The 143,649-nt window shown below is 46.9% G+C and overlaps 1 protein-coding gene across 3 annotated transcripts; it reads left to right on the forward strand.

The window, feature by feature from the left end:
- The first annotated feature begins 1,129 nt into the window (after nt 1–1,129).
- On the forward strand, nt 1,130–63,356 carry Abcc12 (ATP binding cassette subfamily C member 12). Of its 3 annotated transcripts, none has more exons than XM_057753822.1 (29): nt 1,130–1,248; nt 4,591–4,746; nt 7,179–7,330; nt 7,612–7,844; nt 9,450–9,623; nt 10,056–10,203; nt 15,135–15,283; nt 17,873–17,980; nt 19,819–20,097; nt 23,966–24,037; nt 26,407–26,531; nt 28,839–28,911; nt 30,319–30,522; nt 33,560–33,694; nt 33,809–33,896; nt 33,976–34,044; nt 37,186–37,275; nt 38,229–38,332; nt 40,547–40,744; nt 41,139–41,365; nt 44,464–44,601; nt 50,106–50,262; nt 55,929–56,018; nt 57,950–58,139; nt 58,589–58,748; nt 59,892–59,970; nt 60,861–60,974; nt 62,579–62,743; nt 62,857–63,356. In XM_057753822.1, the coding sequence occupies exons 1-29, from the start codon at nt 1,130–1,132 to the stop codon at nt 62,941–62,943; spliced, it is 4,083 nt and encodes a 1,360-aa protein (XP_057609805.1). In that variant the 3' UTR covers nt 62,944–63,356. The 3 variants fall into 3 exon arrangements, with proteins under 3 accessions (XP_057609805.1, XP_057609804.1, XP_057609803.1); XM_057753821.1 differs by having other exon boundaries at nt 7,179–7,326; nt 7,608–7,844; XM_057753820.1 differs by having other exon boundaries at nt 7,179–7,326; nt 7,608–7,844; nt 33,809–33,884; nt 50,076–50,262.
- The last annotated feature ends 80,293 nt before the right edge of the window (nt 63,357–143,649 follow it).

A 143,649-nucleotide genomic window follows, 5' to 3' on the forward strand; every position in this document is an offset into this window, starting at 1 on the left:
AATATAGGACACGCAAGGAGTTTTCCCAAGGATCCCTGGGGAAGGGGAGCAAGTTCCAGTTTCCCCAAGTTTGGATCTGCCACAGATGAGACTGCCATCCTCAGAGTAAGGAAGTCCTTCCCTTTTCCTAGCCTCAGTTTATTCTTCATGATAGTGAGGGATCTGAGTCCACGTAAGGGCTGCTTCCAGCATGGACCGTTGCATGGTTTATCGGTCATTAATGCCTCAATGAGAATTGTTTTCATCCCTCTTGTTAACCATGAGAACTTCCAGAGAGAACTCACAGGAAACTGAGCCCTGTGTATACATAACAATATGGATATGACCTCTACTAAAGAGAGACAGAAATCATTTCAACACAGTCTAGCAATAAAAGAACATTATTCTTGTACCTGGGGAGAGGGATGCCATGGTAACTCAGGCAAGCACAGGGGTAGGCTCCAGAAAAGGACCGGACCTTAAAATAAGAAGAACCTACTGTGGGAACTCCACAAATGTTGATCTGTAGGCCAGGCAGACAGAATGATTTCTCTCGCCCTGGATTCTGGGTTTTTACTGGTGGCATTGGCTATGGAATCTATGGAAACACGGACTTGCCAAGTTGCGGCTGGTCCTGAAGCTTGGCCTTGATGAAGTTCTTTTGCCCCCTGGGTATCCAGGTGGAGGGGACGTGGATGTCTGAGCTCCTGGAAGGATCTGGACAAATAAAGGTACACATGTGTGTCAGAAGTCACCCATACTGAAAAAGCAAAACCACACATAAATATTTTTTGAGGCTGCCTTGCTAGCCTGAGAACCAGCCTTACCCATGGGTTGACCCTTATTGAAACTTCACAGGAGAATCTATGGCTCCCAGCTAACTCAAGATGGGAACAGAAGAGGAATGAGATACGCTTACTCAAAATGTAAGTTAAGGGGCATTAGTAGTCGAGCCACAGTCCTTTCTAGATATTGAGACTAGTGGGTAAAAGCACATCCGAGGCTCAAAGCAAGCGAAGAGGTCTGGGCCCAACAATGATTTTTGGTTCTACCCTCAATATCCCCATTTCTCAGTACACTTTCTCCATCTTTGTCCGCAGAGAGAAACTGTCCCAAAGCCAAGAGCCTAGGGCTCCTGAACGCCATCAGGATGGTGGGTGAAGGCCCCTACCTCATCTCAGACCTGGATCGGCGAGGCCAGCGGAGATCCTTTTCTGAGAGATATGATCCCAGCCTGAAAACCATGATCCCAGTGCGACCCCGTGCAAGGTGAGGCAGGAGGGGGACGGAGGTGGGCAGGGCCCCAGGGGTCCCAGCCTCTGCTTTCCATGCGCCCTCCACGTCTGTCCTTTATTCACCCAGTCAGCCTCACATATGCCCACTTCTGGGTCACTAACTTCTTGCCTCTTCCTGTGGTTGGAGAGATGAAGACAGACCAGGTTAGAGGAGCTTTCCCTGTGCTGAGATGGCTCACAAAGTTTATAAACTTTTCATTCAGTTTTATCTTTGCCCTTCCTTCCTTCCTTCCTTCCTTCCTTCCTTCCTTCCTTCCTTCCTTCCTTCCTTCCTTCCTTCCTCCCTCCCTCCCTCCCTCCCTCCCTCCCTCCCTCCCTCCCTCCCTCTCTCCCTCTTTCCTTCCTTCCTTCCTTTCTTCCCTTGTGAGTTGCCATCTGGGTTCTGGGAATTGAACCCGAGTCCTCTGGATGAGCAGAGGTGCTCTTAACCGCTGAGCTGTCTCTCCAGCCCCTCTGTCACCATCTCCAGCTGATGGGAAGACTACTGGAAGAGATTAAATCACTTGCCTGAAGTTTTCAACAGGCAGCCTTCATTTTTTTTCCTTTTTAAATTTTATTTTATTTTTTATTTTTTTGCTTTTTTGAGACAGGGTTTCTTTGTAGCTTTGGTGCCTGTCCTGGAACTAGCTCTTGTAGACCAGGCTGGCCTCGAACTCCCAGAGATCTGCCTGCCTCTGCCTCCTGAGTGTTAAATTTTATTTTTAAAAATTTAATTTTCTTTCTTATTGTGATTGCATCTCAACTGCAGTTTCTGTTTCCCCTCCATCCTCTCTTCCCAATCCCTCCCACACACCGTCTCTCTGCCTCCTCCATCCACTCCTCTGTATATCTTCAGAAAAGAGCAGGCCTCCCATGGAAATCAACCAAACATGGCATATCAAGTTAGGCAAGTATGAGGAATAGGGTTTCAAAAGCGAGCAAAAGAGTCAGAGACAGTCCTTGCCCCCACTGTTAGGAGTTCCATGGTGGACTAGGCTATATATCTGTAACATTTATGCAGAGGGCCTAGGTCAGTCCCAGGCAGGACCCTGGTTGTCAGTTCAGTCTCTGTGAGCCCCTATGAGCACAGGTTAGTTGATTCTGTGAGTTTTCTTGTGATGTCCTTAACCCCTCTGGCTCCTACAATCCTTTCTCCCCGTCTTCTGCAGAATTCCCCAAGGTCCACCTAAAATTTGGCTATGGGTCTGCATCTGTTTCTATTAGTTGCTGTATGAAACCTCCCTGATGACAACTGGGCTAGGTACCAGTTGATCTATGAGTATAGCAAAATATCATTAGGAATCATTTCTTTTTTTTGCCAGTTGTGTTTGGTTCTATCCTAGGTCTCTGGACCATCCAGCCTCTGGCTCTTGGGCCCCCAGGCCATGTTGGAGTAGGCTCCCTCTTGTGGCATAGGTCTCAAGCTGGAGCAGTCATTGATTGGGCATCCCTACAATTTCTGTGCCAACTTTATCATTTCTATTTATCTATGTGTTATCATATGATTCATGACTTTTACCTCTTTTCTTGCATGCCTGTTCCCTCTCATCTACTGGTGACTCTTTCTTCTGCTGCTAGCTTTTCTCCATAAAGATTTTTATTAAACCAATAAGAATGACACATCTTCACACTGTGCAAAACAGGTGTACAAATTTGCACTCCTGCCAGCAATGGAAGAGTGTTTCTGTTGCTCACATCCTCTCCAGCATAAGCTGTCACTTGTGTTTTGGTTTTAGCCATTCTGACAGAGGTAAGATGGGCTCTCAGAGTCATTTTGATTTATATTTCCCTAAAGGCTAAGGATATTGAAATTTTCTTTAAGTGCTTCTTGGCCCTATGAGATTCCACTGTTGAAAATCCTCTGTTTAGATCTGTGCCCCATTTTCAAGTTGAATTATTTGTTTTTTTTATGTCTAGTTTCTTGAGTTCTTTATATGTTTTTGAAATTATACCTCTGTCAGATGTGGGGTTGGCAAAGATCTTTACCCATTCTATACACTGTCATTTTGTCCTATTGATGGTGTCTTTTGCCTTATAGAACCTTTTCAGTTTCTATAAGGTCTCATTTGCTAATTGTCAATTTTAATGCTCCAGTTATTGGTGTTTTGGTCAGGAAATAGTCTGCTGTGTCAATGCGTTCAAGACTATTCCCCACTTTCACTTTTATCAACTTCAGTGTATCTAGTTTTTTTTTGTGTGTGTGTGCTTAAAAAACATTATTTAATTGTATGTGTGTTGAAATAAGAGTTCCCTTTTGAGTTTAACAAATTCTTGGGTTTTTTATACATTTTTTATTGATATTTATTGAGTTCTACATTTTTCTCTGCTCCCCTCCCTGCCTCTTCCCTCCCCCACCCCTTCAACCCTCTCTCAAGGTCCCCATGCTCCCAATTTACTCAGGAGATTTTTGTCTTTTTCTACTTCCCATGTAGATTAGATCTATGTAAGTCTCTCTTAGTGTCCTCATTGTTGTCTAAGTTCTCTGGGATTGTGGTTTGTAGGCTGGCTTTCTTTGCTTTATGCTTAAAAACCACCTATGAGTGAGTACATGTGATAATTGTCTTTCCGTGTCTGGGTTACCTCACTCAAAATGATGTTTTCTAGCTCCATCCATTTTCCTGCAAAATTCAAGCTGTTGTTATTTTTTTCTGCTGTGTAGTACTCCATTGTGTAAATATACCACATTTTCCTTATCCATTGTTTGGTCGAGGGGCATTTAGGTTGTTTCCAGGTTCTGGCTATGACAAACAAAGCTGCTATGAACATAATTGAGCACATGTCCTTGTGGCACGATTGAGCATCCTTTGGATATATATCCAAAAGTGGTATTACTGGGTCTTGAGGAAGATTGTTTTGTAATTTTTTTAAAAAATCGCCACACTGACATCCAAAGGGGTTGTACCAGCTTGCATTCCCACCAGCAATGCAGAAGTGTTCCCTTTTCTTCACAACCTCTCCAGCATAAACTGTCATCAGTGTGGACCCCATGCGGGATGATGTGCAAATTAATGCAACATTCTGTGGTTTTTGACATATAATCTAATAAGTGTATTAAAAATTATAACCAAAAGTAATAAAATAGGTAGTGTTCAGTTTGGGCACAGTTACCTTTGATTTCAGGATAATATAGTTAAATGTATGCTACTCAAGTTTGAATATTGGCTGCCCTGCATATTTCCCGAGCTTTCACCATCTGTTCTCCTGAGCTGGGGTAAGCTAGACCAAGAACTACCCAAAAGGTTGATGAATGCAAGCCCCAGGGTCCACACATGACTGTGATGGGTATTAGGGCAGTGAGTCCAGGCACCCAGGAACACGAGAATACCATTTGCTCTAGGTTGGCACCCAATCCCGTGGATGATGCTGGTCTGCTGTCCTTTGCCACGTTTTCCTGGCTCACACCTGTGATGATTCAGAGTTACAAGCACACGCTGACTGTGGACACCCTGCCCCCACTCTCACCATATGATGCCTCTGACATCAACGCCAAGAGGTACGAGGGTCCCCAAAGGGTGGCATTGTAAGCAAGGGGTCCCAAGGGTTCTGTGTCCCCTGTGGAAACTGACACCTTCTCAGTAGCTGCTCATTGAGATGTGAGCTGAACTGCCTGCACTTCTTGGCCCGGTCTCTGGGGAAAGTGTGGCTGGCTAGAAAGGACACAGGGGACCGTAGTGTGAGGCAGGGGCTGTAGGAACAGCACTGTAGACAGTTAACTGGGGACTTGCTTTACTCTGTGCTGTTTGGAGCTCGCCTTGGCCGCTGCATACAGCTCTAGGCATCATTTCTGGCTTTATTTTTTTTAATATCATTATTGTATATCTGTATTACAAACTGCCCATATTAGCCAATTTTGACCTGTGAAAATGTACCACTGGTCCAAACTAATTGATTTAGTTGTAGTTTAGTAATGTTTAAGCAGTAAAACTATTCACCACCATGTTCCTGTTCCCCTATCAGCGGCTGACACCATTAACATGCTGGTGACCCTGCTCAGATTGTTTTCTGCCATTGTTTGCAGCAAATGCCTCATTTGCTTTCCCACACACAGGCCATGATGGTTTTTTGTTTGTTTGTTTGTTTTGTTTTTGTGAGACAGGCTCTTACTGTGTAGTCTTGGCTGACTTAGGACTCACTCTGTAGACCAGGCTGACCTAGAACTCAGAGAGCTTCACTTGCCTCTGCCTTCCAAGTGGTGGGATTAAAGGCATGCGCCACCATGCCCAGTCCAGGCAATGCTTTCTATGTTGAAGTTAAAACATAGAATCTGAGGATGGAGAGATGGCTCAGTGTTTAAGAATACCGAGACCCAGGATTGGATTCCCAGCACCCAGAAATTTCTACAACTGTATGGGATCCAATTCCCTCTTCAGGTGTGCAGCTATATATGTAACCAAACACCCACATACATAAAATAAATAAATCTCTTAAAAAATTTAACATACTGTGTGCCTGCCACCTTGCCCTTTTCAGGTGAAAATTTATAAAGACTTGTTCACGTCTGCACAAAGACACCGATCTCCTTCATTCTTTGCTTTTTATGTGCATGAGGGTTTGACCTGTATGCATGTATCTGTACCTGCCGCGCACCACAGTCCCGGTCTGCGCTTATGCAGACCCCAGTTCTAGACCCCAGTTCTAGACCCCAGTTCTAGACCCCAGTTCGTGAGCTTCGGGCAAGAGGCTGGAGGTTGAGAACACAGATGCAGAGACAGACCAACACGCAGACCTTTTAACACTGATACCAAAGCCCCCTTTATTAGCACCATGTAGGCTTAAATACACTGCAGTCAATGGCCAACAGGTGAAAATCCCCATCCTCTGATCCTTCTAGTAACTTTAATTAGAAGGTTCTAGGAGGGAAGAGCAGCTGAAGGCCGGGACTCCTTAGTCCCAACAGGTACCATACTTTAGATATTGAAATTCGTTTGGGTTTGTATGGATGCAGCATTTTCTTTGTCTGTGGGTTGAACGTATCTTCACACACACTAGGCAAGTTTAAAGTTGTGGTCTTGACCCTCAGCCCCAACCTCATGATGCTCTCTCCTCTCCCCCTCTCCACTCTCACAGTCACTAAGACTGGGAAACTGGGTTCTACCCTTGGTCCCCATTCTCCTTTCCTCCCACATCTAATCCAGCAGCAAGTCCTGTTGTCATCCCCTAGCAACCTGTCCTCGAATCCTCCCCCCTTAACTTGCCAGCACCGTGCCTCTGGCCTGATGTCCCTCATGTCCTGTGTAATCTTTTCTTTTGCTGTGAGTACCCACAGTCAATCACACTGCCAGCCACCAAGTAATCTGTCAAATATGCCCATTATTTTACCACATTGACCTAAAGACCTGCAGATGCTTTCCTTGCATTTAGAGCATGATGCCACCTAAGTGCCTCCTGAGACCCATGAAGTCCCATAAGTCTGCTCGGCTGGGCCTCCTTTGCTCATGTAGACCTTTTGTGTGGGACTCGTTTCAAACCTTTGTTTCCTTGAGACAAGGTCCTGCTACATAGCCTAGTCTGGTTTAAAACTTCAAATTCTCCTGCCTCAGGATCCAGAGTATTTGGATTTTAGGTATGTAACACCATACCTTGCTAAAAGGTTAGTTTTTCCCCAAGGAGGACTTTTAATTCTCTATGGTTCCCATCTTCTTTACTATGTGGTAGCCACAGACTAAGGAGGGAAAGACCTGGGTGGTGCCTAGTGCAGATATTATCAGCAGCTCTGTCTGGGCATTGCCCCCTTCCTCTGTCCACTCTTTACCTGCCCTGAGGAAGGAGAAAGAGAACGAAGGAAGGCTGTGTGCCCAAAGGCACCAGGTACCGGGACGAGGGCTGTGCCATGCACCTTCACAAGAGTTTGCCCATCAAAGCAGTCCCGGGTGATAGGCGACATGGCCTGCCCATCCTTTTCCCCTTCCCTTTCTCTCATTGCAGATTTCAGATCCTTTGGGATGAAGAAATAGAGAGGGTGGGGCCGGAGCAGGCCTCTCTGGGCCGTGTGGTCTGGAAATTCCAGAGGACCCGGGTGCTGATGGATGTCGTGGCCAATATCTTGTGTATCATCATGGCAGCTTTAGGGCCGGTGAGTCGGGCTGGCTCTTCTGAACTGTCTCCCAGGTCCCCAGCTGGGGGAAAGCATGTCCTTAGTCACTCTCTCTGAGAGCGGGTGGCTTTAGTGCCTTGTCTTTATCTCTGTGTTCCTTGGGGGCGAGTTTTCATAAAGCCAGTTTCTTGTCAAGTGCAACCAGCACCGCTTTAAGTAATGAAAAAGTCTGCCTGTAAAGTCAGCTTGCTGTCGTTGGAGGCTCCTGTGTGGGGCTCCATCCAGCGGCGCTCCCTTCTCTCCACCGCACTATTTTACAGACAGTTCTCATTCACCAAATCCTTCAGCATATCACCAGCATTTCCTCCGGACACGTCGGGATTGGCATCTGCTTGTGTCTGGCCCTTTTCGCCACCGAGTTTACCAAAGTCCTCTTTTGGGCCCTTGCCTGGGCCATAAATTACCGCACAGCCATCCGGTTGAAGGTGGCCCTCTCCACGCTGGTTTTTGAAAACCTGCTGTCTTTCAAGACATTGACGCACATCTCTGCAGGTGAGGTAAGCGGGGCTGGAACGGGCATACACCTGAAACACTGCTCCTGTTCCTGTGTGTGGGCTGTGCTGCCTGGATGGAGTACCTGCCTCCTTTTCGCCTGTTCATCTCCTACCCATCACCTGCCCAAGTGAGGCAGTGGAGACTCAAAGCACAAGAGGATGTCAGACAGGAGGGCTCGCATCTGAGCTGCAGAACTTGGAAAGCTGACACAGAGGTCGAGGGTGAGACCATTCAATCCCTTTGATCACAGTGAGGACAATGAAACTTTATAGAGCACACTATAGGAATTTGGGTAAACTGACGGACAAGCTAAGGAGAGTGCATGCTTGTAATCCTAGTACTCAGGAGATGGAGGAAGAGGCTATTAGTGAGAACTTGTTCCTTTCTGGAAAAAATATTCCAATTATGTAAGATCTCCGGTGCCAAAGATATACTATAGAACCATGTGCACTGTCCTTCAGAGTTGACATTTTCTCAAGCCCTTAATCTTTAGTAATGAAATCCTTGCTGCTTACTCAAGAAAAACTCCCTAGTCAAGGAAATCCCATGTGGTATTTGGAGAAAGGACTTGTTTCTCTTTCCCAGTTTCTCTTTGAGAGTATTCAAATCATCTTATGTCAATTACGGGTAGATTGTGTATGGAATGAAACCCAGGCTGGGGACAGGGCTCAGCAGAATGCTGTACAGAGCTCTGGGTTCCATTGCCAGCACCACGCAAACCAGGTGTGGTGGTTTGTGCCAGCAACCCCAGCAGTTAGAAGGCAGAGGCAGGAGGGTCAGAAGTTCAAGGTCATGCTGAGCTGCACTGCAAATCTGAGGTCGGCCTGGGATACACAAGACCCTGTTTTCATAAAATAAAATAAAAGGATTTATCTCACTTTATCTAAAAGGAGTTTAAAAGAAGGCAATTCAGGGATGGGGGGATGCTTTGTGAGCCCCCCCTTCATCATTTTCTTGTTGCTTGTCTCTCCTAATGGCTCAGGATGGTTGCAAGAAATCCAGGCACACCGACCTTTTCAGAAGGTCAGAAGGAGGGAGAGAAAAACACAAACAATGTGTCTTCCTTTCAAATCTCTTCCCCAGGTCCCGTTCTATTCTTTGCCTCACCCGTCACTTTTCAACCCCACAGTCACATGGCCACACTCTGCACAAAGGAGGCAGAAAGGTCTGTTCCTCCCTCCCCTTTCCCTCCCTTTCCCTCCCTTCATCTCTCTCCCTTTTCTTCCTTGACTGTTTGGAGACACGGTCTCCCTGTGGAGACCAAGCTGGCCCTGACTCAAGATCCTCCCAGGTGCCAGAATCACATGTGTGGGCCACCATACCCACAGGGAGTAGTCTTTTAGCTGGGCATGTTGGCACCTCGAGTAAAGCAGAACTGTGTTAATCAAGATATAAATAGGGCCCAGTGTGCTACTGAACCCCGTCGTATCTCTCTGTAGTTCTCCTCTTTGGGATCTTCAGTTCTAAGAAACTGGCCATCCGAAGTCATGGCAGAGTGAGATCATACAACTCATCTTATTGGTCCCTTGATGTGCCCCACCCACCTCCTGCCAATCAGAAAGCTTCCAGAAGGGTCCCAAGCCTGAACCTATGTGCTTTCTTTCTAGGTGCTCAATATACTATCAAGTGATAGTTATTCCTTGTTTGAGGCTGCCTTGTTTTGTCCCTTGCCAGCCACCATCCCCATCTTAATGGTCGTTTGTGCGGTGTATGCCTTTTTCATTCTGGGGTCCACAGCTCTTGTCGGAATATGCGTGTATATCATATTCATCCCCATCCAGGTAAGTCAGGGTTGCGCAGTGTAAAATGCTTGGCATTTGTAATCGGCCTGCACGCTTTTGCTGAGCTGAGTGGAAGGCTTCATTTCTGCAGCACACACCCAAAGCCCAAACCTCCATGAGCACAGATGTTCGTCTTCGGCTGGCCCTGTGTCATTCTCTAAGAACTTGAATTTGAGTGCCCTGGGGGAGGAGGGATGCTCATGCGGTTTGCCAAAGCTCCCATTCTCCTGTCCTTCATTCTATCACGTGGCAGATGCCCAGTGGTTTTCTCCAGGCCAAGGCAGCTGCCACAGTGCAGAGACAGGACCCGCCTGAGCCTCCTAGCCAAGGCACCCTAGAGCTCAGCTTGGTGCCATCCTCTGATCCCTGCGTTCAGGCCAACTGCAGTTCAGCAGTTCTCCCTGAGCACAGTTGCTTGTACCTCGATTTCAGATGTTTATGGCCAAGCTCAACTCAGCTTTCCGAAGATCCGCAATTTCAGTGACGGACAAGCGAGTTCAGACGATGAATGAGTTTCTGACCTGCATCAAGCTGATTAAAATGTACGCCTGGGAGAAATCATTTATAAACACGATTCACGGTAAGATGAGCAGCTGCTTCGCGAAGCACTTACATGGGAAGAATGTGCTCTTTTAAGGGGTTCCTAAGACTCTGCAGGGCCAGGCATTGCAGCCGGGGGCAGGGGCAGGGCGCGGAAGGTACTCTTGTAGGTCAGAGGATTATTTTCAAGGATTGTAGCAATTTTTTAATAGACCCAGACATCTGTTCTAATGAACCCAAGGGTGAGCAGCATATGGTGTCACATTTTCTAGGGCACAGGAAGTGTAGTGCTGGCCAGTTACCCTTACAAAAATAATCCACAAACATATTGAAGCCGTAAAGGAGCTGTGTCAGGCTATTTCCTTGACTTAGAAGATGTTTACACACACACACACCACATCATACACCACACACAAATATACACACACTACACCCCTCACATACCACACACATACATATACACACACCACACACACACGTACACATACCACCATACACAAACACCCCCCCCACATACACACATTACCACATACACACACCACACACACCCCCCACACCACACACAAATCACACACCACACACAAATATACACACAACTATACCCCTCACACACCACACTCATATACACACACACCACACACACCACACAAATCACACACCACATACAAATATACACAACTACACCCCTCACACACCACACTCACATACACACACATACACACATTACCACATACACACACCACACATACACACACCCCCACACCACACACAAATCACACATCACACACAAATATACACACACTACACCCCTCACACACCACACTCACATACATACCACACACACATACACACACCACACACACACATACACATTACCACATACACACACCGCACATACATACCCCACACACCTAACACACACATCACACACACACACATACACACATTACCACATACACACACACACACACACACATACCCCCACACCGTCTCTCCTTGATCCCAGTGACTCTTTTGTGTTTCTTGAGCAGCTATGAGGATGCCTTTGTAGAATTTTTTTCCAGGTGATATTAAGCTTTTTTCAGACAAATCTAAATGTAAATTTTCCCTCCCCAGCATTGTTTTACTTAGGGCAGAGCCGGGGAGAGTCTATGCCCTTCTTTCCCTTCCTCCTGTCACTCAGTCCCACCCAAAGCCAGGCTGGAGAACCCACTGGAAGGGCTCCCGAGAGGCCACTGGAGAGCTGCAGGGTTTATGGCCTTTGCCTCAAGCGGTCCCCCGTGTCCCGTGTCCCCCCCCCCCCCCCCCCCGCACACTCCAAAGATCCAGGAACTCTAGATTTCTTCTAAAGGAAGCGTAGCTTTTCTGGCTCTCAGATGGAACCCAGGATTCTCCCTTCCCTGTAGACCCTGGAGGTCCATGGAAGGTCAGACTGGCTCCCCTAAGGTGGGGAGGGGGTAGCCCCTCAGGAGAGTCAGCAGGGGATAGAAGGTCTCTTGAGTGAAGTTCACACAGGATGGGGCTGTCCAGGCCTGCCACTCCTGCTCTCGCGCCCCCTCCTACATGTGTGCTTTGCCTTGAAGCCGATGCCCTACAGCTTGTCCGTCACAAGTGTCCTTCCCTATCTGACACAGACCCCCAAAATACCCAGCTCCGAGATGCACTGGACTCCTCGAGAAGGGCAGCCAGGCTGTAGCAGGCAATCCCCAACCTTCTCTGTGAGGAGGCAGGAGGCCGTCTCCTGGCTGTCCTTCAGCAGCCGCAGAGGTTGTACCACTAAGTGTACACCTTGACTGTGGGGGACAATTACAGAGTCGCTGATGTGACTTCAGGTGGGGTCACTCCAGGGCCAGAGTCACTGCTCCTGTCAGCTCTAGGATCTGCCCTCATGTCTAGGCATCAGCGTAAAATTGGGGTAAAGCTGTACTTGTGTTTCGGAGACTGGTTCTGGAAAACCTGCTTCGGCCCGTGTGGTGGTGCAGGCCTATACTTCAGTTCTCAGGAGACGAGGCAGGAGGATTGCAAGGCCTGTAGTGGCCTGGACCGCATAGTGAGACATTTGGTCCCTTCACCCTGAGCAAAACAAAGCAAAACAACCCCCAGAGAGAATGTCAAATAAACAAACCTTGCCCCTAAGACAGGAGAAAACCTTTCCCTCATTGATGTAGATCCCCTGGCTGGAACACCAGCCACTCAATAGCCCTTCTTTGAAGATGCAGAAATATTTCCTTCACACTCTACATTTACTTCAATTTCATTTCATTTCATTCGGATTCCATTGGACTTAATTCAACGTAACCCACTTCAGTGTAGCTCAAGTCAGAGCGGGTCAATGACTATAGATCAAATTCCTACCATTTGCAGACCCCTGGAGCTGCCCAAATGGCTGGGAAAGGGGTTTCCACGGTTAAGGTTCAGGGGGAAGTGCAGAGTTTAGCTCAAAAATAGCCCTGTTTGTTGGCTCCAGACATACCCAGAACCAATCTGCTTCTCTCCATCACACGACTGTCCTGGGCCAAGCCAGTCTCCCCTCAGAGGTTATGCAGAAGCTGCAGCAGCTGAAACTGCAGCAGCAGCCCCCCCTCTCGCCCCCAGAAGCCACCCAGCATCCACCTCTCACTTCCCAGCAGCCACCTCTCACTTCCCAGAAGCCACCCTTCTTCCTCCAGAGTGACATTTTAAAGTACCAGTCACTGCCTCTCCCCTGCTAACATTCCTTAATTTCTTAACTCACTCAGATCATTCAAATTTAGGTCCTTCTAGTGAAATCCAACTCCTTCCTTGGCTTAGTAGATCTGGCATCTGGGGACCTCATTTCGCTGTTACCTTTGGTGACTTTACTCTAGTCATGACGACCTCTGTTTGTCTCAGGAGCATCACGCCATACACCTTCATGTTTCAGGCTCCTTGCCCTGCCGTTTCCTCTGTTAGGTGTTCCTTTAGGCTTTGTGTTGACCTTGGGTCTCCCCCCAATTGCTAGCTTCCAGAGGCCACCTGGACCAGGGTTCCAAAGCATGTTCATACCCTGCCAGTGTCCCTTTATCATCACTTAGCTCTGGTTATTTTTTTCTGGTCACCCGACACCCTTTGGTTTTATTATCACCGTTGTTTTCCTTTTGCAACAGTGTTTTAGGGCTGCCCAGCCCATGCTGGTCTCCACGCCCAGATCCTTTTACCTCAGCTTCCCAAATGGTGGAATTGCGTGCATTTACTTCTATTTTTTCCTTATTGCCCATCTTCCTCACTGGGAGAGGGCTGGGACTCTGCTTCTTCTGTGTCCCCAGCCGAAGGCATAGCACCTGTCGTATAGTAGACACCAAATGCAACTCCCGAATGGTTGAAAATATGGTGGACAGACCATTCCGTAAGGTAAAGTGGGGAGAGTACCTCCAATGACCCGAGAGAAGTGAAGGCTGAAGGCAAGCCCCCTGGTGCGAACGCTGTGGGTTCTTGAGGTGAAAGGCCCCTGAACAGTAGAGCCTCGGATCAATACTGAAACAGAAAACAACTTCCCCTGCTGAGCAGGTCCTGTTCTGTTCAGAACTGGCTTCTCCTTGTCCTAGTAGTTCTGAGAATTTGGGACCTGGTGAGGTAAGGACAATACATGGCGGCCACAGTGCTTGTGTGAAAGCACCTTTGCACAAGCGGCTAGCATTAGGTTGATTCCTATAAAAGCCAGGGGAGCAGTGCAGAGTCCCGGGACACCTGGCAGGGGCCCCGCTTTGGATGTCTCTAGGCTACTATTGGTGCCTGTGACTCTGCAATACTTACAAACATCCTTTTTAAACTCCTTCCCTGCATCTAAACTTAGGGAGCTAGCATATAAAAATTCAACCATGGAGTCTGGACAGTTTAAGGTCCAGCCACGTGAGGCTCCCTGGGCCCAGACAGAACTTTCCATTTTTCATGCTCTGCACTCTTGCTCTGGGCTCAGCTATGCTCACTCTTGTCATGTGTAGTCCTGGTCTGACCCCTGTAGAATCTGGTTTATGGCTCAGTCTATGGAACATCAGAGCCGGGAGGGATCTCGGAAGCCATCAGCTTGCAGGAGCGCTGAGAGCCTGCTGCTGCTGGGTTTATGTCCTGGGGTTTTGACATTTTACATTTCACCCTTATTTGGAGGAGAATCAGGCAGAGATAATTAATGTCTTTTCATTGTATCGTTAACAATTCTATTGCTGCGAAGGCAGCTCTTAGGAAAGATAATTTAACTAGGAACTTGTTTACAGTTCCAAAGGGTTAGTCCACGATCATTATGGCGGGGAGAATCATGGCAGGTAGGCAGGTATGGCACTGGGCAGTAGCTGAGAGTTTACATCCTGATCTGTGGGTGGCAGGGAGGACAAGACTGGGCCTGGCATGGGTTTTTGAAACCTCAAAGCCGACCTGCAGTGACACACCTTCTTCAATAAGGCCCCATCTACTCCAGCAAGGCCACACCTCCTAATCCTTCTCAAACAGTTCCACTAACTGGGACCAAGCATTCAACCATACACACGTATAGGGGCCTTTCTCAGTCAAGCCTGCATATCTATCTTTCTTTTTGCTTGTGCGTGTGTGTGTGCGTATGTGTGTATGTAGTTTGTAGTATGTATGCATGCTTCTGTATGTATGAGTGCATGCATGTGGAAGCCTGAAGCTGACATTTGATGATGTCTTCCTTGATCTCTCTTCACCATATCCATAGAGGCAGGGTCTCTCCCTGAACCTGGAACCTACTATTCCAGTCTAGCTAGCCAGCTTGTTCCAGAGACTCACTGCTCTGTCTTCTGAGTGCCAGGATGTCAGACAGTAACCCTTCCTGTGCAGATTTTAGGTGGGATCTCGGGACCCAAATTCTGGTCATAACACTCACGTGGCAACACAGTTTTGCCTGCTGAGTCTTTTCCCCAGCCTGGGAGGGATGCGTTTCTTAATCTTAGGATTTGGCATGCGAAATAAAAACACCCCCGATTGCTTTCTCTTTTGCAGATATAAGAAAGAGAGAGAAAAATTTACTGAAAAAGGCTGGCTATGTCCAAAGTGGAAACTCGGCCCTGGCTCCCATTGTGTCCACCATAGCCATCGTGTCGACTTTCACCTACCACATCTTCCTGAAGCGCACGCTCACCGCCCCTGTGGTAAGAGCTCCCTTGAGGCCGTCACGTTAGGAGTTCCCCCGGCAGATGCTTTCAGACAGTTCAGTCTCAGCTGAGGGCTGTGTTCTACAAAGCCAGCTCCCCGAAACCACAACTCCCAAACTCACCCCCATCCTTGGTGAGAAGCCCCTTTCCAACTTGGTCATGCATGGCATTACAGCTCCCAGTTGTCACATACCAAACGATGCCAGGATCTTTCACTGGACTAATTCAGTCAACGCAGACTCGGTTGTCAGCGCCAGGGTTTGAGTCCGGGGCCCGTGCGTTATAGGGAAGCCCTGTAACTTACACCTCAGACTCTCATCCAGTTTGTGGACGAGAGCTTAGGCCGACAGTGCGTTCAGGAGAACCTTCCTTGGAACTTACTCTGGTCCAGGCAGAGCAGGGGTGATTGTTAATGGTGGAACACAGTTTTTGGCTCTCCCACCCCACCCCGCCCAGGAAACCTAGTGAGTACTTGGTTTTATTTCCTCCTGTGGTGTGTGCTATAAACAGGGAACATTTGATTGTTCTCTGGTAGGGAGAAATCAAAGGAATTCGGCTGAGGTTGGGGTTAGGTTCCTCTGAACTTGAGAGCTGGGTCTATTCTGTTTAAATCTTGATCCTCCTACTTCCCAGCTATGACTTGTGACAGACCATTGACCACACCTGGCCTTGGTGTCATTATCAGTAAGGATCAGTAAGCAGCCTGGTATTAGTTCTTGTCAGTGTAGCTGGGAGGAGGGGGTGAGTAGTTTGCATCAAGCCCGGGGGATCCTGGGGTGGGGCCCTTGAATGTTCTATGTTGCCTGCTTTTCCCCAGGCCAGGTGGGTGAGGGCTGAAGCCTCTGAGGGCAAATGGATGAACGTAAGGCACGCGAGCTTTTAATGAGGGAGCAGTGCAGTCAAAGATAAAGAAATGTTGAGCTGGACGGAAAATGGCTCCTGGGCCCAGCTAAGATAGTAAACCAAGTGTTTGCAGGACAAGTAGCTGGAGGAAAATTAGAAAAGCAAGGGAGAAGTATGTGTGTGTGTGCAAGGATCAAGCATAGCTAAGTTCATACACAGCACCCAAAGCAGGGACTTCAGGGGGGTCATGATGCAAAGCAGATGCTTTTGCTGGGCCATCCTCTGCTAACTCCATCAGCACGTGCATTATTTTTGTATGGGAAGGGAGTGGTTTCATTTTCAGGCTCTTTGGACTGTAAGGCTTCGGACCCAGTTATGAACTCAAAGCTAGGATGAGTGGCAAGAGTGTCCTGCCTGAGTAGAACACTGCTCAATTATTGTGACTGCTTTTGATGATCCCAAACAATTGCATACACACACACACACACACACACACACACACACACACACACACACACACACAATTTTCCCCTCTAGTTCTAGTACATCAAACAAATGAAGCTGAAACCAATCAATGTTAATTTTTATGACATGATAGTTTAGAAGAAAACAAGATCCAAAACAGATCTCTGGATTCAGAATCTTTTTTGTTCCCTTCCTCTGCTAGGGTCATGGCACCTGAGATTGGCTCCCAGGTCTACCAGGTAGCCTGTGCGCTCTGTCTTTTGAGATCTAGGTTTTTGTTTTGGTGTGTGTGTGTATGTGTCAAGGGGGTACTTTTTGATTTAGAGAGTTAGGATGAGATGTAATGATGTCATGGGAGTATCCATTGTTATCCTCTTAGCAATGTGGAATTTGCTCCACAGGGTTTGTTTGGCAGCAGATATCACTTGAGATTTGCTAGAGGAAGCTGTGTTCTCTCTCTCTCTCTCTCTCTCTCTCTCTCTCTCTCTCTCTCTCTCTCTTTCTTGGTTTTTCAAGACAGGGTATCTCTGTGTAGCCTTGATTGTCCCAGAACTCTCTTTGTAGATCAGATTCGCCTCAAACTCACAGAGATCCACCTATCTCTGCCCCCTGAATGCTGGGATTAAAGGCATGAGCCACCAGTGCCTGGCGAGAATGTTATTAATTTCTTAAATGGGGTGGAAAGAAGCTAATAGTTGAAGTCAGACACATGAGAAGATGGCATTTGAGAGATGAAATTACGCATCCCGGCGCAGCCACGGAAAGCTTCAGCGAGGCGCTCCAATACCCAGAGATACTGCATAGAGCTCTGAGGGAAAACCCCTACAGTCCATGACTTTGGAGCTGTGCACTCTGGAGAAAGATGCTGTGGCCCCAGAGGGTCAGATGCTGCTGATTGACTTAGGGCAGGAAGTGAGTTAGTCAAATCTACGCAGGGCTTTGAATGAGTGGTCTTGGTTTGAAGGAAGACATGGTATAGATGGATATGCATGAAGCTAGTCAGCTAGAGGATAGTCTTCCTTATGGATTGGCAAGGGGGTACATTTCCCACCATTCTTGTGAAAATTCCCAAAGCGAGATAGTTTACAAAGCCGCTGCCCGCCCCCACATTGCCAACTCATGGTTTCTGAGCCATGAAATGAAAAAGTGTTCCTCTGTGAATCCCAGCTGTGCCACTGTTTCTTAGGTTAGTAAGTACAGACCCCCTCATGGATAGAACAGCTTGGAGCCAAAGTAACTTGCAGTCTTAAACCCGCGATCCTCTCTTTCCTTCTTCAGGCCTTTAGTGTGATTGCCATGTTTAATGTAATGAAGTTTTCAATTGCAATCTTGCCTTTCTCGGTCAAAGCAGTGGCCGAAGCCAGTGTCTCTCTAAAGAGAATGAAGGTATAACTAACACTGGGTGAGTAGGGAAGAGATCTCATTTCTGGGGGCGGGGGTGATGCTTGGAAGGGGGGATGGTGTTCAGGTCTACTGGGGGGCTGGGTCAGACCTGTGGCTGCGTGGACATGAAGCCGGAATAGTCAGTGTGCAGAGGGGAGAATGAGTGGTGACGGTTTCGAAGGAGGTCTGATGGCGGGGGAGATGACAAAATATTCACAGGGGGAGTGCTCCTGACCTCCGCAGCTCGTGCGAGGCATGATTCTAATTTGCTCCAGCAGTGCGAATGGCCTTTGCACTAAGCAGCCCCTGTTTGTCCTGTGACGAATATGGGGACATGCACCACCCCTCAGCTTCATCATTTAGGCAATCTATTTATCTATCCATCAAAGACAATCTGAGGCAAGAAATGAAAAGAGGGGAGAGAGAGATGTCTTTATCCTTAGGAGCTCTCGTTCTGGTACGGGACCAACTGCTCTAGTACGTTATGTACATGGTAAGGTGTAAGTGAGAAGCAAGAATGGCTTTTGATGGCTTTGAGGTATAGGCAGAACAAGGAGAAGGACAATCTTGCCCATGGAATGACAGTTGTCTGTGAAATCTGGAGTTATCCCAAGCATCCTGGGTCCCTGCACCCACTCTTCTTTTGCTTCTAAATGGTCCAGAGCCCTGTGGAGACTATCCACGCGATGAGGAGAGAGGCACTCTTGTAGGATGGGACCGGCAGACTCTCTGTTGCCCCTATAGGTACAAGAATCAATGGCGCTTCCTTCACTCTGTATCCCCGCACTGGAAGACAAGGAAAGGTGGGGTTTAGATTCAAGGATGGGTGCCATTGTTTTGATCCTCAGCCTTCACACTGTCCCACCACCTTCATTAAAGTCTCCATCCTTTGTCCTCTGAACTCACAGTGACTTATAGACCAGTCCTCCGTTTCCAAAGCTGCCTCCTTCAAATCATCATTACGCTCAGCTCCCAAAGAGCCGTTGAATTACCGACGTGCCAGCCAGCACTCAGCAGCATGCAATCTGTGAACTCCCGTCTCTTCCCGGACTGCACCTGAGCCCTTATCTCTGGCTCCGCAGTTTCTCCACCTTCGTTTCCCATCCTGTTTCTACCTTGAGCTCTGCGAGTCATCGATCCCAGATGGCTTATTTCCTGCCCTGCCCACCTACCAGACCATGCTTTGTACGCTTCCTTGTGTGTCGTGTGGCCCCAACTCACGCTTCCTGCTTTCTCCTCTGCCTCTTCTCTGCCTGTGTGGCGCCTGCACAGACTCAGCTCGGGCACCAAACACATGGACCTCCAAAGAGGGGAATCGTGTGTCCCTTCTCTGGCCATGACGCTGCACTGATCCTTCATGTCCCCTTCTCACAAACAGGTTTTTCAAGGTCGTGAGTTCTTCCTTATTGATGAGTGCGTTTCTACTTCTACCCCACAGGCTGACAACAGACCATTTAGTAACTCGCAAATGTTTTGTTGAGCGGAGTGGGGAAGAGAACAAAGAGACCAAACAGGGACCCTGGTTTCTTATGTTTCAGTGTCATACAGTGAAGCCCATCCCCCCCCCCCACAGGCAGATGAGAATGAAATATAGCTCGATCAGCATTCTCCAATGTGGGTGACCCACATAGGTCTCCGGGTTAAAAGACACCTGTCCCAGATAGCTTGAGTCAGTGGACTATTTCTGTTTCAGCACTCCTGGGGGAATAACTTCTGGTCAGTCCTGGATGTCCTAGGTAGAAATGCCAGGAGTATAATTTGGGGTCATTAGAAGATGTATTGGGAGGACGGATGACAAATGCATGACATCTGCCCATTTACTGTTGTCTCTTTCATCTTAGAAAATTCTCATAGCCAAAAGTCCCCCGTCTTACATCACCCAACCAGAAGACCCGGACACTATGTTGCTTTTAGCAAATGCCACCCTGACATGGGAGCAAGAAGTCAACAGGAGAAGTGACTCGCCGAAGGCACAAGATCAGAAAAGGTGTATTTTCAAGAAACAGAGGCAAGAGCTGTACAGTGAGCCAAGTCCGTCAGCTCAGGGGGTTGCTAGCCCTGAGTGGCAAAGTGGTGGGCCCAAGTCAGTTCTACACAACATCAGCTTTGTGGTGAGAAAGGTGGGTGTGTCGGCCAGTTTTGTATCACGGTAATTAATGACAGGCTAAGCTTTGGGAGTCTGGGGAGATGGCTCATTGGGGAAGTGCTTGCCGTGCGAACCTAAGGACTTGAGTTGGGAGCCCCAGTACCTATATAAAAAGCTAGGTACAGCCGCACATGCCTGAAATCCCAGCACTGGAGAGGCAGGGACACGGAGATCCCTGGGTCTTGCTGGTCCATATAACCAAATCAGGGTCAGTGAGAGACTCCTCATCAAAATATAAAGTGAAAGGTGACGGAGGAAAAAAACTCCATGTCTCTTCTGGCTTACACTGGGGGTGGGGTAAGAGGGAGAGCGAGAGGAGGGGAGAGAGAGAGAGAGAGAGGAGAGACTTTTGACTCAGGTTGGGAGAGTACATACAGTTCAAGATCAGGCCGTGGGCCTCTAGTGAAGGCAGTCCAACCACTGCTCCATCTCATGACTGAGGCACAAGACAGCTAAATAACAAGGACCAGCCAGCAGCTGGAGGAAGACTGTACCCTTGTGGCTTCTAACTCAGTCTGTGTTCTTTGTTCATTTGTTTCAAGACAGGAAGGATCTCACTGTAAGGTCCAGGTTATTCAGGTCCTCATCTTTGTCCTGCCTCAGCCTCTAGTCTGAACTCAGCTCCCCGTCTTCCCCCAACCTTACTCTTGCTCACCACAAAATCCTGCTTTTGTACAAAATACAGTGCAACGTTTTTTTGTTGTTGTTTGTTTGTTTGTTTGTTTAACCAGTTCAGCAAGGGGGTGGGACTGAGTTTACCAAGCCAGCCAGGCACCATGGTCCTTTCTTCCCTCAAGAGTGAGCATTGAGCTGGGTGGTGGCGCACACCTTTAATCCCAGTACTTGGGAGGCAGAGGCGGGTGGATTTCTGTGAGTTCAAGGCCAACCTGGTATACAAGAGCTAGTTCCAGAACAGGCTCCAAAACTATAGCGAAATTCTGTCTCAATAAACAAAAAACAAAACAAAAGAGTGAGCATTGTAGTCCAAGGGAGCATCTTGTTACACTGGGAACCTGACAATGGCACTGAGAAGGTGGCGTTGATTTTGCTGCTGCAGGTTCAGCATTAATCTTGTGCCTAGTGATGTATGATCTCCCATCTCGTTGACCGCTTTCCCCCCACGCAAATACTGCAGAAGGAGAAGCTCCGTAGCCAAAGACTGGCCCCTCTTGCAGCTAGCAAGACCATTTGCTACACACTTCCTGGAAATGGTAACTAATGTTTGGTGGGCCCAGTGCCATGGAGCTCAGATCTTGGTTGTGTTTTGCTCCAGATAGATGGCTACTTTCTTGTAGCTCTCCTCTGCCTCTGGGGGCAGCATCCGAATTTCTTCAGACAGCTCAGAAAACTGCTGTCACCTAAGGAAACTCTTTGTAGTCCTCTAACTGCTGTGCACCGTTCTCTCTTCGGTAGATGGTAATGTCTGGATTTGAGCCTCTGCGGTTTTCTCTGGGTCACCAGATCACAAAAAAATGACATGGAAACTTATTATTAGTTACGAAATCTTGGTGGCCTTAGCTCAGGTTTTTCCTGCTGGTTCTTGTATCTTAAATTAACCCCTTTATTTTAATCTATGTTCTGTCACGTGGCTCATTACCTCATCTCTCCATACCTGCCCCTGCTGCTTCCTCCAGTTCTCTCTCTCTGTCTCTCTCTCTGTACCCAGAAGTCCCACCTATGCCTCCTGCGTAGCTATTGGCCGGTCAGTTTTTTTTTTTTTTATCACACCAATCTCAGCAATACATTTTCACAACATGCATCAAAGGCCCAGGCAGCATTTTGTGAAGTAGTTCCAGGCCCCAGCCACTTACAGCTACTTTACCTTGGGCGTGTAGCCTCAGCTCTGAGTCTGTCTCTTTGCCTGTCCTCTTCACACGTTGGTTGTGAGAGCAGAGAAGCTGCTTAGCTCGCGGTGAGTTCCGGCTGCCGTTAGCAACCGCTGCCCTCCTTCCCTTTAACAATCACAGCGAGCCTAAGTGTTGCCCTTACAAGTTCTAAATTCAGGCCGTCTGTGTTGCTCCAAATTTAGCTCCATGATTCCATTAGTTGCTATCCTCCAAGATGAGATCAGGGCATGCTATTCTGAGTTACACCCTTAGCCCTGAGCCCACACCTGATGTAAGGTTCTTAATAATGTTTGGTGGCTGAGAAGGAAATAATGAGACACCCAGAAGATGCAGGCCTCCTGGGGCTCATTCTGAAAAAAAAAATGGGCCTTGGAGGCTCTTGCCTTTCCCCAAAGAAAGGTCAGGACCCAATAGAGTCTTATACGAAGGCCTCCATGAAGCTGACCTCCACCAAGGCTCCATAACTGGCCTCATCATCTTGAAGAGCTACTGTGATTTACAGGGCCAACTTCACATATCTGCAGCTTTGACACCATGGGTTCCATGGGACAGGGACTCCATCTGTCCTGATCATGATTGATTCCCAGTGCCTAGCATGGTGTGTGATATTCCATAAAGATGAGTTAAAGAAGTTACTGATGACAGACACCATGCCAGGTGTGACAGAAGATGATGAGCTTGTCTAATCTAGTTTGGGGTGGGAAAGGAGTCATATTCAGCTCCATACTGAATGCCTCTCAGTTTTAAAAGGTTGCAGTAGGTCTGTTTATAAATGTTCTAGAATGTTCCATGTGCAACCTCTGTTCAGACACAGAAGCAGACAGGCTATCTGCCTCTTTCCCCCTGGGGCTATTTGACCCCTGCCTTGCCTCTTTCAGGTCTTGCTTAAATGTCACCTGTGACAAGTGTTGTCCATGGCTCATGTCCACGCTTGGGACCTTTAAGTGTACATGTCCACCTTCCACCCACAGAGTCTAAGACTTTGACAGGCAGTGGAAGGGTGTTGGGGTGTCATCTGAAACTATGCTCATTTTCCCAGAGTTGCTGGAGCTTCTCTGCAGCCTGGAGCTTCATTTGCCTCCTGTCTGGGCAAATAAACAGAGCATGGTTTATGGGTGTCATTCTTCGCCTGAATCATCCTCTTCTCTCCCGGTGCTGCCTGCACCTCCCAGACAAGCTGCTTCCACTCCAAGGCTCATGCAGCAGGCGCTGCTGGGCCAGCACAAAGAAATGGATCAGCTTTCTAGGAACTGTCCCTTGTTCTTCCGGTCCCACCCTCTCATCACCCTTTCCAGGACACACATTTGACAAACTCCGCATTTCACTTCTCCCCTCTGTTCATCTCCAACTGAACCCCAAGCCCTGTGGGGCCAACACAGGATCCACCTGTTATGTTCGTCCTCTGGGCCGCTGCGATTTCACTGGGATCTACAATGTCCTCTATGGTGACCGTACAGAGCCTGGTGTGCCACGGGTACTCAGTGACGATTTGATGGCTGAGCTGGCACATCGACAGCTATTAAGCCATTCTGTAGAAATAGTGGGAAAAACTAAATTGATTTGTTATGATAAAAGATTACTTAAAAAACGACTTCTGAAATCTTCCAGCTCTCTATCTTTCAAAGATGTCCCTTTTCTCCCTGGGTCACGTGCCCCTTTCCCTGTCATTAGACTCACGTCCTCGGCCCCTGGGCACAGGACAGCCCTCATAGCCAAGCCCGTGCCTCCTGAACTGGCCACAAGGCTGTTTCACAGCAATGTGTGAATGGGATTTCCGGAAGCCCTCTGGGTACTCTGCAGCCCGAGGGAGGGCTCTTAATTAAAACTCTCTTCTCTGCGTCCTTCCAAGCTGTGCACAGGCACAAAGGCTCAGGCTGCAGCTGCCACCTTGTCCTGCCTGGCCTGGTCAGCATAGAGCCCAAGACTCCTGACGATGTGTGTGTATGTGGGTGTGTGTGGGGGGAGGGTAACTGTCTTATCTCTCTTCTGTGACAGGGGAAGGTGTTGGGGATATGCGGGAATGTCGGAAGTGGGAAGAGTTCCCTCATCTCGGCTCTCCTAGGACAGGTAAGTGTGTGGTGAGAGCTGGGAAGGCTACACTGACAGGAGACTGGAAGGATTTCCTTGCTGTAGACCCGGGGGACTTAACGAGCCTGTAGAACAGTGGTCAGGTTTGGCTGCACATGGTTAACGTGAGTGCTGTTGACTCCCTTGGGTTGATGCATTTGGCAGCTCCATGCTTGGCTAAACACGGGCCAGGATTTTCTCACATCTTTAGCTTTACCTCTCAAGGACAAGAGTTAAACAGTGATTGCTTCTTTACCTTCAACTCCATGTTGGTCCAAACGAGAGATAGATTATTAAGTCTGTGGCTTCTCCCATTGCTGTCCTGGCTTATATAACCCAGAAAAGCAGCTTGGTGGGGAATGAAGGAACTGGGACTCATGGGAACTTTCAATGAATTTTTGATTGTTTCCAAAACCCTAAGTCCTGCCTGAGAGCCCTGAGTAAGGGAGGCACTGAATGCCTAAGGCAGCAGTGTGACCCTATCTGCTCTGAACACTTTGTATCGGAAGAGGGAGGTTCCGAGATCTTGACCTGTTTCTGCCGCTTCTGACTGTGAGAGCCTAAGAGTGGTAAGGCAACGTACTGTAGTCACAGGTGGCCTTCGTGATTGTCATGGCTTACAAGCGTCACCCTAGATGAATAAGACATGTTCGGAGGAGGTTGGGGAATTAACCCTCCCTTCTGCTTACTGTTGTTCCTAAAGGGAAGATTGATTGAGCTGGGGTTGCCTCCCATTGCTTAAAGAACTCGGGGAACCTCTGAAGGAATAAAGAAAAGAGGCTTAGCAGGGCCCCACCTGAATGGGAGTGTGAGTCTTCTAAGTGCCAGTGTGATTGGCTTCTTTGACCTCCCTTGACTCGGCAGGGAGATGACTCTGATTATGTCCCTTCCTGGAGGTGAGGCAGGGCCTGGGTTGGGTAGGCTCTGGCTGCTAAGTGTGTGTGCTTCTGTGTGGACCTCAGAGTCAGTGAGACACTGGAAACCAGAGCCGCTCTCCACCCATCAGCGCGGGTCTTCCAGCAATGTAGGAGCTGACCCAGCCGAGCTACACTCAGACTTCCGCATTGGGCAGCTCATCCATTTGCAGCCGGTCCCTTTTGCGTTGTGTTGCTATCTATTGCAAGGAAACTGGCCTCCTTTTAATGTCTAACATCTGATTTAACCCTTGGGAGCATCTCAGAGAAGATAGAGCCTATCTTCCAGGAAACAGTGAGGGAATCCGGCGCTTTTCCATGACCAGGGGAGCGGTAGAGTGGCGGCGGGCGGGGGATGGGGGGCCTAAGCTAGTATGTTCTAGATTGCGGGGTCACGCCACTTTGCTTCAGTTGCATGCTCACCAGTTCCCTTTGGACAAAGAGACTGACCTCTCTGGACCGTGCCTTCTACAAAATGACCGAGGAGGGCTGTGGCAAGGGTTAGCAAAGGGAGTGGACATGCCAGCCAGAGCTGAGTCCTTGAGCCCAATCACAGCTTCAGCCGGCTCAGCACAGCGCCTGGAAGGCACCTACGATTTTAGATCTGCTCTTGTTAATGACATCATCTCTTTTCCAAGTCTAACTCCAGGCCCCTTCAACCATTCCCAGGGCTTTCAAAATAGTACTGCACCATGTGACACTGTCCCTGCTCAGCCACTCTGCCTCCACCCCATGGTCATCCGCCCCAAATGTCATGTTTTTCCCTATGAATCTCCTCTACGGAGAGGGTTCATTGCCACTGCTGTCTGCCGTTGTCTATCAGAAGCACACCACGTGGGGTCAGCTTAACCGCCCGTATTCACTCAGCATCACAAGCAGGGACTCGCATGCTTTCTAACTGGGTCACTCAGTGTTATCAAGGTCCCAAAGTTCCTCAAGAAACAGGGTTTCCCACTCTTTTCGGGAGGGGGGGAGAGTTCTGGTCTCATAGGGTCTGGATTCTTGCATGGTTACATGCATGCAACTGAGTCAGAGCTACTTCTTTGAAGTGGGCCATACCGGAGTCTCCACCTCAGGGGTACAGGCTGTGCTCTGCTCCCAGGAACCAGGCTAGGGAGAGTTGGATCCGTTCGGCACACCGGGGGAAGGGGATCTTGTTGTTCTTCCTTAAGGCATCTTGCTGTAGCTGGCCCAGGGGTGAGATGAGTGTAGCCTCTATCCTCCAGTTGGCAGTAAGACTCTTTATTTACTGCCTGTTCCCTGAATTTCCTGCCTCGCCCTTGCACGTGTCCCATCTATAGACCCTCAACTGCACAGTTGGGCTTACAGGGTGAGGATGAGACATCCGTCAATCCCCTTATATCCATGTGACAAATGATCATACAGTAAGAGGGTGGCATTTGGGAGGGACTCTGGGATGTGTCTTCTAAGGCTCCCTCATTACTGTTGCTCTAGATGCAGTTACAGAAAGGGGTCGTGGCTGTCAATGGACCTTTGGCTTATGTGTCTCAGCAAGCGTGGATCTTTCACGGGAATGTGAGGGAGAACATACTGTTTGGAGAGAAGTACAATCACCAAAGGTATTACTAACGTGGGCTGTATTCAGCACTGTGGTAGCTGGTCCACCCTGCTTAGGCTGCGGATGCCACTAGCAATGGTTTACTAAGTGGGTTTCTTCAATGTGTTTTGATGAAACATTCATGGGATCTGTCCCGGAGCAGAATCTTCTTTTTCTGACCCAGAGTTCAGGAGAAGCATGTTGTTCTGCAGACCTGCGACCACATGGCCTGCTGAGAAGAGGATGTAGTTGTCAGTTCATTCCCAGGGCAGAGTACCATATGCTCTGAGGTTCTCTGGAACAGGGCATATGTTGTATGACTGGAGAAAAATGAGCCTTGCAATTTTGATTTAGGCTAAGTAACTAAAACTTTGCTTGGGATCACCAGCAGAAGGCATGCGATTAGTCATTGCTCACATGATTAATTCACGTGGGCACCAGCCAGGTACATTGTTGTTAGGGTCCTCAGATGGTCTGATGAAATAAAATCGAAACTTCCGGTTATAAATCTTTGATACGTGTTGGGCCATTATCTTTAAGCTCTGGGAAGTAATATCTTCTTAGGTCTCCTTGCCTCAGATAAGTCCCATCCCATTTCTTTTGGGAGAACTGGGCATTTGATCCCATTTCACTGATGGGGAAGCTGAAGTCCAGAAAGCTGAGTTGACTGCCTACAAAACCTGAGTCTTGGACCTCTGCAGGCATCACTTGTTTCCGTTGAGGCTGCTTATAGCAGGGTCACTCAAAAACATCCACAAACACCACAGGACCAATGTAGGAAGAGTCAAGTTCAAGGTCCCAGTTGTGGTTTGGGCTTCCCTTATTATCTGAGCTCACAGACTCCGTACCCTCTGGGATGGCATTGGTCAGCAGGTGTCTTCCCAACAGGAAGTCTGTGGCTCTTCCTCCTCTTTCCCTGGATGTGATATCATCAACAGAAGGCTCACATATGACAGAAGATTCTGATCAGTGGTGGGAGTCGTTGGTATGAACCAAACAGTTCTGCTCAGTGTCTCAAGGCCACACCCCCTTTGCCTATGCCTATGCCATCCCTCCCTGGAATGCCTTTGCTTTCCACAGAAGCAGGCTGGAAGGACAATTACTTAGCAGATCAATAAAGAGGCGAAGGTAGAAAATATTAGCCGAATGTCTGTCGTGTGCAGGGCACCATAGGGACCACGGATATTGCTCCTCATGTGCATAAGCATGAGTTACTTTAGTGTCATGTGACAGACGGCCTGACAGAAGCAACTTAACGGAGGAAAGCCTTCTTTGGCTCATGGTTCCAGAAAGCTTCAGTCCACCAAGGCAAAGGAGGCATGGTGGAACCGCTCTGTTTGTGGCTAAGGCTGTTATCAATCAATAATGAACTTACCAACCATCCTTAGTAGAGGTCCGCAGCTTGCCAGTGGGACAGAAGTCTCAGGCGCAGTGTGGGATCCAGCAGCTGCTTGGATGTGTGCAAAAGAGAATGCCACTAGGAATGCCAGCTGTGCAAGGGAACGGCCAGATTCTGAGGCTCTGGGTCGTCGTGGTGCCTTGGGGACAGTTCTGTTAAGACAGAGCGGAGCAGTGGAGTGTCAGCTTCTCCCCTGCTATGGGACCACACACCCCACTGGATTGTATGGAGCCAGAAGCTCTGAGAGGTGGCGTTCTACGGGGTGCGCTTGTGCCCAGAAAGACGAGGTATTTGCCCAGCAGTCAGACTGTGCAGAGCTAGCTAATTCCTCATAAGTCTGAACTCCAAGGCTTGAGAACGGGTGATACTGAGGAACACTACAGTCCCGGAAGCCCCAGAGGTAGGGTCCATTTCCTGCTCCTCCTCTTTCCCGTGAAGTGATGTCTTTTGTGCCTATGCCTTGTTTTCTCCAACATGGTGGGTAATGGGTGAACAGAGTAGCAATATGGAGCAGAAGGAGTTCATCAAGGGTGTCAGGGTTGGCCTCTGCAGTCACGTAACTCTAAGCTACTCCACCACCTACATCCCGTCTTTCATCACGACCTTGATTCTGCCCTGTGTTCTCCTAGATGCTGTCATCATCAACAGCCCACATGATCCCTTTCTTTGACTCAAAGAACAATGATAGCAGTTGGCACCTCTAGTATTTCATAGACCGTGGGGGCATTTTTTCCCTACATGACAGGAACCCTGTAAGGGGAGTCAACTCTGAGGCAAGGAGAGACCCCAGGGGTCGAGGAGACACTGCTCTCAGGACAAGGCAACAGCAAGATTCTCACTTTGTCCCCTCAGCAACAGTGGTTCCTTCAGGAGCAGCCCAGGCAGCAGTGCCGTGTGCTACTCTGACTATTCTGACCTCTATGCCCCCAGGTATCAGCACACAGTTCACGTCTGTGGTCTTCAGAAGGACTTGAACAGCCTCCCTTATGGGGACCTGACTGAGGTGAGCAGAGATGAGTCCCATTTGCCCACTTGACCCTGAATCTATATCTACATGTCCCAGAGGCAGAAAGCCCCAAGGAAATGCTGGCAAAGTCCAGTTTCCACCTATCAAAAATTCTTCTTTGGGGTTCACCAAGTGGATGTGAACCCAAGCCTACTTGCGTTTGACTCATCGTGGTTGTTTCCACAGCCCACTTCCAACCTTCCCACCATTTCAGGAAGGGTTCCTGAACACCTGCTTCCTAAATTCAAGGTCCAGCTCTATTCTTAAATCAGTGGTCCAGAGTGCTCCACATACTTGGGAGTGTCAGCGTTCCCTGGCTCCATGCAGCCCAGGAATGCTGAGTCACCTTTAGACCCCGCCCCTCAGGGCTGAGCCTGCTGACTTAGGGGACCCAGAGCCTTTGTACCACCCTCCCTTCTCTCCCCAGCACACCATGCCTCTAGGACCAGCTTTCCCACAGTGCCAGCTCAGAGAACCTGGACTTCTGGTCTCACACTCCGCCTGTCAGGAGTGAGTGACCAGCTTTTCCGAATGCACAGGCAGCTCTGGCTTCCCTTTCCGAGTTGTGTCTCTTCACCCCTGTCAGCCAACCAAGGTGTCCAGTCACCCCCTAGCCTTTCAGGGTCTGGCCCAGCTCCACGCAGGAAGACTCTGGAGTTCCACTGTCAGGAACAGTTTGCCACCAAGCGCTGCAATTAACGCTTCTTGGTTAGCGCTCGGTTAACACGCAGGCTGCTGCTTTTGTGTGTCTAGTGCCTCCTGCTAAGATGTGAGGTCCTGATTCATAGGTTACTTTTCTTGTCCAGTACCCAGCACTCAGCACCCAGCTTGGTAGCTGGGCATCTGAATACAATGGACTTCACTCTGGGCTTAGGAGGATGGAATTTCCAGAAAAACATAACCTAGGCTTTTCATCTTGCAGTAAATGTTTATGGAGCATCTAATCCATGCCTCAGATCAGGTGCTGTTTCTTAGGGATTTGATGGTGAGCAAGACAGCATGTTACATACAAGGAAGTGAACAGAGGGGTCCCTGGTCCCTGGTCCATCCCCCAGGCTCTTTCCCTCCGTTTCATTATTCATTCCTCTAGAATTCCCTGGTTTTAAAGAATCTCCATTGTGTCAATACACAGTCAATACACAGTGGACTGGGCAGCTGGAGCCATGCAGTAGGCACCCCTTACTCAGACAGGTCCCATCACAGTTGGCACTGTGCTTCAGGGAAGTGAGGGAGATGGAGTTCCAGTCAACCCTGTCTAGTGTCGGGGGGAGGGGGAGCTTGTGTGCAGAGGCAATCAGTGAGCATGTCTCCTTCCTGAAGACCTGGGGAACTTTCGGAAGTGCCTGGTGAACAAGAGCTAGAGGGCAGCAGGTGGACTTAACGATGGGCTGTCCCTGTCTGTAGATTGGGGAGCGGGGTGTCAACCTCTCCGGCGGACAGAGACAGAGGATCAGCCTGGCCCGTGCTGTGTATGCCAACCGCCAACTCTACCTGCTGGACGACCCACTCTCGGCTGTGGATGCCCATGTGGGGAAGCACGTCTTCGAGGAGTGCATTAAGAAGACACTCAAGGGGAAGACTGTTGTCCTGGTTACCCACCAGTTGCAGGTGACAGGGACATGGAGGGTCCATGAGGTCTTGGGATGAATGCAGTGCTTGATGTTCACAGAGACCCCTATTCTGCCTAAATAGGCCTTCTCCACCTGAAACTGGCCTCACCTGGACAGGGGATGAGAGGGAAGGGAATGGAGGGACACTTGTGAGTCCTGCAGGCACCCTAACTTCTGGCCACCCCTGCCTGCTTTTCTCTGTGTACGACCTCCATTGGCCTAGTCTTCAGGGTCAGTAGGGACATGACCTTTCGTCCACTTCAGAGTAGACTCAGTTGACTCTGAGAACTGGGCCATTGCTGCCAAGGAAATGGGGACCCAGGCTGGGACAGCTCATGCCCCACCCTTTCTCCGATGGGGACTGGATGGACCTGAGGTCAGAGGACAAGTCTGGGGATGATAGACTCTCCGCTTTCTTTCCTCACCCAGATAGCCATGGATTCCTCTGGCAAGGGGCCCAGGTGCCCCAGTCTTCCTCTGACCCCAAAAGACCCTGGAGGCCAGGACTAGGGGCCAAATGATGGGACTTACATTGGGCGAAAATGGAGAATTTGGCTGCGTGGTTATAAACCTTGTTGCATCGGTCCCACACACGGGTTCTGAATACTTGATGGCAATCTAGGATTCCTTCTCTCTCCGTGGCAAGTCCTGGAGATACACTGCGTATGCAAACCTGCATATGTGAGCAAACATGCGCGTGTGAGCATGCCCCAATATAGGAAGCCTCCCACAGGCATTGGGAGATGGCACATGGGGCGATGGCGTAGAAGTCCCGTCTGCCTGTCCCCCAGGCCTGACCTGGGGCCAGGAGGCAGGTCTCATTGCTTTTCAGTGACAGGGAAGTTGAGCTGGTGAAGCTGGGAGGGTCAAGCAAGCAGCAAAAAAAACTTGCCATAGCTATAGGGCCCTGTGGTCAGTGTGTTGGGACCTTTTGGCTAAACCCAGGAGGACCACCCCAAAGAGAGAGGGCCCTCTCAAGGACCCAGGAAACCCAGCTGCCCCGGAACCTCCCCAGAATCAGCTCGAAGCGTTCCAGTTTTGCACACGTGGGTGTCTGGTTTCTTCAGCAGGTGTGCCAGCCACCACTCTAGTAAACACTGAGTCAGGCTGGTTGGACACGAACTCCTAGATCCTCTGCAGGCCAGAGCCAAGATAGAGGAGAAGGCTGCCTGGGGTCAGTCTAGAAGGGATCTCTGGCCTAGCCAGAGCCGCAAGTGTGGGTACCATCACTCTGGCTTGTGGACATTGTCTCTAACAACAGCCTGTCTTGGGAAGGCTGTCTTCCTGAGGAGTCCTGGGTCCAGGAAGATGCCTTGGTCCTGACAGGTATGAGATGGAGCTGTCCCTTCAGGAACCCTCACGGAGGGCAAATCATAGCCATCTCCGTCACTCACGAGCCGGTGATCTTAGTTTCCCCAGATTTCCCAGCAGCACACTGCCAAGGTCACTTTAGCTCACTTTATTTTTGCTTGTTGGAAAACGAAGAGTCCACCAGGTGGCACCATAATCTTGGTGCGCGCTTCATCCCGGTCTTTGTGGGGGAGGGGAGGAAGCCTCAAACTGCAGCCCTGGGGCTTGTGAGAACATTTCTTAGCAGCTCTGACCTCGGATGCTTTGGAGTAGCTGGTCAGGACAGTCACTCATCTGTTTACGTGGGGAAACAGAGCCAGGCCAGCCGTCAGTTGTTGGTACTACTCAGGGCTCGGCTTCCGAAGGGTCCGCAGACCGTGGCCACACAAAGCTACCTGCTATCGCTGGTGTGAACTCAGGGCTTGCTGGGAGGAGGGACTTTGCTGGACCCTTCCATGTCACGTCTGGGCTGTGCACCATGTACAGGCAGAAAAACCTGTAGATTGTATCAGGCCCGAAGTGCTTCCTTTTCTTATCTGGAAAATCGATGGCTTAGCCAAGCTGCCTGGTTTCTTGAGCTGGGGGCTGCAGGAGGTCGAGAGATAAGATGTGAGAGCAGATTGTGAAATGTTGGAGGGTGAAGTACGAAGTTTGTCTTTGGTGGGGGGGAGTTCTGTCAGAAGGTGTCTCCATGGAGCGCCAAGGACCGGGTTCCTGCTTGGGCTGCCAGGGGAAAGAGACAAGTCTTGGATAGGAGACACACAGAGGCTAGAACTACTCACGCTGTTGGAACCACTCTGGTTGAAGCACGTGTATATCCACTCCATGTGTACAGGCATCAGTGGTAGCCCGTGCTTGCAGGATTCGAATCAAGTGCAGCCAAGTGGGACTTGGCCTTGTATGGAAGGGAAGGGCAAAGCAGAACTCTGGCCCTTTAGGCAGAACTGTTCCCAGTCTTAGAGCATCTTGCCTGCCTCTAGGAGGGGTTTTTTGCCTTTTGATGGGTGGATACAATCAACCCATCCTGGGAAGAGCTCCAAAATAAAAGAGAGTTCCTCTTGGCAGAATTCCTTAATCACAGACTGCCGTGGCCATAGCCAAGAAGGGTCTCAGAATCAGAAGTGCTTTGGGTACAATGGGGTGTGTGGTATTGTTCATTACAATAGTTATTGTAATGTTAAAACTGATGGGGGTGTGGCCTGTTATATGGTTTCTATCCCCTGAACTCAGTATACAGTCTGTCTTTTCTTTACCAAACCAAGGCCTCTATAGTGGTCAGTCAGTTTTCTGAGTAGGGTAGCTCCTTCAGAGAAGATGCAAAGGAAGGTTAGTTGCTTCCTTGTGGCAGCCAGAGTCCAGCTTCTGTACTCAAGAGACTGGGGACTAGCTCAGAGCTTCTCAGCTGGGGCCCTCTGGGGCATTTGGCCATACTTGCAGGCATTTTTGCTTGTCGCACTAGGGAAAGGCATTCTACTGGCGGGTAGAGACCAGAGAGTCTGTGAAATAGCCTACAAGGCACAGGACAGCCCAAAGACAAGGAATTATTTGTCCTCTAATGCCAGTAGTGCCAGGATTGAAACCCGAGCAACTCAGTGCACCTGGGAGAGCTGGCTGGGTGTCTGGCACGCGATCTTTCTGCTCTTACCAAGGCAGTGCCATTGTGGGTCACTGTGCTGTCCTTGCAGTTCCTGGAGTCTTGCGATGAGGTCATTTTGCTAGAAGATGGGGAGATTTGTGAGAAGGGCACCCACAAGGAGTTGATGGAAGAGCGAGGGCGCTATGCAAAGCTGATCCACAACCTCCGAGGACTGCAGTTCAAGGTAACTACGTGCCTGCCTACCGGGGTGAGTGGGATACAGAGCCTTGCCTCATGACTTCCCGCCTGGGAGAAGTCTGTCATTGTACCTTCAGAGGTAATTTCATTTCCTCTCCAGGATCCAGAGCATATTTACAATGTAGCCATGGTGGAGACCCTGAAGGAGAGCCCCACTCAGAGAGACGAAGATGCTGGTACAGTTGACAGTCCCCCTCTCTCATGCCCTCTGGGTCCTGAGTGGACACAGAGCTTTTCATTTATTTATTATGCAATTTCTTGTCTTAGTCTTGGCTTCAGGCGACGAGAAAGATGAAGGAAAAGAACCTGAAGTGGAAGAATTTGTAGACACAAAAGGTATTTCACATCCTATCCCTCGGTTGTGTACCCTGGAGCAGGTGCTGGGCAGCCGCTATTGGCAGAGAAGAAAGGAAACACGGTGGTTTTTGCTCTGGGAAGCTAGGGTTATGGCATGTTGTAGTGTGAGCTCGTGCTGTGTAGTCAGCACTGTCAGCTTGATTGGGTTGTGAAGCTTCTTGAAGATTAGTCAATGCCATCACTGGGTTCTTTCTGAGGACATGCCCAGAGGCAGTTACTGACAAGGAAAACCCACCCTGAATGAGGGCAGCATCATCACCTAGGTCAGAGACCCAGATGGAATGAAAGAGGGAGGAGAGAACACGCTCATTAATGCATTCATCTTTCTTCCTGTGTCCTGGCTGCCGTGAGCAAGACATTTGACCACTCTTGTCATTAATTAATTGTTTTGAGATTATAGCACAATCACATCACTTCCCACATCCATTTCCTTCCTCCCAAGCCTTCCATGTACCCCACCTCCTTGTTCTCTTTCAAATTCATGGCCTCTTTTTCTTTACTTAGTGTGTGCGTGTATTCCTAAATATAAAAACACAGTCATTCAATCCACCAATGCTACTTGTATGTACACGTTACCGGTTTTCAGGGCTGGCTCTGCGGATAACCAGTTGGTGTGCTCTTGCCTGGGGAAGACTGTATCTCCTGCTCTCAGCACTCCTAGCTGCCTGTTCTTTGTGTAGGGTTGAGCTCTCCCCTACTATGATAGCATGTCTGTTGGTATCACCCTTGGTCAGGTCATCTAGCTCGACGCTCTCAAACCTCGTTTCTTAATCTACAACGCAGGGAAATAATAGAATACACTTTGGGGAGTCTTGCAAAGTTAAAATGAGAAACTGTCCAGGAAGTGGTTAGCGAAGTACCTGGAAGCCAATGACTTCTAGAATCAGGTCTACGCTGTTTCCATGGGTCACTTTCACCTCCTCCCACAGAGGTCATGATCTAGAGGCCAGAGAAAGCCCGCGAGCCCCCACTTTCCACAGAGAGCCTTGAGAAAATGTAGTTTAGCAGCAGAGGGAATCGAGACTGGAGCAGGTTACACGCCCACTCCACAAATAGGCTCCAGGCATTGCGTTGAGTCCCAAGTCTTGAAACAGCCTGGAAGAGAAGGCCGTGCTCACGGTTCTCATTGTATAGCCTGGTAGAGGTCTCAGGCAGATGGGTAGCTGTGGAGAACTGAGGTAAAGGCAATGGGGAGTTGGCATGGTGGTGACAGGCTGTGGGAGGCTCCATAGAGGGGGCGGTTTTTGCGCTGGTCTCTCAGGAATGTGCAGTGGTCCTTCAGAAATGTGTAGGAGTTTCCTTCCTTGTGGTACGGGATGAGGAGATGGGGGAAGGTGGCGAAGGGGAGCTTGAGAGCAAGGGTGTGAAAAAATTCTGGGGACGAGGAAGTAGAGATGAGACTGGCCAGGGCCAGCTGTCGATGGTACCTCTTTTAATTAGATTGTTGCTATCCAGCCCTCGTCCCTAGGGGACAAACTCTGTACCTCAGACTGTTTAGGGAAAGGTATCACGAGTCTTCAAAGTGCCCACAGTTGGGTGGCTTTCTGCTAGAGTCCTCTGTGGCAAGAAACACACACACACGGACATACCACACACACACACACACACATTTTGGACAGGTGCCGTGACACAGGCCTGTAATTCCAGAATGAGGAAGGCCGAGGCATGAAGATCATGAGTTGAGGTTTGCCTGGGGACCATAGCATGTACTGTTTCTGAGAAAACAAGGAAACAAACAATCAAAAGCCGAGAGCATGCAGCAGCAGACCGAAGAGGACATTCATCTCTCAAGCTCATCATCATTTTATATAGGTTTAGAGGGGAAAGGAAAACAAAACAAAACAAAACCTCTGCCAACTAAGTGGCAGCACCTATCGAGCGGAGGCACATCTAGATGGTACATCTGGATTTCAAACTGTTAAAATGTGAAGAAAAAGCCTTGAGTTACTGGAATATGGCACTGTTAATGCTGCTTATGACAAATTCACACATATTTGGAAAGACAACTAATTTCTATGGCCTGTAAGTCTTCCTGGACCAAAGGGAAACACCAAGATACCTCTCCCATGCCTTGGGAGGAACTCCAGGCTTCTGATAGGCTGTGGAGGATGGAGACCCCTTTCCTTATGTGCTCACTACCCACCCTTCTTCAGACAAGAACCTGGGCTGTGGAACATCACCAGAGACAAGAGCCTGTCCCCCATGGTTAGCCTGACCTGCGGAGTGCTCTGTGCAGTGCTGGAAGGGCAGGACACACGCTGAAGGCTGCACTCCCCTCCTTGCCCACTGCTGAAGTATTTTTTAAAGCTGAGGAAAAGTTCAGAAGGATGCCGGTCCGTCCCTTGGATGGGCTGGCAGGCTGAAGGAACTCTTACCATTTGTGCCTTGGGTCATCTCATCTGCTGCCTTTTCCTCCTCTTGCAGCCCAGAAGGGAGTGGAACATTCCAAACAGGTTTGTAGGCTTGCAGGTGGAGCATGATGGACTCAGTCCATCGGGCTCCCGAAAAGTAGAAAAGAGACCATGTATAAAGTCCCCCACTTTGTTCCCCTGTCCTGTCACAGCAGCACACACAGCCCAGCTGAGCTTGGGAGCTCTCAATGAGTGAAGAAGAATTGTATACTCATTTGTGTCTTCTGCTTGAGCTTCAGTTCTGGGAGCCAGCACAGCCCTGGACTCCCAGGCTAAACACGCAGAGAACACTACAGAGTTCTTAAAAGACTCCAAGTCACTTGTCTCCCAGGGCTGGAAAGAGGATTAATATAAAATGAACAAAGGTATATTAGAGATTTGAAAGTATTTGGAGGGGCTGGAGAGATGGCTCAGAGGTTAAGAGCACTGCCTGCTCTTCCAAAGGTCCTGAGTTCAATTCCCAGCAACCACATGGTGGCTCACAACCATCTGTAATGGGGTCTGGTGCCCTCTTCTGGCCTGTAGGCATACACACAGACAGAATATTGTATACATAATAAATAAATAAAAAAAATTAAAAAAAAAAGAAAGTATTTGGAAAATAGGACAAGTGCCCTTGGTAGTGGAGGGGAGGGTGCAAAGGGGACATGTTGGCCTCACTGTACCCAGCCTGGCCACCAGGCTCATGGCCCTGTGTTTGTCGCCATAGCTCCTGTGCACCAGCTTGTCCAGATTGAGTCTCCTCGTGAAGGAATCGTGACCTGGCAAACATATCACACGTATATTAAGGCTTCTGGAGGTTTGGTATAAAACATCAGGTTTCTTGATTTAATTTGCATTTTAAAAATCTGTTTTTTAAACTGTTGGATTCATGTTTTTATGATTTCCTTCACCAATTACTCTTTTTATGCTTATGCTAGCGCTGCTTATCAGTGCTTTTATTCCCCCCCTAAAACCTAAAGTCTGATAATACAGCCCTTTAAATGGAGTCATTTTTTATCGCCATTAAAACTGCCAGGTTTTGTTTTATTGGAGCTGAGTGGGCAGCAGCCAGAAGCCATCAATGGTTCTTACACACACACACACACACACACACACACACACACACGCATACACACTGATTGCTGAGCACAGCTGCAATCAGTTCAGCACACAAGAGACTATCTGCATGTGCAAGTCTCTTCCAGAAAGATTGGGATTTGGATATTTATTTAGAGATAGAATTCATGTGTAGCCTAGGCCAGTCTCAAACTTATGATCTACCCAACCAAATGTTCCTGGCCTGGAACGACAGACTTGTCCCACCGAACTGGACTCTTGACTTGCTTTTAATACACACTGAATTGCTTTTGTTAAATGGAACATTGAATGGATATAGTCTATACCTGTAATCACAGCCCTGGGGGAAGCTGAGGCAGGAAAGTCACAATTTCAAAGGTGGCCTCAGCCATATTGTTTGAGGTTATCCTTGGCTGTATAGCAAGAGCCCATCTCAAACAGATGAACAAACTGGACATTGAAGGTTTTACTAACATGTTCCATTTACTAACATGGTTCTGTTTCCAACCAAATGGAACAGATGTCTTTATTGGGGTGCAGGGGCCCAACATCAAGACATCTTGAGTCAACGTAGCACACGAACCCCCCAGATAGGGATATTTTCTCTGTAGGCTTTCCCAAAATCCCAAGGGCGGGGCTCAGAGTAGGGGAATCCGCTGGCCTCACATCTGCACCCCCTTGCTCCTCTGGCAGGGTACCTGGTCTCTTTCCTGGTGCTGTGTCTCTTCTTCCTGATGATGGGCAGCTCTGCTTTCAGCACCTGGTGGTTGGGACTCTGGCTAGACAGGGGCTCCCAGGTGAGTTTCCTTTGACACGACCGAGTCCACATCTTGGAACAAAACGGTTGCCAAATAGTGACACCCAGTGTGTTCCCTTTGTCCCCCCCCCCCTTTCGGTGACTCCGAGGCCAGTTCCCGGGTCACACAATTCAAATTCTTGAGATCCTTTCCTGTTCCCAAAATAAACAAGGCACCTGGACGTTTCCATGAGCAATTTCAGATTTAAAAGGGTTTGCGGAAATACAACAGCTCCAATGTGTGGAGTCACACTTGTCCAGGTGGGGTAGTATCCATCTGGAGTTTCATCTGAGGAGGGACAGGGAGGGACCTGGAAAGATGAACAGAGATGGTGTACCCCTGACCCTGAAGAAGAAGTGTGTCTTAACACAGACACCACTTAGTGCCTGAAGGTTCTACACGGTTCTCCAAAGGTCCCTTGGCAGGAAGAAGACTGACCCAAAATGGGTGCAGCCTTTATAAGTGCACCAAGGCCTTCCATTTTTCCCATGGTTTCCCTCTTGGCCAGGCCCTTCCTGAGCAGGACCGATACATTCCTCTTCCTCCAGCTTGCTGGAATCTTCCCCCACTTGTTGGCCGTTGGTTTCAAAGCTTTTCCTGGAGCTCCAGGGAATGCCGTGGGGGGTGGTGCCTGCTCATCTTCTGAGATTACACGTGGTACCACTTTGTTGCTATGGCATCAAAGTAAGGATGCATGGGTGTGGGGGAGGGGAGGCTATTCCCACAGGTATAGGGCAGTGAGAAGCCTGCTCTGTGCAGATAAAACAAGAGCAGTCTTCAAATACGTGTACTCTTCCAAGTCCCCACTCATGACGATTCTGTCCATTCCCCAGAGGACTTCAGATGTAGGGTCAAGTAGAGCCATCCCTTAGACTCAGGGCATCTTGAGTAGCCCATTGAACATGCAGCACCAGTGCCATGCCCCTGTGGTTATTCCTGATCCCCGATGATGTGGGTACAACCTACAGCACAGCAAACCCCTCCTCCTCCGCAGCAGGCTGAGACTTCCATCAGCCAACCCCCCAGGGATGCCTTTGCCTGGGCAGATGCTCATCCATCAGCCCCCTCTGGCTTACATTTTCTCCATTACTGTAATCAGCAGAATGGCATTTAGAAGAGACATGTTTGTTTGCTCCCCAAAGGCATCCTTGACTTTTAGCACGCAGCCCAGAGAAAAAATGAAACTGTCAGTTCCTCAACAACGGGTGGGTGAAGATAGTCTCTTCTCTAGAAATGCTGGCTGGCAAAGTTGTGTCCTCTCACCGGGAGGGGCGGAGCCGTAGTTTGTTGGGATCCTCAGAGAGCCCCTGGGGTTTGCAAGGCTCCATCTCTCTTTCCAGGGACTCCAGGGCAGGGCAACAGCACCCTCACATTTGGCCCATGGAGACAGGCCAGGGGAGAGGGTTGAGGAATTGAATCAGCCCACATAGAGACCCCTGAGTCTCACTAGCCCGTGACTGCTGCTGGGCAGCTTGGCAGGTGGGAGGATGGCCCCTGCCGCTCTGTCCTGTCTGGGTTGCCTAAGGGGAGCCAGGTCAGCTTCTTGGAATCCAGGTCTTGTTTGCTTCTGGGTCTTCTTGGCCTAGCATCACGGCAGGTCTCCTGAGGCATAGGTGGCTTTTGCAACAGCTGTCCTACACCTGTTTATCCGCTAAGTTTTCCCTGCCATCAGGTTGCCCCTTTGTGGATGAGGCATGAAAAGCTCAGATGGCCCCTGAGGGACCTGACTTGGTTTTACCTGCACGGCTCAGTCTTGATTCGAATTTAAACTTTCTTCTTCTAAACTGTGTTTGTTGCTATGTCTGTATGCAGGCACTTGCCCGCGTGGCAGTGTGTGGAGGCTGAGGACTGGCCTTGAGTGTCTCCCTTATCGCTCTCTACCTTAATTTTTGAGTTCTGGTTTCTCACTGAATCCAGACCTCACTGTTTCGTTGGGATGGCTAGCCAGCGAGCCCCAGTGATCTGCCTGTCTTCCCCCAAATCCTGGCACTGAGGTTACAGGTCTATCCCACCATGCCTTGCTTTTACATTTTACAGGTCCTCATACTTGTGTGGGAATAATTTACCCCGAACCATCTCTCCCATCCCACTTGGCTCATCCTTAACAGGCTATGCCCCTCTTTGTGGTCTCGTCCTTTTAGGAACATGCTCTGAAATAGCCCCCTTCTCCCACTGGAGATCGACTCTTGATACTTCTTTCCTGTCATGCTGTAGGTCATCTGTCCACCCCAGAGCAACAACACCGCCTGCAATGCTGACCAGACCCTGCAAGACACTGAACACCACATGTACCAGTTGGTGTACATAGCAAGTATGGTGTCTGTGCTGGCATTTGGCATTATCAAAGGCTTTACCTTCACCAACACCACATTGATGGCATCTTCCTCACTCCACAACCGTGTGTTCAACAAGGTAGTGCCACGGTGGGCTGCAGGCCCACCTGCCTGACTGCTCAGCCCACAGGGCAAAGCAGGTCCTGCACTGTGCTATGCACTGTGTTGGACTCTGGGGACGGGACAGCTTTCCTGGAGTCTGCTATCTGGTTCTGAAGGTGTCTTCCACGTGTTTGAGTTCCATATAGGAAAGTCACTTTCAGAGAGCAATAGGAATATATCCCTGGCTCTTAGACTGAAAGGATGGTGGGGGAAGATGTTCGTCTCACTTCTAAGAGTTCCAGCTAGTGAGGTCCTGGAGATGGACTCCTGTTTCCTGTTGCTGTAGCAGGCAAGTTCCCTGCTCTCACCTTCCTACCCTGCCGGAATTCTACAGAGCACTCCCCGTTCCGTCTCTCTGCTTTTCTCCTCAGATCGTCAGGAGCCCAATGAGCTTTTTTGACACAACCCCCACAGGCCGGCTTATGAACCGTTTCTCTAAGGATATGGATGAGCTGGATGTAAGGCTGCCGTTTCACGCCGAGAACTTTTTACAGCAGTTCTTCATGGTGGTGTTTATTCTGGTGATTATGGCTGCCGTGTTTCCCGTTGTCCTTCTGGTTCTGGCTGGCTTGGCAATAATCTTCCTCATTCTTTTACGGTAGGGCTATACACAACCTAAAAGGGGGCAAAACTCTACTCCACCCTGTCACACACATGGAGTGAGGGTGGGGGAGATAATATGGATGAATATGTACACCAGCTGGAAGGCAGGTGATGCTGGGAGACAGGAGATGCTGGGAGACAGGTGATGCTGGGAGACAGGTGATGCTGGGAGACCGGTGATGCTGGGAGGCCGGTGATGCTGGGAGGCCGGTGATGCTGGGAGACAGGGATGCTGGGAGACAGGTGATTCTGGGAGACAGGGATGCTGGGAGACAGGTGATTCTGGGAGACAGGTGATGCTGGGAGGCAGGTGATGCTGGGAGAGAGGGGATGCTGGAAGACAGGGGATGCTGGGAGATGGGATGCTGAGAGACAGGGAATGCTGGGAGACAGGGGATGCTGGGAGACCGGTGATGCTGGGAGACAGGTGATACTGGGAGGCAGTGATGCTGGGAGACAGGGGATGCTGGGAGACCAGTGATGCTGGGAGACAGTTGATGCTGGGAGACAGGGATGCTGGGAGACAGGTGATGCTGGGAGACCGATGATGCTGGGGGGCAGTGATGCTGGGAGACAGGGGATGCTGGGTGGGTGGCCAGTGATGCTGGGAGGCAGGTGATACTGAGAGACAGGGGATGCTGGGAGACAGGGGATGCTGGGAGACAGGGGATGCTGGGAGACAGGGGATGCTGGGAGATGGGATGCTGAGAGACAGGGAATGCTGGGAGACAGGGATGCTGGGAGACAGGGGATGCTGGGAGACAGGGGATGCTGGGAGACTGGTGATGCTGGGAGACAGGTGATACTGGGAGGCAGTGATGCTGGGAGACCGGTGATGCTGGGAGACCGGTGATGTTGGGAGACAGTTGATGCTGGGAGACAGGGATGCTGGGAGACAGGTGATGCTGGGAGACAGGTGATGCTGGGAGACCGATGATGCTGGGGGCCAGTGATGCTGGGAGGCGGGTGATACTGAGAGACAGGGGATGCTGGGAGACATGGGATGCTGGGAGACAGGTGATGCTGGCAGGCAGTGATGCTGGGAGGCAGTGATGCTGGGAGACAGTTGATGCTGGGAGACAGGGGATGCTGGGAGGCAGGTGATGATGGGAGGCAGTGATGCTGGGAGGCAGGGGATGCTGGGAGACAGGTGATGTTGAACACTTGCTTTCTTCTTTGATGGGAGAATCCTAGATTTTTGACACTTGTTAAACACTATGTGTAAACGCTATGGTAAGTTCCTTGCACACATCTGGCTTTTTGGCCCCAGAGCAATACTGGGAGGCGGGTAAGTTATTAGGAGGTTAAGTCCCTGGCCCCAGGCCAGAAAGCTAGTAAGCATGGTTACCATCTGTCTCCTGATTCATTCTTAAAACCACTGGGCTCCATGGACACCCTCTGCTGTCACTTTGAATTTTGAGCAACAGCTTCCACTGCAGCTAGAGACGTGGAAAGGAATGGGGACAGCTCCTGAAGTTGTACACATCCGAGGGGAACTGGAAGCAGCAAGGTTCCAGCTTCTGGGGCACACAGTTAGCTTGTTCTGCAGTGGGGGCGGTGGGATTTCTTGTCAGTCACTACGGGGAGTATTGAGAGGGAGGAAAACTGTAAGTCAGAAAGGTCTGTACCAGCTGCCCAGCTTTGCCAGGAAGCTAGCTGGGAAGCTTGAAATGCTGCAGATCTGTTCCTTCTCATGCAAAGTTCTTAGGCACTAAAGTGTACGCTTTGTCTGTGTCAGAAGAGCAAGTGAGACGAGGCGATTAAGTCTGTGCCCGTTAGAAACAGAATAAGATGGTAAGCAAACTGGAGAGGTTTAGAGTGTGGGCAAGGACTGATGAGGATCCGACATGAGTGGCAATAATGAGGGCAAGAAAGGGGTGGGGGTGAGGGACATTTCCAAGGCAGTGTCATTAGGGTTTCACAGGTGGGAGACTATGGGGTGTCAGGGAGATTGGTACAAGCAAGGGCAACCTGAGGTGGGGGACTGATATGCTGAGAACGGTGTTCTGGGAGAAGAAGCGTTTGCAGTCACAAGTGCAGTTTGCTTAAGTCGGAGGCAGTGGTGAAGGCAAATGCGTGAGGCATGTACTGGGGCTGGAGACTGGCATGGGTACCCGATGAGAGCAGTGAGAGCATGGGAATTAAGACTGGTGCCCCGGGGTTCCAGAGAACCAGGCCATCACTGAAGAACCCTTTGGAAGTTTGGAATCTGGAAAAGTACACATTTCCAGGTTCGGGGGTTCATTGTGATAATGAACAAAATGGCAATGAGTAAAAAATGTTTCCAGAAAGTCCTATTGCAAGGATGGAGCACGTCGCGGAGGTCAGAGTTCGAGTGGGTTCGTTTGCTACACTCTTGTTGGACATTTACTTTGTTGGCCGTTGATCTACTCTGTTGCTGTTGAGTGACTAAGTATAAGTTTAAAAGAAATCTGCCCTACATACCCTCTTCCTTGCTATAAGCACAGGAAAGACCAAAGGGGACCCGATGTAGTTATTCGTAAGTTTGCAATGAATTCACCGAGCTCTGCCCTTCCCTTACTCTGGGGGTTGATTTCAGCTGAGTGTGGAGGTAGGCGTGGCTGTCTCCGCATGCTCAGGAACATAATTCTCCCATCATCGGGGCACTTGGGGCTCCCACTGTAAGGTACAAGACAGTTCTCTGAGAGTTCAGTTCAGTACTCTGAACTCAGTTCCCAAGGCTATCATGATGTTTGTACAAAATTACCTCTGGAAAGCCGTGCACTGGCAACCATCTCAGCTTGTTCTCTGATTGGTCATCACAAACAGGTTAGCTTGTGTTCATGGCTGTGTTTTTGGGTCTTCAAAGATGAGAACAGCATCCTGTACTGCCTGCCGTTCTAGCGACAGGAAGCACTCGGGTCTGAAGCAACGGTGCGCTCAAACTGCTCAGCAGCCTAGGCCTTAGACACCCAGACAGGGCATGCTGGAGAGGAATGGCTCCTCTCTCCCAGTTATACCAACTTTAACTTAGCTGTCATATGGAAGGCATGGTCGGATTGCCTGTGTTGAGGGAGAGTTCTCTGAGACCAGACTTTGTGACCCGCTTGGACCCTCTCAATCTCCCTGCAGAATTTTCCATCGAGGAGTCCAGGAGCTCAAGCAGGTGGAGAACATCAGCCGCTCGCCTTGGTTCTCCCACATCACCTCCTCCATGCAGGGTCTGGGTGTCATCCACGCCTACGACAAAAAGGACGATTGCATCAGCAAGTGAGTTGATGGGCCCCTGCTCCAGGATCTTCTCATCACATGCCCCAGCCCAAATGGGGGATCCCAGGCTTCTTTGGCACGGAGCATGGAAACGTTGGGGACAGGTAAAGGGCTGGCAGAATCAGGAGTTCTGTTTCCAGTATTTAGAGCCCCAGAAGATAAATGACTGTGTGTGTGTGCGTGCGTGCATGCGTGTGTGTGTGTGTAGATAGGTGGGGGGAGAAAAAGGGGAGGGGAGGAGAGAGAAGACATGCCTGTGCCATGCTGGGATGAACCCAGGGCCTTGTGAAATGTTAGATTAGCACATCACGATTGAACTATACCTCCAGTTCCATATATATACAACTTTATTTCTTGCTGAAGTGTGTTCAGTTTAGGAAAATAGGGAAAAACAGAAAGTATGCAAAATCACTCCTAGGCCCCAAATCCCAGTCTTGCTCATAACTTTCATGTATACGTTATATGCCTAATCCCTGTGCAAGTCCCTGCTTGGAATTCCCAGCTCTGCAAGGTAAAATAAATACCTCCCCCCCACACTCTTTGCAGATGAACTTGTTATTCATTTCCAAGCTTTCTCATTATGCATACACAAATATTCCAGGATTAAAAAATAAATTCAGACTGGGGCTGGAGAGATGGCCCGAGAGCACTGGCTGCTCTTGCAGAGGACCTGGTTTTGGTCCCGATTCCCAGCATGTGGTAACTCACAACTGTCAGGAGCTGTAATACTAGAGGACACGATCCTCCTCTGTGATCACCATAGACACCATGCATGCACATTGTGCCAGACATACAGCCAGGCAAAGTGCCATTCATATAAAATAACTAAGTAAATTCATTCATTCATTTGATTAAAAAACCCCAAATTGGAAATGTTTCTGGTCCTAAGCATTTCAGACAAAGGGATAGAAACTTTGATATTTCTTCCTATCTTTTCTTTTTCAATTCACAAGGTTTTCTTTTGAAAAGTTATTTTGAATATGACTTTCTTAGTATTGAATGTTCTTTTACAATAAACACATATTTTGAAAACAATATTATAATTCTTTACAAATTTCATACAACATATTTTTTCATATTCAACACCCCCCATTCCCAACTCCTCCCTCTCAGCTCTCAGCTTTGAGTTCCTTCCTTCTCTCTCTCTTTCTCTCTCTTTTGTTCAAGTTCAGTTCACATTATTCACCTGGTCTGTAGAGCAAGGCCTGTCTCTGAGTGTAGTCACACTGCTGGAGGTCACCTCGTTTACAATCACTGACACTCTCCCAATAGCCACCAAATGCCACTAGCTTCTCAGCTAGTGGTGAGATTTCACCGTCCCTTCCCTCTCCTCCATGGTGGGCTTTTGTCTGGCATGAGCTTGTGTAGGCCTTGTGCCCAGCTCTGTGGTGTCTGGAAGATGCTTTCTTTGGTGCTGTCCACTCCTCTGACTTTTACAATCTTTCTGCACTCTCTTCCATGAAGGCCCCTGAGTCTGGCATGGAAAAGTGTGATAAGTACGTCCTGTGAAGGGCTGAGCACACCACAGTTTCTTATTCTCTGCACATCGACCAGCTAGGGTCTCTGTGGTAACTGCCATCTACCGCAATGAGAAGCTTCCCTAATGAGAGTTGAGAGACTCACTGATGCTTTTAAAATTGATGCTGAAATCAGGATGTCGGGACAAGCACAAACCAAGGTAGTTCACAACAGACAAGCCAACACTACAGAAGATGCTTAAGGAAGCCTGTCTTAGCTATAAGAGCACAAGAATAAAAGAATCGAGGGTGGCAGTTGCTTGGACCTTTAATCTTAGCACTTGGGAGTGTGAGGTCAAGAAATAGCCCCTCATTAATATAAAAATATACCTAGTGATTACATCCTGTTAAGGAACAGCCTACAATAAGAATACTTGAAAAATTATATGGGTGGGGGTGGTACACATGCCCTTAATCCCAGCACTCAGGAGGCAGAGGCAGGTGAATCTCTGAGGCCAGCCTGGTCTACAGAGTGAGTTCCAGGCCAGCCAGAGCTGTTACACAGAGAAACCCTGTCTCAACTCCCTTCCCCCAAAATTGTGAGAGCATAGATGAACAAATCTCAATAAGTTTGTAGAGGAGAAAAAAATGCAACAAACGATAATCCAATCAACTAAAAAATAGCCAAGGAAAAACTTACAGGAATTGAGGAATTGGTAAACATCTCTTAATAGTATAATCTTCAATGTAAATGGCCTCAACTTATCAATTAAAATATTCAGACTGACTGGATTAAAAAAAAAAAAAAGATTAGATTCAAATGGACCCAGAGGCACAGGCTGTTTTCCTAGTATTTGGGAAGTAGGGGAAGTTCAAGGTTGCTCTGGGGGTAACCTTGGCTACTTGAGACCCCATCTCAAAACAACAAGAAACAAATCAACCTCCACCACATGGGAAAATTAGATTTAACTGTCTGTTTATCACCAAGAAACATACCTCAGGGGTAATGACACCCAGAAGCTGAAGGTCAAGGGATGGAAACCAATCTATTAAGGGTACAGAAACAGGGCAGAAGCTGACATCATTATTATCATACCCGATAAGGAAGACTTCATGTGAAAATCAGTCAGAAAAGGCCAAACAGGAACCACTAATAAAGGGAGTGGCCGATCAAGAGGACGTGGCGATTATACGTACGAGCTGTGGTGGTTAATAGTGACTGTCCCATGCAGTCCATGTGGGCAACCGAGGTTCCTCCCCCCAGATGACTCTAGCTTGTGATAAAGTTCACAAACAAACAAAAAACAAAACTGAAAAACTCAGCCAGGACAGGTGTGCAGTGTTTAGGTCTTTGGAACAATTCTATGGCCAGAATGTGGAAGAGTTTGACCTTAGCACAATAAATGTGTGTTCTCCTTCAGGTCACAATGAGGGCCCACAGCACAGGCAGCAGAGTTTCTTCACGATCAGAGTTTCCCTCACTTTGCTCTTCCTTCCCGAAGGCCTTGGAAAGAGAAGGGACACAGGGAAGTGATGGACCCCAGCAACTAGACTCAATCTCTCTGCAAGTTCAATGGCAGGATTCCGGTCACTGGAGACTGTAGTCCATCCATGTCTGAAAGGGAAAGCGACAGAGCAGTGTGACAAACTTTTATCTGTCTCTACTAATAAGACCCTTTCCTCTGTTCTTAAAAGGCTAATATATGCTGGGCATGGTGGTTCAGCTCTGTAATCACAGTACTTAGGAGGTGGAGGCAGAGGATTGCAAGTTTGAGGCTAGCCTGAGTTACATAGCAATAGTCTATCTCCAAAGAAAAGAGGAGGAGGGAGAGGGAGAAGAGGAGGTGAAGGAGGAAGAGGAGAGGAGGAGAAGAAGGAGGTGAAGGCATGAAAGAGGCACTAGCAATGTACACTTAACCTTTTCTTCCAGTCTGACCTCTTTCTCCCACTGTCTTCTCAGTTTTCCACAACAGACCTCAATGTAGCCTTTACTTCACAGCCTGTGTTTGGTCTAGTCACCTGTTAGTACTTGTTACTGTTAGTTTGTGTTTGTTTTTTTTTTTTGTTGTTGTTGTTTGTTTGTTTGTTTTGTTTTGTTTTGTTTTTGAGACAGGGTTTCTCTGTGTAGCCCCTGGCTGATGTGGGACTCACTCTGTAGACCAGACTGGCCTCAAACTCAGAGATCCATCTGTCTCTCCCTCCAGAGAGCTGGGATTAAAGGCACATGCCACCGCTGCCTGGCTGTTGGTTTGTTTCTTGATGCTATTTGTCTAGAGCCCTGTATCACACAGGTCCCTCTGATGACGAGATCATGAGCAATGGTAGAACATTCAGTTCTCTGCCCGGAGCAAACAAAGACATTGACACTTTGTTTTCGGGTAGCTTCATCGAGTGCCTGGCATAGTGAGCTTAGCCTCACAGGACTGACAGGGTCCCTCCTTGTGTGACACTCATCTTTGGGAGAGCTCCGGCTTCTGACGTAGAAAGATTGCGGTATTTGGGAAAGTATTTTGACCAAGCCCTGGTAAAAACAAAACAAAACAAAACAGAAACAAGCAAACAATTAGAGGGGTGACAAAATAGGAGGTGGGACGGTGTGTGGAAGCGTCCTGTCACCTGGGGATTAACACTTGGAAGACTTTCCTTTCCCTCCCACAATCCCCACCTATTGTTCAAAAAGTCCCCTTCCCACTAGGTGAGGGCCCATTCGTGTGCCATGGAATAGATGTCCCTGGCAGCTCACCTAAAACTTGAGGCTCTGACAGAGGTTTTTCTGCCTGGAGGCTTGGAGAAGCAGGCTGTGCTCTGTGTGCACACGTGTGTGCGTGCATGTGTGCGTGCATGTGTGTATGTGTGTGTGAGCATTGGGGATGAGAGACAGGACTGCAGTGGGGAAGCTCGCTGTGTTTTAAAGCCCTGCTTCTCTTCTCTGACACTCCCACAGGGGGAGGCTAGAGAAAGGACCAGAAAGGAGTCCCCAGGTGACTACTCATACCGCATCCGGTCTCTCCTCTCTGTTGCTTCTTTCTTCCGACCCAGCTCCCTATGCGGATGTAGTATGGCCCGGTGGAGGCCCCAACACAACCCAACAACAGGCAGCTCTGCCTGGCCGCACCCCATCGTGTTCCTCGGCTGTGGCAGCCTCTCTGCTCCTGTCACGGACGCAGCTCTAGTGTCACTTTCACTCTGTCAGCTCCACACTGACTATTGTGATGCACGCTGCTTATGTCTGGGGAACGCGTGGGAACCAGTGTCTCCGGGGGTGGGCCTTTCTTCTTGGATCTCCCGGCTATGTCATCTTTATGTCATTCTGTCCCATGCAAAGACCTGGGACCCAGTGGGCACTGGAACAGGGGCACAGAAATCAGTTTCCTATCCTTGAAGAGAAGCCCTCACCCCACCCACCGCACCCCACCCGCCCTACCCCACCAGCCTTTTAAGGAGTTGATTGGTTGGTTTTGAGATGGGATCTTGCCACATAGCCCATGCTGGCCTTGGACTTGTGACCCTTCTGCCTTACCCTCCCGAGTGCTGGGATTACAGGTGTGTGCCACTATGCCAGCTCAAATAATAATCTTGATTTTGGTGAGGGGAGCTGGGAGGGATGTGGGCAAACACCTTCCTTTCCTATTATCACTATCATTGACCCCTGTGTTTAATAGCAAAGGAGCCATTTATAGATTTCTCAAGGCCTGTGGATACCATGAAGCTAGAGTATGAATGAGGTTTTCAACAGTTTTGTGCTTAACTGTGGGCTCTAGCTGCTAGCTCTGGGAGAGACAGAGAGAGAGCCCACTTAGCACCCTGTCGACTGCCACACGAAATTTCTCAGAATGTGTACAAATCAAAGATGCCTGTGGTGGCAGCAGGAACATGGATATATGCTCATTTTTCTAACAGTCACCTTGTTAGAAGGCGTTCAAAACGCCCCGTCTTGGTTCCATTAGGAGCCCGAACTCCCATCAAGGCAAGCAGGGCCCGCGTGAGCTCTTATTTCCTCTCATTTCTCAACTTTAGGTTTAAGACACTGAACGATGAGAACTCCAGTCACCTCCTGTACTTCAACTGTGCACTCAGGTGGTTTGCGCTCCGCATGGACGTCCTCATGAACATTGTCACCTTTGTGGTGGCCTTGTTGGTGACTCTGAGCTTTTCTTCAATCAGTGCTTCCTCCAAAGGCTTGTCGCTGTCTTACATCATCCAGGTAAGAGCCGGTGTGTGGGGGAACGTGGCCTATGCTTTCAGGTGGATGCAGCAGAAGACTCCAAAAGGGTTAAAAAAAATGGGGGGCTTAGCTACAGGCGTCATTGCCATTTGGAGCAATGGTGTGGGCTTCAGGCATAGTTGGATCCCGGAACCTGGTTTTTGTCCCCTTGTGTGACACCTCCCTGCTGTGTGAGCAGCTGGGTGACAAACGGTCTCTGAGATCTATAGGAAGCAGCGCAGAACATTTCCCCCTCAACGAAAGTCCGGGCTTTATTCTCACTGGGTTGATTCAGGACGCCAAGGACTAGTTGGTGGTTTGGCGGGAGTGGGATGATTGATTCGGGCCAAGGTGTGGAGTCCCATTCCATCTCAAATCACACGCGGCTGCTTCACAGTGGGACGACAAGGAAGAGGCTTCTGGCAATGATTAGGAACAGGCTCTCAGCTGCTCGGGTGCCTTTCTCTTTTAATAATAACACACAAGATGAACACACACAGCACTCCCTGCCCTTCAGAAGGTACCGTAAATGACTTCCTTTGGGGCTCTCCACAACCCTGTGATGTTTCCGTAAGTCTCACTTTGCAGATGAGAAAAATGAGATCCAAAGAGATTCACTTCTGCCCTGTGATTTAAGCTAAGGGTGGTTGGTCCCTGAACTTTGTCCCTGGGAATGTGCTGTCTGGAACCTTTGATAAGTTATTGAATATCCACCGCCGCTGATGTAATAAATCAATTAAACCGAATTAATAAATCCAGGATTAATCATATGGCCCCAGGGGAAGAGGAGAAAACCACCAGGAGGGGTGGAGCCACCAATGGCAGGCTTTCTCAGGCCAGAGTGTGCAGTGAAGTAACTCCAGGGGAGGGCCCCTGAATGGTAGCTCCAGGGTAGATGCTTCTTGGTGTGCTGAGGGCAGAGTCTGGAATGCCCCCCCCCCCCCCCCACGAGATCTCAAACAACCTTTTCTGAGTTCACTTCAGGACAGGTTTTCTGAATGTGGGACTCTTAAAACATACTGTGTTCAATAGTGGGCTTGTTTATTTATTATATTTTTGAGGCAAGCTTGAGAGCTTCCTGCCTCAGGCTCCCAGTGCTGGGATCTCAGATACGTGCTACCACACTCCTCCCTGTTCCATAATGCGCTGCACCGACTCCTTTCAGGTCAAAGTCAAGTCTCTTCTGCACTCAGGAAATGTTCTCCTGCCCTTGCTTCAGATTTGTTTGTTTTCATGTCACATGTATGGCTGTTTCACCTGCATGCATGTTCGTGAACCTCATTCATTCCGGTACCTGCAAAGGCCAGAAGAGAGCACTGGATCCCTGGATTTAGAGTGACAGAAAGTTGTGAGCCACCAAGCAGGTGCTGGGAGTCAAACCCAGGTCCTCTGGAAGAGCAGAGCCATCTCCGGCCCCAGTGTGCTCCCTCTGCTTTCTCATTTGCCCAGTTTCTTCCTGTTTTGTTTTTTGGGAATTTTCCTCAGCTTTGTGATCTAGCCACAGTTTTGAATTTTCAGTGTGGTAACCCTGTATTCGCGCATCAGATTTCACATGCTTTTGTTCTTTCAGTCTTTAAAAGACTCATTTTAAAATGACTTAAATATGTTTTTATGCTTTCTAAGGATATTAATCTAATATTAATACTAACCCCCCTTTCATCTCTTTTTTAATGTATATGTTTTCTCCTGGGTCAGTTTTTCTTCTTGTTTATCCAGTTCCTACTCTCTCTCCTCCCCTTGGTTTCTTTATCTATCTCTCCATTAGTTTGTATTTAAGGATGGGAGAATTATTTTGGCTTTTCCGAGTGTGACTTTGTGGCTTTCCTCCTGGGATATTCTCTATCTCTGCAGGTGTTGGGGTGGGATTTTTTTTTTTTTTTTAATATATTTGCTTCTCTTTTCCAAAGCAGCTAAGGAGTTGGCCTGTAGGCACTGTTTTTCCCTAGAGTAATATTCTTAGAGTCCCATATATTCCCAGGTTGTCAACTCACTTTCTTTAGGAAAGGTTGCATGTGTGTGTGTGTGTGTGTGTGTGTGTGTGTGTGTGTGCTTGAGTGTGTGTGTAGATGTGCATAGGCTCTTGTGCATGAACTTAGGGTAAAATGTGTCCATGTGGTTGGAGGAAGATGAGGAAAGGCATGAATGCGTCCACCAAGAACAGTGGCCTTTAGAAGGGCCACCAAGCAGCCCACCTCTTTGTGGTCCCCATCTCAAACCAGGAGCCTCCGGGGTTAAACTTCAGAAACACCTTTCCGTTCTAGCAGAGGGTCTCACCTGATGCCCTCTGGCAGAAACGTGTGACTAGCACATGCTGAAATCTCTCCCATCATCTGGATGTGGAAGATGTTCTTTCTGAAAACATCTCTGGTATCATTTTAATAGCTTGGGATGGAAGCTATGAAGAGTGTAAAAACGGAAGGCATGACCACTCCGCGGTATGGTTAAGGGGATTTTTTTTTTCTGTACATAAGGGAGGTGTGAACTAGAGTAAGTTTATGGCAGGGGAGGAGGTGCCAAGGGCTAGGATACCAGGATAGACTTGCAAATGTGCAACAGGCCATACTAAGGGAGCCTGGATGCCAGCATGCACTTTGGTATGCTAATAGGCACCACACATGTGTCCCTTCTGCCAGAGGTAAGGCAAGGACCCCTTTTGGTAGTTCCCAAGGAAGGCTGGCTTTATCTAACTGCCCGAAAGCCTCCTGTAGTCCAGGCTGAGCCTGTTTCTGCATATTTAGACTGCCTTTGGGAGTTTGGAGAATTGGAGTTGCTTTTCGACCTAACAGAGACATCCTCAGTGCTGAGGTAGGAAAATGACTCTTGCTTGGGTGGCCCAGTTTTCCCCACTGGAAGTGGATGTCTTCATTGTTGCCTCTTAATGCATCAGGCAGATAAAATTAAAATGCCTTAATTGGTCTGAATAAATCAGTTTTCACCAACTAAGGCCCTGCTTTTGGGTAATACTATCAGTTTTCCAGGAGACAGCTGTCAAACTTTCCTGCAGGGCCAGAGAAGAATTTGCATGTACTGAGGTGTACTAATGCCTGCTCTCCGGCTGGCTGTGGGCCCCTTTGACAATGGTGCTACCTGGAGAACGCAGAATCCAAGTGGCAGAGCTTCACTTGAGAATGGAAGAAACTCCCTAGAGAGACGAGAAATGGATGTGTAACACCACAGGGCAGAATATGAGGGCCTAGTGGCGTCATACGGCACAATGGAGACCTTGTGCTTACTTGGGTTTGCATTGTGCCCATGTGGGAACTCTGGATCCGGGTGAGCTGCCAGGCATTTGGGAGCTGATACTCTTGTATTCAGCAAAATGTATCTGTACCCTTCTCGGGAGCAATGTGCCCTCATTGGGAGCACTGTGCCCTCTCATTCTGAGCAGCTGTCATGAGGCACGGGCTTATTCAGGTTGCTACATTTTGCAGTCTGGGCACGTTTGACCCACCAGGCCTTAGGTTCTAGTACACAGCTCAAACAAGGTTTTGCCTGAGGGAGGGGATGGGGGCAAAATCATTCAGATTGAGGCCCAAGAGAAATAGGAAGCCCTGGGCCTGTGTTAAGAGCAGGGAAAGTCAGAGTTGCCCCAAGATATTTTATGCTATTTGTGGCTATCGTGAAAGGTGATGCTACCACTTTGGAAAGCAGTGTGGCAGTTTCTCAGGAAATTCGGGATCAACCTATCCCTGGACCCAGCAATACCACTCTTGGGAATATACCCAAGAGATGACCTATCATACAACAAAAGTATATGCTCAACTATGTTCATAGCAGCATTGTTTGTAATAGCCAGAACCTGGAAACAACCGAGATGCCCTTCAATGGAAGAATGGATGAAGAAAGTATGGAATACATACATATTAGAGTACTACTCAGCAGTAAAAAACAATAACTTCTTGAATTTTGCATGCAAATGGACAGAAATAGAAAACACTATCCTGAGTGAGGTAAGCCAGACCCCAAAAGAGGAACATGGGATGTACTCACTCATATTTGGTTTCTAGCCATAAATAAAGGACATTGAGCCTATAATTCGTGATTCTAGAGAAGCTAAATAAGAAGGTGAACCCAAAGAAAAACATATAGACATCCTCCTGGATATTAACCTTCATCAGGCGATGAAAGGAAACAGAGACAGAGTCCCACATTGGAGCACCAGACTACAACCCCAAGGTCCAAACCAGGAGCAGAAGGAGAGAGAGCACGAGCAAGGAACTCAGGGCCATGAGGGGTGCACCCACATACTGAGACAATGGGGATGTCCTTTTGGGAACTCACCAAGGCCAGCTGGACTGGGTCTGAAAAAGCATGGGATAAAACCGGACTCGCTGAACATAACGGACAATGAGGACTGCTGAGAAGTCAAGAACAATGGCACTGGGTTTTGATCCTACTGCACATACTGGCTTTGTGGGAGCCTAGGCTGTTTGGATGTTTACCTTAATAGACCAGGAAGGAGGTGGGAGGTCCTTGGACTCCCCACAGGGCAGGGAACCCTAACTGCTCTTAGGGCTGATGAGAGAGGGGGAGTTGATTGGGGGAGGGATATGGGAGGCGGTGGCGGGGAAGAGACAAAAATCTTTAATAAATTAATTAATTAAAAAAAAAAGAGCAGGGAAAGTGGCTAGGGCCTGCTGAGAAGAGCTCTCTAAGGTCCTGGAGGGGCCTTATCTTATCTTAAACTCCTCCCCCATCCCTCACGTGTTCTGACTGCACTGCCCTTTTCTGAGAAAGCCTAGTAGCTTACCAGAGCTTGCTTAGGTTCCCTGCAAACACGATGCCATTTCACACCCAAGTCTTGAGCATCTATAGATTTGGGAGTCAGCAGGGGGTGGTGGTGGTGCCAAACAAATATCATGGATCCCATTCCCAAGACCCGAAGGGACTGCTATGAAGATCGCAGTCTCCTTGACCTGGCGTGGTGCCCCTGCACAATCTCCTTCGGGCCCAACCAGGGACGCAGGGTGTTTAGTCATAGCTGCGAAGGTCCTTCTCTGCATGGGTTGACATCCTTGGGTTCTAGAGACCTGGATGCAGACATGTGCAGCAGGGGAGAAGGCCTTCTCTAATCCTGCCAGGTTATGACTTGCACTCACGTCTTGAAGATAGATTCTGAGCGATCCTGACCTAACGTGGGTCCCCCGGGCAAACTGTCTCCCTCAGTCTGGATTCCGAATTCTTATATCTGGAGCAGCTGTGTGCAAAGGGTTCTCTGGTTTCAGTGACTTTCTTGTGCCTGATGTTGGGGCTTAGGGATTGGGAGTGGGATGCAGGGCCCCACCAGGTGGCAGTAAGGAGCCAGTCCCTAGCCACTAGGCTCTCACGATGATGCTCCTCCCTGTGGCAGTAGGACTGGCTCACAGGCACCACCAAGGTGGGCTGATTCTCACCAGCTGGAGGGAGAGAGAAAATGTAAATACCATTTGTTTTTAAATACAAAGGAAGTGTTTAAATGCTAAACACCCCAACAGGAAATGCGGCCTTTTGGGTGCCTGGCTGGGACTGCCAGGCTCTTTTGCAGGTTGCTTCAGCCCAAGTAGTAATTTGAAGTGTCAGACTCCAAAACAAACAAACAAACAAAAAAACAAACAAAAGCAAGACAAAACAGCGGGGACCAAGTGAGGCTAGGGGACCCTCAGTAGCTACCTGCTTCTTCCCAACAGCTCAGTGGACTGCTTCAAGTGTGTGTGCGAACAGGAACAGAGACCCAAGCCAAGTTCACCTCCGCGGAGCTGCTGAGGGAGTACATTTCGGTAAGGAGTGAACAGCGGAAAACGGGCAGGCTCTTCCCTTTGGACATGTTTTGATTTTTCTTTAAGGATTTATATAAATTTTAATTGTGTGTGTGTGTGTGTGAGAGAGAGAGTGAGAGAGAGAGAGAGAGAGAGAGAGAGAGAGAGAGAGAGAGAGAGAGAGAAAGGAGGCCAGATGTAGATGTGTTGGGAGCTGGAGTTCTAGGTGATTGTGAGCCACCCAGCGTGGGTGCTGGGAATCAAACTCTGGTCCAGCCCCTGTTTTGTTCTTTCCCTCTTTTTTATTTTTTTTATTTTTTATTTTTTGATAACTGGAGTCTAACCTGTCCTCTTAAAACCTGTATTCACAGTCCAATCCAAAATTCAATGCCTTACTTCAGTTTCTGAAAATTAATATTTGATTAAAGTTATAAATAGCAAAGATCTGCCCGCCTCGTCTTTGAAAGCTTTTCAGTGCAATGTAGGAATGCAACTGTCCTGAGAAAGATGTCCGCATAAACCCAGCCATCACTTTCGTGGGCCCCTGCACAGTGTTTGGCCCCCTTTGCAAGCTTAAGTCAACACTTCTAAACATTTTAAAATTCAGAGCATTCAATTTCCTGTTTGGAATGCCCCCATGATCTGCTTTAACATACAAACCTTCCTGGGTGTGCATATTCTAACTGAGCTTGTGAATGCGGTGGGCTCACGATCCTTGCGACAGTTCCACACATAAGCAGAAAGCTTTTGACTGGACATCACATTTCAATTAATTATCCAAGTATACATTTTAAGTTAGAATCCCAAGCCCAAATTCTGTAAATACTGAAATATTTGGAGCGTAAAATAAGCAGATTCCTTAATCCAAAAGCATTGCTAGTGCAGTATTGTTTCTCTTTAAATGCGTTTATCTTTAATTTCAAACCTTTTAGGGGTTTAAAATACCTGGAAAAAAATACCCTCTAAGAAGGCAAATGTTTTCTCAGCTAATTGAAGTTATTCAGTGACTAGAGACTTGGGCTGGCCAGTTAGCCTGATGGAAGCCAAGAGCCTCCTCATGCTGAGAGAGCTGTCCTAATGTGAGCCGTGGGGCTGGTCTCCTAATGGAGCCGGCTTTGTGCTCATTCCAGTGGGAGGTTGGGTGCTTAAGAAGAAAAGTCAGGTTTTTTTTTTTTCCTGCTGAGCTCTAAAGATTTTTGAGCTTGACTTTCCCCACTCGTTGCCCTTTCCTATCCCTAGCACTGAGATGGCTTTTGTAGACACTGAGATTAGATTGAGTTCTGCAGATCTCAAGGTTTGCTGTGGATTTGTCCCACAGCTTCAAGGTCATCATGTTAACACTAACCAGGCCACGCGGCTCAGTGTCAGCTGTCTCCTGCTTAGCCTCCTAAGTCATCCATCCTTCCTTCACTAAGCTTCAGCCCTATATGAGTTTTCTTTTTATTCCTGGAGTTTCTCAAGGTTCTTCTGGCTGCCAGGCCTTGCAGTACCTGTCTGCCCTGTCTAGAAGGTCCTGGACAGAAACCCTTGTAGCTGTCATCGTTTTCATGTTCTGGGCCTCCGTTCTAGCGCCACATCCTCAGAGATGCCTTCTTCAGCCCTCACATAGTTTTATTCCACTTGTCCCACCTGCCAAACAAGTCCCTTTCTGCATTTTATTACAATACTCTTTTATTACCTAATGTACCCCATTAAAATGTGACCTGCTTTTTCACACAGAGTATCTCACATAGCCCACGCTGTCTTGGAATTCTCAATCTTCCTGCATCAGCTTCCTGGACGCTATAATCACAGGCTATAATCGTAGCACCGCACTGGGCAGAACATGTGTTCCTTGAGTATGGGTCTCGCTCACCGCCTCAGGCACCAGCGTTGCCTGCTGTGGAATGACTGAGCTAAGTCAGCGGAAACCCGTGGCTGTTGAGTTGGTCAATGGCTTTTCTGCTTTTCAGACCTGTGTTCCCGAACACACTCACCCCTTCAAAGTGGGGATGTGTCCCAAAGACTGGCCAAGCCGTGGGGAGATAACCTTCAAGGACTATCGCATGAGATACCGAGACAACACCCCTCTCGTTCTCGATGGGCTGAACTTGAACATTCAGAGTGGGCAGACGGTTGGGATTGTGGGAAGAACAGGTTCTGGTGAGGACAAACTCTGCATTTATTTCTTCGGGGTTGTTGGCTTGAATGTGTACTGGATGAGCTGCTTAAGCCACATCAGAGAGATGAACATGAGTGCTGGATTCATCATTATTCCCCCCTCAAATCTCTTTACTGTAAATTAGGGTTTCAGGTTGATCGGGTGTGGAGAGTTGGAAGCAAATACATACTAGTTTTTGAATTAATTAAGTGAGAATAATTCTGGAGAAATGAGGCCCAGAAGATGAGTTATACGTTAAAGGCCTCTGCGGGGACTGGCAGGTTAATGGTGTTAGGGCAGCCTGGTCCCCCAGAGTGAGGGTTGTCTGCCTGCAAAGGCATCCACACGGAGCCAGTTTCATTGCATTAAAAATTCCCTTAATTAAATGCTTGGCCATGATGGAAGTGAAAACTGCCATTGGAGTCGTTGTGCCTGCTCTCATTGTCCCCAGGAAAATCATCACTAGGCATGGCCCTGTTTCGTCTGGTGGAGCCAGCCTCTGGGACCATCTTCATCGATGAGGTGGATATCTGCACCGTGGGTTTGGAGGATCTCCGAACCAAGCTGACGATGATCCCCCAAGATCCTGTCCTGTTTGTAGGTACAGTAAGGTAGCTGTTTTCAATCATCGCGCATTCCTGTTTGGAGATGGTGAAACTGGGCCAACCAGCAGCTGAGAAACTGCGGGGCCGTGGCTGTTCTTGGCAGTCTTAGCTCAGGGAACTGGCCTGCGCAGGCACGCAGCAGCCCTGTCTGGTTTTGATTAAAGCTTTAGGAGGAGCTGAGGAACAGTGTCCTGAGTCTTGCTGGTATTTCAGAAACTCTGTTATTATAACATTGTATCATCACACCATTAACATCAACATATTATTAGTAGTGATATTAATAGTTTTAATAACATTAGCAATACTATTATTGGTGGTTTTATTACACATCGACTGAGCAGATGCCACAGTTGGTCCACACAGCCCGATTTTATGCCTGTGCTCTGGCATTGCATCACAGTCAGCAATGACCAGTCGCAGAAGTGCCCCCGAGTGCGCAGTGTACTAACTGACTCCCGAGTCTGCACGTGCAGCAGGCTATGGGCAACCACATTAGTTTATTCCTGCCATAGCACAGAAACTATGACTACAAGAACATCAAGGTTGAGACTTGCACAGGTTCAAGATCTGCTTTCAAAACACAGGGGGACCCGAGTATCTCAGCTGGTCCAGGGAGAGGGAAAAGTCCTCCCATCAGGCACTGGATGAAACAGGGAGATGCTATAGAGCTGGTCATATGAGGGATACAATATGAACCTCCAAACACTCGATTCGCATTCCTGGGTGGGGCCTGGAATCTGCAGCCATGCCTCTTGTCCTGGAGGCTGAAAGGGGTGCTGGGCCAAGTTTCTTGTCCCCGCTTCTTTGCCAAGAACTTGTATAAGATTCAGCATGTTTTGTGGTGTGGTGATGCTGTGGACCCTGGTGTGGTTGTGTTTGGTCTCCTACTGGTGGGGTCTCTCACTCCTGCCTGTCTCCAAGGTCTCTGTTCCATCACCAAGAGTTGTGGGTCCTTGGTCTTGTGACCTGGGCTGAGCAAGCTCCTCCCATCATACCTCTTCTTGTCCCTCAACATGCAATGGGGAAGAAGTTTCTAGAGGCCACCCATGGGCCTTCCTGACATCACATCTCCCCATCCTCTTGTCTTCACTGTGCTCACCATCATCTCATCCTTGAGAATCCAGCTTGCTTTCCTTTGCTTCATCGCAGGTTCAACTTGGATCCCTTGGGCAGTCACACCGACGAGATGCTCTGGCATGTTTTGGAGAGAACATTCATGAGGGACACAGTAGGTTTCTGGGGCTGCCCCGATGAGTCCATTCCCAACACCACTGCCCCAGACACCTGGTCCCCGGGCCAGCACTTGGCCAGGCTTATTTGCAGGATTGACACATGTCAGTGAAGTTCAATCCTTAGTTGTTCCTGGTTAGCAAAAACTAGCACAGTGGTATTTGTTAGCTCTCTGGCTGATCCAGGCAGCGGCTCTACACATCATCTCTCGTGGTCCCCTGCACAGCCCTCGGAGGCTGGTGCTGTTAACATTTTCAAGATAACAAAATTAAAGCTCAAAGAAGTGACGTGTCCATGCCAGGTCTATCTGGGTCCAGAGTGAGGGAGGGCCATGTTACTTGGCCTGTGGCCTCACCAGCTTCGTCAGAACAGAGTGAGGAACGGGTGTAGCTTGTTGTGTGATGGCAAGGGTGGTTGGTTTGAGATGTCCATGACATAAGACTTTGTCCTGTTAGGAGCTACAGCCCCAGCTGAGGTCAGTAGCACCAGGGCGCCAAGGCAAGCACCTCCCAAAGTCACTTTAGTTTGTTGCGATGGGCAGGCAGACTTTGTCTCCGCCTTCTGGAAAACTCTCCTGTCCCATCTGTTTTATCCATGAAAATTGTGACCCCGAAGCCCACTTCCATTTGCTTAGACGTTCTCTGGAAGCGCATGCCTGGTTTTGTCCTTTCTGGTGAACCACACTGACTTTACATTATTAACGTCTCCCTTGCCCTGGCCCTCCCTAGCGCCTGTTTGCAGCGTCGAAATGATTGCTGCTTTGCACTTTCTTTCCCATTGTAAGGTAAAGCAAGCGGATGAATGCGAGAGGAGGGGGCAATCAATAAGACGGTGCAGGACAATTTTATAGATCATCAGCATAAATGTGTCATTTTCCGTGTTTTATAGATAATGAAACTCCCGGAGAAATTAGAGGCAGAAGTCACAGAAAATGGTGAAAACTTCTCAGTAGGAGAACGCCAGCTGCTTTGTATGGCCCGAGCACTTCTCCGTAATTCAAAAGTAAGAAAACAGCATGGGAAATGGATTGGTCAAATTCTGGATCTTCCCCGTGGTGCCACTCCATCCAGGAGGCAGAGGCACAATTTAAAAGCCGATCACTGTCTCTTAAGACAAAGTTGTGAGGGGTAAAAAAAATTGAAAAATAACAGCCATTTTCTGGAACGCCACCTTCCTTATCCGGGCTTCACGATGGGAGGTCTTGCTTACATAGTCTTTCCATTCTCCTAGGAAGCTTGAGTTTGGAAAGTATGATCTTAACTTTTTCCCTTTGTCCCTGAATAATCCTGAGTCCTCAGGCATAGTACCTGGACACCCAAGCCTGCAGAGTGCTCTCTTAAAAGATTCGGAAAATTTGCATATGCTTTTCAGCATGGCTTTCAGCCTTCCTGATTCTGAGAAAGAGAATGACAGTTATCACTGTTTTTATTCTTTTTAACAAATCCTATTTTCTGGGGGCTGGAGAGATGCTCGTGGTTAAAAATGTTTGCCGCTCTTCCAAAGGATCTGGGTTCAATTCCCAGTACTCAGATCATGTGGCTCATAACAACCTGTAACTCCAGCTCTAGGAGGTCTTACGCCCTCTTCTGGACTCTGCCTGCACTTGCATGTACAAGTGTATGTACCTGCACACAGACGCAGACATGAACACATAACAATGAAAGAAAAACAAAGAAATCCTGCTAGTCGGGTATTCATCAGTGAATGTTCACAGAAGGAAAGGGGGCCGTTTAATGCCCTTGGTGGCACCATTCACTGTGAGGTAGCTACGAGTTGTGTGAATAATAAGACGTGAACTCTTCAAGTGGGAGGAGATTAGGTCACTTGGCAAGGTCAGGTATAGTTAGGGGTTGAGGTTAAGCCTTCAAATTGTAAAATCCACACAGTGCTTTGGCAGTCAGAAGGATGCTCCTCTCAACTCCAGAGTGGTATCCTTGTTATGTACCCCAAACTCGTATGCTCCCCCATGTGGCAAAAGGGACCTTGCTGTTAGGTTAGGACAGTAAAGATCTTGAAATAGGAGGATTATCTGGGTGGGTCTAGTGTGTCTGTTCCCATGTGTCTATGTAAGACGCAAGCGAGAGCATCAAAGAGGGCAGATGTGATGGCAGGAAAGGGCGGAGGCTGGAAAAGTCGGAGGGAAGGCAGCTCCCAGTCTTGGTTGCAGATTCCCAGGTTCTGGAAATGTAAGATGCAAATTTGGGTTGCTGCAAGTCTCCAGGTTCGAGGTAATTTATCCCAGCAGCTCTAGCAAAGGAATACAGGTGCTGTGGCCAGGCCCACGCTGGCTCATTCTGTGTGCACACTGTACTACAGAAAGGCCTCACCGCGTCTCTTCCTTCCTATTTGCAATGTGTGGCGCTTCCTCCTTCCTCCCGGCAATGTTTGAATAAACTACTTGAAGAGAGGAGAAAATCCAGTCTTGTTCTGCTGGCACATTCCCCTGAGGAAGATGACGGGTGTGGTTGGACTTTATTTCTGGCCTTTTCTGCAGTTTTTCAAGATGGGCGCATAGTTTATTGAGTTTGCCTTTTAGGACAGAACGGAGGCTATGCCTTTTCCTCTTTGCACAGCTTTGGCTTTTTACGGCGCTTCTTCCTTAACAGATCATTCTCCTTGACGAAGCTACCGCCTCCATGGACTCCAAGACGGACACCCTTGTTCAGAGCACTATAAAAGAAGCCTTCAAAAGCTGCACGGTGTTGACCATTGCCCATCGCCTAAACACGGTTCTCAACTGTGACCTTGTCCTGGTCATGGAAAATGGGAAGGTGCAGGAAGTTCTGGTTGGCATTACCCCATCAAAAGCTTCCCCGGTTTTGGCTGTATGGTGTGTCACCTTTTTTTTTTTTCCTGAAAATTTCAGTTCTTCTCTGCTTTTCAGGCGATTGAGTTTGACAAGCCTGAAGTCCTTGCCGAGAAGCCTGACTCTGCATTTGCGATGTTACTAGCTGCAGAAGTTGGACTGTGATGGTCCCACAGTTGATTGGAGAAGAGGCAATGGATGCGTGAGAGGAGAATCCTGAAGGTGGAGTCTTGCGGCCCTAGCCACGGTTCCTCCCACCATGGCACACAGGGTGAGCTGGAACCGAGATGCGTCCCTTGCTCTGCCCAGCCCTTTTGGTCACCCCCTGTGGCGGACTCAGGGCTGGTTCAGGATGGTGAAGAGTGCAGACAAAACTAGTGGGTGGGAAGCTGCCTCTCACCTCTGAAAACCCCAAGGGTCCCTCACGTGTCCCCGCCAACACTGCACTGTGCCCGGGAATGGGTACATTCTGACTTTCTGCAAAAACCAGTCAAGGCAAACAACAGGAACATGCCCGAGGCTGGAGTTCATAGGATTTGCAGGATTCCTCACTTCTGTTGCCAGACAAGGAAAGAGAAAATTGTTCTTTCCGTTTAACTTCATCTCACTTTTGTCCCGACTACGTGACATGCAGGAACTGCACGGGTCCACAGCATGGAAGACAGATGATAGTGTTTGGCATGAGATTTTTCAAAGAAATCATATTCTATGTTGCAGTTGATCTGTTAAAATAACCAGAAAGCAAAACACTGGGGTTTCTGAATAAATGACATTTTTATATCTTCTTTATCGGTCATTAAAATGCAATAAGAAACTAAATGACCCTGAAATGTTGCCTTGCAATCATTTGCCTGAAGATGTCTCTATTTGAACTATTCCTTCTCTTAGACCCTCGCTGCCGTCTTTGGCTTGGCAATGAATCTATACAGTTGTTCACCAACCTCAAGGTTTTCTGTGAGGATCATAGAAAAGACATGCCCAGTAGCCCCAAGTGTGAGTACTGCTAATTTAGAATGGCATTTGTCATTCTTTGGGATTGAAGGCTCCTTTTCTCTTTCCGGTGAGGGTGAAAGGTTGTGATGTTTGAATGAGGTCCCCTGCACTTTCTTTCCAGTCCTAGGCCACTCCTTAGGTACAATATACAGCAGTGTGGCCGACAAAGCTCCTCCCAAGTCTTGGTCACACTCTACCTGTTCCTCACAAACCTGGAGAAAGGCACTTAGGAACATTCAGGAAATGCTGATGGCAGGCGCATTATGTCTGCCTATGTCACCAGCATGATAGAAAATTAATCTGGGAATTTCTGTCAGACAAGCTATGATGGTTCTTGACTGTCAACTTGACAGGACCTAGAATTACCTAGGAGCTAGACCTTGGGGGATGTCTGGGAGGGAGTTTCTAGATTAGGTCAGCCAGGGTGAGATCTACTCTAAATGTGGATGGCAGCCTTTCATGGCTGAGGGCTGGACTGAGTGAAAAGGGGAGCGGTGGCTGGGCACCAGCTTTTGCCTCTGCCATGATGAACCGCACTTGTTGCAGGGAAGACCGCCCAGAACCAACATAACCACACAGAAACTGTGTTAATTAAAACCCCTGCTCAGCCCATTAGCTCTAGCTTTTTATTGGCTAACTCTCACATCTTAATTTAAGCCATTTTTATTAATCTGTGTATCACCACGAGGTTATGGCCTACCGGCAAAGTCTTAGCAGGTTTACCTCTGGCTGTGGATCCATGGCGTCTCTCTGACTCCGCCCTTCTTTCTCCCAGCATTCAGTCCAGTCTTCCCCACCTATCTAAGTTCTGCCCTATCAACAGGCCAAGGCAGTTTCTTTATTCATTAATGGTAATCACAGCACACAGAGGGGACTCCCACATCACGCACTTCCTTAAACTATAGGTCAAACTAAGTCCTTGGTTCTTCAAGTTGCGTTGCCAGGTATTTTTTTTTTTCACAGCAGTAACAAAAGTGATTCGCACAGACAGCTAGAACCGAGGAGTGGTACCGTTGCTGTAACAGGCCTGACCACCCGTGTCGTTTGTAGGTTTTTGGAGCTAGTGTGTGGGAGGAACGTGGAAGACTCTGGAATCTGGGTCAGAGAAACCCTAGAGTACCGTAAGCAGAGTTAAAGGGGCATCCTGGTGGGAGTCTGGAAGAGCAGAGTGCCAGCAGAAATGAGGACAGTAGAGGCCCCGCTTGTGAACGTGCAGACAAGAACTGGGCTAGAGGCTCTTCACATGTGTTTGGCAAACCATGTCACTGTGTTCTCCTTGTGCCCTGAGAACTCAAGTGAGGCTGGATCAGAAATCAATGGATGGATTTGTTTAGTGGAAAGAATTTCAAGAAAGGATAGCATTCAGGCTGGACTGAGAGTGTCAGAATTGAAAATGATGTTGAAGGGGCTTCCCTGCCCCCAAACAACTGTCCAGGGACGTGTCTCTCTGGGATTGGCACACAGAGGTCTCTGCAACTGTTTCTCAAAGGGGCCAGGCTGCGTCTTGAGCTGGTAGCAGAAGTTGGCAGTGTTGTTCACATGGTATGGGTTTTCCATCATTGATGGAAGTCAGGGGACTTGGCTTATCTCCAGTAAGCAGGGAGGAACGTGGCTTGTTGACTTGTTCTCTGGCTTTCGTAGATAGCCTAGGCCACGTGCATAGGGATGATGTGCCCAGAGTGTACTGGGCCCTTCCATGTCATCACCAGGCAAGATAGTTCCTCACAGATGAGGTCTCTAGCCAGGCTGACCAAGGCATTTCCATAACTGAGCTTCCCCTTTCTAGGTGGCTTCAAGTTTTGTCCAGTTGACCATAAAAATTAACCAGTACAACCACTGTGTATTTACTGAAGCTATGTAACTTGCTTTTTTCTTTTATAGGAGGAGCTCTGCCTTGAGTCTCTGAAAGTTGAACTATGTACTTTTATTGTAATTGTCAAAAATTATAAGGACCTCTGAAGATGAAATGAATGTGTCCTACATAATGAAATGGTTGTGAGCCTGTAGGGACCAGGGGACCAGAGCAGTATCAAGTTGGCAGGATAGCTTTGTGATGGCTAATATGACAGGATCTGGAACCATCCAGGAGGCAAACCTCTGGGCATGGCAGTGAGGGAGTTTCTAGATCAAGATCATCAAGATGGGAAGACCCTAATGTAGGTGGCACCAACCCATGGGCTGGAACCCTGGACTGGATGAAATGGAGAAGTGAACTGAGTTCTATTTTAGTATTTCTCTGCTTCCTGGCTTTTCTAACTCTGCTTCTTCTATATGTTCTCCACCATAATGCACCACATCCCTCCTTAAGGTACTTCTTGTCGGGTATTTTGGAAAAGTAATTAATAACCTATCCAACAGCCAGCATGGCAAAAGCTGAGCTGGTAAGGTTTATCTCCAACCAGACAACCTGCATCCGATGTCTGAACAGGCTCCAGGCTAGACTAGAGGAGGAACCAGTGCAGTTGGCCTTAGGAGGAGGTCCTAGTCAAATGTGCTAAAGCCCTTGGTCAAGCATTTCCACTGGATCCTTCCATCAGCAGATGGGGGTACCCTCAAAAGGGTGTGACTGAAAAAGAAAAATGGGGTGATTCCTTTCATGGGTAGCTTTATGGCAGTTGTGGGCTTCCTGCAAAGGGACACTTCTGTCATCAGACTTAGCCACAGGGCTCTGGACAGCTTGCATAGCTCTTTGGTAGATGCCCCATGACTCTATTGACGTGACAACCTGACTTGGCTATCCCTGGTGGCCTTGGGGATCCACGGCAGCTATGGGATGTGGGTGAAGGATGCCTGGTTGTCTACTAACTCGGAATCAGACTTGACAGTCTGTGACTTCAAGGAAAGGCTTTCACAAGGACGAGGGCAGGCTGCTCTCTCAGACTTTGAAAGAGATGACTCACCCTCCGTGGCTCCTTTCTGCCCATGCTCTTCCGGCTGTGCTGGCAGGAGAGAATACTGATATTGATCCTGATGTTTGCTGAGCCTTTGCAGTTTGCCAGACACCATGATAAGCAGTTTTTCATGAATCATTTCACCTAATCCTTACCTCACCCCGAGGAATGCAAGATGAGGCTTCCTGAGGATACAGGTTTAGCTACAGGCACACAGAAAGGAAGGGGAGAGCATTTGAACCCTAGTCAACCTGATGCCTGGGGTTTTGCTCCTAAACCCCCTTCCCCACGCTCCTGGGCCTGCGCGGAGGCAGTGACACTTGTCAGTGTCACACCGGGGAGAGCAACTTCTGGGAATGTGGTTGTTGGCATACAGAACATGGGGTAGTTTCAGTGAAATCCCTTGACCTCCACCACTTGGTGTCACTGGAATTGTCATCCGGGGATACACAGACTATGTTGAATGGCCTGTGGTCTTCAAAGTAGGTGTGGCTGGTTGAATTATTACCACGTCTTCAAGGAATATCTACCTACCGTGGTCTGAAGTTTATGTCCCTTCTATGTTGAAACCTAATCAGAAGTGTAATATTAAGAGCCTTGTAGAGATTAGGTTATGAGGGCAGAGACCTCATGAGTGGGTTTCATGTCTCTGTGAGAAAGGGCTGACAGAGTTTGTTCACCGCCTTAACCATGGAGGACACATGAAAGCCAGCATCCATGAAGTAGACAGCCCCATCCGGTACCATTTCCAGCTCCAGAACTATGAACATTCAATGTCTGCTGTTTACAGATTCCCTGGTCCATGGTGTTTTGTTATGATGGCACAGGCAGTACTAGTGTTGTACTAGTGATGGAGAAACTGAGGAACCAAGACGGTGGGTGACCCCATTATTGGAATGAGAACAGAAAGCAGGCTGACCCTAAAGCCTGTTTTATTAATGGCTTTTCTTATTGCTACTTCAAAGTACATGGCAGAAATAGTTGACAGGAAGAAAGACTTATTTGGGATGGCAGTGTTGGAGGGTCCATCATTGTATGGAAGGCACAATGGACCATTTTAGTTCACCTCATAGCAGGCTGCTAGGAAGTAGAAGGCAGGAAAGGAAGTGAACGACCAGGAATAAGATGTCCCCAAAGACCCATCCTAGTGGCCTACTTTCTGTGGATTTTTCCTTGCTTTCCAAGTCCCTAGAACCTTCCAGACTCATTTCACCATCTGAGAGAACCAAGCGGTCAAGCCACGAGCCTATGGGGGACATTCCTTAGCCACACTGAAGCATCTGTACTACTAAATTCCATGTAATATTGGTGGCAACCTGGGACCTCAGGGGGGCAAAATAAGTGTTCAGGGTTGAAAAGCTCATGTATTGGTCAGACTCAGTTATGCTGCAGTAACAAGTGACCCCATTGATCGAAGGTCAGAGACGGTTGTTCTTTATCCTCTTCCCTGTTGTGAGGCAGGCTGACAGAGCAGACTCCTGGAATAGTGTCAGTCTTGTGGCAGAGGACAGGTGGGTGTGGTAATCAGAGACAATGCATGTCACTTTAGCCCACATTTCACGGGCAACACAAGTCATGTGGCCACTCCTATGTTCAACAATGTATGGTACATGCTCCCTCTGCAGGAAGGGGCACAGAAGCCCAGCTTGTCCTTGGAGGAGGTTGTACAGCCAGGTGTCTTCTTTGGAGTGGGAGCAAAGGTTCCAAACAGTATCCCAACCTACCTCAGCTTAGGTTTGGATCTTTGTCCTGCTACCATGTGACCGCCCTCTTCTGGGCTTCCATTCCCTAGTCTGAAGAACTGGGGCTTTAGATGGGTAGCGATGTCTTTTCAGTCTTGACTTTCAATTTAGGAGAAATAAGGACAATTTCTAGAGCATTGACAGAGTTTAGACATCCAGAGGACTCACTGCACCCCCCCACCCCCATCTATTAGTTTCTCAAAAGTTAAATGTGTAAAGTTGAACAAAGTTGAGCCAAGTTCTTCGCCTTGCCCTGGCGTCTGTTTGGAGGCTCGCTATGAAATAAGAAGTTCTGTGAGATTTTATTCCATTTATCTTGGCCTTTCAGCTTTGCAATGCTATGATTCATCTGCCCACCGGGTGCTCTTTTGGCCCATGTTGTGAATTAGAACCTCTTGCATAGCCTCAACAGATGCCAGCAGGGAATGGAGGGATGCACTTACATTGTCATCATTAATTAGTAACAAATAGCTCACGACGTGATTTGTATTCAGTTGTATCCTGTGTTTGAGAATAGTTGGACTGTAATAGGGATGCAGAGTGACAGTTACAGGCCAGCTCTATCCAGTCACATTTTATAGACATCAGGATTAACTGGAAAGCACCCAAACATGTTTGTAGATAGGCTCTCCGCAACAGCTACCACATTCTAATGGCAGAGTATGGTGGTTGGACCAAATGTATGACCTCAAAGCAGAAACATTTGCTGTTATGGATTTATACAAAGCAAGTTCACGGACTCCTGGTGTGGGCATGTGAGAGGAAAATGTCCCGGTTGTTCTGGATGGTTTGCCCTATGTGGGGTTCTGAAGCTCTGGTAGCTATCTTGGGAACATGGAGCAATGGGGCAGGCCCTTGCTTATGACATTGACGTGCAGATTACCAGCCACACAGTCCCCTTGCCTCCAGCCTTGTTGAGAGAAGACACCTTCCATTGCTCAAGCCGTCTCAGGTTGCAGCTCCCAGTATCACAAACAATGCAGAGGACTCAGACTGTCCTTCCTGGGGCTCTGCTGATAGTGACCAGAGGAAACCACGGCCACTCCTCTGCACTCAAGTCCGGCTTCCTCCAACTTAGATGTGGTCTAAAGGGTCATCAGCTCGGCCCTGATCTTCATCCACCATTCCCTGCTCTGCCCTCCCCACCGCCCTCCCCACTGTCCCCGCTCTGCCCTCCCCCCCGTTGCTCCCAGCCAGAGAGACAGCTCAGATTTTCTGCTTCTGTTCAAGTAAACGATTCTGAAGCTGGCCCAGGATCATTGGTAAAGCCATGAGCTGTTGTTTGCTAAAAGTTGGAATCACACTGGCCGGTGCAGCACGATTTAAAAAGAATTGAAAAATGCAAGAGGTCAGTTGGGGTCAGATGAATGAACAAAGAAACCACTTTTCTTTTGGCGCTGTGCAGAAGGTCACCTCTGGGTGAGGCTAAATGGAGCAGTAAGATCTTCAAATGAATGCCGATCTCCACAGAGCGGCCCCGCGTGATGTCACTGTGTGTACACTCGTGGCGCCTGATAAAGAGCTGTGGAGGAAGCAGCATGAAAGGGCCAAGCCAAGCTAGCTTCTGCCGTTTTAGCACAAGACATGGCCAGACTGGTCCTGACCCTCCACTCCGTGTGCATCTAGAATATTTGGCCTCCTTCGTCCGGCTAGAGGCACAAACCTAAGCTCAGGTGGGCCATGGCAGCAGTTTAAAAAGCAGCCCATACGTCTTCCTTGTGAAATACATAGAACTTTGGATTGATCGTTAGGTATGTAGCTCAATGGCAGCAAGCTCACTTCATCTTGCAGACGTCTCCAGGGCTTTTCAATCTTCCCACACCGAAACCCTGTCCCCCCTAAATGTGTGTGTGTGGGGGGGTTGGGTTTCAGAGGTCATCTGGCCAGGACAGCTCTGCTCTTTGATAATCCAACAGATTACTGTAAGGTCATATCGTCAAAGATGATCTAATAGGTGTGGCCTCTTGGCCCTGGACTTCCTCACCCAATTATTAACTGATTACACTGAATATACATTTATTCTTTTTATTTTTTTGGCATTTAGTAATAGCAATAGAAGACAGAGAAACCCACATGGGCATTTTGTAATTCTTGTCCCTATGAACTTGAAGTCTAGCTGCTCACGTAAGCAGACTCATACAATGTTTGTTTCACCTGGCGTGTTTCAGTTTGCACAGTGTCTTTAAGGCTCATTTAGCATGTGTTAGAATTTCCTCTTTTGCCCAGGCTACCCTGACAAGCAGTCAGTGAAGCTGTAAATTTGACTTATATTTCCTCGGTGACTAGCTGAAATGCACAAATTTCAGCCCGACGGTAATGGCGCACGCCTTTAATCAAAGGACTCAGGAGGCAGAGGCAGGCAGATCTCTGTGAGTTTGAGGCCAGCCTGGTCTACAAGAGCTGGTTTCAGGACAGGCACCAAAGCTACACAGAAAAACCCTGTCTTGAAAGACAAAAACAAAAAAAGAAATGAACGAATTTCCCCCCATGGGTCTATTGGCTTTGGATTTCTTTTAAAGAGAAATTGCATGCAGCATTCTTGAACGAGCATTTTCATGGTGTCAATTTGAATAAGGACTTAGAGACTGTGATTATTAACTGTGAGCAAAGCACCTGGGAGGCCTGTTATTAAGTTTTTTAAACAGCTTATGAGCAGCGGGCATGGCGGTGTAGGCATGCAATCCTAGCATTCAGGAAGCCGAGGAAGGGGAACCACAAATTTGGAGCTATTCCAGGGTATAGAATGATATCTTGCCTCAGAAAGGAAAAACAAAAATACCACCACCACCAAAAACAAAGAAGAAAGCCCAAACAAACCAATACACGACGGGAAACAACCTCATGGAGGTACCAGTGATTTCTTCTCTGGGAGAGATGGTATGCCAACCTCAGCTTGTCCAAACGTCAGGCGGCGGAAATTGGATTCCTACTCAAGAGAAGGTTCTCAAACCTAGAAATGGGCTCAGAAAGTTTACAACAGTCCCAAGCTCATCCAAAGACTTGGGAGAAGGGGGATCTTAGCTTCCAGTTTCCTGATGTTTCCACATACTTTGGTCTCTGACTGCTCTTTTGAAGGGAACCTGGTAGGGGAAGACAGCCAGTGACTGCCTGAGAAAGGTTGAGGACTTTTTGGAAACATGTCAGACATTCCACCGAATGCTTCTCCAAACACAGTCGGTAGCCATCATGACTTAGATCCAGCCAGTGATGGGAGGACAGCTTACTGGGGCATCATTAGCACAGTGGCTTGTAAGGGCCCGTTAGCAATAGAGAGAGTCTGGCCAAGAAAACGTCCAGACAATCCCCCTGCAGCAGGCCCAGCGAAGGTCCAGGCAAATTCTGCTTCTGCAGGATCAGTCACACATCTCAGGACCGGATGTGCAAGGACACATCTGAATTGCATCTGCCAGTCCCTAATGGTGCATGAGACCCCTGTGGGGCAAGGAACACTTTGCAGAGCTTGTGGGGCATGCAGCCGTCTAAACTGTGTGCTGCTTTGATTCTGCTATAACGGAATCAAAAATCATCTGCATAGCAGGATCCACAGGCTGCTTTCTGCAGAGAGCACATTTGGCTTGGCAACCAAAGAGATTATTTTGAAGTGGTCATAACGGCACTGCGATACTCATTAAATTCCTCCGTTTTCTTCAATGTAGGGATTTTCGAGCCAAGTGTCCTCATTCTAAGCAAAGGCAGCATATCAGTCTGGACTGACGCACTGGAGCCTGGGAAGCAGGGCATGGACCAGAAGGCATCTATGATGCCAGCAAACACGCTAGAGGCCCTTGGTCCCAGTCCTCCAGTGTAGTGCGCTTCAGTGCACTCCTGCTCCCTGCTGTTGAGACCGTTTAAGTTTTCCCAGTGGTCTGCTGGAGCTAGATTGCCCATAGTCAAGAGGAGGCAGCTGTCCTAAACACTTCTGTTTCTGCAGGGCACCTTGGCAGACTGGCTAGGTGCCCGAGTTTGGGGATCATTGTGAAATGTGCATTTCACTTCAGACTGCTCTGTGGGTTCAGCCTAGTTAGCCCTGGAAACTGTTCTCCATCTAGACTTTTCATCTTCTTCATCCTTGCCCTTCAGTGCCGTGATCCTTTTACATTTTCCCTGGGAAAACTTCCTTGATAAATTGTGTGCATTTAAACAAGCGTATTTATGGAAACTCTGACTTGTCACTGGGTCAAAGACAGAAATCTGAGCTCCAAATCATGTCCACCATTTCCAAGTTTCTAGGACCTTGGAGACTGTACTCCCCATCCTCCAGCTTGAAGCTATGTTGCTGACACTGCCAGCTTTCCCTGGAGTGGGCCCGTGATCTGAACCAGGCCAATTGGAATGTCCCATCTCTGTGGCATCATGGTCGCATGACCCAAATTGTGCTATCTTTCAAAAAAAGACCTTAGCTGACCCTAACTGGAGGAGATGAATTATCTCTTTTGAATAGTGGATAAATTAGACTCTTTTAGGAGCTTTAAGATTTTAAATGCCATTTTTAATGTCACAGGAACACTGTCTAAAAGACAGGCCAATGCAGAAGACAGCACACTGGAGAAAAAGAGAATGAGCTACTATGTGCTGTGGGCTTCCTTCCTCTCTCAAAAGAGTCTCCTTCTTACTGGTAGATGTGCTACCCAGCTTTCCATCAATACAACAAGATACCCAAGGCAATCAATTAACGAAAAGAACATGTTGACTTTAGCTTTTAACCTTGGCACATCCAGCCGGTGATTGGTTGGCTCCGCTGCTTTGGGCTGCTGGCACAGTAATAGCACGTCATGACTGGGGATGTCAGACAGAGCAAAACTGTTCATGTAATGGTTTGGAAACAAACAAAAGGCAAATAGAGAGAAATCACAGATCCACAGGCTCCTCAAGGGCACACCCTCAATGACCTAAAGCCCTCTTTTGGGCTCTAACTCTGAAGGTTATATCACTCTCAAACTTACACTCTAAGAACTAATCCTTTTACACACTGGTCCCTTGAAGACACTTGAGATCCAGACGGTTGATGCTGCTGTTGGTGTGTCCCAGGATGCAAACTCATGGTGACCCTCAGAGCTTGCTGGCACCATGCCCACATACCAAATCCTCTTACTGTGCAGAGCATGATATTTTGTACCCTGAATGGGACAAAGGATCCTCTCTGGATGCCCAGGCTAGCCCATGGGGCCAGGGTGAGAGCTAAGTGCTGGTTCAGGTTCAGACTTCCCTTGATTATCCCTGTTTATCCTCTTACATAAATCAGTCCTGGAGGCACTCTGGGGCTGTCAGAGTGTCCCCAGAGTCTTGCCATTGTCAGACACTGTTTTACAAGACCCCCTCACTGATTCCAGAGCAGTGCAGGAAGTGTGTGGGCTTTACTGATTGGTGAGGGTGTTATGTATGCAGCTATCTGGTTGGGTTCAAGATTCATGTCTTCTCTATCTTATGGGATAAGTCCCATTATGGTCTGAGTATGAAATGTCCCCCATAGACCTACACAATGAATATGTGTTCCCCAGTAGGCGGCACTATTTTGGGTGACGGTAGGAAATTCTGGAGGTACGGCATAGCTGGATGAAGTAGGCCAGTGGGGAAGAATGTGGGGGGAGGGATGGCCCTGAAGATTGTACCTGGTTCCTGGTCTCATTCTCTCTGTTTCCTGGATGGACTGCTCCTCTGTACCCTTCACACCATGATGCTTATGTGGTCCAGACACAATAGAGTTCACCATGATGGACTGAAGCCTCTGAAACAGTGAGCTGAAATATATCTTCCTTTTTGCTCTGTATGTCAGATAGTTTTGACACTACAATACAAAAATAACTCATATAATTATCCTTGTAAAGAAGCCCGTTTGCCCTTTTGCCACGTGAGCCCAGTCTACGAGGAAGCATCCTCACCAGACACTAGGCCTGATTTGTCTTGATTTTAGATGTTCACTCTCTGGAACCATGAACAACAAATTTATAGTTTTCATGACTTGTTTATTTTATGATAGGCCTGGACAGACAAACATGGAGGCACAGGCAGGCTCAGTAACTTGCCTAAGGAGCTCACATTTTTAAAATACTGTGAAGTATTTTCAGTGCTTTTACTTCTTCTTCTTCTTTTTTTTTTTTTTGGTTTTTCGAGACAGGGTTTCTCTGTGGTTTTTGGAGCCTGTCCTGGAACTAGCTCTTGTAGACCAGGCTGGTCTCGAACTCACAGAGATCCGCCTGCCTCTGCCTCCCAAGTGCTGGGATTAAAGGCGTGCACCACCACTGCCCGGCTGTGCTTTTACTTCTTTAGCTTCTTCCTATACCTCAACAATCTCTCGAATTGGGATTATCAACTCCAGCTAGTGTTTGAAATGTTAATCATAAAAAGTTGAAATAAGCTGCCCATAGCCAAACTTCTCCTAGTCAGCATTCATTTGAGAAGCAATAAAAGCTCAGAAGTGAAAGGAATGTTTAAAGTATTTGGCTCCCTCTTTGATCATTAACTAGTTGACAGACAGCTCCTAACAGAAGAAGACTGACATTTGGATGGAAGGAAGTTGAGCAGGTTGAGACTTGACGTCTTAATCTTCTACATGTTCTACAATGTTTCTGACCAATGTCTGAGTGAATCCCTTTCTCTCTCTCTCTCTCTCTCTCTCTCTCTCTCTCTCTCTCTCTCCCTCCCGCCCCCCCCCCCAATCTCATCTCTGCTCATTCCCAACTCCCTACCTGAAAATGACTTTCTCCTGAATTCACAGATACCGAGGACCCATGGTAGCTACACTCACCTCTGATGAATTAGGCAGATGCCAGCTTGTAATGATTAATTTTCATTGTTAGCTTGCCTGTATCCAGAACCATGTAGAAGAATCTCTGTGTGTGTGTCTAAGGGCATTTTTAGATAGGATTAACTCAGAAGGGAAGGCCCACTCTGAATGTGGGCAGCATCATCCCCTGGGCTGTAAGCTTGTACGAAATAAGAGAAAGGAAACAGAAAGCTAGTTTGCCATTTCCTTCTCTCCGCTTCCTGGCCTACCCTGTTGTGAGCTGCTCTGCTCTGCCACTACCTCCCCACCATGATGGACCAGCTCTTCTGAAACTGCGAGCCGCAATAATCCCTTCCCATCGTGAGCAATTTCATCTGGTATTTTGGTTATAGGGACAGAAACTAAACAACACACAGCTCAAACGGAAATGTCAGAAGGAGTTTTATGTTTCCCTGACATTTTAAGGAATAGAAAGCCAAGGAGGGAGGAGAGAGCACGGTCAAGAGATCAGCATCTCCAGGGAACAATAAGGCTTTTAGAGAGGAGACCTGAGGACTCTTGTCTTCCCCTGCCCTTTATAGACTGGGAGACTTTACAAGGTATTTAAGTGGAAGGTTCCTTCAGTCAGACAGACAGGGAGCTGGAATGTGAACCTACCCCCATTGCTAGCAAGCAGAACCATAGAGACTGTAGCCTGGGTGTGCTGGTGGAAAGAGGTCAGCCAGAGAAGCAAAACTCAGAGCCCTGGAGATGGCGAGGAAGGATCTCAGGAGAAGCTGCACAAAGCTGGTGTCTTAAGGCAAGCACTGCTCTCTCCCTTCTGAACAGTGAACACACGTGGGTGGACAGGCATCTCCTGAGTCAGTCTGCAGCACACATAGAATTACCGAAGGCAATAGCATTGAAATGCACCGCGTTAATAGGCCCAAGCAGAAAGCAAGCTAAATTGACTTTCAAAAATGAGTCAAAGCAAAGGGCAGAAAGGAGATGCATAGGATAATAGGTGGGTGGGAGGAGGTGTTAGGAGAGGTGGGAAGACACTGAGAAATGATTACCCAAAGCTCTTCATTTGAAGCCCTGGGTGACAGCAATCTCAGAGATGAGCTAGCTGATTAAACGGAAACGTACAACGTGGCAGTAATTCAAAGAATTGGCACCAGAGAGAATAAGGCTGAGAACAAAAGACAATGTGAACGGAAAGCCAACGAGATGCTGCATAATCGTGCCTCTCTGCTCGCCTCTGAGCAGGGTCCCTGGGGTCAGGTATCCTCCGGAGACACACGTGGGCGTGGAAGCGCTGCCCAGGCGCTGCGGCGCCTGGCTTGCTATGGAGACGGTACTGTACCGGAGAAGAAAGCCAGAACCAGTCAGGCTGGCCTTGAAGCATTTCCATGGAGAAAGAAATGGATCACGAGTGCTTCCCAGACTCCAGGCCTCACAGGAAACTGAGATCGTTCCAGCCAGAGGACTTGATCCCAAGCCAGACAGCACAGTTTGGTGGCTCTCCTTCCCCATCACTTCACAGACAAGGGAGGGGACTGACATTCCTACCTGTGGCAGAGTCCCCAGGTCACCAGACACTCCAACTACTTCTCTGTCACCACCCCAGCCCCTGGCTGGTAGGAGAGGGGCTTTTACAACTCTCTTGCAGTTTTTGTAAGGCTTAAGTGAATGACTTATCAGCATGGGTGGTTATGCGGAAGAACCATTCAGAAGCCTTCCAGAGGACTCTTAAGCTCTGGCCACAGATGACATCTTAAATGGTGGCGTTCCAACCTCCTGAGTTCATGAGTAGGCACATGAAGAATTCTCTCTTCTCCTTCTTCCTCCTACTGTTGACTGACAGGAGGAGTGAGTAAGAAACATATTACTGACAAGTGAATTTCCAGCTCCCCCAGAATAACCTCCAGTGGTTGAGACTGGGTCTCAGTAGCATGGCCTGACATACTCTAGCCAGACACACTACCTAGCAAGTGCCAGTCACCAACCAAGCTGACACCTGAAAAGCAACCATGACACCAGTTAAGCTATCTCAAGATTTGATTATTTAAACCCAGTAGGTATTTATGGGGAAGCAACTCATTGCTGGACTTAGTGGTTTACCAGGTCGCTGTGGTGAGCTAGATCCATGGCCATTCCCATAACCTGGGAGGCAGTTTACAGAAACATAGCAAAGGTGCTGAGGGAGAAGCCCTTACAGAGGAGCCAGAGAGTCTCGTGCCAGACGCTGGAGGGCGGGCAGGGCTCAGGAATACCCCAGAGGAGTAGCATCCTTCGAGTTGGGCTTTGGAGGCAATTTTTTAAGTAAAGAAGGTTTGGGGAACATTCGAGACTTTAGGATTGCAAAGGATCAGGACATTTATCTACTCTCTGTGTGTGTCTTCTCTGTGCTAATACCTCCTACAGACGGTAGTAATATTTTGCTTGTGATCTAATAAATAAAACCTGCCTGAAGATCAGAGTGCAGAGCTAAGCCAGAAGTTAGTCATAAAGGCCAAGCAGTGGTGGCACACACCTTTAATACCAGCACTTGGGAGACAAAGGTAGAGGAACCTCTGTGAGTTCAAGGCCACCTTGGGCTAAATGAGATAGAATCTGTCTAAAAGAGAAACAGAGCTTACACAAAGGTGATCCCAGCACTTGGGATCCCATGCCTTCAATCCCAGCACTAGGGAGGTGGACACAGGAGTGATATGGCTGGACAGAGAGAGAGTGATAAGGCGGGAGGAGACAGGCATTCAGATGCAGTCTGAGGATTCAGTCTAGGATACAGTCTGAGGACTGGTAGAGGCAGGATCGCCCCTTTGGTCTGAGCTTTGATAGAGGTAATAACTCTAGTGACTGACTGTTGTGTTTCTCTGATCCTTCAGCGTTTATCCCCTGATAGCTGACCCTGAGTTTTTATTATTAAGACCAATTAGAATTCGTGCTGCACATACGCTTGAAGTCACCTTAGCCAACATCCATCCTGGAAACCTTTCTGCCTCTGCTCCTCCCACCTCCTCCTCCCTTCATCTCGGCTTCTGGGGGCACCTGAGTCCCTGGCCTAGTAGCGTTTCCTCACCATTCCCTGCCTTCCCCGCTGCACTGGGGCCTTTCCAGAACAGACCCTGTCACTCTATTTCCGAGCCCAGCAGCGACGCTGTCCTGTAAGAGGTACTAAAGTATATATGAAAAGGTAACAAAGAAGAGGAGCAAACCCACTAAAAGCAGTTGAAGATTTCATCCCAGACCTAAAGAATTCTGGATTCTGTGGCTTCAGTTTCTAAAAATAATGGAGAGGCAAGGAAGGGCTGCTCAGGCAATGCCCAGGGACCTAGCCCATTTAGGAGAACTCAGCTGAGCTAGGAGGGGACTGTTCTTGAAAGCACAGAGAGGAGAAGCTGTTTCCTGCGGTGAGGTCATGAAATCCCACGGCTGTGGACTGCTGATCATCAGTGGGCTGACTGTTGACCAGAAGACAGCATCTCTCTTTCCTATCATTTTAAACTTATCTATGAGTTTCTCTGGCCTTCTGGGATTTCTGTTAACACTTTTTAGCTTCTGGAGAAGCTCTTGCTGCAGAGAGTAGGGGAGGACCACTGAGAAGTCAGGAGTCAGAAAAGACAGGAGCTGAGATGCCAGTGAAGAGGAAGGAAAGCCAGTCTGAAGTAGGTTGTTGTGGAAGTCCCACGCCAATTTGTCCTGGCTGTTAGCTGTGTGTGCGTGGGGCGAGCTGCTTACAGACCGAGAATTGGGATATACCTCTGTGTAGCTTAAACTCTAATCCTCAAAAATCAGTCCTAAGGTGAGCTGAGGCCAAGAGGATCCAGTCCAGCATGGAAAGTCATTTCAAGGTCATCATGCCTGCCCTTGATATATATTTTCCCAAACACAAGGAGCACGGACATAGACCTCAGCCACTTCAGCACATTCCTCTTTCCTTCGCCATCCATTTTCCTTAGTTCCTGATGCATCTCTGACTCCTCCTTCTGCCCCCGAATAATTCTAAGCCCTGCCCTCTGACTTCTTTTATTTCTCTTTGCCTCCATTTTTCTCTAGATTCTGAGTTTGAAGGGCTGGTCTGTATACAATGCTTTCCCTTGGAGGGGTGGAGGTTGGCCCAGCCCAGATGCTCAACACTAGTGAGGACTGGAGAAGTGGGAGCATATTCTCCTTAGAAACATCATATTCTATCACCTATGAAACAACGTGATGCAGAGGCCCAGGCGAGGCCCAAGCATGTGTATGGTGTGTCTAGACAGAATTCTCTGAACCGGTTATGGACTATCACAGAGGTTTCCTAGGGAAGGGACATCTTCCATGTCCTTCTAGAAGCAAAGACTCCCAGCCTATGTTGAAATTCAGAGGGTGTCATATGCTGTTGGTGACTAGAATCTAGAGGTGGGTTTGACCCAGTGTTTCAGGGCTGGTTTCCCCGCTTGCATCCTTAACCAACTTTAATAATTGCCCATGATTTGACAGCAGAGCACATTTCAAATTTCCCCACTACGAACTTCATCCTATTTTGAAATATTGCAGGCATTACTCTGTCGCTTGAATACTTCCCAAGCTTGGAATCAATCCTCCTCTAACCAAGTGTTTGAGAAAAGGTCCCTGTTGCGGGAGGTCCTTCCGCTCCTCCAGCCAATAGCCGCAGAGATACCAGCCCATTGGGGCGTGGTCTCTCTCCCTTTAAAAACAGCGGTTATTTCCCTTCTCGCTCTCTTTACTTCCTGCTCCGGTTCCGGCGACTAGACTTCTTCCTGATTGCGCAGAGGGCTGTTGTCTGGGACGGTGACCTGTAAGTTTTTTTCCCCTTTAAAAAGATACCACCCTATTAATCATAATCCCAAACTGGTGTGGGATTGTTTATGACTTACGCCTTCAGGTCCCCTGCCACCTTCCATTCATCTCATATTTGGAGCTCCCGATGTAATTGGTCCATTCTAAAATATCTTTTTCCATAAGTCTCTGAGAGTTAGGAGGCTGCTCCCACTTCCTCACAGCAGACTCAGAGCGGGAGGGTTCATTCTGCCACAGCAGCTCAAGTTGTGTGTGGAGCGTGAATTCACAAGGAATGCGTGTTATTACCACACCACAATTGAAGTATGAGGACTAGAATTCAAAGTAGAAACCGTAACAGCAAATAAACCGGTTAACTGCCCAAGCCAGCCACATCTCAGAAGGCCGAAACTTTGAGAGTCCCGAGTCTGAATATTTCTAGAGAGCCCGGTATTTAGCCACCAATATCTTTCCACCTTTCCATTCCGATCATCTATTCCATTCTTGGCTTCTTCCCTCTCAGGAATGCTACGACAGCACCAAGCCATGCTGCCTGACTGGGCCTGGTGTACATACCTGTAATGCAAGCTGGAAAGGCTGAAGCAGGAGACTAGATTACATAGTAAGACCTGGTCTCAAGAAACCAAAGACTGGAGGTGTAACTCAGCGGTACCACTATTTCCTAGCCTGGCCCTGGGTTCAATCTGTAGTTCTGTAAATTAAAAGAGACCATTATTCTCAAAGAGTATTCTCTAGGACTTTGGTCCATCAAGGCGTTGTGAGAACAGCATTCTCCAGTTAAATGCATTTGGGAAAGGACTCAGACTTCCTTGGAGATTTATAGTACAGACTGGCTAACTTGAACAGAAGTGCCTGTGTCCTGGCAGATGAGAGAACTGTGGCAGGAAAGGTACGCATCTAGTCTGGGCTGCTCACAGGGAAGAGACTCAGTCCTGCTGGGGGAATATGTGTCACCCCACCAAAAGGGCTCAAGGGTTAGGGAGAGGAAGTAGGGGACAATCAGATGTACTAATTTATGAATAGAGATACATATTTAAAGGGTAGTTTGATACTATGTTCTTTTATCAAAATAATAGTAGTTAATTCACCCCTGGGGACTAAGAGCTTCCTAGTTCTGGGTTCTGGGTCACATGTGTTTTCTCTTGTGAAGTGGGACTTAATTCCAACCAGAAACATTTGGTTACCCCCATAACATTCATGCCACTATAACACTCATGGTACATCTCGCCAGGGTGGTCGATATTGCAGCTCCCATAATTAAAGCTTGCATAGCCGCTTCTAGTATGAAAGCCAGACAACAGGGAGGAAGCTCCCTTGCTAGCATCAGAGTGATTTTTGCCTGTCCTGTGGCCAAAGTGTGTGATGTCCTCAGCAGCAGAGTCTTGTCATCAAGCCCTTGGGAGCAAACAAGAACAATGGCAATAATCTGTGTTGTGCAATGTTCTGAAAGGAACATTATCCCCGTGCAGAGCAATTCTAACTAAACCCTTATAAATGGCAATCTACTATTTTGTAAACCAATTAAAATATGTTAAAACAATAAATTAGAATTAGAAGGTAGAGATTCTGCTTGGCTGGATAACGATGTTCCTAAAAGTCATTGATTATTAAATAAAACAACTGTTGCGAGCTCTGTGCTATTTTCTTAGGAGCCATTGGCCAGGGAGGCCCCAGAGGTCTATAAAACAATAACAGTCTCTTGCCATTCTTCTTAGCTGCTCACCTGTGAAAGGACTCTGGCCAGTTTGAGCATGGTGAGCATGTGGCTCTGGCAGGCCTTGCCCTTCTCACACTCCTGCTGCCTTGCTAGAAACCACTAGATTATATTCCTAAAGCTAGCCACCAAGGTCTATTCCCTTATTAGCCACTTCTTCCTTCTGAGACTGACTGCCAAGGTGAAATACTATGTTCTGACCACTGCAAGCATGCATGCATAGCCTTGCACGAGACTGGAGCTAAGAACAGCCAATCAGGGGCGTGGGAGGGGATCATGAGGGCTTATCCCTTTCTGGTAAGTTATTGGCCATTGATAAAACTCTGGCATGGGGGAAGTCTTATCTTCAAGTGCATAAGAACTGGGAAAGGCTTAGCTTCAACTGTCTAGCTCACCAGGCCGCATTGGATAGTTCCATACCCACGGCTACTCAGGCAGTCCTGTTTAAACCAAAAAAGCTACATGAGTATGGGAAGGGGTCTGTAATGGGAAGGAGATTTGACAGCTGTGGGAGAGAGGTGAGGAAGGTAAAAATAATCAGAATGCACTATATACAGGTGAAATTGTCAAAGAATGAGTTCAATTAATAAAAACGTCTAACATTTGTCTAAAGGAAACCTAGATGGGAGAGAAAAAATTCTTCCTCTAACACCATGTGGAAGATCCCAGAAGAAATTCCTAACCCTGTTCAAGCCTCCAGAGTGTTAAGGAGACAACCGCCTGCTGGTGTCTTAACTCAGAGAGTCAGCTTTTCTAAACACAGCTTCTTAGACTGGCCATGCTGACTCGGGCTTTCCCCGATAACAAGTTCTTCTTTGTTCAGAAAAATGGATTAGCCCCCTGGGAACACGCAGATTTGGTTTCTTTAATCTTCTAATGACTTTTTAAGAATGTGAAGAAGTGAAACAAAACAAAATCCAGATTAATAGTATAAGGAACTAGGGCACTAGCCAGGAAAATATAACAAAAGCATTTGCCCTGCTCCGTTTTGAAAGAATGACATGGGGACCTTGGTGCAGCTCTAAGACTTTGGCTCCCAGTTTACCCTGACTTTACACACTGAACCCTCCTTCTTTTAAATTCCTTTATTAAGTTACTTTTCATAAGCAGATCGCCCTCTAATCAGAGCAATGAAGGGCAGCTGTCTCTCTGCGGGGTAGAAACCGTGGTCCATGCCCAGGGAGGGTGCTTGGGGCCTTACAGGGCAGAAAGGGGAACATGGGGGTGGAAGATTTGATCTGCAGGTCTGTTCACTGGCAGTCTCAAAGCTGGAAGCACCAAAGGGAAGCTGGTGAAGGAGACACAGCAGAGGCTCCCACCTGGATCCTGGGTTAGGCACAAACCAAACCCCCATTTTCACAGATCTTTATTAAGCTGGGATGAAAAGTTGAAGTGGCTGCTTTCTGACTCAGGCTTGCAGGTGTCATTCTTAAGAGGAGAAGAAGGGGAGGTCTGTGCTGGAATGGGCTCAGATGCCATGGTAAAGGAGATGGGGGGATGAGGGAGAAGGGGAAGGGGACAAGAGCAAGGGGGCAGAGATATTTGTCCCACAGGGACAAAGGACTGTCTCTGGCCAGAGGGGGGACAGATGTGGCTCACAGGCAAATGGTCGTTAATAAAGATGAAATAAAAAACCCTATGTTAGGAAGAGGTATTTAATTTTAATTGGGCAAGTTAATTAGGTGAGCCAAAGGGGGCCTTTGATTGCTAGACTTCAATACTTCAATAGCTGGGCCTGGGTAGTTAGCCTCAGGATGAGGAAGTGGTCAAATAAGGGAATAGACCTTGGTGGCTAGCGTTAGGAATGCCATCTAATGGTTTTTAGCAAGGCAGAGGGGATGGGAGAGAAGGGCAAAGCTTGCCAGAGCCACAAGTTTGAGTAGGCAAGTGTCCTTTCAGCTGGTATATTTTCTCATCTGAAACTTCCAGATTCTAAGAACCTTCTAAAGTTGTTATCAGGGAGTCATCTTCCCTGTCCAGAGTTTCTCAGCTCACCTGAGGTTTTCAGGTCATTTAACCCTTTATACTAGACCCTGATGATATATAAAAGGAGAGAGGTTGTGTGTGTGTGTGTGTGTGTGTGTGTGCACGCGCGCGCACACTTGGTGTATTTTTTTTTTTTAAGAGAATTCTTAGATTGGCTCTGGAGGAAACATATTATCTAGGAAGCGGGACGGGCAAGCTTGTCAGCTACTTGTCTTCTGTTCAGATCTAACCACTGTATGTCTGTTCTCCTTCCAATTGAAATGTTCCCTCCTGGGGGAAGGTGGGAGGGCCATAAGACTCAGGAAGTAGAAGAAACAGACAAGGCCCAGGGAATAAGAGAAACGGACAAGGCTAAGGAAGATCCTGAAAGTTGCAAAATCCAGATGGATCCTCTCCAGAGTTATAAGAGTAGCGGCAATTGCCAGAGTGATCCAAATGGCTGATTTACCCGCAGGGACTCTGGAGAGTTAAGCTTCTGTGGCTGCATCCATGCTGAGGTGGTCTTTTGGAGGATGCAATTGCCTTTGAATCATCCATGTTCCTGTCAGTAACTTCTCAGTAACACTCCTAAGGTCGTCCCAATGCCTTCACCTGTTTGCTGAGTGAGACGTGGATGGAAATGTTTCCTCAGCGTGTTGTCGGGGTCCTGTCTAGAGTGAACAGGTGTTTGCTCACACTATTTTAGGGTACACAAGACACGGTTGCATTGCGTCGTTCATACAGTCTCACAGGAAGCTACACTGCCAGTTCCGCCTTGTTCCCCAGGTGGGAAGAGTTGAGGAGCGATGCAGGTTTCTTCCTGTTTCTGCTTCTGTGGTATCTCTAGAAGGAGGTGTCGCCTCCCTGGCATCAGCTTCAGTCCTTGCAATGTTTCAGCTCCCTCTTGGGACCTGGCTACCTGTGCTTGGCGTAGGCCCCCCTCTATCTTTCTTCCATCCCTTGGTGACAGTGGCCTCTTGATGATGCTCGTTTCTGTCTCAACACCATTCTCTCCTGGGCTGCGTGGCTCTTGTTTTTTGTTTCATCAATTCTCCATATTCAACTGCTTTCATTTGGAAGACCTGGAGGAGTTTTTCCTTTATGATTATATTCCATTTAACACGATAATCTGCCCTATAAAATGGGGACAGAAAATATCCTTTTTTTTTCCTCAATGGGCCAATGCAGTGAAAAACCAATTTCCCCAATTAGTGTCAATGTTATCATTGCAAAGAGCCACAGAGGACACCCAATGCCATAGTCCCCACAATTAACCCGTCTTCATGCAGAACATTCCAGAATTTTCACTAAAACCAAAGCCTGGAGGTTAACCAACAGGCCAGTGTTTGTACAGGGTTGGAACTTGTGCATGTGCCCCTGACTCTGACATTGTTATTCCCATGGCCTGTTCTCTTCTTGGTCCCCAAAGTTGACCAGGTTCCTCTGCTCTGAATCTTCTCAGATCTGTTCTGTTTTCTTCCGACTTTAAGTAGAAAAGCTAGGAAAGAAGAAAAAAAATTCAGATTTCACATTTCAAATTTCATTTGGCTTCTAAGATAAGTCATTATTGATCTGCTCTACACTGTTAGGCTGTAACTGTGGGCTTACTTCCCTGGATAAAGGTGTCTTCTCCAAGCCGCCAAGCCTCTTCCTACTGGTGTGAGTATCCTGAGTGATGTGGAACTCCCCCTTATATGCTGTGAATATGTTTTATTGTCATTGGCTAATAAAGAAGCTACTTTGGCCAATGGCAAGGCAGAATATAGGTAGGTGGAAAAACTAAGTGAATGCAAGGAGAAAGAAGGCTGAGTCAGGCCATGTAACTGCTGAAGGAAAAAGACTCAAGAACCTTACCAGTAGGCCACAGCCTAATGGTGATACATAGATTAGTAGAAAATTATTAATTTAAGATGTAAGAGCTAGTGAGAAATACGACCAAACAGTGTTGTAATTAATATAGTTTCTGTGTGATTATTCGGGCCCGGGCAGCTGGGAAATCAATGCACAGTCTCCATTTGCACCTGAGAGCACTTGCAAGATGCCACACAAGATGAGGAGTAGCACCACTCACAGATGGAGCATGATTTGATGAGGGAGAAGGCTGGGACTCATTAATAAATGTCTTTAAACATTTGGTGACACCCATTGGCATAAACTCTCTTCTAAGAATGTTTTAGGACACAGACTAAAAAAATCTGTGTGCCTACCCATTCCCTGGAGCCAAACCTCATTAAGAAAAGAACTTAGTTGTGTCCAAAAGTTCTCCAAAATGACAAATTAACTAAGCTTTTTATAAACGGTGGCTTTGGGGATGAGAAGGAACTGGGCTATTCCCAGTGAGCCTGCTCCATTGATGCAGGAAGCCTGCTGCCTTGCAAAGAGCCCTATGTGGAGTGGTTGGAACGGCACAGGTCCCCATTAGAAAAGAAAAAGAAAGAATGTAGAGCTAGAACTGGAGTTGACCTGATTTCTCACTGGATAATTCTTTCATGGATTTGAGAGGAGCAGTGCAAGGAATAGTTATTTATTTTAGGTTTTGTGTGCATGAGTATATGTGTCCGTGTGTGTGTGTGTGTGTGCGCGTGTGGACACAGGAGGTTGACATGAGGCATTACTTGTTCCTCAATCACTTCTCCCCTAAATTTGGAGACATCTTCTCTCACTGAACCCAGAGCTCACTCATTCAGTCAGGCTGTCCAGCCAGCGCTGGGGATTCTTCTGTCTCTGCCTCCGCAACGCTGGAGTTAACAAGTGTAGCCCATTGTGCCTGGCTTTCACAGAAGTAGCGTGTGTTGAACTCAGGTCTTCACGTTTGTGCAGCAAGGACTTCACTGACTCAGCCAGCACCCCTGCTCTGCTTCAGGTTCCTCGCCACTGTGTCGTCACCGACATTGTTATCTGTAGCTCCACACCAATATCGGCCAGGACAGGTATCTTGTAAGGATAGCCAATGGGTCAATTGGTGATGGGACACAAGTCAGTCAACTAGCTATCCACCAACCATCTGCTGGCTCTCTGTGAGGTGCTAACCCACTAGTTCCCAGCATCACTGTACATTAGAAGCACTGGGCATGCTTGAAATGTGGCAGTATCTGGGCCCCACATCGGATCAATTATTTAGGGTGTCTTAGTTCATGTTTCTATTGCTGTGAAGAGACATCGTGGTCACAACAGCTCTTATAAAGGAAAATTTTTAATTGTGGAATATTATTGGTTTTTCTTTTACTCTAGCCCCATGTTGGAGTGCCAAAATGTTGTTTTTGACTCCTTTACTCGTTTGGCTTTTTTGGGGGGCTCACCACCCAGCTCACAAATAAATCACACATGGAGGCTTATTCTTAGTTATGAATGCCCATAAACAAGCTTGAGCTTGTTCTTGTCAGCTTTTCTTAACTTAAATTAGCCCATCTACCTTTTGTCCCTGGGCCTTTTTCCTTTTTTACTTCTGTATATCTTACTTTCCTTCTTACTCCCTAGCTGGCTGGGTAGCTGGGTGATTGTGTGGCTGGATGGCTGGGTAACTGGGTGACTATGTGGCTGGATGGCTGTGTGGTTGTGTGGTTGTGTGGCTGGCCCCTGATGTCCTCTTCTCCTTGTTCTATTGTTGCTTGCTCCTTCTCTCTTCCAGATTTCTCCTTCTATTTAAACCTTCTGCTTGCCATCCGCACCTATCCTTGTTCCTGCCTCACTATTGACTGTTCAGCTCTTTATTAGGATCATCAGGTGCTTTAGACAGGCAAAGAATCACAGATTCACAGAGTTAATCAAATGCAGCATAAACAGAAGTCACACATCTTAAAATAATATTTCCCAACAGTGGTGACTTGCTTACAGTTCAGAGGTTTAGTCCATTATCACTATGGCAGGGAGCATGGCAGCATGTAGGCAGACATGGTGCTGGAGCAGGAGCTGAGAGTTCTGTATCTTGATTCACAGCAATAGGAAGTGGTCTGTCTCACTGGTAAGGTTTGAGCATATGACACCTCAAAGCCCACCTCCACAGTGACACACTTCCTCCAACAAGGCCACACCTACTCCAACAAAGCCACTTCCTAATAATGCCAAGCCCACTGGGTGAGGGGGGTACTTTTCTTTCAAACCACCACAGGGGTCTGACACAGAGTAATTAACGATTAGTGTTATTTTTGGTATTATAAAGCACAGAACATGTTTATCAAGTTGGAAGTTAGGTATGACTTGCATTTTAGATATATCATGCTTACAAGACACCTTGGATGAAGTGTCTAACAGGACGGCGTTGTAGTGCCTCATTCCTGTAATCCTCACACAGGACTCAAAGGCAGGAGGATTGCTATGAGTCTGAAGCTATGCCCAGTAAGCTCCAGGCCAGTCTGGACCACAGAGCAATGCTTGTCTGAATAATCAATCAATCAGTAATCAATCAATCAATCAATCAAACAAACAACCATGTGGAGCTAGGCATATGGGTGAGCAGTTCAAGGCATTTGATTCCTGGATCCCACGACTGAAGTAAGAACTGACTTTAGAAAGTTGTTCTCTGACCTCCTTACTTATGCACTGCGCATGCCCACATTTGGACTCACATGCACACATCACACACATGCACACACACACACTCAGTCACATATGTACACACATGCACATATACGCAATGAAAATTGAAAAGTGATATAGTAGCAATAGGAAATGGGGCCTGGCACAGAGCTATGACTCTAAACAAATAAAGACCTGAGAATTATCTGCCCTAGCGGAACCGGCAGAAACTTTGGGAGGTGCGTGAGATTGGCCAGATAAGAAGCAAGCAGGTTCAAGAATGAGTTTGGGTTCATTTTGTTTTGTTTTGTGGGTGGTGAATCAGGTAGAACTCTGCTTACAAATGGCTGAACATTAAATCAACTGCTTAAAAAGAAGTGGAAAGAAAGAAGTCCGGGTTTGCTGGTGCACACACCTTTCGTCCTAGCACTCAGGAAGCAGGGCAGGCAGAGTTCTGTGAGTCTGAGGCCAGCCTGGTCTACATAGTGAACTCCAGGCCAGTCAGCACTGTATAGTAAGACCCTATACCAAAAAGAAAAAAGTGGGGGAGATAAAGTTTATGAACTGGGATAACCAAGGACATGGGGTAGGGTGTGGCCTCACGCGTGGTCACACAGCTAGGTCCAGCTGCTTGAAAGATGTCATGGATGACAGGAAGCGCCACGCCACCCTCCTGTGGCTACACACTCAGGCATGCACTATGGCTGTGGTGGCCCCAAGCTTCTTTCTATCCACCTAGAAATCAAAGCAGAAAAAGTTTGTGTCTTTCCAGCAGGCCAGATCTTTTCCTCCCAGAATCTACTTCCTTTATGTGTACACACACACACACACACACACACACACACACACACACACACAGCCGTGTCCACATAAGTGCTGTTTTGGGCTATTTGAGTTACAGCCACAGAGCTATAGTTATAGTGACCATATGGCTTGCACAGACTACAATATTTACTATCTAGGCCTTTACAGAGAAAGTCTGCCAACGTCTGCACTAGGAATTAAGTTCCAAAGAGCAGGGCTCTTCATCTATAAGCTTCAAGCTATACCTGGGGCTGTAGGCCCCTAGAGTGAGAGAATGGGACATAGAAACCTTAGCTTGAGGATTTTCTAATGGTTTTCCCTCTAAGCAGTGATCTTCTGTTTTTTTCTAAATGCAGACCAATTCTTCTCACATGGGGTGGGACTCTTTACCTGTTATACCACAAAGAGCAGAAGGACTTGGGGTGTACACTCTTACCCCAGTCAACCAACAATTCCAGAGACAGAAAGCCAAGCCAGAAGGGGCACACGGCCATCACTAGACACACAGAAAAAGGGAGGAAGTGGGAACCACCAGGTAGGAAATCCTAACCCAAAATAAAATCCCTAGGCACCTAAGAACTGGTGGTCTCTCCAGCCCTGGGAGCCCTTCTGTCTGGAGAAGTCTGAGACACTTGCCAATAAGCCATGCCTTTACTTTTCTGTTTTCCTGTCTAATTTTTTAACTGGCAGAATAAGGAGTCAACATGCTAGCTGACACCATGCCCTTAGTGCCTGGCGCGTGGAAGGTCTCCACTGAGTGCTTCTGGAATGAATGAAGGTAGCGGCTGTGGCCTGCAGTTGGCTGTAAAGACTAGATGCCAGAATGAATCATTGACAGGATTAACTTCCGAGACTCAGAAGAGGAACTCCAGAAGGGCACACATCTCAGGGACAGCTGCAGCCAGAGGCCTGAGAAGAGGATTTGGGATCTGGATGTTGAGGGAACATTACTGAGCTTCCCAAAATCAGGGAAGGGCGTGGTGTGGGAACAGCTGACGGGTGCCCACTTTGTCTGGGGAGAGGCAAATGCGCTGCAATCAGAAGTCCAGTTAGAAGGGGTAGTCCTTTCTTACATCCAGATTAGCAAACAAGGGAGCGGGGCAGGCTGCTACCAGTGGAGGCTCAGCGTTTATAAAAGCCTGGGCCCATTGGGTGCTTTGCCTAGAAGCTGGGTCCTGAGGGTTTATCTAGTTCGTTCTGGCATCCACCGTTCGAGTGACTGAGAAGCATCAAGGTCCAAGATCACACACCACTGGAAGGATCCTCTGCTCCTTTATAGGCCACTTCTCATCTCTCTCCCAGGTCCCAAACCTTGGACTTTCCTAGGTGGGCGATCACCTTCCTCTGCAATGAGCCCAGGGGAGCTGTCCTGTTTCGTGTGACAGTTAAGGCAGGGTCTTCCTCTGCCAACTTTATCAGAGTGTATTAAGTGATGCCAGATTCATCTAGTTTACTTTGAGTTGTGTCTGAGTCAGCTGAAACATTTGCAGAGCCACTTAGAGGTTCCTTCTTCCACGGGGAGAGGATATGTGCACACCTAATCTGAAGTATACTAAAGAGCCGTGGATTCAAAGCCCCACCAAAACTCACATTGAAACTTAACCATTGTAAGGAATTAAGAAGTATTACCTGAGGTGTAGTGATACATACCTGAAATCCTAGCACTAAGGAGACTGAGACAGGAGGATTACAATTTTGACGGCAGCCTGGACTATGCGGCGGCCTGATATCTTAAAATGGAGAGGTGTGGTTACTGTGACCTTTAAGAGGTGGGTGGAGCTGGGCGGTGCTGGCGCACGTCTTTAATCCCAGCACTCGGGAGGCAAAGGCAGGCGGATCTCTGTGAGTTCGAGACCAGCCTGGTCTACAAGAGCTAGTTCCAGGACAGGCTCCAAAACCACAGAGAAACCCTGTCTCGAAAAACCAAAAAAAAAAAAAAAAAAAAAGGTGGGTGGATTGTGAGGGCGCTGTCCTCATGAATGGAAGGGCAGGAGGTGGCGGGGGTGGCGTAAGGAATTGTCTTACAGTGGGTTTGTTATACAGCTAGAGTCTCTCTTGTGTACACCTCTCTTGCCATGTATTAGTTTAACGTCAACACAACACAAGCTAGAATCACTTTGGAAGAGGGAAACTCAGCTGAGAAAATGCTCCCTTCAGATTGGCCCTTTCTTGATTGATGATTGATGTGGGAGGGCCCAGCTCTACTGTAAGTCCACAGAGAGCAAGTCAGTGAGCAGCGCTTCTCCACTGGCCTCTGCGTCAGTTCCTGCCTCCAGGCACCTGCCTTTTGACTTCCTTGGAGGATGGGCTGTGATGGAGAGGCAGAAGTGAAATAAACTCTGTCTTTCCCAGGTTACTTAAGTGACGATCTTCATCACAGCAGTACAGTCCTAACGCTGACACCCTGGAATTGCTGTCTGCTGTCTCAGAGAGTCCTAAGCAGTGAGAACCCCCAACCCCTCCTGGACACAGGCCTTCAACCTTGGGATTACAGCCTCAAGAACTGTGAGAAAGAAATGTATTTCCTTTCTGGAATTTCCTACTCTCAGGTATTTTGTTATAGCAATGGAACATGGGTTAAGGCAGGTTAGTGAGGGAGACGCCAGGCTGGCTTCAGCACACAGGGGTGTTTACCAGTCCTTTTTCTCCCCAGCCAGCAGGAAGTTGGTGCTTCTGACTGCTCCCCGAGTGTCTGGGGAGAGTCAAGGATGGACTTGGCAAAGCAGACTCTCCTTGTTTGTTTTTTGTTGCTGTGATAGAACACTGACCAAAACAGCTTGGGAAGGAAAGGGTTTATTTCAGGGTGCACCTTACTTTAAGAGCCCTTCGTCTAGAGAAGCCGGGGCAGGAGCTCAAGACAGGAACTTGGAGGGAGTAGCTGAGCAGAGAGCCTGAAGGAGCGCCACTTACTGGATTGCTCCCAGGTTTCCTTCCACTCAGCTTCCCTTTGTACACAGTCTAGGCTCACCTGCCTAGGAATGGCACCACCCACAGTGGGCTGGGCCCTCCCGCATCACCAATCAAGACAATGCTCTCCAGACATGCCTATAGACCAGTCTTCAGTTAAGTTTCCCTCTCCCCAGGTGACTCTAGGTTTGTGTCAAGTTGACAGCTGAAGCTAACTGAGAGCCTCCCTGTGAGAGAATCAGCCTCAGCACGTCCATTCAGGGCCGAGGATAGCATCCTTTGGCATGCTGTTTCCAGTGAGCTTTTGTGGCTAAGATTTCTCTAGGAAAAGTTCCTTCAGCTGTCATCCAGTCGATGATACTGAGGTTTTAAGTCACTCACTAGGAAGAGAAAATTCTGCTGCTTGATCAAAGATGCTGCCGTGTTTGTTTTACTTTGGCTGCTGGTAGCTATTTGTGAGAGCGCGGAGAATCAGAGGCGTAAACCTGGTGCCCACCCTCCTCTATCCGGCAGCCGACTCTTGTGGAAATCACTCAACTAAGGGCCCAACTGCAGCTCCCACCTAGGGGAACAGTGGCTTTGAGACTGCTAAGATTCTCTGCTTTACTTACCCCTACTCAACATCCCCATCCCGGGGAAAACCTGACATCTCCCCAATTCCTGAAATGCTGGCATGAGCGTACCTGTATGTTTGCTTACCGAAGGAGACCTCGCAGTCTCCTGGGGTCCTTTGCTGTCCTGTGTGTTCCTGATTGCTGCCACTAGGGGCTGCTGTGGTCAGGGCATAGAGCTCAAAGCAGAGGTGTTTACAAAGAGAAGACAGGACAAAGCTAAGATCATTTCATGACTAATTCTGTGGTTTAGGATTTGGGTAATGTACTTGGCCCCTGCCCTCATTTGGCAAGTCCGCGGCTCCGTTCTGCCACAGTGGCTCTATCAGAAGGTCTCCCCTGTCTGCCCTGCAGGCCTTGGGTTGACAGGTACAGGCAACTTTGTGTGGCTGATGCAAGCTGTTCTCCGTGCTTCAGTCTCCGTCCAAGACCCAGGGAGAAAGAGCTCTTCCTTTGGGGCGACTGATTCAGATGGAAAACTGATTCCTAGTGATGAGTGTTGGGCAGCAGTGCTCTGTAAGATCTCTTTAGGAAAACAGGGTTGGACGTTTGGATGGAAGACTGCGGAAGAGGGGAGCTAGCAAAGCAAGAGACGCTAGTACATTGCGGCTATTTAATGCACCCGGAAATAGAAACTGGACGGGGGCAACAGTGGATTTAGAGGGTGAGGTGCAGTGCTTTCTTTATTTCTTGTGGCTTAAAGACGCGAACGTGGAAAATGGATCCCTGCCGGTCTGATTTTCCCCGCGTTGCTGAAAGGCTATGGTGGTGTTGTTATTATTTTTGTCATTCTTATCTCGGGCAGTGTTTGCTTAGGGAGAGCAATTGACCACAAAGGACATGCATTAGTGCTTATCAAGTTAGCCCTTTGCAATCTGAGGAGAAAAAAAAAGAAAGGCCAGCAAAACAAAACAAAACAAAAATTACGTTGACTAGTTGAAAATAGACCCAAAAGGAACAATATTAACCACAGGAGCCCTGTGCCAGAGACTTCAGTATGGACTTGGGCACTTTGGCAGTTTAGCCCTTTAGGGTTCTGCAGTGGGTCTGTAATTTTCGTGAGGTGAAATCCAGGCAGGATTTCTCCCCACACTGTCTGTGGTCCTCTCCTGGAAGCAGTAAACTGTACAGGGGCGGAAAAATAACTTGGATCCGCTCCCTAGGTCCTTGTGCAGCCAGAAAGCCTTTGTCATCTGTCTTAGACCCCCAGGATTTCAAGACACAGAGCCAGTCAGAACCTGTGTTGTGAGGGATATTCAGTCTGGGAAAACCTTTTGGTCCTCTTATGCCCAAGTGTATGGAAGTTTCTCCTTTTCTACCCTCCAAACCTCTCTATTGGCATAGGGGACATCAGGGCAAACAGACCAAGGGGCTGGACCACTATTTAGCTCATAGGAGATGCTCAGTTAATACAGTGCCCCCTCCCCTCATTCCTGTGAACAGGTATCCATCCTTGTAAACAGTTATCCCCACTATCCCTAGCTCTTGACCCAGAGCTCGGGTCTCTAGCGAGGAAGGGCTACATCCTGTCTCAGAGCTGCAGCTCAGGTTAGGAAAGGTTAGTGTGGTCAGCTTCTAATAGGCCTGGAAGAAATGAAGGCATTCTAAAGAGATACTTTGTTTTTAACTTGACTGTCTGATTGCTGAAACAATGGATGCCCCCCCCCTCCCCATGGGTATTTCCGTGGAATCTTATACTAGGAGAAGGAAAAGGTGCCAGCTAGAGGGGGAGATTGTCTCCCAGAAAGAGATTTCATGTACTTCTAAAAAACGTGTCAGACCACCTCATAAAATGAGACTGAAGCCTAGGCAAGGATGGGCCAGTGGTGGGTGGGACTGTTGGGAGCTGCAGACCCTCAGACCCTGAACTTTCTATGACCCCTTTCCTGACCCAGTAAACAACTTGTCTTCCTATGCTTGCAGTGGCTCTGAGCACAGAACCCTCATGAATTCCTGATAACAAGGAAGTGGTTTCTGGTGGGCTTGTAGTAGAAAATCCTGAGAGCTGGGTGTGGCCACCAGTCAAGGAGAGCACTGTATAAGCTGCCTGGGAACATAGTACAATTGGCAATCTTGCTTCAAGAGTGACCCGTGTTTCTATATGTCCTTTATTCCCCAGACCCTTGCCAGACCATAGTTCCAGGTCATACAGGCACCACATGGGACCACACCTTGACAGGACTGCATAGGTGTGCATATTCTTGGCCTTCTGTTTAAACTTTAATCTCACTTCAGGATTCCAGGAGACGGACTTGAGGGGCTCGCTGGAAATCTTTGTTCTCCTTCCCAATGTGGCCACATGTAATAAATCTTTTTCTGCTTTCCATTATTAATTTGATTCTTTTAATTGTCTTGTAGAGGATGAGTAACTTGGCTTGGCTTGGGTTGTGAGCCTCAAGTTTGCTATCTGGCTCTCTTGGAGCCAGAATGCAATTTCCTTGGGTTCTCCAGGAATGCAACCATGGTAAATGTGAAACTGGAAACTCCAGGAAACAGGCTGCATGGAGACCGGGCAGATGGAAGACTGAATTCTGCTGAGAAGCATGGTGGGGCTCTAAGTGTTGTGGATTCTGCCTGAGTCATGTATTTTCTGCTTGAAAGCATCTGACAGATTTTAAATGCATCAAATTGAGCAAGTTTCTTGTGGAGTACACGCGCGCGCGCGCACACACACACACACACACACACATTGAGGTCTTCCAGTGGATCCCAGCCACCAGGGATGCTTCTCTTCTGCATGAAATCAGACACATACTTCCTCTCCCAGCACAGAGATCTCCAGATTTACGTAAATATGAGCTGAATGTGTGGGTCTGGAAATCGCACCCTGCCAGACTTCTCAGTTTTATCTTTTCGTGTGTGTGTGTGGAAGGCTCAGCACTCAAAGCTGGTCTATGGAAGTGACCCAAAGTGACTATTGGCCCCACCGTCTCCAAGAATTTTTCTCATAAAAAAACCTTGCCTAAGAGGTGCCCATGAACAATAAGTACCCCTGGGAGATCCCATGCTGTGGCTTGAAAGTCTTGTCCCCCAAATTGCAAGTGGGAAACCTAGTCCCCAGTATAGCAGAATTGGGAGATGGGCCCAGTGTGGTGTGATTCGACCACAGCAGCCTGACTCTCATGAATGGATTGATGCTGATCACAGAAGAGCTTGGGTTTGGAACTGGATTGTGCATGTTCTCCTGCCCACAGGATGCCTTCTGCACTTTTACAGTGTAGCTAGAAAGTCCTCACCGGATGTAGCCTCTCAACCTTGGACTTCCTGATTTCCAGAACTGTAAGAAATGTAATTACCTCTTTATTTATATAGATTACCCAGTCTGTGATGGGTCACAATGTATCAAAGCCTCAAAAGGGTTGGGATCTGCCTCTTATTCAGATCTCTATGGAATAAAAACCGTCTGGGTGTGGTGGCACTGGCCTAAAACCCCAACACCCAAGAGCCTGAGGCGGGGGATTGTGAAAGTTCCAGGGAAGTCTTGACTAGATGGCAAAACCTTGTCTCAGTAAAATAAAAATAAATCGAGAGGCATTGTCCTTTGTTCTTACAATCGCATCCCCCAAAAGCCAGCAGGAGACTTTGCAGCATCATAGCTGATAGCGAGCCTCTGAGGCCGTGTGCTGTGGGAAGCAAGACCCTGGACTCTTAAGCACAATGATAAATTCATTCTCACCACAAATGTTTATGGTGACCCACTCTACCTGTGGGTGAAGATGCCGTTCTGTGTCCCCCTCACCACCTTCTCCATGCTGCCAGGAATGCAGACAGTTCTCGAAATGCCATGATTTCCAGACTCCTTCATCTTGTCTTCAGCTAACTCAAGTTGTCAGAGCAATGCCCTCAGTGCTGACTCACGCTGAAAAGATTTCTTGAACATTTCTTAAAAGCAGAATGTCTGTTTCTAAAGCAATCTCACAAACTACGAGTTTAGGGGATGCTTGCGTCTGTGGTTTGGATGTAATTGCCCAGGAGCCTCTAGTCTTGACTCTGGCTTAGCTAGCCAGTGACAAGGCAGCTGGCAGTTTACCTTCTGCTGAAATGCCTAGATGCCTTCAGCATAAAATGAGGCCATCGGCATACATTAGTAAGAGCCCCCAGGTTCCACAATTTATCTGATGCTACTGGAGGAAGAAGAGACACTGGCACCCCTCTCTCCTGGCCCTCCCACCTCCTTGTCAGCTGTGATTGTTAGCTCCTGAGCAGAGTTCATCTCAGCATCAACCAGAGCTGCTGCTGCTCTGTTTTGCTCCCCTGCTGTAACCCTGTCCACAGCGTCTTTCTCAGCTCTGTTTCTGCAAGGAAATTCTTCTTAAAAGGAGAGAATGAATGAAGTAAAATAAACCTCTGTTTTCTGCCAGATGCACTCCTTTAACACCAACGTCCACACCAGGCAACTCTTTTCCTTTTCCCTTAGAACAAGTGAGGAAGCAGAGAAAAAGAAGGTAACCCCACTTCACCCTCAGGGTGAGTCAGACTCTCAGCAGAAGGTAAACTGTAAATCTGTGATTTCCAGAGGCCAAGCGCCGGGCCTGCTCCCAGGAGTGCTCTGCCAGGGGACGTGTAGCCCAGGGATGGATGCCTGTGCCCATGCAGAGGTCAGCTGTAGTCTTGATGCCCAGCCATTGCCCAGACAAGCTCTTTTAAGCATCACTTTGCCACAGTGAACAGGAGAGGTTCTCTGGACCTTCCTCTTCAGTCTTGTGCCCCCGCCCCCACCCAAGGTGAACAAGAGGCTAGCGGCTTTGCAGTCTGGAAATCCTTCCAAGTGTGCCTCAGTCAGGGCTCCTGGCGCTTGCTGCAAAAGTCACCTTTGGCCTCTATACAAATGGAGGTGTCTCAGCAAGGTGGAAGAGTGGAGAGCTATTCTGCCTCTCAAGTGGGCCAGTGTCGCCTCTGTTATTGCCACAATGAATGGCTGCCAACCTTTTGCCCCTTCGCCTGAAGTACTCTGTCAACGCCCAAAGTCTAGAAACAAAGTCCCCATTCCAGGTTACCTGCTGCCTTCTCTATAGCAAATGATGATCATTTTGCTTTATTTTGCAGTGAGACGGCCTGACCGGAGTGGAGAGTCAGAGGGCAGGCAGCTTCCTAACAGTGGGTTCCAGTTGCTTAAGGTGATGAATGCCCACCTGCTACATGACCCCAGCTTCCACCTTGTAAAGAGCAACCGAGAGAAGAGATGTCTGAGCTTTCCCGGTTTGTTTGTCTTCTTTGTCTTTTCTGGTGTTGTCTTCTGGATATGCCAGAGGCAGCACCTCATAGACAAGACTGCAGGAGCACCCACCATCAACCTGCCATCTCCAAGCTCGTCTGTGAGTGCGGCTGGTGCTGCCAGCTCCTCAGGGCGGCTGTGAGGAATGGGTGAGGGATGGTGGGAGGGTTCCTGAAGGGCGGAGCGCAGTCCTCCTGTGACTGAGAGAGATTGAGCTGCTCTGAACGGGCCAGCTGTGCCTCCGTGGCTGCCATCCTTTCTTCCTTGTTCACCGTCCCCTTTTCAGGAACTCTTGCTCTGGTTTGTTTGTTCAGTTGGTTTTACCAGATTTTTTTCCCTGGAGGGTCTGGCTTCAGGTAGCAATGCTTTACCCTAGTATCCTATCCGGTTTGCTCGCATCCTGACCTCTGATTTTCATCTGAGCCGTTGTCCTCCAGATATCAAGCGTGGTTCATCTGAGAGCTGGAAAAAGTGTGGGGCCAGCCCTTTGCAGGGCAGCCTTTCTATGGCACTCAGTAAGAGCCAAAGGAACTTTCCCTTTTAGGAGGGTCCTTCCTTCTTGTCCCTCCCCCTCCTCCTCTTCTTCCTCTTCCTACCTCTCTCCTCTTTGACTATTTTCCACCCAGCTTCTGCAGTATGGACCACTACTGTCCAACAGCCTGGGGATGATGCAAGATGCTGTCAGCATCTCTGCTCTCTGGTTTCAGAGTATGGCTAGAACACACCTCCCCACACTATGGTCCTCCAACAAGATGCTACTCAGTTATAACTACAGCAACAAGATTCTGGATAAGGAAATACATCATCAAAACAATATTCCCAAGTCCCCTTGAAGAGAAGACCCAGCCCCAAAGCCATACAAAACAGGGGAGAATTCGAAATATGAGCAGGCAGAACAGTCATGAGGAAGGGTACGTTATGTATTTTCATCAAGTCATTTTGATATAAACAAAAACTAGGCAGGTGTGATGACACTACTTTAATCCTGGAGCTCGGTAGTTCAAGGCCAGGCTGGTTGACATAGTGAATTCCAAACCAGACAGCGCTAGGTAGTGAGTCTCCATAAAAAAGGAAACAAACAAAAAACAAAACAAGGCTCAATGAATTGGAAATTATATTACAAAAGAGACTGCAAATGTCATAAAACTTGAAATTTTAAAAAGACCTAACCAGAATAAGGAGAGGTGTAGGGCCAATTTCCTCATGGTCTTTAGAGTAGAGTGTATTATGTAAAATTGTTATAGAGGGCTGAATGGGACTCCAGAATTTTTTTTAAATTATTTATTTATTTATTTTACATCCTGGCTGCAGTTTCCCCTCCTTCCTCTTCTCCTAGCCCCTCCCAGCCCTTCTCTGTTCCCACCCCTACCCCCAATCCACTACTTCTCTGTTTCTGTTCAAGAAAGGATAGGTCTTCTATGAGTATCAGCCAAACATGGCATGCCAAGTTGCAGTAAGACTATGTACTACGGCTGGACAACACAACCCAGTATGAGAAGTCGGGTCTTTCTTCTATTTCTTAAGGTTCTTATTATACAAGTCTTTCACTTGCTGGGTTAGGGTTACCCCCAAAATTTTTTTAATGTTACTGTGAAAAATACTGCTTCTCTGATTTCTATCTCAGTCTGTTGGTCATTTGTATATAAGAAGGATACTGATTTTTGTGTATTAATCTTATAATGCGTCTTGCTACTACTGAAAGTGTTTTTCAGCTGTAGAAATCTCCTGGTGGAGTTCTTAAGGTCTTTCATGTATAAAATCATATCATCTGCAGATAATGACGCTTCAGCTTCTTTCTTTCCTATTTGTATCCCCTTGATCGTCTTCAGTTGTTTTATTGCTCTAAGACTTGACGTACTATATTGAATAGATAAGGAGAGAGTGGACAACCTAGTCTTATTCCTGATTTTAGTGGAAATGCTTTGAGTTTCTCTCTGTTTAGGCTGATGTTGATGATGTGGGTTTGCTATAAATTGCCTTTATCATGCTGAAGTATGTCCCTTTTATTTCTAGTCTTTTCAGGACTTTTATCATTAAGGGATGGTGGATTTTGTCAAACTTCTTTTCAGTATTAATAAGAAAACCATGTGGTTTATGTCTTTCAGTCTGTTTATGTAGTGGATTGTGTTTATTGATTTATATATTAAACCATCCCTACATCTTCAGGAAGAAGCCAACTTGATCATGGTAGATAATCTTTTTGCTGTGTTTTGTATTCACTTTACACGTGCTTCAATGAGAATTTTTTGCATCTATGTTTATAGGTGATAATGGTCTGTAATCTTCCTTTTTGTTGGGTATTTTTGTAGTGTAGGTATCAGGGTAATTGTGGTCTTATATAAAAAATTAGGCAGTGTTCCTTCAGTTTCTATTATTCAGAGTAATTTGAGGAGTATTGGTATTAAATTTTCCTTGAAGGTCTAGTAGAATTCTGGGCTGAATCCACCTGGATTTGGACTTTTTTTTTTTTTTTTTTTTTTGGTTTTTCGAGACAGGGTTTCTCTGTGGCTTTGGAGCCTGTCCTGGAACTAGCTCTGTAGACCAGGCTGATCTCAAACTCACAGAGATCCGCCTGCCTCTGCCTCTCGAGTGCTGGGATTAAAGGCATGTGCCACCATCGCCCAGCTGATTTGGACATTTTTTGTTGAGTGACTTTTAATTGCTAATTCTATTTTGTTAGGGGTTGTTGGTCTGTTTAAATTGCTTATTTGATTTAACTCTGGTGAGTCATATATATCATGAAATTCATCCATTTCTTTTATGTTTTATAGTTTGATGGAGTACTGGTTTTATTTTTATTGTTTTTATTGAGTTATATATTTTTCTCTGCTCCCCTCCCTCCCACCCCCTCATCTCTCCCATGATCCCCATGCTCCCAGTTTACTCAGGAGATCTTGTCTTTTTCTACTTCCCATGTAGATTAGATCCGTGTATGTCTCTTTTAGGGTCCTCTTTGTTGTCTAGGTTCTCTGGGATTGAGAATTGTAGGCTAGTTTTCTTTGCTTTATGTCTAAAAGCCACTTATGAGTGAGTACATATTATATTTGTTTTTCTTGAGTCTGGGTTACCTAAGTCAATATGGTGTTTTCTAGATCCTTCCATTTGCCTGTAAATTTCAAGATGTCATTACTCCCCCCATCCCCCACTGTACCAGGCCCAGTCCCACAGAAGTAACTGGCTCAGGCCTGTTCCTGCGGAGATCGCTGGAGTACTGATTTTGAAAATATGTCCTTATGATTCTCTGGATTTCCTCAGCATCCATTGTTATGCCCGTCTATTCATCGCCAATTTTGTTAATTTGGATCTTCTCTATCTTTTAGTTAAGCTCACTAAGGATTTGTCAATCTTGGATATTTTCTCAATATCTCAACCAGCTCTTCATCTCATTGATTCTTTGTATTGTTTTTGTTCCTGTTTCTGATTCATTGATTTCAGCCCCGTGTTTGATTGCATTTTTCTACCTACCCGTTTGAGTGTTATTTCTTCCTGTTGTTCAGGGCCTCCAGGTGTGCTGCTCTGTGGCTGAGGCGAGAGCTCCTCGGTTTTTGATGTAGTCCTTTAGAGCCATAAACCTGCCTCCTCCCTTTATTGTGTCCCACGGGTTTGGATATGTTGTTGTCTTTTCATTTGCATTCAGCTCTAAAAACCAACTTTTTAATTTCCTCCTTGATCTCTGTATTGACCCATTTTTTTCATTCAGTGGTGAGCTGTTCTACTTCCACGAGTTTGTATACTTTCTGTTGTTATTGGTAACCAACCTCAACGCATGGTGATCAGATAGGATACAGGGTGTTATTTCAGTTTTCTTCCAACCATTGACACTTGCTTTGTATCCAAATATATGGTCCAGGGCTGGAGAGATGGCTCAGTGGTTAAGAGCACCGCCTGCTCTTCCAAAGGTCCTGAGTTCAATTCCCAGCAACCACATGGTGGCTCACAACCATCTGTAATGAGATCTGGTGCCCTCTTCTGGCCTGCAGGCAGAGTACTGAGACTACCGTATACATAATAAATAAATAAATCTTAAAAAAAAAAATCAAATATATGGTCCATTTTAGAGAACGTTCCATGAGCTTCTGAGAAAAGCATGTAATGTCTTGGTTTTTGTTGGAATATTCCATGAATGTTTGCTATCTCTGTTTATTTGTGATTTTTTTTTAAACTCTAGCATTTCTTTGTTTAGTTTTGCCTGAATGATCTGTCTATGTATGAGAGCTGGGTACTGCAGTCACCCACTGTTTTGTTGAAGTGTGTTTTAGTGAGTTCTTCTGTCCTCCCATTTGTATGTATAAAAAATGGCATTTTTTAAGCTTCTAAAATAGTTCTATTATTTTAATGATAAATGCTGGAGATTAGATTTTGGTTTTTCCTTTCTATTTTATAGATTTGATACCACTTAGTTATAGTAATCTCAGACTCTTTTTAAAAAGATAATACAACCATAGCCAGGTATGTTGACACATACCTGTACCCTGGCACTCAGGAGGCTAAGACAGGATGAGCTTGAGTTCAAGACCAGCCTGGGCTATGCTGAGAGCCTATCTTCAAAAATATAATAAAATTATACGGTTCCCTCCTTTAATAGGGGGCTGGAGAGATGGCTCAGAGGTTAAGAACATTGCCTGCTCTTCCAAAGGTCCTGAGTTCATTTCCCGGCAACCACATGGTGGCTCACTACCGTCTGTAATGGGGTCTGGTGCCCTCTTGTGGCCTGCAGGCATACACACAGACAGAATATTGTATACATAATAAATAAATAAATATTAAAAAAAAAAAACAAAATTTAAAAAAAAAAAAACCTAAAAATAGAATTTTGAGACATTTGAAAAATCTGCCCCAGGAATGACTCTTTTAACATGAATTCTCAAGATAACACCCACGATAACCATTTGTGTTTACAGACCGTCTGTAAATCCTGCTGATTTAAGGCAGGCACTGTACCAGTTACTTTCCTACTGCTATGACTAAACCACCTTGATCAAGATAACTTCCAGAAGAAAGGGTTTGTCCCAGCTGATACTTCCAGAGGGTTGGTGTCCACAGTGGCGGGGGCAAAGACAGTAGGTACAGCATCGGGAAGCTGAGGGCTCACATCTTGAACTGCAAGCCTGGGGTAAAGATAGTAAACTAAACATTCTTTAAACTTTCAAAGCTGGCTTCCGGTGACACACGTCCTCGTACAAGGCCACACCTATTAAGCCTTTCCAAACAACTCCAAGGCCTGGGGACAAAGCATTTAAGAGCTCAAAGCTGTGGGGTCATTCTTCATTCAAACCACTGGAGACCCATACTTCTTTTTAGTTTAAAAATATTTCTGTCTGGAAAATTCCCCACAAGGTATTGAGAGGCCACATCATCCCTGAGACAGATCCAGGCTTTTTTGGTCCACACTCTGGGCAGACCTGAGGTTAAGGCAGGGCAGAGGATGAAGAATGGACGTTGTACTACAGGCAAATGCATCTGTTACGCTCAGTACTTCCAGAGCAAGAGATTTCCGGTCAATGAGTGATGTGAATGGAGAGCCAAAGGGAAGGCTCTGACCCTGCTGCAGCATTAGCAAGCTTACCATTGTGACTTAAGACCCGGTTTAATGCCGCCACCGCTGCCAGTTTGGCCTTGGTAGAGGGACAGCCCTATGCTTTAAGATGCTCTCTTGTTCAGGTTATTTTTCCCTGGGTGACAATTTTTCTGCTCTAAATTCAGGGACCATGAGCTAAGAACGAATGCATGTTGGAAAAGGCTACGCTGTAGAAATCCTCACAAAACTAAGTAAAGGCAGTGGCGACATGAATAATGAAGAACCTCTGTAAAGCAGGCACTTTAAATTTTAATTGATCTAGCAAATTGCAGCTCCCCACATTCATACGGAATTCATGCAAACCCAGGCGCATTCTGACTGACACCAAAGGACTGGTGTTAACAAAGGGGCTTCAGCTTGATACCGAAAAGCAAGGAACACATACCTGTCAACTGAAATCTTTGAGAGTTTTCATAAACATGAAAAATCTTTAAGAGTTTGCCTTAGAAATCAGGAAATATATATATATCCCTATAGAGAAATAATTTTTAAATTTTATTTTAATGTAAATTGTAGCATGTTTTATACATACATATATATATATATATATATATATATATATATATATATATATATATTTGGAAATCTCCCTTTGTGACAATGGTGGCTTCAGAGGGAAGGAGTGGGGATGATGACCGTTTCTATTTCTTTAGGATTATAGGTCTGTTTAATTTGCTTAACTGGTCTTGATTTAATTTTGATAAGTTATATTTGTCCAGTAAGTTGTCCATTTCCTTTAAGTTTTCGAATTTTGTGGAGTACAGGTTATTTGACCTAATGATACTCTGTATTCCACCATGTCTGTTGTTATGTCCCCCTTTTCATTTCTGATTTTGTTAATTTGGATATTTTCTCTCTGCCTTTTGGTTAGTTTGGATAAAGGTTTGTCTATTTTGTTGATTTTCTTGGAGAACCAGCTCTTTGTCTCATTGATTCTTTGTATTTTTTTTTGTTTCTATTTTGTTGATTTCAGCTCTCAATTTGGTTATTTCCTGCCATCTAGTTCGCTTAAGTGAGTTTGCTTCTTTTTGTTCTAAAGTTTTCAAATGTTCTGTTAACTCTGTGTGGGATTTTATGTAGGCGTTTAGTGCTATGAACTTTCCTTTTAACACTGCTTTCATTGTGTCCCATAAATTTGGGTATGTTGTGTGGTCATTTTCATTGAATTTTAGGAAGTCTTTAATTTCTTTATTTCTTACTTGACCCATTAATGATTCAGGTGAACATTGTTTAATTTCCATGTGTTTGTGGGTGTTTGGAATTGGTATTGCTGTTGAATTCTAATTTTAAGTTATGGTGATCTGAAAAGATACATGGGGCCATTTCAATTTTTTTTTGTATATGTTGAGGTTTGTTTTGTTACTGAGAATGTGGTCAATTTTTGAGAAGGTTCCATGAGGTGCTGAGAAGAATGTATATTCTTTTATGTTTGGATGGAATTATCTATAGATGTCTATTAAGTCCATTTGAGTCATAACATCTGTTAGTTCCCTTATTTCTCTGTTAATTTTCTGTCTGTAAGACTTGTCCAGTGGTGAGAGTCAGGTGTTGAAGTCTCCTACTATTAGTGTGTGGGGATTAGCATGTGATTTAAGCTTTAGAATGTTTCTTTACATATGAGGCTCCACTTGTATTGGGGCATAGATGTTCAATATTGAAATTTCCTCATGATGGATTTTTCCTGTGACTAATATGAAATGTCCTTCTTTGTCCCTTTTGATTGATTTTAGTTTGAAGTCTATTTTGTTAGATATTAGGATAGCTACACAAGCTTGTTTTGTATATCATTTGATTGGAAAAATTTTCCCAAACCATTTGCCCTGAGGTGATATTTGTCTTTGAGGTTGAGGTATTTTTCTTGTATGCAGCAGAAGGATGAATTATTTTTGTATCCAATCTGTTAGCTTGTAGGTTTTTTTTTAATAGGTGAGTTGAATCCATTTATATTAAGGGATATTAATGACCAGTGATGGCCAGTTCCTGTAATTTTAGTTTTCGTTGTTGATGTTATTTTGTGTGTTTTCCCATTCTTTGGGATTTGCTGCTGTGAGATCATCTATTGTCTGTGTTTTTGTTGATGTAGCCAACTTTCCTGGGTTGGAGTTTTCCTTATAGTATTTTGTGTAGGGCCGGGTTTGTGGCTAGGTATTAGTTAAATCCAGTTCTGTCATGGAATATCTTATTTTGTCCTTCTATAGTGATTGAAAGTTTTGCTGGGTATAGTAGCCTGACTGGCATCCATGGCCTCTTAATGTCTACATAATGCTTGACCAGGACATTATGGACAAAGAATTTCATTGTCTCCATTGAGAAGTCATGTGTAATTCTGATAGGTATGCCTTTGTATTTTACTGGGCCTTTTTCCTTCGCAGCTCTTAATATTATTTCATCATTCTGTATGTTTAGTGTTTTGATTATTATGTGGCAAGGGGACTATTTTTTTGAATTGGACTTCTCCTTCTTCTATACCTATTATTCTTAGGTTTGGTCTTTTCATTGTGTCCCATATTTCCTGGATATTTTCTGTTAAGCTTTTGTTAGAATTAATGCTTTCTTTGACTGATGAATCTATTTTCTCTATTGTATCTTTAGCACTTGAGATTCTGTCTTCCATCTCTTGTATTCTGCTATTTATGCTTGCATTTGTAGTTTCTGATTGTTTTCTCAGAATTTCTGTTTCTATAATTCCCTTGGTTTGAGTTTTCTTTATTGTATCTATTTTAGTTTTCAAATCTTGAATAATTTCTTTCATATGTTTGATTGCATTTCCTTGGTTTTCTTTTTATTTATTTATTTATTTATTTATTTATTTATTTATTTATTTATTAAAGATTTTTGCCTCCTCCCCGCCACCGCCTCCCATTTCCCTCCCCCTCCCCTGATCAAGTCCCCCTCCCTTGTCAGCCCTAAGAGCAATCAGGGTTCCCTGCCCTGTGGGAAGTCCAAGGATCACCCACCTCCATCCAGGTCTAGTAAGGTGAGCATCCAAACTACCTGGGCTCCCACAAAGCCATTACGTGCAATAGGATCAAGAACCCATTGCCATTGTTCTTCAGTTCTCAGTAGTCCTCATTGTCCGTTATGTTCAGCGAGACCGGTTTTGTCCCATGCTTTTTCAGTCCCCGGCCAGCTGGCCTTGGTGAGTTCCCGATAGATCATCCCCATTGCCTCAGTGTGTGGGTGCACCCCTCGCCGTCCTGAGTTCCTTGCTCGTGCTCACTCTCCTTCTGCTCCTCCTTTGGATCGTGAGACTTCAGTCCAGTGCTCCAATGTTGGTCTCTGTCTCTGTCTTCTTTCATCGCCTGATGAAGGTTAATATTCAGGGGGATGCTTATATGTTTTTCTTTGGGTTCACCTTCTTATTTAGCTTCTCTAGAGTCACGAATTATAGTCTCAATGTCCTTTATTTATGGCTAGAAACCAAATATGAGTGAGTACATCCCATGTTCCTCTTTTTGGGTCTGGCTTACCTCACTCAGGATAGTGTTTTCAATTTCCGTCCATTTGTATGCAAAATTCAAGAAGTCATTGTTTTTTACTGCTGAGTAGTACTCTAATATGTATATATTCCATACTTTCTTCATCCATTCTTCCATTGAAGGGCATCTAGGTTGTTTCCAGGTTCTGGCAATTACAAACAATGCTGCTATGAACATAGTTGAGCATATACTTTTGTTGTATGTTTGGGCATCTCTTGGGTATATTCCCAATAGTGGTATTGCTGGGTCAAGAGGTAGGTTGAACCCGACTTTCCTGAGAAACCGCCACACTGCTTTCCAAAGTGGTTGCACAAGTTTGCATTCCCACCAGCAATGGATGAGAGTGCCCCTTTCTCCACAACCTCTCCAGCAGAGGCTATCATTGGTGTTTTTGATTTTAGCCATTCTGACCGGTGTAAGATGGTATCTTAATGTTGTCTTGATTTGCATTTCCCTGATTGCTAAGGAAGTTGAGCATGATCTTAAGTGACTTTTGGCCATTTGAACTTCTTCTGTTGAAAAGTCTCTGTTCAGCTCAGTGCCCCATTTTATAATTGGATTGATTAACCTTTTACGGTCTAATTTCTTGAGTTCTTTGTATATTTTGGATATCAGACCTTTGTCAGTTGCGGGGTTGGTGAAGATCTTCTCCCAGTCAGTGGGTTGCCTTTCTGTCTTAGTGACAGTGTCCTTTGCTTTACAGAAGCTTCTCAGTCTCAGGAGGTCCCATTTATTCAATGATGTCCTTAGTGTTTGTGCTGCTGGGGTTATACGTAGGAAGTGTTCTCCTGTGCCCATGTGTTGTAGAGTACTTCCCACTTTCTCTTCTATCAGATTCAGTGTGTTTGGACTGATATTGAGGTCTTTAATCCATTTGGACTTGAGTTTTGTGCATGGTGATAGATATGGATCTATTTTCATTCTTCTACAGATTGACTTCCAGTTTTGCCAGCACAATTTGTTGAAGATGCTCTCTTTTTTCCATTGTATACTTTTAGCTCCTTTATCGAAAATCAGGTGTTCATAGGTTTGTGGGCTAAAGTCAGGGTCTTCTATTCTATTCCATTGGTCGACTTCTCTGTTTTTATGCCAGTACCAAGCCGTTTTCAGTACTGTAGCTCTGTAATAGAGTTTGAAGTCAGGGATGGTAATGCCTCCAGACAATCCTTTATTGTATAAGATTGTTTTGGCTATCCTGGGTTTTTTGTTTTTCCATATAAAGTTGATTATTGTCTTCTCCAGATCTGTGAAGAATTTTGATGGGATTTTGATGGGGATTGCGTTGAATCTATAGATTGCTTTTGGTAGAATTGCCATTTTTACTATGTTGATCCTCCCAATCCAAGAGCAAGGGAGGTCCTTCCATTTTCTGGTGTCCTCTTCAATTTCTTTCTTCAAAGACTTAAAGTTCTTGCCAAATAGATCTTTCACTTCCTTGGTCAGAGTTACCCCAAGGTATTTTATGCTATTTGTGGCTATCGTGAAAGGTGATGCTTCTCTGATTTCCCTCTCTGCTTCCTTATCCTTAGTGTATAGGAAGGCAACTGATTTTTTGGAGTTGATTTTGTATCCTGCCACATTACCAAAGGTGTTTATCAGCTGTAGGAGTTCTTTGGTAGAGTTTTTGGGGTCGGTTATGTATACTATCATATCATCTGCAAATAATGAAAGCTTAACTTCTTCCTTTCCAATACGGATCCCCTTGATCCCCTTATGTTGTCTTATTGCTATTGCTAGAACTTCAAGCACTATATTGAAGAGGTATGGAGAGAGTGGACATCCTTGTCGTGTTCCTGATTTTAGTGGGATGGCTTTGAGTTTTTCTCCATTTAATTTAATGTTAGCTGTCGGCTTGCTGTAAATAGCTTTTATTATATTTAGGTATGCCCCTTGTATCCCTAATCTCTCCAAGACCTTTATCATAAAGGAGTGTTGAATTTTGTCGAATGCTTTTTCAGCATCTAATGAAATGATCATATGGTTTTTTTCTTTCAGTTTATTTATATGGTTGATTACATTGATAGATTTGCGTATGTTGAACCAGCTCTGCATCTCTGGAATGAAGCCTACTTGATCATAATGGATAACTTTTCTAATGTGTTCTTGGATTCGGTTTGCCAGTATTTTATTGAGAATTTTTGCGTCGATGTTCATGAGTGAGATAGGCCTGTAATTCTCTTTCTTGGTTGGGTCTTTGTGTGGTTTTGGTATCAGGGTAACTGTAGCTTCATAAAAGGAATTTGGCAATGACTCTTCTGTTTCTATATTGTGAAATACATTAAGAAGTATAGGTATTAGCTCTTCTTGGAAGTTCTGGTAGAATTCTGCATTGAAACCATCTGGCCCTGGGCTTTTTTTGGAAGGGAGATTTTTGATAACTGTTTCTAATTCTTCGCGACTAACAGGTCTATTTAGATCGTTCACCTGGTCTTGGTTTAGGTTTGGTATATGGTACTTATCTAAAAAAGTGTCCATTTCTTTTGCATTTTCCAGTTTTGTGGCATACAGGCTTTTGTAGTAAGATCTAATGATTCTCTGAATTTCCTCTGTGTCTGTGGTTATGTCCCCCTTTTCATTTCTGATCTTATTTATTTGCGTGTTCTCTCTCTGTCGTTTAATTAGTTTGTATAGGGGTTTGTCAATCTTGTTGATTTTCTCCAAGAACCAACTTTTTGTTTCATTGATTCTTTGGACTGTTTTCTGTGTTTCTATTTTGTTGATTTCTGCCCTCAGTTTGAATATTTCCAGTCTTCTACTCCTCCTGGGCGCGTCTGCTTCTTTTTTTTCTAGAGCTTTCAGGTGTGCTGTTAAGTCCCCAATGTATGCTTTCTCCGTTTTCTTTAAGTGGGCACTTAGTGCTATGAACTTTCCTCTTAGCACTGCTTTCATCGTGTCCCATAGGTTTGAGTATGTTGTCTCTTTGTTTTCATTAAATTCAAGGAAGACTTTAATTTCTCTTAATTTCTTCCTTGACCCAGGTGTGGTTCAGTAGTTGACTGTTCAGTTTCCATGAGTTTGTCAGCTTTCTGGGGGTAGCTTTGTTGGTGGCTTCTAACTTTAATCCGTGGTGATCTGATAAGACACAGGTGGACACTGATATTTTTTTGTATCTGTGGAGGTTTCCTTTGTTTCCAAGTATGTGGTCAATTTTCGAGAAGGTTCCATGAGCTGCAGAGAAGAAGGTGTATTCTTTCCTATTTGGGTGGAGTGTTCTATAGATGTCTGTTAAGTCCATTTGATTCATTACCTCCAACAATTCTCTTAATTCTCTATTAGTTTTCTGTCTGATTGACCTGTCCATTGGTGAGAGAGGTGTGTTGAAGTCTCCTACTACTAGTGTGTGTGATTTGATGTCTGCCTTGAGTTTTAGCAATATTTCTTTTACATACGTGGGTGCTTTTATATTAGGGGCATAGATATTCAGGATTGAGACTTCATCCTGCTGAATCGTTCCTGTTATGAGTATAAAGTGTCCCTGTCGATCTCTTCTGATTGATTTTAGTTTGAAGTCAGTTTTGTTAGAAATTAGTATGGCCACACCTGCTTTTTTCTTAGGACCATTTGCTTGAAAAACCTTTTCCCAACCCTTTACTCTGAGTAGATGCCTGTCTTTGTGGTTGAGATGCGTTTCTTGCAAACAGCAGACTGTTGGATCCTGTTTTCGTATCCAATCTCTTAGCCTGTGCCTTTTTATTGGTGAATTGAGACCATTAATATTAAGTGATATTAATGACCAGTGGTTGTTAACTCCGGTTATTCTTACTGCTTTTGGTAGAAGAGTTTGTGTGTCTCCCTTCTTTGAGTTGTGCTGTTGAAGGGTCACTAGTTGCCTGGGTTATTGTAGGCAGTGTTGGCAATGTTGGATTCCTTGGGTTGTGATTTTCCTTCTATTACTTTCTGTAGGGCTGGATTTGTGGCAACGTATTGTTTAAATTTGTTCTTATCCTGGAATGTCTTGTTTTCTCCATTGATAGTGAACGATAGCTTGGCTGGGTATAGTAGTTTGGGTTTGCATCCATGGTCTCTTAGTTTCTGTAGTACCTCTATCCAGGACCTTCTGGCTTTCATGGTTTCCATAGAGAAGTCAGGTGTAAGTCTGATCGGTTTACCTTTATAAGTTACTTGGCCTTTTTCCTTTGCAGCTCTTAATATTCTTTCTTTAATCTGTATATTTTGTGTTTTGATTATTATATGGCGAGGGGATGTTTTTTTTTGATCCAGTCTGTTTGGTGTTCTGTATGCTTCTTGAATATTCAAAGGAATATCTTTCTTTATGTTGGGGAAGTTTTCTTCCATAATTTTGTTAAAAATGTTTTCTGGACCTTTGAGCTGTGCCTCTTCTCCTTCTTCTATCCCTATTATTCTTAGGTTTGGTCTTTTTATTGTGTCCCATATTTCCTGAATGTTTTCTGATGAGAATTTGTTGGTTTTGGTGTTTTCTTTGATCAGTCCATTTATTTTCTCTATGTTGTCTTCAGAATCTGAGATTCTTTCTTCTATCTCTTGTATTCTATTGATTATGCTTGTTTCTGTAGTCTCTGCTTGTTGACCTATATTTGCCATATCCAGCTGGTCCTCAGTTTGTGTTTTCTTCCTTGCTTCCATTTCAGTTTTCAATTCTTGGACTGTTTCCATTACCTGTTTGATCGTTTTTTCTTGGCTTCCCAGGGTATCATTTACGTATTTACTCATTTCTTCAAACTTTTTGTTATACTTCTCATCCATTTCTATGAGGGCGTTTTTTACATGTTGTTTAAGGGACTCTATTGCTTTCAAAAAGTCAGTTTTTTCCTCTTCTCCTGTGATAGGGTGTTCAAGTCCTTGTGTTGTAAGATCATTGGGTTCTGGTGTTTTCATGTTGTTTTCCAGATTGTTGGGTGAATTCTTGCCTTGGCGTCTGCCCATCTCCTCTTACCGATGCTATCTATTGGGTTTGATTTAATTGTAGCGGGGCAATCTGTTCTCAGTGCAGGCTTCACTGTTTCTTGCCCGCACTATCCTGCATCCAGTGCCTCTGCCGCCCGGGCCTGCCTGCCGGTGCCTCCGCCGCCCGGAACTGTCTGTGCGCCGGTGCTTCCGCCGCCTAGGCCTGCCTGCCAGTGCCTCCGCCACCTGTGCCTGCCTGCGCGCCGGTGCTTCCGCCGCCTAGGCCTGCCTGCCGGGCCTGACTGCCGGTGCCTCCGCCACCCGGGCCTGCCTGCACGCTGGTGCCTCTGCCGCCCGGACTTGCCTGCGTGCTGGTGCCTCCGCCGCCTGGGCCTGCCTGCGCGCTGGTGCTTCCGCCGCCTAGGCCTGCCTGCTGGTGCCTCCGCCACCCGGAACTGTCTGTGCGCCGGTGCTTCCGCCGCCTAGGCCTGCCTGCCGGGCCTGACTGCCGGTGCCTCCGCCACCCGGGCCTGCCTGCACGCTGGTGCCTCTGCCGCCCGGACTTGCCTGCGTGCTGGTGCCTCCGCCGCCCGGGCCTGCCTGCGCGCCGGTGCTTCCGCCGCCTAGGCCTGCCTGCCGGTGCCTCCGCCACCCGGAACTGTCTGTGCGCCGGTGCTTCCGCTGCCTAGGCCTGCCTGCCGGGCCTGACTGCCGGTGTCTCCGCCACCCGGGCCTGCCTGCACGCCGGTGCCTCTGCCGCCCGGACTTGCCTGCGTGCTGGTGCCTCCGCCGCCCGGGCCTGTCTGTGCGCCGGTGCTTCCGCTGCCTAGGCCTGCCTGCCGGGCCTGACTGCCGGTGCCTCCGCCACCCGGGCCTGCCTGCACGCCGGTGCCTCTGCCGCCAGGACTTGCCTGCGTGCTGGTGCCTCCGCTGCCCGGGCCTGCCTGCGCGCCGTTGCTTCCGCCGCCTAGGTCTGCCTGCCGGTGCCTCCGCCGGCCGGAACTGTCTGTGCGCTGGTGCTTCCGCCGCCTAGGCCTGCCTGCCGGTGCCTCCGCCACCTGGGCCTGCCTGCGTGCCGGTGTTTCCGCCGCCTAGGCCTGCCTGCCGGGCCTGCCTGCCGGTGCCTCCGCCACCCGGGCCTGCCTGCACGCTGGTGCCTCTGCCGCCCGGACTTGCCTGCGCGCTGGTGCCTCCGCCGCCTGGGCCTGCCTGCGCGCCGGTGCTTCCGCCGCCTAGGCCTGCCTGGGTAACTTTTCTAATGTGTTCTTGGATTCGGTTTGCCAGTATTTTATTGAGAATTTTTGCGTCGATGTTCATGAGTGAGATAGGCCTGTAATTCTCTTTCTTGGTTGGGTCTTTGTGTGGTTTTGGTATCAGGGTAACTGTAGCTTCATAAAAGGAATTTGGCAATGACTCTTCTGTTTCTATATTGTGAAATACATTAAGAAGTATAGGTATTAGCTCTTCTTGGAAGTTCTGGTAGAATTCTGCATTGAAACCATCTGGCCCTGGGCTTTTTTTGGAAGGGAGATTTTTGATAACTGTTTCTAATTCTTTGCGACTAACAGGTCTATTTAGATAGTTCACCTGGTCTTGGTTTAGGTTTGGTATATGGTACTTATCTAAAAAAGTGTCCATTTCTTTTGCATTTTCCAGTTTTGTGGCATACAGGCTTTTGTAGTAAGATCTAATGATTCTCTGAATTTCCTCTGTGTCTGTGGTTATGTCCCCCTTTTCATTTCTGATCTTATTTATTTGCGTGTTCTCTCTCTGTCGTTTAATTAGTTTGGATAGGGGTTTGTCAATCTTCCAACAATTCTCTTAATTCTCTATTAGGTTTCTGTCTGATTGACCTGTCCATTGGTGAGAGGGGTGTGTTGAAGTCTCCTACTACTAGTGTGTGTGGTTTAATGTCTGCCTTAAGTTCTAGTAATATTTCTTTTATATAAGTGGGTGCTTTTATATTAGGGCCATAGATATTCAGGATTGAGACTCATCCTGATGAATTGTTCCTGTTATGAGTATAAAGTGTCCATCTCAATCTCTTCTGATTGATTTTAGTTTGAAGTCAGTTTTGTTAGAGATTAGTATGGCCACACCTGCTTTTTAATTAGGACCATTTGCTTGAAAAACCTTTTCCCAACCCTTTACTCTAAGTAGATGCCTGTCTTTGTGGTTGAGATGTGTTTCTTGCAAACAACAGAATGTTGGATCCTGTTTTTGTATCCAGTCTCTTAGCCTGTATCTTTTTATAGGTGAATTGAAACCATTAATATTAAGTGATATTAATGACCAGTGGTTGTTTACTCCGGTTATTCCTATTGCTTTTGGTAGTAGAGTTTGTGTGTCTCCCTTCTTTGAGTTTTGCTGGTGAAGGGTCGCTAGATGCCTGAGTTATTGTAGGCAGTGTTGGCTATGTTGGATTCCCTGGGTTGTGATTTTCCTTCTATTACTTTCTGTAGGGCTGGATTTGTGGCTATGTATTGTTTAAATTTGTTCTTATCCTGGAATGTCTTGTTTTCTCCATTGATAGTGAATGATAGCTTGGCTGGTATAGTAGTTTGGGTTTGCATCCGTGGTCTCTTAGTTTCTGTAGTACCTCTATCCAGGACCTTCTGGCTTTCATGGGTTCCATAGAGAAGTCAGATGTAAGTCTGATTGGTTTACCTTTATAAGTTACTTGCCCTTTTTCCTTTGCAGTTCTTAATATTCTTTCTTTAATCTCTATATTTTGTGTTTTGATTATTATATGGCGAGGGGATTTTTTTTTTGATCCCGTCTGTTTGGTGTTCTTTATGCTTCTTGAATATTCAAAGGAATATCTTTCTTTATGTTGGGAAAGTTTTCTTCCATAATTTTGTTAAAAATATTTTCTGGGCCTTTGAGCTGTGACTCTTCTCCTTCTTCTATCCCTATTATTCTTAGGTTTGGTCTTTTTATTGTGTCCCATATTTCCTGAATGTTTTGTGATGAGAATTTGTTGACTTTGCTGTTTTCTTTGATCAGTGCCTTTATTTTCTCTATGTTGTCCTCATAATCTGAGGTTCTTTCTTCTATCTCTTGTATTCTATTGACTATGCTTGTTTCTGTAGTCTCTGCTCGTTGACCTAGACTTTCCATATCCAGCTGGTCCTCAGTTTGTGTTTTCTTCCTTGCTTCCATTTCAGTTTTCTATTCTTGAACTGTTTCCATTACCTGTTTGATCGTTTTTTCTTGGTTTCCCAGGGTATCATTTACGTATTTGTTCATTTCTTCAAACTTTTTGTTATAGTTCTCATCCATTTCTAACAGGGTGTTTTTTACATGTTGTTTACGGGACTCTATTGCTTTCATAAAGTCAATTTTTTCCACTTCTTTTGTGTTAGGGTGTTCAAGTCCTTCTGTTGTAAGATCATTGGGTTCTGGTGTTTTCATGTTATTTTTCAGATTGTTGGGTGAATTCTTGCCTTGGCGCCTGCCCATCTCCTCCTATTGATGCTATCTATGGGTCTTTTAAAGCAGGATCAGGTTTCCCTGCTGACCAGGGGCCCCACTTACAAGATGCCCTCGCTCCGTTTCCTGGCTCCCGCCACGGGCCGAGATCTCTCTCACCACTCAGAAGGATCTTCAGGAACAGGACCAGGCTCCCCGTTCGCTAGGGACCTCGTCAACAAAAGGTCTACCACTATGCAGGCCAGCCACCAAAACAGAGAAATTCCCGCTGCCCTCTGTCCCGAGCTCCCGACCCAGAGCCCAAACAGGCTAAACTGGGTGATCCTGCAGCCCTGCGGAAGGGAGGGAGAGTGAAGGAGGCCACTGGGCGCAAGCTGGGATGGGCCAGGGAGAGAGAGGTCGCAGCAGAGGAGGAGCAGCCCCAGCAGAGGGGACCAGCCCTCGCAGACTAACCGGAGGGTCAAGCGGGTAGGGAATGCCCCTGCTCCATTTCCTGTGTCCCACCACGGGCCAAGAACACTCTCCCCACCCAGGAAGGTCTTCAGGGACAGGACCAGTTTCCCCATTCACCAGAGGACCTCGCCAATAAAAGGCCTCCCACTCTGCAGGTTAGGCCCCAAGAAACCTACTTGATTTAATTGTAGTGGGGCGATCTGCTCTCAGTGTGGGCTTCACTGTTTCATGCTTGGACTATCCCACATCCACCGCATCTGTGCGCAGGTCTCCGCCCACTCGTGCGTCTGCTGGTCTCCGCCCGGCGCATGCGTCTGCCCCTAAATTCTTTTTTTTTAAACTTTTTCAGATTCATACTTATTATGTATACAGCATTCCATCTACATGTATGCCTACTCGCCAGAAGAGGGCACCAGATCTCATTCTAGATGGTTGTGAGCCACCATGTGGTTGCTGGGAATTGAACTCAGGACCTCAGGAAGAGCAATCAGTGCTTTTAACCTCTGAGCCATCTCTCCAGCCTAGGTTTTTAAATTCTTTAATGGAGATATTATCTGGCATTATCTTAGAAGTGGTTTACAAATTGAAAAAATATTATAGTTAGCAAATGACTAACCTCTGTTAAGATCCTGGTTAGTTGAGAATTTTAGCAATGATGTGAGCCAGAAAAATCTGTGGATTTTCTAAGCAGAGCTCAAAACCAAACTGAACAGAATTTTGTTAGACACAGGGAAGCCATGCAGCAGTTGCATACGGGTCACAGAAGTCAGGAGAAGCTGTGGTAGTCGTATGGGAGCCACAGGCATGCGGGGATGGGGTCAAGCCATGGGACCAAAGGAGCCACAGGAAGCTGTGGTGGGGGCTGACAAAGTGTGGGAAGCTGTGTGGTGTCCTGTGGGGTGGTGGCAAGAACTGCTGTGGCAGCAGAGGAAGCTAAGTTGGGGCGGATGGCAGCTGGGATGGTAGTGCTTCTCTGGAACCCAGATGTCTGGGTGTGGGTTCCAGTTCCTAGAGCTGGAATTCCAATCCCAATTTTGGGCTGGGCTGGTGGCTAAAAACCCTCAGGCAAATGGCTTTTTCGTAAATCCATGCCCCAAAAGTTGGGCACCAAATGAAGCTCAATTAATAAAACCTCAGAGATAAAAATTGGGATTCAACCTTAAAGGTCAGAAAAGTAAAACAGCCAGTCACTGGCTCTTGCCTCTACCTCATTCGGAAATGGCAATCCTGCCTCCAGGAATCTCAGAATGAGGTTCTCAGTGAAACTGAGAGCTGTTGCCTCCAATCTTATAATCCTCTCTAGTTCTGGGATTAGGGGTGTGCACCACTACTGCCTAATTTCTATGGTAAATTAGTGTAGTTACTGGGATTAAAGGCGTGTGTTCTGGCTGCCTTGTCTCTAAGGCTGGCAGTGTGGCTGTTTTACTTTTCTGATCCTCAGGCAAATTTTATTCATTAAACTACGAAATGCCACTACAGAGAGAGACACACAGAGAGAATTGCCATATTGGAAATGAGAGAGAGAGAGAAGAGAGAGAGAGAGAGAGAGAGAGAGAGAGAGAGAGAGAGAGAGAGAGAGAGAGAGAGGAGTAGTTGTGGTGTCAGAGAGGGGCCAGGCCAAACAGGTTACAGTGAATTCAGCCTTGTTGAACGGGAGATGAGGCAGCGGAAGAGAGGGGGCGCTGTAGAGTATAGGCTGCCCGCCTTCCTGCCTTGTCTCTGCTTTCTGATCAGTAGAAATGTGAGCAAGTAGCCTTGGACCCCTTCCAACAAGGCTAGAGCTAGTTGCATGGCCATGGCTTCTCTGCCGTGATTGACTTTAGCCCGTGAATCAGTCAGGATACAGCCCCTCTTAAATTGCTTTGTTCGGAGTTGGTGACAGCAACAAGGGAAGAAACTGGCACAGTGGGACCCGAGTCAGGCATGGCGGATTCAGGCTAAGGGGATCATGAGACTGTTCCCTAAGGGGCCCAGAATGCCCTGTGAAAGTCTACCCAGTAGAATGCCATGGCTTGCCAGGTGTGTCTGTTTGTGTCTGAGCTTCGTGGCTATTTCCTGTTTCCTCCCTCCCTCCCCGCCTTCTTCCTCCTCTTTATGTTCGATCATGTGAAGGTGTGGGGGCACACGCAGGTGCATCCTCAGGACTATCAGCGGTGCTGTTAGGAGAGGATGGGGAGCAGGGGAGTAGTGGGGTCTGACATGGGTTCTGGGAACTGAATTCAGGTCTTCTGGGAGCACACACGCTCCTCGCCACTGAACCATCTCTCCAGTCAAAAGAACGAGGTTTTTCTTTAAGGTACAAAAGTAAAAACCTCTAGGGGCTGGAGAGACATTTCAGTGATTAAATGTGTTTGCCTCTCTTGTAGAGGACCAGGTTCAGTTCCCAGCACCCACATGGCTGCTCCCAACCACCTGTAACTCCAGTTCCAAGTAATCCAAAGCCCTCGTCTGGCCTCCTTGGGCACCAGGCATATGCATGGTGTACATACTTACGTGCAGACAAAACACTTATACACATAAAATAAAATTTTAAAAATATAAAATAATTCTAAGAAAAATAAAATAAAAATCTCTAAACTATTGCTATTTCTGAAATGACAATCTTGCCGTGATCACTTATTTTTTAACAAAATGTGCATTTTTTTTTTTTTAGGTAAATACTTTGTTTTTGAGGATACATTTAGATTTGCAGAAGGTTTGCTGAGCTGGCACTGGTTCCCACGAGCCCTCCCGCATTCTTTTTCCGGTGCTCAAGAACCCAGGCCACCAACCAACCAATATCGTACAGGTTTCCCAAAGGCCCTTCTGTTCTAGGGTGCTGAAATATGTTTAGACAGTCTGTGTCCTGCAGCTCCTCACGTCTGCTGACTGAAGGACACAGCCCTACCCTGTGTGTGTGTGTTTTAAGTTGTTGTTGTTTGAAACAGGGTCTTGCTTTGTAGTCCAGCATGGCCTTGAACTCTGTCTTATCCTGACTTAGTCTCTGAGCTAGCATGACCTTTCACCCTCTTTTTCAGGTTTTTTTTTTTTTTTTTTTTTTTTTGTCAACTTTGATACAAGCAACAGTCATCTGGGAAGAAGGGACCTCACCTGGGAAAAATGCCTCCATCAGTCTGGCCTGTAGGTGAGTCTGTGGGGACATTTTCTTGATTAATCATTGATGTGGGAATGTCCATCCCGCTGTGGGTGGTGCCACCCCTGGACAGGTAGCCCTGGGTTGTGCCAGAAAACAGGCTGAGAGAGCTGGGGAGTGAGCAGAAAGTATGGCTTCTGCCTTAGTTCTTTAGTGCCCGCTCGGACTTCATGAGGAACTGTAACCTCTAAGTTGAAATGAATGCTTTTTGCCCCAAGTTGCTCTGGTCGTGGTGCTTATCCCAGCACTAGGAAGCAACTAATACCACCTGCTTGTTTTGATGACCGTCCTTACCCTGGGAAAAGCTCCTGCATATCATTGACCAGGGCAGGGGTTATCATCGTTTTTCTGGGGTGAAACAAAACCTCCCCTCTCCAGAAAAAAGGAACCTAGTAGAGGGGACAGCCCAGATCTGAGTTCCCTCTGGAGAGAGGGCTTATCTGTCCTTCCCCTACCTACCAGACCTGGCAGTGTTCCAGGACAGCAGAACTGCCAGGTTGGGGTCCCTGGGGTAGCCACCACCCTCAGGCTTCTTTCCTAAAAGGTCAAGTTCATGGCTAATCGTGGCTGATTAATAATGACGATGTGCATTGCCCTCAGAGATTACAAGGGACCATTATTCATGTCATAGTGCCCTATAGCACAGCAGCCCTGGGTGGTCCCAACACCATGCCCATTCTACAGCCTAGGGAGTAATGAAACAGACGTACTCAGGTCCTGTCCCAATGCCATCCCAAGCTCCCACTGTTACTATGGCCTGCCTTGCATTATCTTCTAGCCCCGGGTCTCCTGTGTACAAATGAGGAAATCAGAGCAGGAGAGGGCATGCTGTCAGTTCTCTACGAGGGGTTTTCATGGCCAGTTTTAATCAACAACTTGACACAGCCCAGAAGCACCTGGGAAGAGAGCCTTGGTGAGGGATTGTCTAAATTGGGTTAGCCTGTGGCTGTGCCCATGAAAGCTGGTCTTAATTAAATTAACTGTTTGGAAAGACCCAGCTCACCATGAGAGTCCTGACTGTATGCAGAAATCAAGCAGAGAATAGGTAAGCAAGCCAGCTAGCTGAGCAGGAAGCATGCATTCATTTCTCACTACTCTGAACTGTGGAAGTGATGTGACCAGCTGGTTCATGTTCCTGTCATTGTGACTCCCCACCATGGTGGACGACAGCCAGGAACTGGAAGTTGAAATAAATCCTTTCTCCCCTAAGTTGCTTTGTTAGGATATGTGTGTGTGTGTGTGTGTGTGTGTATGTGTGTGTGTGTGTGTGTATAATCATAGTAACAGAAATGAGATGGCGATAGTAGTTCAGCCTGGGTCAGTGATGGGGTACATGGCATACATGCTCAAGCAGATGGTACCCACAGACAGGTCTGTATAGACAGAGCCTTTTCCCAGCACTGGGACCCTGGACCCCAGTCCTTTAGCTTCCTGCGGGGGTGTGGCCCATCCTTCTAGAGAAATGTCAGCAGGAGTGTGGGGACCACACAGCCCCTCACAGGGCACTGGACAGCCAATAGCTCAGAGCCTGCATGAAGCAGGAAGCCAGGCACAGCAGAGGAGCCTGTAAAGTCACCAACTCCCCTTTTATAAGGAGGAGACCCCAGTTCCCACTACAAAGCTCTTCTTTCTGTTTTGAGTTGTTCTACCTCTTGGCAAAGAGATTGACTGAGTCCTGCCTTTTCCTTTAGATTTAGTTCAGTATCCTGTACCACACAGAATGGGAGGAGCTTCAACCACCTCTCTTGTGATGCTCAGGTGAGTGCCCTCTACCCACAAGCAGCCTCAAGATCAGTTCACCCCCTATCCAGCTGTTGATGTGAATCTGACATGCCCCCCCCCCCCATAGACTCGTGTTCTGGACACTACTTCTCCAGTAGTAAATACTATGGCACCTCTATGGAACTTTAGGAGGCAGAAGTAGGTTGTCTTAATCAATGTTCCATCGCTATGAAGAGACACCATGGCCATAGCAACTCTTACAACGGAAAATATTTAGTTGGGACTGGCTTACAGGTTCATCGTCATCATGGCAGGAAGCATAGCGGCATGCAGGCAGGCCTGATGCTGGAGACTAGCTGAGAGTCCTATATCTAGATCTGCAGCCAGGAAGCAGAAAGAGATACTTCCTCCAACAAGGCCACACCTCCTAATCCAGTGATTCTCAACTTGTGGGCTGCGGTCCCTTTGGGGGTCAAATGACCCTTTCACAGGGGTTGTTTATCAGATATCCTGTATATCATATATTTACATTATGAATTATAATGGTAGCAAAATTACAGGCATGAAGTAGCAACACAAATAATCTTATAGTTGGGGTCACCACAGCATGAGGAACTGTATTAAAGTTTCCAGCATTAGGAAGACTGAGAACCACAGAAGACGATTTAAAATCCCTGACAAAGTAGTACACTCCCTAATGACCAAGCATTCAAATCTATGGCCCTATGGGAGCCATTCTTGCTGAAACAATCACTTAAGTCAAGAGTGAGACTTTGAAGCCTTTACCCAGCCCCTAAGGCCCATCTTGGCAGCACACACCTAGAATCCTAGCACTTAGGAGGCAGAGGCACAAGTGGGTACAAGCGTCTTAAAACAAACAGGCCCAAGAGATGGCTCACCAGGTAAGCCTTCTGCTAAGCCTGATGACCATGACTTTGATCCCAGGGACTTGGATAATGAAAGAAGAGAAATGACACCTGCAAGTTGTCCTCCAACCAACACACACAAACGCACATGCACACACACATGTGCATGCATGCAAGTAAGTGTAATATACACAAAAAATTAAACAAAAGAGAAAAGAGTGACTGGGCGGTGGTGGCGCACACCTTTAATACCAGCACTTAGGAGGCAGAGGCAGGTGGATCTGTGAGTTCAAGGCCAGCCTGGCCTATAGAGCACGTTCCAGGACAGTCAGGACTGTTACATTGAGAAAACCTGTTTCACAGTCAGGACTGTTACATAGAGAAAACCTGTCTCAAATATATATATATATATATATATATATATATATATATATATATATATACACACACACACACACACACACACACACACACACATATACACATATACACATATACACATATATACATATATACATATATATACACATATATATACACACACATATATATACACACACACATGGGGGCACATCTAACGCCTGCCTCACTCTGTACTTCCTGCTCCCTGTGATACGAACAGCCTCTGCCACAAGCCCCTGCCCTGTGAGCCAAACTGCTTTCTGGTGTCTTTGTCCCATGACAACCGAAACTCCCCCTCCCTTAGGTTGTGTCTCCAGGCACTCTGCTCACAGCACAGGACAGGAAGCAATGGTCCAGCCCAGCCCAGCCAGCCCACTGTCCCAGCCTGAGCTGTGCTTCCTACCCCTTCCCCTTGCTGCTGTCCCACTCTTTATGGCTTGACATGTAGTTTCCTGAGAATTCAGAAATAGAGTTGCTGCAGAGGAAGGTAGATGGTCATGAGTGTCCCACCACCCAGGGACTCGTATCCCTAGAAGAACGGGAAATTGCAGGTTGGGCCTGGTAGCCAACATCTGTGACACTAGAGCTAGGGAGCTGAAGAAGGAGAATGGACGGTTCGAGGTCAGCCTACTCTATATAGAGTCCAGGACAGCCAACTCTACATAGTGAGACCTCGTCTCAGAAATAAAATAAAATGCACGCAAAAGATTGAGAGATTTGGACACAAACATTTTAGAGAGGGAAGATACTCTGAGGCTGGTAATAGGGAAGGAGAGAAGACAGTTCAGGAGAGTCACTTAGAGCAGATCCCTGCCTTACTTTCCCACAAAGATCCTGCCCAGGGACACCCTGCAGACTCCAGCCACCACTGTTAAGCCCTTGACCAGTGCTCAGGATGAAGCAGTAACAAAAGAAGGGGTGAAGAGTCATTGCTTTGTGGGGGCTTGCACCATAGGTGGAGGCAGATAATGCCACGTGGTGGTGAGACCTAGGACTGAAGCAAGGGGCCCCTGGCTCTTGTCACCCCTGTTTTGTGAGTCCTTTCTGCCTCCCCAGGAAAGAACTCTCCTACCCTGTGCAGGACTCTGCCTACACCTGCTGTGCTCTGAAGGGGGGTGGCTCCATGCAGGCACCAGGGAGATCTTGGAAGGAAGGCTTCCTCCCCTCAGCTCTCCTGAACCCCTGAGCCTAGCAGCCCCTCTCTCTGTTCTCCAGTCACCTGCTCACCCCTCACAACCCTGCTTTCTGGAACCTGTCTCCTTCCTTCTCAGGCTGCAGGGCCCTTTCCTATCTGAGGCAGGGCCTACCATCTTGTCTCTTTCTTGATTTCTCTACCTGGCCCCACTTCTTTTTTCTTCTTTCTCCCCCTTTCCTTGGAAAGTTTTCAAATTAGAGTGAAGCCGCACTACTAATGCAATGAGTACTTCGATGTCTTTCATCTGAACTCCCCAGCTGCCAGTATGTTGCCATTTTCCGTATCCCAGTGAGTCTGCACTTTGATGGACTTTATTTGTGGAGTCATTGGAGATTAGGTTAAAGCCTTGTGAGTCATCACCTCTCATTCCAGCTGTGTTTTCTAAGAACAGGACATTCTATGACAAAGCCACAATTTAGATGTCAATGACAGAAATTCATTGACACACTATTCTTATATAAAATATAGTCCTATTAAAATACCACAGTTGCCCCTATAATGTCCCCCTTTGCATTCTTCTTTTCTGACCCAGGAGTCAGCCTAGGAATACACATAGCTATGAATCAGCATGCCCAGCTTCCTCCAGAGCCACTGCCCCCAGGCTGTCACTCAGTGAGATCCTGTCCCTGTTTCAATCACCAGTCTGCTAGAGACAGCTCCTGGCCCCTCCAGCCTTCTTTTGGCTCCTTCTCTCCTTTTTATCCTTCCTGTGTTGGTATCAGTCCAGGACAGAGCCTCTGGTTTATGTCCTTTCCCAGAGCCATGCCTGCCAGAGTCTGGGGGGAAGCACCCTTGCCTGGAATCATCCAGACCTGGATCTCAACTGTGGCTCCCCCCAACCCCTGCCCAGTTTCTGCTTTAGAGACCTTTGTGTTACAAGATGCCCTCAAGGCTTCACTGCCATCCAGGAGGATCTGCCTGGGTGCTGTCAGAATGCCTGGCTCAATGTATACACGGTGGAAGGAAGCGTGTGTATGGTACCCAGCAGTGTTCATAGAGCAGGGTGATATGGGACACTCAGCTCCTGGATGTCCCTTCCCCCAGTCTGACCCTTCCAGGGCTGACAGAGACCAGACCTCAGATTAAGAATACAAGGTAACAGGCTGTCTGGAACTGCTGGACATACCTATGATGCTAGCACTTTGCCTGAGATCCTACCCACCCTGTCCAGTCATTCCGTGAACCTGATCATCACCCCTAAGTTTGGCCAACTAATAACATTTCTCCCCAACTTGCTACACTAGAAGTGTCCCCCAAAGTCTGCTGGGTTTGGGTGTCTGAGGCTTCTGTCAACCCACAGCAGGAAGGACCAACTGCCTGTGGAGCACTGTTGACATCAGATCCCTAAGTAACATCTGGGTCCCATTTAGCAGCAGAATATTGAAAAGCTGGGCTGGCCATCAGCCAGCACCCAGCAGGAGGGGCGGAGCCACCACTCCCTTTGCAGGGTGATAGAATTGCCTGGGTCTCTGGAGGCCCACCCAGTTCCCGCAAGAAATCCCGAGGAGGCGCGGGGAGGGGCGGGGGGAGTTGCTTCAGCTGGCAGGGCAATATTGAGTTCCCTGAAGACCCATCCCTGCCTGCCTTTCAGGTTTTCCAAAACAATAGAATGAGTGCTTCTTAGACATGATGGCAGAGGGCTAGGGGGTGCTCTGCCTGCATAGACTTAGAGTTGAGGGTAGAGCCTCCACCTAGCACAAAAAGCTAGGCAAACACAGCTGTCTGTCACTCACCAGCACACTGTGCACAGGTGGACCAACCATTTGCCTACCAAAAGGATGTGTGGAAAGACAAGAAAAAACAGTCTTTATTGGGGAAGCAGAGTCTGGCGACTGAAGGTAAACAAAGCAAGCTCTACCTGGGCAGTTGTGTCTGCCTGCTGCTGATGCAGGGACTGCCAGGCCGACACAGCAGGGATGCTGCTGTGACTACAGGTTCATGCACAAAGAATCAAAAGAGCAGGGATCAAGTAGCTCTCAAGGACCAGACAGGCCACCTTTCCCTCTACTGTTGGGAAAACTGAGGTCCCAATGCACTGGGACACATGACAAGATGATTTCCTGAGCCATCTAAGTTGGGGATTCCACCACATGTTGTCCATTTCCAGGTTGCAGAGGTCAGACCTGTGAGCTCCTTTAAGGTCAGGGGAAGTCGAGTGACTTCTTCAGACAGAAGTCCTCAGGTAGGTGCTGTCTGGGAGCTTGGCACCGATTGGTAGGACTGCACTGAGCAGCGAGCTAGGAGAAGGCAGACCTAGCACAAGGAGCCAGCTCCAGAAAGATGGGAAGATCTGGAACGCCGTAGCCTAGCATGTGAAGGTAGCTAACCTGTGTATGGCACGGGGAGAGGTGTTCTGTCTTTGATAACCTATACAGTACTGCGGTGACCCACAGATACTGTCATCTTGTGACCTCCCTAGTCTAATCAGGAATCCTACCAGGATACCTTTGCTGGAAGGTAGGGCCATATGTAGGGGATGTGGGTGGCAAGGCCATGGTATCCTTGAATAGTTCCCAGACACAAAGAGCCATGACAAGTATCTTAGAGTTTCTATTGCTGTGAAGAGACAACATGAACATGGCAACTTTTATAAAGGAAACCATTTAATTGGGGGTTGGCTTACAGTTTCAGAGGTTTAGTCCATTATCATGCTGGGACATGGCAGTGTGCAGAGATACATGGTGCTGGAGAAGGAGCTGCGAGTTCTACATGTTGATCCATAGGCAGCAGAAGCAACTGTGTCCCACTGACTAGATTTGAGTTTCTAAGACCTTAAAGCCCACCCCCACAGTGATGTACTTCCTCCAACAGGGCCACACCTCCTAATAGTACCATCCTCTGTGGGCTAAGCACTCTAACACTTGAGTCTATGGGGGCTATACCTATTCAAAGCACAATAAAAATCTAGCATGGGCCTCTGTACCCTTGACAAATCCAGACAATTGAGTTTGATTTAGAAAACGCAAGAAATGTGGCCACTGCAACCTTTTACTGTACCTTGGAGGAATCTGGGCTTGACAGAAACTTTTAGAAACATCCTTCAACAAATCACACAGTTTTTAGTTTTTAGGGGCTCTGGGGAGGGCAGCTTTTGTACATAAACTCATGCTACCTCCGTCACACCCCACCTTTCTGGGAGCCTTCCTCATGCCAGTTAGATGTCTCAGGCCTCCTTTTTCTGTTCTTGGGCCATGTGGGGTGTGCTTCTAGAAGGAAATCTATTTGGTTGGCTCCCATGGCATGGTCCAGGTAGTCTAACCATGGCCGTCTCACCGTAGAAACACGAAGAATCCAGCAGTCACCATTTGCAAGGCTGGATGTCTCAGCAGTCCCATGCTGGGACTTTGGAAGCCTGAAAAGGTTGATTCCAATCTCAGCGAAGGAGTGCTGCAGCAATAGGGTGTATGAACTTGCCAGAAGGAGTGAAGGCACACAGGCAAAGATCAGCTTCCTTCTTCCATCTTCTTTATATAGGCTGCCACCAGAAGGAGTGGCCCAGATTTAGAGTAGGTCTGTCGGTCTCAAATCCTACAGATTTAGGGTGAGTCTTCCCACCTCACACGATCCAATCAAGAATGATGTCTCACAGGTGTGCCCAGATGCTGGGACGTTAGCTGATTCCAGATGGAGTCTAGTTGACAAGCAAGATGAGCCATCACAAACTTAATGTTAAGTTCAATTTCCAAATGTAAACAATATCCAGGTCCTAGTTATGGCAAACATGATATAACTTATCTAACATACAGCTGCAAATGCAAGATATGTCTTACAATAGGTGGCAATGTATCTTGAGGGACATTCTATTAGTATCTCAGCTTAAATATGATAACTACCAGTATTATCTCAATTGATTCTACTTTACAAGATATAGAAATAAAAGAAACAAAACAAATATCTGCACAAACACATTCTTATTTTTATTTTTTGTTTGTTTGTTTTTTTCAGACTGGGTTTCCCTGTGTAGCCCTGGCTGTCCTGGAATAGCTCCCTCTGCCTCCACAGGGCTGGGATTAAAGGCATGCACCACCAGTACCTGGCACAAAAACATTCTTAATAAAATATGACAGAAATACTCATGTCACTAATAATCCTCATTCCTGTAACGGTCACATGGCCTTGGCTGATATGAGTAGCTTACTCTCCTACCCATTCTGTATTTCCTCCACCATAAATAAGAATTTAGGTAGGTCTTGCTTCTTCTCCTGGAGGAGTGACCCATACCTTCATTTCTGAAGGGTCTGTGCCCTTTCTCATCCTGCCTGGATTAGGTTGTGGTCGTTTCCCATTGACTTTAATCACAGGACATGGTAGCACTGAGAGATGCCCTAGGGATCTCCTGCACTGCAGACATAATCTTCATTTTCTCTATTGTGAAGAAGCAATAGTTCTTATAATTTAAATTAACCTGACAAGGGAGCAACTACTGAGGGAGTAGGTCTGAGCCAGAGACATCTGCAGGACGGGGTTCAAACCAGGGACCTCTGCAGGAGGGGGCCCAGGCCAGGGATATCTATGGAAACAGGCCTGAGCCAGCTACCTCAGCCTGAGCAGGCCCCAAGCAGCAACCTCCACAGGAGCAGGCTTGAGTCAGTGACCCCTGCCAGAGCAGGCCTGAGGCAACAACCTCCACAGAAGCAGGTACAAGGGAGCCACTGTTGAGGGAGCAGCCCCAAACCAGAGTCCTATGTCAGACTGGGCATGAATAAGCAACCTCTGAGGTAGCAGGCCTGAGCTAGCAATATCTACTGGAGCAGGCCGGAACCAGCCACCCCTTCCAGAGTAGGCCCAAAGCAGCAACCTTAGCATAAACAGCCCCAAGAAAACCATCTCCATGGGAGCAGGCCAAAATAACTCCTGGTATTGCAGAGCCACCACTGAGTGACCTCCAGGAACAGAGTGACCAACGGTTTGACTGGAACCATGGCCCTGACTGTACCATGAGGAGCAACCATCGGAGCCTTGGATTCACTGGCACCTGGAAGATTGATCACCAGAGACACAGACAGCCCCAACTACACCAATCAGAGGAAAAGATGGCTAGACAAGGTAAGAACACATACCAGACCACACACCCAGAACTCAGTCATGCTAAACTCCATGTCTTTTTTACTAGCATTATACTGAAACACTTCTATATTATTAAATATTCTTCCACACTGTAATTTTAAATACCCTCCTAGCACTTGGTTATGTGAATATATAATAAATTACTTCACAAATCCACTATGCTCAAGTTCAAACTTTAAATCTTTGGCTTTAAAAAATCATACTAGGATTCAGGTGTGATGACACACACCTGGAATCTCACACTTAATGAGGCCTGAGCTGAATGATTTCAGGTTGTAGGGCAGCCTTGATTTGAGAGCGACATCTGTCTTCAAAACCATGAACAGCCTCAGAGTGTCGAAGTCGTGCTGGAATTATGATCATTTTCACAAAAATTTTTATTAGAAAATTTCCTAGAAGAGGAATAAATCAAAGAGTACAATGTTGCACATCTTCAGATAAGTACCACCCAACTGTTTGCAGAAAGAAGTGTCTTCTGTGTGTCTTTGTCCCTTATGACTGTGTTCTCAAACTCTGATTGCTACTAGATTTCATCAGAAAGCTTAAAAAAAAAATCATTGTGATAAAGTAGGTGAAATACAACATTTATCAGTTTAAATGCATTTCAGCTCATAGCTCTTAGAGGAATTAAATAGAATCTTAATGCTGTGCAACCATCACCAGTTCCATTTCTAGAACTGATTCATTGTCCCGTGCAGGAAATCTATGTCTGTAAAACAAAGAGAAGGATTAAAATTTTCTTCTAGTTTTTCCAAACTCAACTCACAAACTCTGTCTCTTTGTTTTTTTTTCATTATTATTTATTTATTTTTTTATTAATTAATTTATTTAATTATTAAAGATTTCTGCCTTTTCCCCGCCACCACCTCCCATTCCCTCCCCCTCCCCCAATCAAGTTTTCCTTCCTCCTCAGCCCAAAGAGCAAGCAGGTTTCTCTGCCCTGTGGGAGGTCCAAGGACCACCCACCTCCATCCAGGTCTATTAAGGTGAGCATCCAAACTACCTGGGCTCCCACAAAGCCATTACATGCAATAGGATCAAGAACCCATTGCCATTGTTCTTCAGTTCTCAGTAGTCCTCATTGTCCATTATGTTCAGCGAGACCGGTTTTGTCCCATGCTTTTTCAGACCCCGGCCAGCTGGCCTTGGTGAGTTCCCAATAGAACATCCCCATTGCCTCAGTGTGTGGGTGCACCCCTCGCCGTCCTGAGTTCCTTGCTCGTGCTCACTCTCCTTCTGCTCCTCCTTTGGATCGTGAGACTTCAGTCCAGTGCTCCAATGTTGGTCTCTGTCTCTGTCTTCTTTCATCGCCTGATGAAGGTTAATATTCAGGGGGATGCTTATATGTTTTTCTTTGGGTTCACCTTCTTATTTAGCTTCTCTAGAATCACGAATTATAGTCTCAATGTCCTTTATTTATGGCTAGAAACCAAATATGAGTGAGTACATCCCATGTTCCTCTTTTTGGGTCTGGCTTACCTCACTCAGGATAGTGTTTTCTATTTCCGTCCATTTGTATGCAAAATTCAAGAAGTCATTGTTTTTTACTGCTGAGTAGTACTCTAATATGTATATATTCCATACTTTCTTCATCCATTCTTCCATTGAAGGACATCTAGGTTGTTTCCAGGTTCTGGCTATTACAAATAATGCTGCTATGAACATAGTTGAGCATATACTTTTGTTGTATGTTTGGGCATCTCTTGGGTATATTCCCAATAGTGGTATTGCTGGGTCGAGAGGTAGGTTGAACCCGACTTTCCTGAGAAACCGCCACACTGCTTTCCAAAGTGGTTGCACAAGTTTGCATTCCCACCAGCAATGGATGAGAGTGCCCCTTTCTCCACAACCTCTCCAGCAGAGGCTATCATTGGTGTTTTTGATTTTAGCCATTCTGACCGGTGTAAGATGGTATCTTAATGTTGTCTTGATTTGCATTTCCCTGATTGCTAAGGAAGTTGAGCATGATCTTAAGTGACTTTTGGCCATTTGAACTTCTTCTGTTGAAAAGTCTCTGTTCAGCTCAGTGCCCCATTTTATAATTGGATTGATTAACCTTTTACGGTCTAATTTCTTGAGTTCTTTGTATATTTTGGATATCAGACCTTTGTCAGTTGCGGGGTTGGTGAAGATCTTCTCCCAGTCAGTGGGTTGCCTTTCTGTCTTAGTGACAGTGTCCTTTGCTTTACAGAAGCTTCTCAGTCTCAGGAGGTCCCATTTATTCAATGATGTCCTTAGTGTTTGTGCTGCTGGGGTTATACGTAGGAAGTGTTCTCCTGTGCCCATGTGTTGTAGAGTACTTCCCACTTTCTCTTCTATCAGGTTCAGTGTGTTTGGACTGATATTGAGGTCTTTAATCCATTTGGACTTGAGTTTTCTGCATGGTGATAGATATGGATCTATTTTCATTCTTCTACAGATTGACTTCCAGTTTTGCCAGCACAATTTGTTGAAGATGCTCTTTTTTCCATTGTATACTTTTAGCTCCTTTATCGAAAATCAGGTGTTCATAGATTTGTGGGCTAAAGTCAGGGTCTTCTATTCTATTCCATTGGTCGACTTCTCTGTTTTTATGCCAGTACCAAGCCGTTTTCAGTACTGTAGCTCTGTAATAGAGTTTGAAGTCAGGGATGGTAATGCCTCCAGATGATCCTTTATTGTATAAGATTGTTTTGGCTATCCTGGGTTTTTTGTTTTTCCATATAAAGTTGATTATTGTCTTCTCCAGATCTGTGAAGAATTTTGATGGGGATTGAGTTGAATCTATAGATTGCTTTTGGTAGAATTGCCATTTTTACTATGTTGATCCTCCCAATCCAAGAGCAAGGGAGGTCCTTCCATTTTCTGGTGTCCTCTTCAATTTCTTTCTTCAAAGACTTAAAGTTCTTGCCAAATAGATCTTTCACTTCCTTGGTCAGAGTTACCCCAAGGTATTTTATGCTATTTGTGGCTATCGTGAAAGGTGATGCTTCTCTGATTTCCCTCTCTGCTTCCTTATCCTTAGTGTATAGGAAGGCAACTGATTTTTTGGAGTTGATTTTGTAACCTGCCACATTACCAAAGGTGTTTATCAGCTGTAGGAGTTCTTTGGTAGAGTTTTTGGGGTCGCTTATGTATACTATCATATCTTCTGCAAATAATGAAAGCTTAACTTCTTCCTTTCCAATACGGATCCCCTTGATCCCCTTATGTTGTCTTATTGCTATTGCTAGAACTTCAAGCACTATATTGAAGAGGTATGGAGAGAGTGGACATCCTTGTCGTGTTCCTGATTTTAGTGGGATGGCTTTGAGTTTTTCTCCATTTAATTTAATGTTAGCTGTCGGCTTGCTGTAAATAGCTTTTATTATATTTAGGTATGACCCTTGTATCCCTAATCTCTCCAAGACCTTTATCATAAAGGAGTGTTGAATTTTGTCGAATGCTTTTTCAGCATCTAATGAAATGATCATATGGTTTTTTTCTTTCAGTTTATTTATATGGTTGATTACATTGATAGATTTGCGTATGTTGAACCAGCCCTGCATCTCTGGAATGAAGCCTACTTGATCATAATGGATAACTTTTCTAATGTGTTCTTGGATTCGGTTTGCCAGTATTTTATTGAGAATTTTTGCGTCGATGTTCATGAGTGAGATAGGCCTGTAATTCTCTTTCTTGGTTGGGTCTTTGTGTGGTTTTGGTATCAGGGTAACTGTAGCTTCATAAAAGGAATTTGGCAATGACTCTTCTGTTTCTATATTGTGAAATACATTAAGGAGTATAGGTATTAGCTCTTCTTGGAAGTTCTGGTAGAATTCTGCATTGAAACCATCTGGTCCTGGGCTTTTTTTGGAAGGGAGATTTTTGATAACTGTTTCTAATTCTTTGCGACTAACAGGTCTATTTAGATAGTTCACCTGGTCTTGGTTTAGGTTTGGTATATGGTACTTATCTAAAAATATGGCCATCTCTTTTGCAGTCTCTTTGTATTATTATCTTTTTATTGCCACGTTTTGTTTTAGAATGCTTTTAAAGATTTGTTTTTATTCATGTTATGTATGGGTGTATTCATGTGTGTATGTGTGTGTGTGTCAACAGGGGTCAGAGGAAGTCTTACAGGTAGTTATGAAACCATCTGTGTAAGAGAAGCAAGGGTTCTTAATTTCTGATCCATCTCTCTAGACCCTTGTTTTGGAATTTTTGAAACAGGGTTTCCTGTATCTCAGGCTGGCCTGATCTTGCTATGTAGCTGAGGCTGGCCTTGAAATCCTTATCCTCCATCCACTCCTGGAGTGCTGTGATTGTAGACACGTGACACTTTGTGTGGCCTTTATGTTGTTCTTGGAAGTATGTGGTGTTCCCATTGGTTCTCGGAAGGGTGGCCATGCAGAGATGAGTCATTCTTGGTTATGTTTCTGGTCCTCTGTACCAAAGAACTACGTTCACTGTACTTGTGTCTCATATACTACCAGACAAGTTGGAAATTCAGACTAGGGGTCCAGCAAACTCACCCAAGCTTATTCTTATTTTATTTCTGTTTATGCGTATGGGTGTTTTGCTTACGTATACGTCTGCTTACACCACACATGCATGCAGTGCTTTTGGAGGTCAGAAGAGGGTGTTCAGTGCCCTGGGTCTGCAGTTCCAGTTGGTTGTGAGCCATCAAGTGGGTTCTGAGAATCAAACTTTGTTTCCTCTGGAAGAGCAGCCAGGGTTGTCGACTGTTGAGCCATCTCTCCAGTCTAGAAGTCTTTTCAAAACAACCGTTATGGTGACATTGATTTAAAATGAGAGCCCCATGGGAAAATGACAAAGAATACTATTCTAAAGCAGGTCAGTCAGCTCCCAGTAAAGGAGGAATTAAGATCTGATCGCTGAGAGTAAAGAGATCATGTTGAGTGTTAGCTGGAGCCCTGTTTCTACACTATACGCTACAGGTAACGAGGTTCCCCTTTTGCGATGTAGACAGAACGCTGCTGTATTTTACTCTATTTATGGCAAATGGCCAATTGTATATACCCTAAGTTTTTCCCTGTAGGTTACTGGCTGTCTGCTAATATATTTGGTTGCAAGGAAACACACAGATTCTGGCCACTAAAGCAGAAAGACATTTTATTTAGTGAGGTGTTAAAGAAGCTGGCAGAGCGAGCCTACAAAGAAGCAGGTCTTTCTATTTCCACATGCTTGGCCGGACTATGTTAACTTTGCCTCCTCCATCAGTGTTTTATTAGGTTCAGAAGCCTAAGTCTTGGGGATGCAGGGCTGGTTCTTAAAGTTATGTCGTGTGCTTGGACCTTGCCTGTGGCAGGACCCACAGGAAGGCTTACAGCAAAAGTCTCCAGTGAGCTTTTAGATTTTCTAGCTGGAGGAGGCTCGGGAGTTTTACCGAGAAGGCAGGGGTATGGTATCTAAAGAAGTGCATACCAGGTGGAAATCAGGCTGCTGTTGGGAAGTGGAAACAAATTGGAGCCCAGCAAATGCCGGCATCCAGCACCTAAGAGCAAAGAACAGGAATTCAATGGTATTCAGGCTCCTGAACCTTGTGTGTGTTGGTTAGTTGTTATATGTTGGTTTAATATTTTTCAAATGTTAAAATGATAGCAGCCACTTTGTCCTGTCTTCCCCCTCCCTCCTCTGCCTTCTTTATTTCTCCCACCAAATATACACACCAAAATAATATAGCTTTGCAGAGATTGCGTGTCCGAAGCGAATGACCAGAGTACACATGCTCCTAACTTTTCACCTTCTATTGACTGGGGTGCCAGCAGACTCTGTGAGCACGCCTTCAGCTGCTGGTGGTTGACTGTCCAGTGGCTGGATCTTGAAGGTCACACTGTAGAAACTTCTCTAGGCCATACTGTTGGTGATCTGGCTGTGGGAAAAGCATTCTTTGCAGGTGCTTTCTTTGTGCTGACATGCGTATGTATATATTGTTATATATACATATTAATGTCTGGACGAAACAAATTCCAAGGTCAGCAATGTGGTCCACTCGCTCTCTCATGAAGTCACTTGGGCATTTCCTTCATTGTTGTCATTTGTTTTGTGAGAAGCAAGCCTCAGCTAGCTTGAAAGATGCTCAACGATCACTCCTTTTCTACCCATTTTGTCACTTACTTTTGGCAGAGTTGTAATGAATACTTGTCACTCATTTGATCTTCCTGCAGATGTCACAGTCTTGTCTGCATGCAGGGACAGATGCAGGTCAGGTTCTAGGCTTTAGAGCAGAGATCAGGTGGCATGATCAGTTAGACCAAATGTAAGACAACAACAGAAGAATCTATACAAACCCTGGATTTAGGAGGAGGGAATAGTTTCCTCTCTGTGAAACTGTGCCACCCCCTCCCTGTCTTCTTCCTTCTGGAGCTTGTCTTGTAGTGGAACTTTCAGTCTCTGCAGCTGTAACTTGTGATTCTCTCCTTCCTTAAAATTCCTGCCTTTCTAGGGTTTTACACGCATGTATACACATATATGTTTGTATATATGTGTATGATAAATGGGGATTTATTATGTGGGTTTCTATGTGTGTGTGTGTGTGTTTGCTTGTGTATATATATATATATAGAGAGAGATATTCCTTCTATAAGTCCTGTAACTGTGGATAACCCTGACTACTGCAGATTTTGGCACCAGAAGTGGATCCAGAGCAGCAGAAGGATAAGGGTGACTCAAGTATCTGGCGTAGGCTTTTCCATTTGCCAACAGCTACAGCTAAGGAAGCCTCTCCTGGGAGCTCAGAGAGAACTGAGAACCCATGTTGAGAACACTTTACAAATTAAGGAGAAGAATGCCATCCATTATCCCAATTCACCAATTATGAGCAGGAATGCGTCTGGTGGTTCTATATAGGAAACTTTGGACAGTTGCAAAATAAGGAAAGTGATGGCGCTGGTCAGTTGCTTTCAGCATCTCTGGTAAATTAACAAAGGATAGGATCGAGTTTTGTGTTAACCAAGGTCTAGCTTCTCAGCACGTGCTGAGGATAACAATGAATTTAGTGATAAGATTGACAGGCTCCAATATAAAAGGAAACAGAATAAAAGTTTCTAAGTGTGTCCCGGAAGAGAATCTTTCCAGCAGCCATAGACCTCAAGCTACAGAAAATCAAAGAGCAGCCCACATGATAAGGTCGGCTGAACTACAGCAAATACTCAAGTCCCAGCCTCAGACAGTGTCTGCAGTTAGGCAAGGGCATTAATTGGTAAAGTATGGAATCCTGGGACTTGAGATGGGGATGTGTGGGAGGACTCTATTAGGGCTGAGAACTGTGAACTCAGGTACTCAAGGGTTAATCTCACCTGGGGGGGTAATCACTCTACCCTCATCCCCCCCCCCCTTGAAATGTTATCATTGTCACCTGTGACTGAGGAAGTTCATTCTTCATTGTCTTCTAAACCAGCTGTGAAGGAAATGTCAGGCAACACAATACTGATGCCCCTCGGGGCCACCAATAGCTGCCTCTAGCCCCATAACCAGACTTAAGGCACAGTAGGCTGGTAAGGGGAGGTAGAAAGTGTAGTTCATGACAGTGGCCCATGATCACGGAATCCCCTGGTCTCGCCCTGTTCTCCGCTATCCCGAGGGAGCTGACCTGATGAAAGATGGGATGGTCTTTTGAAGACATAGTTCCAGTGTCAATTAGATGGCAGCAGCTTGGAGAGCAGGGACAGGGTTCTCTAGAAGGTGCTATATGCTTTGAATCAGCATCCAGTATATGGTACAGTTTCTCCCATAGCCAGGATCTATGGATCCAGGAAACAAGGCAGGAAGGAAAAGGCAATATGTATACTCGTTACACCCTAGTGACTCCCTAGAAAAAAAAATTCCTTCCTGTTCCCACAACCTTAAGTTTTGCTGGCCTGGAAGTGTTGGCATGATATTGGGGAGCACTCCTGCCAGGAGCCACAGCAAAACTTCAATTGAGCTGGAAGATCAGGATTCCCTCGGCCACTATGGACGTCTACTGACCTTAAAACAACAGGCTATAACTGGTTTTCTGCCCAGAAAGGTGAGAACAGATGTGTTTAACAGCCTGGTGACCTTTGGGCTACCTATGTGGCCGAGACTACACCCAGACCCTCATCTCAAACTTGTTTTCTCAGTTAATCTATAGAACCCATCTTTATAGAAGATGGCATTTGTACTTAACACAGAGTTTTGATGTGGTCACGTCTTTAGCTTTGCTGTGCACATGAGATTGAGTGAATTATCAGGAAACTTCACCAAATTGTGCTGTGCTTAAAAATGCCTCAAATAAACTACTTGGCATCAGCCTTGAAGTTTGAACCACCATTGGACTGTTACCCTGCTGCCTGTGGTGTTTGCAGAGACCCACACAACATGGCTGCATTTAAATCATATCAGGTAGATGAGGCCCAAGGACATACCAGACACTCCAGGTTGTGGAAAGGGCACAACTCCCTCACATGGGCTTCATAAAATGCTGTCCCCTCACACTGCAGTGGCAGGAGGGGGCACAGCTTAGTGGTGGAATCCTCGCCTGGCATGTGTGAGAACTTGGGTTTATTCCTCGTGACTCAAAACAGTAAAACCCTTTGACAGCAAACAAAAACGCTGCCATGGCATGACTGCACACCACCCTACCATCTGATGCTGTGTGTGCAAGGACTGAGGACCCCTGTTCTGCTCTTTCCCTCACTACTGATAGAGCTTAATTGATGGACCCGGACCTGACCCACTACCGTTCCATGCTCCTGACCCATTTCCTGCTGTGGACTTGGTTCAGACTTTTCATCTCACAGATGAATTCTGCATCTTCATTCTGAAACCTGATTCCAGGAGCAGTAACACCGTATTCCTTCCTGATATGGGCCTCGTTCCTTATCTCTGTGGATCACGTTCCCAGCACACTGTTGAAACCCTTGCACTCTGCAGTGGCTTTCTTTCCTTAACCTGCATGTTTGTGGAGAGATATGCAGCCACATTTACAGTGTGATGTCTGATGTGAATTAATATTAGCATTTCAAATGGAAATAAAGCCGGGTAGTGGGGTGCACACCTTTAATCCCAACACTTGGGTGCCAGTGGCAAGCAGAACTCTGTGAGTTTGAGTCCAGCCTGGTCCACATAGCTATTTCCACAATAGCCAGGGCTGCATTGAGAGACTCTGTCTCAAAGTAAATAAATAAAAAGAAACAAAAAGGTTTGGAATCAAGAACCAAAATTTGCCTCAGCCAAACTGCTAAGATAAGCAGACTTATACTAACTGCCATCATTAAAACTGCTCAGCCTTACAGCTTTAGTGTTATTCAATACATTCTGACATAGAGGAAGATGTGAGCATATTCTTCTGTGAGAGGTTACAGGCCAGTGACTGATGGATCTCAGTGGATTCTCCTCTTGACCAGTGCAAAGCCAAAATGAAGATGCCAAGACAGAAGCGAGGGAAGAAGGACTTATCAGCTGCAGCAGGAAGGAGAAGCGGGGCATCGTCTCTACAGCCGGGCTCTCTCAAACCAAAGAACAGGTATGAATTTATAGGAAGGCCACACTCGTTCCTATGGGGAGGGCGCATTCCTGCACATGCCCAGTGTGTGCTGCAAAGCTTTATCTGGAAATAAAAGATCACCTGTCATTGACACAGTGACTACCCTTGAAGGTGCAGCTCTGCGTGGCTACTAACAGTGTGAAGCCAGTGAAGCTTCATGAGACCTTGTTTCCAAACCAAAATATAGGAGCGGGGGCTAAAGCTCCATCTGGAGAGGCTCTCTGCTTCCTGACTGTGAATGCCATGTGAGAGGCCGCCTTCAGCTCCCACGGCCACAGCAGACTCTACCCTCCAACCTCCTCAAGTCACTGTTGTCTCAGCAACAGGAAAAAACCAACGCACCACATTACTGTGTTGAACATGGTGTTCCCGATGTTTCTATGAAGATTTGGTGGCTGAGGACGCCTTGTGTTATCGATCTCCCAGGTATAAAGAAATGCCAACATTAGCACCTCAGCTCTCATCCTAAAGGGAATAAGAGATGGTTTATTCTGGAGTCATTTAGAGTGAGCCCGGCCCAGGAACACAAATTTAGGTTACCCCAAAATTCCATGTTCCAATGTGGAAGCCTTTCACAGGATTTGCGCAGTTTTACACAACAAAGACAGTCGTAAGTCAAGGCAACTTTACCATACATTTGTGGGCACACCAGAGCGGCAGGTACATCGAGAAGTGGGGAGGGCTATTCTACAGGTGAACAGGCGATCTGATGACATTCTTAGAGCTCTCCGTTTGCAGAAGCTAATGTTCTGCTAAGTTAATAGCTTCAAGGAGGTGTTTATTATCATGAGTTACTAGTTTTGATAGAGTGACAGCTGGGTGGTGGCGGTAGACACCTTTAATCCGAGCATCCAGGAAGCAGAGGAAGGTGGATCTACAGAGTTCCAGTCCAGCCTGGTCTACAGAGTGAATTCCATGACAGCCGAAACTAGACAACCAAACCCTGTGTGTGTTGAAATGTCAAAAAAAAAAAAAGGGAAGGAAGACAGGAAGAAACTCAGAAACTGAGTGCGGCAAGGAGCAAGAACTAGCACAAAGTAAAGTAATTAGCCGCTGGACCTATCAAATTCAAACCTCTGCACAGTATTGAAATTCTGCCTAGACTGTCTGTCTCTTCAGACACAACACAGACTCTTTCCAGGAGCTTTGTTGTTGTTGTTGTTGTTCACAGACAGACAGCATCTTTTCAGACATTTTTGTTCACACAAACTAAGTAAACTATTTTTTTCATAATGCAGAGTAAATTAAACCAGGTATAGGGAAGTACACCTGGAATACCAGCAGCACAGAGGAGTTAGAGGCAGGAGGATTCCTATGAGTTTAGTGCCTGCTTTGGATATGATATATAGCAAGTACTTCTGATAGCCACATGCTGCGAATACATACACACATAGGAACTCACACACACATATACATAGGAACACACACATACACATAGGAACAAACACCCATGCATATAGGAACACACATACACATAGGAACATACACACATACACTAAGAACACACGCAAAAAGTACTAAAAATAATAATTAAGAGAATTTTGAAGGCAGTGCCGGGCATGGAATCGTGCCTGCAGTTCAAGGAGTTGGGAGACAAAGGCAGGAGGATCAAAGGTTCCAGGCTATTTTTGTCTACATAGTAAATCTGACAACAGCCTGGGCTACATAAAACCCTGAACCCTCCCATTTGGTGGGGAGCAGAGTCGATGTTGACCTTTTTCCATGACTCAGAGTTGCAACAAGGGGTCTATCTTCCACCTTCTGAGTTTTTGAACATAAGGTGCTCTTCTTCCCCTGTGAGCACCCAGGTCTGTCTGTTCCGGGTTCTCCCTTAACAGCCTTCTCTCACCTGGTGTGTGCCTATGCTGCTGGGATAAGAAAGCATTGCTGAATCCAAAGCTGTGAAAATGTATTAAAATGTTTTCATTTCCTTTTTTAGAAAGGGTCTCATGGAGCTCATGTTGTTCTTAATAGTCTAGAGATGACCTTGAACTTCTGATCCTCCTGCCTTCACCCCCATATGGTAAGATTACCACGTGTGCCAACATGCCTGGTGTCCCATCCAAGTGCTAACTGGGCCCAGCCCTGCTGAGCTGATGGGATGAGGCTGTATGGTCAGAGTCCGGGATACCTGGAGTGTGATACAAGTTAGAGAGTAAAGCTCCCAGCTTGTAGAAAAGATAAGTATCAAGCAGTCACATGATCTGCTTATTATATATTTCTCATTCTATATAGGAATGATGCAGAAGGTAAACCTAGGCCACCAGGCAACACAGTCAGCTCTCTGCCCTGCTGATTTGGCATAAGGCCCCAGAAATGTCAGTCATTGACGTGACAGAAGACTAACTTCGAACTATCAACCTCATCAGTTTAAGATTTTAGGGATCTTGACTCAGGAGAAACCGGGATTTGTGGTTTTGACACTGAAAAGAATTTCAGGAGTGGCCTAGATGGCAAGGATATTTCAATAGGCTCAAGGGTGAGGAGATGTCTATGCAGTGAAAGCCCTTGCCCGAGGCCCTGCTGCCAGTGCCACCAGCTGAGCCCACCACCATGCTGGTCTGATCCTCTGCAAGCCTGAGCCAAATAACCTCTACCTCCCTTACACTGAATCTTGGTATCGATGTGGGAGGAGCCATGAGCAAAGAACTCTAAAGCTATGCTGGCTTCTGGTCAACTGTGATTGGTGCATGGCTCCATGACCTCACAAGGAACCATTGTGATGAATGAGAGAGGCCTGCCTATATTAGGCACCAGCTGGGCCTAGACCTTGTTCTTAGGCTGCGGTGAAACCATTGGTTAACTAGCTCCAGAGGACTTGACTGTAGACTGTGATTTTTATAGATTTTGATTTTTAGTGTGCGTCTGAACATCTGTGATCACCACTGACCTGAATATCGTGAGTGTGCTTCCCAGTGGGGTCGGGTTTGTGCCTGAATTTTGACTGACTTGGTTTAGGTTTAGTTTATGCCTTGCTTCAGTTTATTTCATCATCAACCATTTTCTGTTATTCTCTACACATTCATCTTTGACATTTCATACATCGGTTTATTTCTTTACCTTAACTTTTGTTAAGTTAGCTGTAAAAGATAAGGGATTTGATTTGGTCGTGCACTTGGAGCATACCCACCTGCCTTGTTACTTTCCCTGCATTTCCCTGTGGTTATAAATCCCCTTACCATGTTAAGACTCTTCTCCTGCCCACCATGCCACTCTCTAAACAGAACACGCTCTGGAATGTCTCGAGGGACGACAGTTTCCTCGTGGCCTCGCAGTGTCACAGACAGGCCATCATCCTTTCAGTGCCCATAACTACGAGTTTAAGGGTCTCATGGAGCTCATGTTGTTCTTAACATATGTCTAGGGATGACCTTGAACTTCTGATCCTCCTGCCTTCACCCCCATATGGTAAGATTACCATGTGTGCCAACATGCCTGGTGTCCCATCCAAGTGCTAACTGGGCCCAGCCCTGCTGAGCTGATGGGATGAGGCTGTATGGTCAGAGTCCGGGATACCTGGAGTGTGATACAAGTTAGAGAGTAAAGCTCCCAGCTTGTAGAAAAGATAAGTACCAAGCAGTCACATGATCTGCTTATTATATATTTCTCATTCTATATAGGAATGATGCAGAAGGTAAACCTAGGCCACCAGGCAACACAGTCAGCTCTCTGCCCTGCTGATTTGGCATAAGGCCCCAGAAATGTCAGTCATTGACGTGACAGAAAACAACCTTTGAACTGTCACCCTCAGCAGTTTGAGCTTTTAGGGATCTTGACTCAGGAGAAACCGGGATTTGTGGTTTTGACACTGAAAAGAATTTCAGGAGTGGCCTAGATGGCAAGGATATTTCAATAGGCTCGAGGGTGAGGAGATGTCTATGCAGTGAAAGCCCTTGCCCGAGGCCCTGCTGCCAGTGCCACCAGCTGAGCCCACCACCATGCTGGTCTGATCCTCTGCAAGCCTGAGCCAAATAACCTCTACCTCCCTTACACTGAATCTTGGTATCGATATCGGAGGAGCCATGAGCAAAGAACTCTAAAGCTATGCTGGCTTCTGGTCAACTGTGATTGGTGCATGGCTCCATGACCTCACAAGGAACCATTGTGATGAATGAGAGAGGCCTGCCTATATTAGGCACCAGCTGGGCCTAGACCTTGTTCTTAGGCTGCGGTGAAACCATTGGTTAACTAGCTCCAGAGGACTTGACTGTAGACTGTGATTTTTATAGATTTTGATTTTTAGTGTGCGTCTGAACATCTGTGATCACCACTGACCTGAATATCGTGAGTGTGCTTCCCAGTGGGGTCGGGTTTGTGCCTGAATTTTGACTGACTTGGTTTAGGTTTAGTTTATGCCTTGCTTCAGTTTATTTCATCATCAACCATTTTCTGTTATTCTCTACACATTCATCTTTGACATTTCATACATCGGTTTATTTCTTTACCTTAACTTTTGTTAAGTTAGCTGTAAAAGATAAGGGATTTGATTTGGTCATGCACTTGGAGCATACCCACCTGCCTTGTTACTTTCCCTGCATTTCCCTGTGGTTATAAATCCCCTTACCATGTTAAGACTCTTCTCCTGCCCACCATGCCACTCTCTAAACAGAACACGCTCTGGAATGTCTCGAGGGACGACAGTTTCCTCGTGGCCTCGCAGTGTCACAGACAGGCCATCATCCTTTCAGTGCCCATAACTACGAGTTTAAGGGTCTCATGGAGCTCATGTTGTTCTTAACATATGTCTAGGGATGACCTTGAACTTCTGATCCTCCTGCCTTCACCCCCATATGGTAAGATTACCATGTGTGCCAACATGCCTGGTGTCCCATCCAAGTGCTAACTGGGCCCAGCCCTGCTGAGCTGATGGGATGAGGCTGTATGGTCAGAGTCCGGGATACCTGGAGTGTGATACAAGTTAGAGAGTAAAGCTCCCAGCTTGTAGAAAAGATAAGTACCAAGCAGTCACATGATCTGCTTATTATATATTTCTCATTCTATATAGGAATGATGCAGAAGGTAAACCTAGGCCACCAGGCAACACAGTCAGCTCTCTGCCCTGCTGATTTGGCATAAGGCCCCAGAAATGTCAGTCATTGACATGACAGAAAACAACCTTTGAACTGTCACCCTCAGCAGTTTGAGCTTTTAGGGATCTTGACTCAGGAGAAACCGGGATTTGTGGTTTTGACACTGAAAAGAATTTCAGGAGTGGCCTAGATGGCAAGGATATTTCAATAGGCTCGAGGGTGAGGAGATGTCTATGCAGTGAAAGCCCTTGCCCGAGGCCCTGCTGCCAGTGCCACCAGCTGAGCCCACCACCATGCTGGTTTGATCCTCTGCAAGCCTGAGCCAAATAACCTCTACCTCCCTTACACTGAATCTTGGTATCGATGTGGGAGGAGCCATGAGCAAAGAACTCTAAAGCTATGCTGGCTTCTGGTCAACTGTGATTGGTGCATGGCTCCATGACCTCACAAGGAACCATTGTGATGTATGAGAGAGGCCTGCCTATATTAGGCACCAGCTGGGCCTAGACCTTGTTCTTAGGCTGCGGTGGAACCATTGGTTAGCTAGTTCCAGAGGACTTGATTGTAGACTGTGATTTTTATAGATTTTGATTTTTAGTGTGCGTCTGAACATCTGTGATCACCACTGACCTGAATATCGTGAGTGTGCTTCCCAGTGGGGTCGGGTTTGTGCCTGAATTTTGACTGACTTGGTTTAGGTTTAGTTTATGCCTTGCTTCAGTTTATTTCATCATCAACCATTTTCTGTTATTCTCTACGCATTCATCTTTGACATTTCATACATCGGTTTATTTCTTTACCTTAACTTTTGTTAAGTTAGCTGTAAAAGATAAGGGATTTGATTTGGTCGTGCACTTGGAGCATACCCACCTGCCTTGTTACTTTCCCTGCATTTCCCTGTGGTTATAAATCCCCTTACCATGTTAAGACTCTTCTCCTGCCCACCATGCCACTCTCTAAACAGAACACGCTCTGGAATGTCTCGAGGGACGACAGTTTCCTCGTGTCACAGACAGGCCATCATCCTTTCAGTGCCCATAACTACGAGTTTAAGGGAAAGAAGCTGAGTGTCCTGAGGGTGGAGAGGAAGAGGCTGCAGTAGTTGGAGTCATCAGGGAATTTGAGGGTCTGAGTGAAAAGGACTTTAAAGAAACCTGCGTGTTCACTATCTAGTCCATAGCCTGTCTCTAACCCAGGCTAGCCCAAAGCCGGCTGAGTCCACTCTTGTTGTTACTGCTGCTGTTATTAAAGTCCAAATGTCCTCAAGGTTGTGAGGGAGAGGTTTCACAGCA

Source organism: Chionomys nivalis, chromosome 21, assembly GCF_950005125.1.
Source record: "Chionomys nivalis chromosome 21, mChiNiv1.1, whole genome shotgun sequence".
Lineage (NCBI taxonomy): Eukaryota > Metazoa > Chordata > Mammalia > Rodentia > Cricetidae > Chionomys > Chionomys nivalis.

Coding starts and splice junctions, on each gene's coding strand:
- Abcc12 (XM_057753820.1), top strand. CDS start 1,130: ATGGTGGGTGAAGGCCCCTACCTCATCTCAGACCTGGATCGGCGAGGC. Junction 17,981..19,818: donor TCTCTCTAAAGAGAATGAAG/GTATAACTAACA, acceptor CTTTCATCTTAG/AAAATTCTCATAGCCAAAAG. Junction 62,744..62,856: donor TGGTCATGGAAAATGGGAAG/GTGCAGGAAGTT, acceptor TCTGCTTTTCAG/GCGATTGAGTTTGACAAGCC.